The following is a 144179-nucleotide window of genomic DNA, read 5'->3' as shown; positions in this document are numbered from 1 at the left end:
TTCAACTTTATAACTTTTGGCATTTGTAGTACATGTTTACTAAAAAATCTTTTTTGTTTTCACTAATGTTATACTTTTAGGGAAATATTAAAATAAACTGTTAACGAAAATATCAATAGCATAAACCAATAACGTTCATAATACAGGTTTCCATAAACTTTTTTTCATTAATAATTTTTCTGTTACGTAATAAAAAGTCATTGTAAAAACTTGTGCTAATAATATTTGCGTATACTAAAGAACAAACTCGATATTAAAAATTTCTTGTTATCATATTAAAGTATTAATATAAACAATAGTTCTTTTTTACTTTCCTTTCAAAAGTTTTTTTCTATGTATTTCAAACATGATTATTTTATTCTTTTTTCTTTACAAATGTTATTTCATTTTTTATATAATTTACTTAATGTATTAAAATGATATTAAAATAATTATGTAATTCAATTTTATGCACAAATATAAAATAAAAACATGTATGTAAAATAAATTCCAATGCATGCAAAATTACAATTAAATCCGTTTGCACATAACAATGCAAACTATTTGTGCGTACAAAAATTACAAATTAGGTATTTAAAAAACAAATAAAAATAACAAAAATACTTTTATAGAAATAATATTTTTATTTTTCACATAATTTAAAACTGATTACATATAAATAAAAATTGTTGCAAGGTATATAATATAAATAAATATGTAATGTTATATTCTATTTTAATTTTAAATTCATGTACATGTAAACAATTTCATCATACTAAAATTATAATAAGTATTGTTTTCAAATTTACTATATTTACAATGTATAACTTTTACTTCGTTTACTTATTTCACTAACACATCAAACAAATTAAAAATTATAAAAATTGTAAGCAAAATCTTTTTTTAACAAAAGCTCTGTAATTAAATCAACATAATTTTTGTTTAATAAAATATTATATAACATATAAATAAAGGTCCAATCATCTATTTCAATATCATGATATGATGAAAAAATTTCATACAGTTCATCAAAAGTACGCCCTCGTACCATAACACGCCATGCATTAAAGCACATCATTTCATACTCCCCAATAATACAATCATGGTGTTCTATAATATGAGAGTTTTCGAAACACCCTTCACATACAAGTTCATATTCTGGTTTCCATCTTGAAATACAATCCAACACACACTGTTCATTCACAAAAAAAGAAGTGCAATTATACAGACACGGTCTGATTCCTGTAGACATTTTTGTCACTTTTTAAAAACACTTCCACTAACTCAAAAATATAAGTATCACAAAATGTAAGTGATTCATATGATAAATTAAATCTATTTAAAAGCGTTTTGTTTTGTTTGTAATTATCGTCTAAACAATGTTTCTTCAAATACAGTTTAAACACTATGTCACGAGTTGTCTTCTTAATTACAAATTCCCACACAGCACGATTCAATCGATTATTATATGCTAATAAACATAAATGAAGGCGCTCATCTGGTATTCTTAATGAACATGCAGAACAAAGTAGTGGTTCATTCAGTTTATAATTTTCAAAAAGTTCTTTTATGCACAACTTACTTACTTTAAACCGATTGCACTTACAGTTTACAATATCTAATTCACGAATTTCAATATCTGTATTTGGATACACTTTTTCAAATTGTATTTCATCGTCATTTCGATAAAATCTTCTAAACGAATTACAATGTTCTTCATTAGGATATAATAATTTCACTTCACAAATAACTTTCTTCCTATTAACAAGTTTAAGTTCTTTCTCTCGTGGCGAAATATACTGGGAATGGAATACTTTTCTACTACACATCTTCACAAATACTATTCTATTTAAGTATTGTTACTGTGTATACATAAATAAATTTGCGCATGCGTATAAACTTTTAACAAATGCGCATGCGTATTACAAACTTAGTATTTACTTTCCATTGGTTAGCACAGCTTTCAACTGCATTATGTGTTTTCCTTTTATAAATAAATTTGCGCATGCGTATAAACTTTTAACTAATGCGCATGCGTGTTATAAGTTGGTATTTTACTCTCCATTGGTGAACATAGTTTCCATTGGCTAACAGAACTTCCAACTGCAACATATGTTTTTTACTTTTCATTATTCAGGTATGTATGTATGTTTACATGTATTTTTAAAGTATACTAACATCAAACAAAATAAAATTGTATTGTATATCCAAAACACAATAAATATTAATATATGTTTTGCACATTTTATTATTTTCAAATCAATTTTATTAGTTCACACAACATGATTGTGCAATTTAATGCGCAAAGTTAAATAAATAAATACTTTTCGTAAAACAATTCTGTTGATAATACGTAACTTTAAAAATAAACAGTTCAGTTAATAAAAGAAATTCTCCAAATATTTTCTACATAATACAAAAAAAAGTTTATCCAAAACAAACGATAAAATACAAATGTAAAGTTTTCTTTGCAATTTTTAACACGGCAATACAAAGTGTTAAAGTAATTTAGTATTTTCAAAAATCATTTCTTTTAATATAAATTATTTAAGTATTAAACTTTTATATACGTATATATTTTATTATTATTTGTATTTATCTTTAAATATTTTCTTAAAATATAAAATAATATTACGAAAAATTAAAAAAATGCAAACATGTGAAACAATACTAATTGTAAAATAATATAAGTAAATGCAAAAGAAAATAAATATCAAACAAATGTTACTTGCAATCATTTTCAAATTTTTCTAATTATTTATTTCATTAACCATTTTAAAAAGAAAAACAACAAAAAATATTATAATGCATAAGTTTATTTCTTTATATTTTCATCACAATACAATACAATAAAATTACATTAACAAAAAAAACTTGATGTTATTTTCATTCAATACATAAAATAATAATAATTATTATTTCTTCTTTGTATACAATACAATTAATGTTATAAAAATGTTTAGATATTACAAAAATATTTTTAATCCATGTGATTTTTCTACACCTTTACAATAAAAGGTTGCATCTTGTTTTCTAACAAAAAACGTAACAGCAAATTAGATGTTCACGCGTTTCGCGTGTAAAGTTTATACTTAAAATTTCACTATCATGTTCTTCAAATAAATCATTCAAAGTTATATCATTGGATAAATATTCCACAGCAAAAGTTCCAATATCATAATGAAATAAACATTGTTCACAAGAAATATTATTAAAACGTAAGTATGCACTTATATGTTGTTCACTATACGATACACAAAAAATTATTTTCAAAATACGTAATATGTATACATATATAGTTAAAAGTTTAAAATTTAATTCTTTCTTTCACTTTTTTGTGTCTTTACACAAACACAAACACAAGGTTCACTTTTCATATGTAGATCAGTTCACACATGTTTTCTGTCTTTCATTCTAAAAATTTCAATTACATCACTTAAAAATGTCTTATCCCTTTCTTCAACCAAATCATAGTATAATTCATAAAACAATTCTTGTGTACATATGCCTATTATATGCGATTTGGCATATGTATAAAACAGTTCTTCAACTTCTATTAAAGTTGATATGGCACGTTCCACCAATTCTTCTTCAGTCATGAATAAACACTCATCGCCCATTTGATTGTTAACACTTTCATAACATCCGCTACAAATTAACATTTTATCTGTTTCCCACTCTTTAATCGATTTCACAATGCACTTCGTGTCCACTTTATAATTATTACAGCGACAATTCAAACTCCAAAAGCGTGATGTCCTCGATAATAACGATGGTGATCCTCCCACAAATTCTTCATCTTCTTCAATATCAATATCATCATCATCCGAAGATGATGATAAATAAATAGTTTTTACACTGTCTGGAGAGTCTGCTCTGCTGTTTACCGATAAATTGCTATTCTCGGTCTTCGGGTTATTCTCCACACACGGCGGAAAAAACATCGTCTCTTCATCCGCGTACACAAAATCTTCTTTCTGTATAGCAGCCATAGCTAAAATACATACAACATTTTCCAAAACTCTCGTATTTAAACAGTTCAAACAAACAAGATGGCGTCCTCCAGTACCATCAAGTTCATACAAGTCACCTATTCCTTTTCAAAACAATATTTAAACATGTCAATAACACAATACAAAAACATAAAAACTGTTCTTTACATTAACAAAAAAAATCCCAAAATTCTTTTCATATATACATTCAAGGTAAATCATCCTCTCTTTTATTTCATTTTCAAGTTTATTACCATCCGCGCCCAACCGTTCACGCCCGCGCCTTTTCGCGCCGCGTCCGCGTTTCCGCCGCCGGTGCAAGGTTTCTCTTTACATACACCTGCAAAGTATTCTATAGCTTTATTCTTTCTTTATAACAAGCTAGCATTGTTCAACAAGTTTTCCAAGGTTTCTCTTTTATTATTCTTTACATGCAACTACAAGGTTTCTCTTTTATTATTCTTTATAACAAGCTAGCATTGTTCAATTAATTTTCCTAATGTTTCTCTTTTATTATTCTTTACATACACCTGCAAAGTATTCTATAGTTCTATTATTTCTTTGTACCCTTGTTCAACAAGTTTTCCAAGGTTTCTCTTTTATTATTCTTTACATGCAACTACAAGGTTTCTCTTTTATTATTCTTTATAACAAGCTAGCATTGTTCAATTAATTTTCCTAATGTTTCTCTTTTATTATTCTTTACATACACCTGCAAAGTATTCTATAGTTCTATTATTTCTTTATACCCTTGTTCAACAAGTTTTCCAAGGTTTTTTTTAAAAAATCATTTATCTTTACAACTTTGACATCTTTTATTATTCTCTTTTGTGTCACTACTATACATACAATAGTACAACAACCATTACCTGTCATCATATGTCATTTAAACAATAGTGTATTTCTATACAACTATACTCTCTACCCATTGTCTGCGGTGCATCCCCTGATGCTTCACTATTATGAATACAATAGGTTTCTATTGTGTTAACCTCCCCAGTTTTGGATAGATTCAGCACCAAGTACTACTGTACAAGTTTGTTGTCTCGTACTTTCCAATCCCATTCTGTAGGATGTAGTTCAACATGTTTCCACTGTTGCACTTGTAAATAAACACGCAAGGAATGCTGATGTGCTGCACCTGAGATCGGAGGAAGCACTGCAAGGTTGAAGTCCGCATCGATTTTCTTCTTGGCAACAGTCTTCTAATAAATATCTTGCTGTACCAAGGTTCGTTTCTTTCTTTGCCTCATACATAGCTAGGAAGAATTTTTCACCCACAACACTAATCGCATCTGGGGAAGATGAAAAAGAATTGAAGACATCCATGTGATCACGAAGCTCCTTATCTGTTGAAAGTAGATTGTAAGCTATCTTTATCCCTTTTCTGAAATTAGCAAAAGTAGAATCACACCCGGTGAATGCATGAAAAACAAAAGGACGCCCCAATGTTCCAGAAAATTGACAGAACCAACAGCGACGGAGGCAAAGAGTAAATCGACCTGATTCAGGAAATGATTCGTGTGTGCTACGAAGTGTGCTTTAGGATTCACCTCTTTGATGCGTTGTTGGATTCCAGTATGTACACATAACTTCCTCGTGGCTAAACGGTTAGCGTACACGCCTTTGGCGTGGGAGACCCAGGTTTGATTTCTGGCAGAAGCCCGTGTGGTTCGGATTCCACGTTAAGCTGTAAGTCCACGTCTCATATAGCCTCGCTGCTGAAAGAAACACTAAATTGAAAATCAATGAAGTCAGTTCAATATGTCACAGACCTCCCTCGTCGCTATGTAGTTAGCGTGCACGTCCTCGGCACGAGAGACCCAGGTTTGATTTTCGGCCGGAGCTAATGTGGTTCGGATCTCAAGTTAAGGTGTAGATCCACGTGTCACATAGCCTCGCTACTGAGTGAGATACTAAATTGAAACTCCACCAACGACTCTAAAATGTACACACGCCAGCAGCACAGTATGCTTGTCCCTTATGTTCTGTGTCCTGATTGTTCAACCATTCTTGATCTTGTCCAGAATCAATGTCGTAAGATCTTCTGCATGTTTTCCCCCTCCATTTCAACAAAATCAATGAAAGATATCACAACTTCCACTTCTGTGTCATCCATTTTCACATACCGTAAAACTAGGGATGTTTGGTATTTAAATGCCGACTTTTGGTATTTTTTGAATATTGATAAATATCGATATATCGAAAAACAGAAATATCGAACGATACAGAACGAAACTGAAAACCGAAATACCGAATATACAGTGCGAAACTAAAATACTGAACGAAGTTTAGGATACCTAGCAAACGCTAAGAGGTAATAATCACGAAATATATATACAGGGTGTTAATAAACTATACCAACAAACAGTAAGAGGTGATTCCTCACATCAAAATAAGAAAAAAAGTTCATCTGGACCTATGTCGAAAAGTGTATAGTTTTAGAGCTAGGGCTGTCCAAAATCGCGAAAAAGCTAAATTTCAACAGGCCTTATTTCGAAGTCCAGAAACAGTGGATGGTGGTCCTTATCAGCGTAAAGGAAGCCACGCATACACAATCCAAAAGTGCATATTTCATCAATTTTCAATAGGTGTACAGGGTGTTCGTTGCAGGGTGTAGTTCTCAGATATGCTTGCAGATATGCAGATAGAGTTTTCAGATATACCCTGATTTCAAGGAGGATCCAAAGTAGGCATGAGTTAAGCCTTGACAACAATGAATATCCAATGCTTTGGAGGGAAGTCGGAAGTGTTAGGAACCAGCAGCTTCATATTTTTTAGTGTTCAGAATAACGTGTGATGCGATATTAGTCATGGTATATTTCACGTTTTCTTCACTTATAAGCGTGAAAGAAAACATCGCAGCATGCGTTTTCCCAAGTACGAGAGACTGTCCTGCTGACGATCCTGAATACTTGCGACATCTCGCCAAAGGATTCCGTGTTCACAGCTATCAAGTCTTATCGTTTGCCTACTTTGGCCCAATCATAAAGGCAGAACATATTTCAAAATTCGGTTGATGGCATGTCTGGGAATTTCACCCTGCAGGGAATAATCCGTACACCCATTGAACATTAATGCAATATGCACTTTTGGATTGCGTATGCGTGACTTCCTTTACGCTGATAATGACCACCATCCACAGTCTCTCGAATTCGAAATAGGGCCTCTTGAAATTTGGCTGTTTCGCGATTTTAGACAGCCCTAGCTCTGAAACTATGCACATTTCCTCACAAGTCCATATGAACTTTTTCTCTTATTTTGATGTAAGGAATCACCTCTTACAGTGTGTCGGTTTAGTTCATTAACACCCTGTATATATATATATATATATATATATATATATATATATATATATATATATATATATATATATATATATATATAAGTGTGTGTGTGTGACTGCTCCTTTCCTGAATGTCTATAACTAGAGCCGGCTCTGTCGTGTGTACAACACGCACATTGAGACGGGGTGGCAAAACACTGGCATAAAATACACAAAATTGAAATATACCGGTACCTAGATATGAAAATTAAATTACTTAAACATGTCCTGTCGGAACGTCACTTCACCAGGCAACTAAATCTTACTAATCTGATCCGTGTATTTGCATATTATTTTATAAACATCATACAATTGTTTATGGTAGAGTAGATAGTGCTAATGTCATAAAACACAACGCACCAAAGAGGTCAGTTCTAGGCGCAAGTGGTCGGCATATATATAAGGTAATATGATTTAGTGGCTGTGGTGTGTGTACTCCCACATTCGATTCCCGAGAGCACAAAAGATAATTTTACATTTGTTAATCATCCGTCCCCTTCAGGCTGAAGGGGATAAACATAAGACATTAAACTAAAAAAAATAATCATATCATATTAGTGACATTTCTTGCTGTTTTTATTATAATTGGTAAATTTTGATGTTTTACTAGTACATACCTGCATTTCTGCGTATAACATGAACTCGCTAAAAATCATTATTTGATTCAGAAAGAGGAAAACAACGTAGCCAATGCTAAAAGAGAAAGAAAATCACACTAGCTAGGCTCCATTAATTATGACGTTCATAGAATTTTGATACCCCAAAATTATACTTTTACCCAAGTAATTGTACTTGAACTTATTCTACTATTGCTCGTGTTGTTTATAGTCCTCATTATTTTGCCGTCTTAACAGTTTGAATGCTGGGCTCTAAGTCACAGGCCTTACCAAGAATCCTGATCTATTTCTTACATTAAAAAGAATCAGATCTCGAAACCTAGAAACGAAAAATTATGTATCATGCATCACTGTAAACTTTGACATTTTCTCTTTATTTTGGTGCATCATATTTTACATTTCAAGAATAAGGCAATATTGGAAAGTGCATTACGTATTGCATACAATTCAAATAAAATAAAAGATTGATGTGGCATATAGTACACGTAAACGAAGCATCTGCACTATATTTTACGTACTATATTTATTTGTAATATCTTTTAAACATTGGATTGCATTTTCACGTCAGTACAGTGTATCAATTTATGATGTGAAATGTTTTCTTGAATTTAAAAAAATCGAAGCAAGGTTCTTTACAAAGTGCGGCTTTCGTGGTGGAATTTTGTGTAAAAAGTGTTTTCCTGAGGTCAGCTCAGTAACTGCAGAGTTTGGAAGTTTTTCACATGAATCTTCTCCTTTGTATACAACCAGTGGCTCAGAAATATTTTTCAAGAATTCGAAAGGCATTTCTGGTAGTTTTGTTGAAAAATATACATTAGAAACTAGTGAAATACCTCTGCATTAAAAAATGGCCGGCATTTTAATAAATTTCTCTTCCTAATTGAGGCGTGTGAAATCGTCATACAGACGTTTTCTCGCCATTTTTGCCGTAAAACAACATGGATATCGCTATAAGAAAAAGACAGCAGGAGAACAGTAAGCAAGTACTCTGGGTTTTGAAAATTATTCGGGGTGCTCTTACAGTTCACGACTGGGGATCTCAGGGTATGGAATAATACTCAGGTTTAGTGGAGATTCTACCCGGAAAATTTTGAAAATTGACTATTCTCAAAATGCAGTTTAATATAATTTAAAATTAAAATAGATTTTTGTTTTCGTGTTTGTTTTCCTTTTCTCAAGTGGAAAACATGTATTCTTGAGTGAAAGTATGGAGGCGTAACCATCGAGATTCCAAGATTTTAACCTTTGATCTAAGTTCTTGTCTCCGTTCTGAATGCCGACCATTTGTGACCATGTGTGACTATTTGTGTACACACGGAGAAACTCTCGTTCAAGTTGCCATCTAAAAATCCTCAGCGTCACAATTCCGCATCCATCACAAGTCTGTCCAAACTTTACTTCCTCCTCTATCCTCCGCTCTATGGAAACATCAGCCCCTACTATCAATTTAAAAATGGTAAAATATTTAAATTTTCCTCTGTTTCATTTTTTATTTTTCTCCTTTTTTTCGTGGGTGATGAGCACATCCACAAAAATTTCAGAGGATGCTCGAGCACTGGAGCAGCCCTGGAATTGGTTCCCCTGACAGCTAGGAGCATTTGCGCATCATCTAGTGACAAAATAGAATCTATGAAATCCAGGAAATAATTCAAAATTGCTAACTTCGTACAAGTATAAAGGAAAACCGTTTGAGTGAAATAAATGAAATGAAATCTTTGAGTTTAACGTCCAACTATTATGCCCTTTAGGTTAGAGATGATAAAGCAAGTGAATGATCATGGAAGAACTGTTGGAATGAGAAAGTAGACGCAAACGGAAGTACCCCGAGAAAACCCACAGACACGATGTTGTCCACCAAAAACTTACTTGGCCGGCGTTCGAACCAGGGACCCAAGCACCAGAGGTAAGCAATAGACAATAGTCACTGGTCTGTCTAACAGAACTATGTCATGTGCACGCTTAACGTTGCCATCATTTGTGGCCATAGATGGTCATCTGGCTCCTTTCTCTTGCGTAACACTTGTGCGACCATTTTTGAATTTTAAAATCCATTCCTTGACACTCCGTTGCGGCAAGACACTGTTCCCATATTCTGCCGAAAGTTTTTGATGGTTTGCGACCCCTGATAGAAGCTTTGACCAAAAAATTGCATCACTGTTCCAAGTTTCTCTTGTGCAAACTTCTAATAGAACGGCCATAATCTATCTGGGATAAAAGGAAGATCCGTAAATGTACAGTTGAGTGGGAAAATTATCCGACGCATGTTCGAAATTGCTGAGAAGAACCCCACGCTTATCGGACCCTGATGTTTGTGATTAGCGATGAGATACGCATCCTGCTGTATTAACTCAAAGTAGTAGGACCAGTGTCTCGTATGTTCGTGACGTTGTCAATTCTGACTACTGAATTTATTTGGATGCTTCATAGGATTCATTTTCCAGTAAGATAACACGCATCCTCATACTGTTAGAGCAATCCAATGTGTTCTACACTGCCCATCTATTAGGTTCAGAAACTTGGTCCTATGGAAAACTTGTGAAGTATGGTGGGAGTGGCTTGACCGCCGGCCGGGCTTTCACTTTACATCAACCATGAATTAATCGAGCTGAGCAAATGGCTGATAATTATGGTCCTCACTAACAGTCATTGATTCTCATCAGCAGTAGTTGAGGACCGTTTCTTGTTGGAGAGCGTTAACTTTCGACTTTCATTATGAAATTGCTTTTGCTATCACTCTGTCATATATAGTGATTGGTTATCGAAGTAATGGAAACACAACACGTAAGATGCAAGAAGAGGTAATACTGAAGATGTAGATTTAGTCGAAATAAATGCCACTTTTTGTCAACCCCTCACTAGTTAACAAAGGTTTTGTTACATAAAAGGAAATACCTGTTCTTAAAGGAACTTTTTGCGCTGAATTCGAATATACACTCGGTTTTTCTCCATCACGTACGATTTTCCCGTAACAGAGGGATTTTCGGGAAAATCCCTCAAAAATTTCCCTTTTCGTTTATTTTACACCCCAAGATCTTGTCCCCTTGCATATACTAACATAGAAATTATACCTAAGTATACTTTGATTCATATTTAACAAACCCTCCAAGTTTCGTAATAATCGCTTTATTCTTTCTAGAGAAATAAATATGTTTGTATGTATACTGTGTGTACTGTTTATTGCACCTTATAGTAATGCTTTCAGATCTCTTAAGTTGAGGTAAAACGTTTTGCTTTATTACCACAAACACATCCCAGATAACAAAACTGACTTGAAACAAATTTGCAGCAGATTTTCAATTCAAGTCTGGCAAACTTGCAGCAGACTTGTGATGCAAGTCTGCAAGTTTGATGCAAGTTTAATGCAAACTTCCTAGTTGACGCTCTTCGAACTTGCAGCACGTCTGCAGTGCAAGTGTATGGTAAGTTTGCACAGCAAGCCTACTGCAAGTTTCCACTTGTACGGCAAGTGCACAACTAGTTGGTAGCAAATTTTTGTAGGTTGAAAACAAGTCGCTGCAAGGATACCACGTGCACCGCAAGTCCCCAGCAAATTTGTAGTAAGTATTCTGCAAGTATATACTTGCATTGCAAGTCTACTGCAAGTGTGTTGAAGTTAGCATAGCAACCCTGCAGCAAGCACTTTACTGTATACGAACATACACTCAGTATATTTTTCTCAACAACTTTGTCAAACAATACACGTTTAAAATATAAATTATCTCTACATACTGGATACTTACGTAATTATCCTAATTACCCACTTGTTTTAATGCTTCATACACTTCGCACCTACTAAAAATGGCGGCCTGGCAGAGAGATTTCTAAGATTAGACTTTTGTGCCACCTGTTGGTAGAAACTACAACTGACACACTTGCTACAAAGTTGCAGCAAGCCTCCGAGTCAAGTAAAATCTAGTAAGGGAAAATCAAATTACGACATTTGCGGGTAACTCTTTCAAAAAGCCTGCAGCAGGTGTACAGTGCACGGAAAGTCTAGCAAGTTAAAATTAAATATAGTGAAAGACTTGCTGCAAACCAACGTGCTATTAGGGATATATAAAATATAATACAATATAATTTACAAGTGTGACAATTTACACTAAACAATAATACAAATGTACCAAAAGGTCATGAAAAGACAATCAAAATTATCACAATATATGAAACTTCCATTGGGTTACAAAAACGTACACTACTTCCTTCCTTCCTTCCTTCCTTCCTTCCTTCTAAGAAATGTTGCATTCTCTAACAAGACCCCAACAATAGTCCCCCATCATTGAAGGATCCCATCGTCCCTGGTACCTTTTCTCCATTGCCATTATATCTTGGTGGAATCTTTCCCCCTGTTCGTCGCTGAGAGCACCTAGGTTAGCAGGAAAGAAGCTGAGGTGGGAGTGCAAAAAGTGGATTTTTAAAGACATCCTACAACCCAACTCTTTGTATTTCTGTATCATGTCCTGTACGATTTCTGTGTAACTCTCAGCTTTGTTATTGCCCAGAAAGTTGCGCACAACACACTTAACCCTTTCAGACCTGGTGGTCACATTTGTGTACATTAAGCTTTAAGCTTAATATAATTACTCTGGAGGATTCTAAATGGCTGGGTTTTTATGTCAGAATTCTTTGAACTTTTCTAAATCACTTTCCACTATTTCTGTGGTGTTTTAATCTGTTGTCAGGAAGCAATGCACATTTCTTGTAGACTACTTGCAGGAGCTATCACAATGGACAAAGCTCACCCACGTAGGGTGTTTTATTCTTGGCGAAACAAGCTATTTGCAATAAATTCTCCTTTTGTTTTAGTGATGTATTTTGAGTTTCTAAACTATATAGATCACAATGATGTGTTCGATTAATCCCATTTTTATTTTACATACGTATTTCAACCCTAATGCACGCAAAATGGTTCGTCCATAATTCTCTAAATATGACATCCGCAAACGAATTGACGGTTGTATTTCATTTGTTAAGTCATAAAGAATAATAATTCAAAATAACAATAACACCGGAGAGTAAACAAAAAATCAGGTCTGAAAGGGTTAAATGCTGTCCAGGCAGCTAGCTCAGCACTGTTTAACTTGCTGTCAAAGCTATCATCAAGCATTAATTTCCTAATTTGGGGACCAATAAACACTCCCGCTGAAATCTTAGCATCACTCAGGTTAGGGAACTTATCTCGCAAATACTTGAAACCTTGACCAGATGTGTCCATGGCTTTGACAAAGTTTTTCATAAGTCCTAACTTGATATGAAGTGGCGGTAGTAATATCTTATTAGGATCTACCAAAGGAGCGTATTTGACGTTGCATTCTCCAGGTACGTAATTCACTCTAGGTTCCCATTCCTTCACTTCATAATGTTTGTCATCAGCTCGGCTATCCCATAAACATAAAAAACATTGGTACTTCGTGTAACCGCACTGCAGTCCTAATAAAATAACAACTACCTTGAGATCACAACATATTTGCCAACAATGGTCCTTGTAATTTAAAAGATTTAGCGAAGTTGACATGGTGTCATAGGATTCCTTAATCTTCACTGAGTGCGCAAGTGGTATAGAAGGTTTTTTATTTTCATTATGTAAAAGGACAGCTTTAAGGCTGACCTTTGACGCGTCGATAAATAACCTCCATTCTTCTGGAACGTAAGGAATTCCTAGCTCTGCCATCAACCCATTTATATCCGTACATACGCACACATTATCTTGCATTGAGAAATAGCTTGAAAATTGAACATGCCTTTTCCTGTACACTGATATGTTCGTTTCTGCATCCAATAAGTTCCACTGCTGGAGCCTTGATCCCAGAAGTTCCGCCTCTTGTTTTGTCAGGTGCAAATCACGGACTAGGTCATTAAGTTCACATTGCCGGATGAAATGTGGCTCGCGAACACAGTCAGGGATGAACGTTGGATGCTTGGATGTACATGTTGATGTCGATGGTTCATCAAGGTCATGATCATCATCAGAGTCTTTTGGCCATATCTCTTCCCAGTTGGTAGGGGGCTCGGGAAGTGGAAGTTCATCCCCGTGCGGAATAGGTCTAATTGCGGATTTAACATTGAGATAACTTATTGTGTATTTGTTTTTTTAGAATGTCCCTTAACTACTGTGAGACAAAAATAACAATCATCCAGATGGTTGGTGGGTTCTCTCCACACCATTGGTACAGCAAATTTCATGAACCTCCGTTTCCCTTTGGCCCATGCAAGTAAAGTGACGTAGCACGACGCACAAATTATGTTGGGTGCCCAAGTTTTGTCCTGATCTCCCACACGACATCCGAAATATATATTAAATATAATATGCTAGTTTCACCGATGGCGTAATGGATCTACACTGTCCTTTAACTACAAACTGGCCACACACATAACAAAAACTATTTGGTGAGTTAACACACGAACGCCGTCCTCTTGACGCCATTGTACTGATCACAAACTAAACTTCTGGTCTTAGTTGGGTATAACGCCGTTAAGATCAAACATGAAAGCACTCTTAGCAGCAAAGACAACTTTGAAAGTGAAGTAGTGTTAAACCACACGTCAATATAAAAATGTACAAAACTCCCTCACCAGGTGTCAAGAACACAAGAAAGAAAGAAATGCGCGGGGGGAGGGGGGAAACGATACCGTAGTGGAAAATTCAGACTGCATTAGTTCATTGTTGTCAACAATGAGTCTGTATTCCATTCTTTCTTTCTTTTGCATTCTGTTACATTTGATAACAAATATTGATAACCATTTCATGAACAAAATGAAAAAACTTGGAGAATTGTGTATATATGTGTATTAAGATATACATATACTGTACGTTTAAAAAAAATATACGTTGGAAGTACATTCTATTTTTATACACGTTTCTAATTTACAGAGAGCAATACAAGTGTGTTGTTGACTATTGTAAATATTCATTTTTATGTCTGTGTTTGTAGTAATAAAGCAAATCGTTTTTACCCCAACTCAGGAGATCTGAAAGCATTACTATCAGGTGCAATAAACAGTGCACACAGTATACATACAAATATATTTATTTCTCTAGAAAGAACAAAGCGATTTTTACGAAACTTTTAGGGTTGATTAAATATAAATCAAGGTATACTTAGGTATAATTTCTATGTTACTATATGTAAGGGGACAGGAGCTAGGGGAATAAAATATCTGAAAAAGGGAAATTTTTGAGGGAATTTCCCGAAAATCCCTCTGTTACGGGAAAACTGTACGTGATGGAGAGAAACCGAGTGCATATTCGAATTCAGCGCAAAAAGTTCCTTTAAGATCAGGTGATTTTTCTCATGTAACAAACAAAAAGTTTAAATTTGTTAACTAGTGTAATCATACGCGGTGAGGCAAAGGAGTAAAGTGAAGTATCGAAATGTTATTGTTCTGTTAGATTAAGGTAGTAGCTCAACGCACAGTGGTCGGAAACTGGGAAAAGCGGTCAAAAATCGATTTTGTAACCTTTGTCGCCTATGAAATCGGTATTGATATTTGATTATAAGTATCTCTCCTGCTTCCAAACCCGGAGTTTCAGAACATAAGAATATTTTCACTGTTCATAAAATGCATGTAAAGATGAACAAATAAAAGTGCCGAAAAATCAGTAAGAAATGAAACAAACAATATGATATGTTTTAACCACTTATATCATTTGTGTGGTCGATGAAAGAGATAGGATAATACATTGGACTCAAATATTGTGTTTAGTGAAGAGTTTTATTTTGTTATCCATTGTCATATCATTTATATAATAGCTTTGTTAGTGTTACCGAGAAGTTGCAAATACGCTGATATCAGCAGCTTTGCAGTCTAAGCTTATCCTTGCTTATCTGCAAAATAAGGTTTATTGAGTTGATCATTAGTAGTACAAAGGTTGAACATTGGAAGTAGCTGCAGCCAAGTGTAGCTGCAGGACTCAGCCCCATCTAACTGGAAATACGTGATGAGTATGTTGTTGTGATAGCAATCGAGATCCGCTATCTGAACCTTACAAAGGGAAAAGGTACATGTATTGTTTTGTACGTAATTGAGATTGCCCTTCGTCCCTGAATCAAAGTTGTAGTTATACAGGAAGTTATAAAATGCAAAACACATTAGTGTCAAATGGAACTGCCAACAAAAGTTACAGTAATATATCATACATGTTATAATGACAAAATATGAACAGTTCCCCACAGAATTGGCACATCATCTGGTACAGGTATATTTGACTGATGAGTGATGCTTTGTGGTTGGTTGGATGCATTGAGATAATATATAGACCTAGAGGTGCCCTAATGCGAGATCTTTGATGGTATCGAACTCGCAAAAATCGAATCGATCCGCCATATTGTGCAGGGAATAAAAGATAATGATAATGTATATTTGTGTTATGTGTTGATTATCTGTGTTTTGCAGAGAAATTTATGCCGAATGAATAAACTTTCTTTGGAATTTTATAATATTTCAAAGGTAAGTTATTTTCTTTCCTTTAAGGTTTAAATAAATAATAAAACGTGATTGTGTACTTATAATAATATTGGGTGAATAGGCATATGCATTGCATTTACACTTGACAAAAAGCTCGTAAAGACTACTACCTAGAGAATTGTCAAACTGTTATTAAGTTTGCTTATTTATTAAATTGTATGTTTATGAGTTGGTAATTTTGCCAAAATTATAGAACTTACAAGTGTTCTGTGACACCTTGGCAAGGAAACTAGATGGTTGTAGAGGGAGTAGGTCTACTTTGCCTATGTTAAAAATTGCTAATGATGTCAATTACTGGATAAAATAATCCTCACTCAGTGTTAAAAGCAGCAATAGACATATCTCTCATACAAGTCGCACGTTATTTATCGATATTCTGTACAAAAAAAAGTTATTTGTAAATGGGTTCACGTTCACTTTAGCAGACGGTTCTACCAAATTTTTACACATATCTTACATTTTCAGGATAGATTGGAGCTTTGTATTTCTTTTAGCGGAGCATGCACTGAATTAGGAGCTCCATTACTAATTGTAAATTGACTTCAGGAGGGCTTTGTATAAGTACAGTGTGGACGTATGGCATAAAAACTGGGCAAGGTTCTAGAATACGGGTCCCCCTCCCATTTAGCTGTAATAAAGACAGAAATCGACGTGCCCTGCGGGGCTCTAACCCGCCTCCACTCGCTCGGCAATACTCTGTGAATTAAAATTTAGACTTTGGTACAGAAAGGAACCAACCTTGCTACTAACCTATATGGAGGACCTGTGTTCTAGAACCCTCCCTTGCATAGCATTCGTGCCATTTAGTGGCCACCTAGCACAAGTTAGGGCTATTGTTTAAACTTGGGGGGAGCAGCTTTTTCACGTACGTTTTGCGATATTTTATTCCGATTCTGTTTCATTCCGGTCGTTGTATGGTTTCATACCTTAAATTAGGATCCATAGCATATGTAGTAGTAGTAGAAGTAGTAGTAGTAACAGGTGAGAAGGCTCGCAGGGGTTCGCTAGGTTCTGTTCTCGACATGAAATGGGCAATCACTACCACTTACCTTTATAGTTGGAACAGGTCCCATACTGCCTACATAAAATTCTGTACGATACTGTCTTGACTACTTGAACACCACTATCAACTCATGTCTCCTGTAAATTATATAGGTCTGTTGTATTTTACCACTCTTGGCCCCCCAATACTAAACATTTACCCAAGTTCGTGTTTTATGTATTGCAGTTTTTAGGGAATGTTCTAGAACACATCCCCCCCATAAAGATTAGTACCTAGGTTGGTTCCTTTCTGTACCAAAGTTTAAATTTTAATTCACAGAGTATTGCCGAGCGAGCGCTAGCGAGTGAAGGCGGGTTAGAGCCCCACCGGGCACGTTGTTTTCTATTACAGTTAAATCGGAGGGGGACCTATGTTTTAGATCCTTGCCGCTATGCAACCGAGTCTGAGGAGAAGCGCAGCAAGGGGGCCCGAGAGGCAGCGAGAGGGTGCTTCCGGAGGGAGCAGGCGCGTCAGCGACAGAGGGTATACGCATAAGCGAGAACAGTGGAAGAGGACACTTACACATACAATACTTCACTAAAAATTCATTTCAATATGCTGTACACTGCCAGTAATTACTTATATTCACACTTCCATTCCCTCACGAAAAATGTTTCACCTATCAATTTTCTACTTGGTAGATCCGTCTGCTTGAATAAACCCTTTATATTTCATGTACAGTATTATATATATGTTTGCATTGCTGGTATTTGTTAGTTAAAAATCACAGGCGTTTCGATTTACCTTCAAAAATAATAATTTCTGATTTAGTGTTGTAAAGCGTAGAACGGATAACGTAAAGGGTTGTTGCATTTGGTATTGTTCAAAATCTACGGTAATTTTTATTCACTTGTTCCAAGTTTGCCTTCCACAGATTTTCTTGACTTCCACTTTTCTTTCATCTGCACCATTTGAGGAATTAAACTGAGTTAAATACCTGAAGAGCAGAGCGCTGAAAATATGACAAGTAATACAATATATGGCAGAGGCGTAGATAACTAGCCCATCATATGTGTACCATTAGTAAGTGTAGTATTTTCTAAAACGTAAAGGACTAAAATGTTACTTATTGGCAAGTTTCGCAGGGTTGTTGTGAAGTTGACGCACTTCTCACATACAGCATTGCCTATGGTTTCGTATTACAAATTAGAGAGCTCCCAACTGGAGGGTCCGCGCCATTATTTATACGCATAAACAGTAGTGGGGGTTAAACACGTCTTACTCCGACTATTCTCACCCACTACACGCTTATAAGACATTTGAGGTCCTTCACACTTCGACAGAGTTGACAGTGTAAATCATAATAATATAGCAGTTTTTACTGTGTTGGAATATTTTTTCTTGAAGAAAATTGGCAACACTAGTCGATCTTAACGCCACTACTGGCTATAAAGCGAAACAGTAGGGCATCGTAGCTCAGTGGTAGAGTACTCTTAAAGGTAGGGTCCCTAGTTCAAACCATGTCCAATTCAAACTTCAGCTTTTAGTGAACAACAACGTGCTCTCAGGTTTCCTCGGGTTCTCCAGTTTCCTCCCACATTCTCATTTCACCAATTCTTTCGTCATTCTCATTCACATCCTCAGAAAAAACACCCGGTTTTTCCGGGTTGGACCCTTTAAAACCCCCCTGGATTTTTGATATTTTGGTTAGTATATTATTGATACGACTAAGGTGATCTCATGGAAAGTGATTTTTACTAGATTTTGGAAAAATACATGAGTAAATACAGCTGCATTTTCGAAAAAAAAAAAGTGCTCGTAAAATATCCGTAATTTAACGCACAAAGTATCGGAAGTGAACTTCCAACAATAAAACCATTTATTTTACAAAACATAAATTTAATTTGGAAATTTTTCAAAATCTTATGGCGCCTCTATAGACGTAATTATAATTTTTATGTATTGATTTACTTTTTAAAAAATATCAACACTCATTGATTTTTGTTACATTGTTTCAGGCAACAAAAAAGTGGAAATCTCCAAACGTCCGATGTGTAGATTTTGAAGATCAGAGCATTCAGCGTGAGATTATTCAATCAAGCAAGTCAATTCCCAGACAAGTCGACAATCGTAATATGGTGTTGGAGTCGTGTAACACAACTTTACCTACCTTAAAGCAGCCTTCTCATGGTGTTCCTAATGTTGATACGCAGTCACTTGACCCTTCTTGCAGTGGAACGGAATTAACACCACGAACAAGACTTTTAAAAAGGAAGTTGTTTGAAACAGAAACCAAATGTATGGAATCCAGAAAGAAGATGAAAGCATTGTACTTGAAGAATGAACGTCTTAGAGAAAAATGTGCAAGTATTCAGGATATTGTGCAAAATCTTAGAGAGAAGTGTATGATAACAGAAGGTACTTTAGAAGTGTTGTTAAAATCAGTACCCCTCAGTGTGGAAGGTAATGCAGTGGTGAAGTCGCTCTTGAGTCCGTCGGGTAACAAAAAATTTGATCCGGCTCTCCGAAGTTTTGCGTTTACACTTGACTTCTATTCCCCAGCTGCATATGCGTATGTTCGTAAAACATTTAACTGTGTGTTACCGCACCCACGGACTTTAAAAAAATGGTACTCTTCAGTGAGTGGAAAGTTATACAATGTATATTCCTTATTTTTTGCTGATATATAAATGCATTGTTTATTGAATGATCTGATTCAATTTCTTATGCTTTTTGAAATGATATTGCTTGTGTAAATTTTTCATTAACTGGTGACCTTGACATGTAGAATTCAAGAAAGGTTAATCAAGAATTTATTCTGGATTGTTAATATTACAAGGACTAACTATTTGTATACTTATTATTAACCTATTTCCAGTTAATTTTTTTCTTTAAATTGATAGATCTTATGAAATGTAGGTCAATCTTATGTAAAAAAAAATCAAATCTGATAGAAAGAAAGTGGGTAAAGATTTTTTAAAGCCTATTGACTGTCATGAAAACCGAAAGTGTTCATGGAAGCAAATATGTTGTATACATTCAAAGTTCAAGTATTACAGGGTAAACCTATGTAACTTCTTAGGGCTTGAATTTTGTAAAATCTGTTCATAGTACGCATCTGCATCACAAAATGAACCTACTGACCAAACGTAATTATTCTAGCTACGGTGGTTTTCTCTGCTTGTTGATCAGTGTGTAAATTCTGTCCACCCCTCCTTATTTACCTCCTTAGAGTTCGATTTTTCCAAAATACGTTTTCAGTACACCTCTACATTACAAAATCAATATACTGTTCACATTTCATGCTTCTAGCTTAAGTGCTTTTTGCTGGGGGTTGATCATTGAGTGAATGTGTCTGCATCTGTATTCCGCTTTTATATGTTTAGATGTATATGGTTTATTGAACGTTTGATACAAAAATTGATGTACAGCGTTAGAAAACGTCTATATTGACAAAAGAGAAAAAATGCTTTATTTGTGGGGTTCTTTCTGTGACTTTCTACATCATACACAGATGCAATATTTAAAGCTTTAACTTCACATTTATGACATTTGCTTGCTTTCATGAACGTTTATTAATAATGACTTTAATAGGCGAAAAAGGCCGATCTTTACGCATCCCTCTTTAAATTGGTTGAGAATATGTGACAAGTATAAGACATTATATTCTGTTCTAAGAGCGACGACATTTCTGTATTTCTTGTATTTCTGAAGCATTGTATATACAAATGTACTCAAACCTAAATGAACAACTTAATAATGAATATAACTATTATGAAAAGTAAATTATGTATTCTTTTATTGACGTATATAAATTACTTCTATGAGCCAAGTTCATGGAAATACATTTGCCAATTTGGCTTCATTCTAGTCGTTTTAATAGAAAAAATGTAATTAAAGTGAATGAATTGCTATGACAGTATTTAGTCAGTAGTGAGTGTAGTAACTGAAATGAACGAAAAATTTGCGCCGCTTTGCCACTAATATAGTTCTGCTCACGAAAATGCTACGGAATGCATAACGTACTGTAATAGTGTACAGATATTGCAGAATCATGTATGGTACTCAATTCAGATTACTGCATTGTGTGTGAAAATAAGCATTGATTGCTAGCGGGTAAATCTTGGGTTCGTTATTCAAATATGTGAAAGTAACATTCAGTTTTCTAAGAGTAATCCTCATGGTTACTAGGGACCTAATTCCTGTCTTCACTCGCAATTACTACGTCATTATGTTGGGATTGGGCTTCGTTGTGTTTGTAAAGTTAAATAGGCTGAAGTTATCTCCGTGAATTCCTTTTCTAAGACAATCTAATACAAGGTAGGAAATTTCAATAAAGGAAGGAGGGTATTACCTCATAGCGAGAGTATGATTTTTGCCTACGAAATTCTTAAAATAGCAACGAATTCAGATAAAGGCTACCTGCGACGGATGTAAAAGTGCGATTATTTCTCATTTCTTAGTTTTTATATATATCCCGGATCGGAAAATATGCACCTTTGCTCGCTTTGCATACAAACTCAGGATACTCTATTTCTTTTTTTTTTTTTTCACACTGAATCCGAGTGTCTATGATTTTCTCTGTTTGAAGTGAGATGGCCTTACCATATTACGCGCTTTCTCGGTACAGTAATTCTTCCAGTAAGTAGTTCATGGATTCAGTCCTCAAAACTTTCAATATTTAGCACGGGGGCGCATATTACTGCATGTTTATGCATTTAATGTTCAAAACTTACTACGTATTAGGGCAGATTTTATAGCGTTTAATGTTGTGTACAATAGCCCTCTACGTGAAATGTTTTATTAATTCAGCATTTGAATCGTTTATTTATGGAACAACGTTAACTCCAGAGACCACATTTAGGTGTTTTTTCAATTAAATGGAATGAACCGTCTTCAAGAGAATATTCAGGCACGTTCATATAGAAACCTATCTTTTATTTATGAAAGAACGTAACTACATTTTTGTCAGAAAGTTAGTTATGAGTTTCAGATCATTATCCTGGTAAAAAATTGATTCTTTTTAAAATTATTTTTCTCTCCTGAAAAAGCTTTGTCTCTGGAGTTTTTGTTTCATAAATTAAGGATTCGAACACAAAATCAGAGGACTGAATTAAAAACACATTAAGGAACTGTTGTACACAATATTAAACGCTGTAAGTTTGCTTTGAAAAAAAAAGGAAAATTTTGAACATCAAATGCAAAAACATGCAATAATATACCCCCTCTGCGAGATGTTCAGGTTTTTTTCTTTTTGTATGAACTACTTAGGAGAGGTATTACTGCACCGAGACGCTCCTACCTTATTTAGTTTCTTAGTTTAAAGGAAGGTCCACACTGCAAGTGAGTCACCTACCCTTCTGCTCACAAGAGTTTGGACATCGCTTGATTTCCTGTGGAACGGATTTTTCATATCCTTCCCACTCCCCTCACCTCATGACTCGAGATGCCTACATACGGGCATTCTGAAGGAGGCAATTTTCCTAACAGATAACTTCCTACCACTATACCGGAGTTAAGAGAAAAGATTCGGTCATTTGCTTTGTCATTCTAGCAAACCGTGTTCACTAGCATGTTCATCGATCTACAGGATCGCTATGAAGAATATGTGCGACATAATGTTCAACATTTTGAACACAAGATATACAGGAACGAAATTAAATGGAATGAACCATAAATTTACAATATGTGTTGAGTAACATTTAGTTGACATGCATTTGCCAACCTTCTTATGTTTCATTATGTTGTACAATAAATAAATAAATTTAAGCGATGCGATTTCAGTACTGTTTGTTTTGCCGCATACAGTAGAACAAGATGTTAAAGTTTGTGACGTTTGGTTACGATGAAGCCTACTTTGCATTTTTTTTTTAAGAATAGATTTTACAATTGATTGCAGTGAAAACAATATTGAAAAGGTATTGAACATATATATTACCGTCCTATGAAAACGTCTGACAATCATTTAAAAAAAAAACGATATGGACGCCGAGTAGCCAAGCATGGACATTGTGAGTAGCAATGATTTGTACGACAATGTTTGCTCTGCATGAAGTTATAAAACATAAAATTTCGAACAACAAATAGTTACAAATGTGCTGAAAGAAGTTTATTTACTGTGGTAAATGTCTTAAGAATATACAAATCAATAACCGATATTAAAACTTCATATTGTTTGTTAGAATATTTGGCGATGCAATATCACAGATATTTGCGCTTTGCTTACTTTCAAAATAGTTATCATAGTATGAATGAACAGAGATAAAGATGGAATATGGACTACAGTCAAATTAGCAATACAAACTGATCAGTCATTAGAAGAATCATTGTTACGAGGTGGATCCGGTGACAGAGCGTTCCTTGTTTTCACATAATGCGCACGCACAAGCATCAATATGTTGAAGCCTTTGTGTGACGCATACACGTGGACACTCCTCTGTTCTAAACGTTTTGGTCTGTGCGAGAACAGCTAACCATTTCCAATATTTCTTAAGTAATATTTTCTGTTGTCCATTTTATTTGAGCCACTCACCACTTGTACATTAAGGATGCATTTCCTGATTCTAAATGTTTCACTGCTTTTCCTGCGAGGATTTCTTTTTGGAATATAGCTACAGTCAATATATCCTACAACTCTAGGAATACTAGCCATTTGATGAAATTGAACTTGAACTGTCCTCAAACAATCAGGAATGGGGAATCAATTACATACATCAGGCGACGAGCAAAGACTGATGATACTTTCCTCACAAGCTGGCAAATTGTTGGGTGGCTCACGAAATTGGTTACCTTGAATGTGTATCTGTAAAACAAGCACAGAAATACGTTACATAAAATAATTCAGGAATATTCTTTTTGGAATCTTTTTTGCTAATTTAGCAACTTCAAAATTTATTCAGGTGATAAGACTGAAAATTATTCAGATGCACCTATCCCGTGAGAAACAACGCTACCTATAATTATGGCAAGTCACACTTGTGTTTACTTTTGATTATAGGAATGAGTAGATGAAAAATGGCAAAAGATTAGCTAATTTTTAATAAAATACCTTTTGGAGCAGCCTCATTGCCGTTAAGTTTAACAACTCTAATTTACAGTTTATTTGTTTATATCTGTAAAATAAATTATATTAATCAGAAAATGAAAATTATAACTAAGTTTCTTAGATTATGTTATTTTGCATCAAATACTGTAGCTAAGACACCTATATAATTTTATCAATTATCAATTATGAAGATGCAATGGGCGAGTAGGAAGAAATGTGAAATGTCTACGTGTATATTCTTCTCTTTAACAACTTGTATAGTTCTTTATCTTGTTGAAAATTATTGAACCATGAATAAATCGATTTAATCTGTTATTTTTGTTCTGAGCTATTTTCTAAAAGTATGATATAAATTAATTACGAAAGTGACTTTCATATTAACAAACAGTATTGCGAATTATGCAGTTGATTCATCAGATATAAACTTTGATATCTAGCACTGAATCATGGTTTCTAGCTGCAAAACTTTCAAGAAAGGAAAAGAGCAATTATGTAAAAGATTAAAATATTGATTATTAGGAAAGATAAGACAAAGATAACAGCATAAACCCTTTTTGTATAATTCGCCATTAAAATATAATCACATAATCGCTGGTACCTACTGTTTATGTGACAAAATTTTGCTGTGAAATGTTCCACACCATTAAATAATCGAAATTGCATTGTGTGTTTGGTGATGTAACATTTTATTGGGGACTACAAAGGTGTATATTTTCTATTATACGATGTGTAACCCAGTATACAGCGTGTATCAAAAAGAATCATCCGGTTTTAAACAATAATAGTATCTATTCTGTCTTTGAGTGAGCAACGCACTGTTGGAAAGAGGAAAATCTCTAGTTGTACATGGTTTCCGCTAGGTAGCAGCAGTGTGCTTGAGTGAACGACCACTACGATTCTGGTTAAAATGGCGTCTGGACAACAGAAAGCGTTTTGTGTACTACGTTTTGCGGAGTGCAAGTCAGTGATAACTGTTTAGTGTGACTTTCGTACTAAATATGGTGTGGATCCTCCTACTGCACAGAGCATTAGACGATGGCATGAACAATTCCGAACAATAGGCTGTTTTTGTAAGGGAAAATCATCGGGACGTCCTAGAGTGCCCGACGCAGACGTGAAGCGCGTCCGTCAATGTTTTACACGCAGTCCGCAGAAATCCGTTCGTTGTGCAGCTCGACAGCTCAACATGCCCTCAATGTCCCTCTGGCGTGTGTTGCGTGTTGTTTACACATGAAACCATACAGAATTCAGCTACTACAAGCTCTTTGTGAAGGTGACAAAGAACGACGTATGGAGTTTTGTAATTTCATTCTTGGCAAGATTGCAGAGGACGACAGTCTTGTTCAACGCTTAGTGTTTAGTGACGAGGCAACATGCCATTTGAATGGAAATGTGAACCGCCATAATGTGCGAATATGGAGAACGGAACACCCACATGAAGTTGTAAAACATGAGAGGGACTCGCCAAAAGTTAATGTGTTTTGTGCAGTTTCCCGAAAAAAGATGTACGGTCCATTTTTCTTTGCCGAGAACACTGTGACGGTGATAACCTACCTTGATATGCTTGAGTACTATCTTTTGCCACAGTTGGAGACTAATTCGAATGATTTCATCTACCAACAGGATAGGGCACCACCACACTGGCATGGGAAACTGCAGGATTTTTAAATCGAACGATTCCACAACGATGGATCGGTCGCACTGGACCAAATGATGCAGCGTTACATTACTGGCCTCCGAGGTCACCTGACCTTACTGTATGTGATTATTTCTTGTGGAGGTTTATAAAAGATTCCGTTTATGTGCCTCCGTTACCAAGTACATTGAATGAATTGCGATATCGCATAACGGCAGCTGTGGAAGCTGTAACTGAAGACATGCTAGCTGCAGTTTGGGACGAATTTGAATACCGCATGGACATATGCCGTGCATCTCACGGGGAGCACATTTTACACCTATGAACAGGTGCAATAAAAACTTTTTGAGTTTCCTGTCATTCAAAACAAAAACTATTTATATATGTTTATTAGTTTCAGAAATACAGACTTGCCAAAGTGGATGAATCTTTTTGATACACCCTGTATAATAGTATGGTCTGAAAATAATGAAAGAGAAACATGATTTTACTACTGGTAATATTGAGCAATAACATATTAAACTAGTTTTTGAAGAAAACTGAAAATGGCAAACTACAGTTTCAAATTCATATGTTATGTGCTTCAAAGAAAATAGCGCCTACCTGATAGTTCCCACTCACATAGAATCTTAAAATCGTGAGTACTTTAAGAATTGCTGGTAGTGAACGTTCCCGCAAAATAATATTTTCTAAATCGTCTCCCAGTAATGGAAAAAGTTGTCTCAGAAATACTACTTTCGAAAACCTGAAACGAGAAAAGAATACAGTTTGAAACTAAAACCAAAATCGACACACTTTGTGTAATAAACCTATTATCAACAGAAATAAAACCTAACCTAAACATTTCCAGTTAGTACTTGAAAATCAAATTAGCGTGTTAGCTGAATTTAAAGGTGGAAGACAGGCCATGACCTGTTTGGAGAAGGAAAATAAGTGCGGTGTTAGTAGTTAGGTTAGGTTGCTGTCGTTTTATTTCATACTTCAAAATGAATTTCTATTTCTGCGTAGAAGTCATGCTACAGAAATGACCAGGGCGAATATATGAACAATGGAAGTGAGACCGGTTTTTGAGTACATGAACTTTTGTACAATACACATGTGCAGGAGACATGCTACGGAAATAACCAGGCGCGGAGATATGGACAACCGAATAGGCCTTTATGTCCGCCCCTCATAATTTCCGTAACATTACTCTTACACAGGTGTATTCTGTAAAGGTCCCTGTATCTCTACTGAAAATTTCATGAAAAACGAGGAATATCACAATGGTAAATGACACTCAAGACGAGCAGTGTATATGTGACGTACAAGAGAGTGGAGCAAAACAAAGCTTCAACACTACCAACCGTCACTGACGCACCTGCTCCCTTCGGACGTAGCCCCGTGGTACAGAGCGGGGCAATTAGTTTCGCCCTACCCTGCCTCGTTTAAATAGCATTCGTGCTCTTTAAAGGCTATCTAACACAAATTAACTTTTGATTTTTGAACTGTCGTTTTTACGACATGTCTGCACAAGGTATGTCATATAATGTTTAAGTCCCCCTAAAGTTAATCTATACATATGAATGCAATTCCCTCCATAAGAAACAATGGAGTATGTTTAGTAAAGGGGTCCAGAAGCACGTAAAAACACAAAATTTACAGGAGAAATGAATGATGCAATTACTTAGACGTAACATAACGTAACCAAATCTAACCTAACCTAACATAAACTAACCTAAGCTAACCTGAACTAACCTAAACTAACCTAATATTAATAGAAATAAGCGAAATTCTATTTTTGTAAGATTATACAGGACCTCTACACTAGTATAACACAAACTAAACTAACCTAACCTAAACTAATCTAACCTAACCTATCCTAAACTAACCGAATGTGAACAGAAATTACCAAAACTGTAGCATTTTTTAGAGAAAAGAGCTGGACCCCTTCTGCTAAACATAGGCCGAAACAATTTACAAGATCCATTTCCGGACCAAAAGAAGTCATAATTAATGAATTCAAACATGTATACTTAATCTAGAATAAACCAAATTGTGAAAATTTTACATTGTGTACAATTAAAGCCTGCCTAACCTAATCTTGTGTCTACTTGGGTAGCAAATCGTAAACATTTTACATTTTATGTAAGTTGTGTCTGCTTCCGAATTGCATTATACTTTTTGGCTAAAGACAACAAAACACTACCTTCTTAATCTAATGATACGAACGTGCCGATATATTGAGATACAAGTTGAGCACGTAAATAATTTCCTTCTGCCAATTTAATTTTGCACAAACACAAACCAGTATCAAGTATAAGATTTGTTTACACAAGTAATGAATTTTGGTAATAGACTATATATGAGGTCCTACTTTCCTTTCTCTTCATGTTCCTTGGTTCCTGAGTTGCACGATTTTCTGTCTTAACCTTATGCAGCACCCATGCGTATGGTTATTATGTTATTGTATCTTGCACTAGATGTATTACAAGGATCTCCTGTGAAAATTAAGTTATCCTAACCTAAACCACCCTAACCTATTTTGTTATTGCATAGTAGTAAAATAATATGTAGTTATTGTGTTAAGAAGTTTGCTGTAAACTTGAAACTATAAATTATACTTGGGATTTTTTTTACACATAGGCTAAATGAAACTTATGATTAGAGCAATTTAAACATAGTATACAACGCCATGAAATAGACGTTTCTTGGTTCAAAAAATGTGACGAAAAAGTTAAAACGAAAGGTCCAAAGGGAGAAGTACCCAACGAGAATAGGTTCTACGATCCGTAGCGAATACAACTGTAAAAATTGCCAGAAAAGTAAAGGAAAATGAGTGAAACTACTCATACTTAGTTTGTAGAATGAATATTTGTTATTTTTGTCACTATGTTACTGTTATTAAATTAGCATAAAAGTTAAAATCAAGACGCATAGTTGACTTACCTGTAGCTCTCAAAGAATTGATTATCGTTATACAGTTCCAGTGGATTTTCCATGTGCCTCGTATGTCTTGATGCATCATTAGTCATCGCAAAGTAATATTTTTTATATTTGTTCTTCCACATTCAACAAAATCCATACCAAAAAATGAATGACTATACTGTTAAAGAACTCAAGGAAGGCATAAGGTTGGTCGATACCTTGACCTATCTAATCCTTGTACATTGTATACAAATAGAGTTCGATATGTACGTTTTCTTTGTTTACATATATCAGCTGACTGTAAATTGCGGAATACGCCATCTTGGGAAGGGATATCTCGAATCGAACGCTACAATCGAGAGTTCGCTCGAATCAACACTGCGACATAGGGAAGGGCACCTCTAGGTCTATATATTATCTCAATGGTTGGATGACTTTGATGTGAATTACTTCTTTACTGTTCCTAGCTTCTTTTGTGTTCCGGCGCAACATTGCCTGTCGACATTCTCATGCGGTATGGCATGTGCTCAGGCTGTGAAATTCTAAACGATAATGCAAATGTTTTGTTAGTAGTCTATGGCCGCCAATTTCTCTTACCTCTGCAAATGTATTATATGTTGTACAACTAGACCACTTATAGTTAATTGTGTGCCGGAAGTATCCGTTTTTGGTGAGGCGAAAGTGCACCCTGTTGCAAATCTACAACGATTCTTGTCATTGATATAGGAAGGTGCAACAGAGACTCTATGAACTGGAGGAATTGGAACTTCTTCCATATTCGCTGTATAACCGCAATCTTTCTCTCTCCGACTACCAGAAGAATATTTCGATGATTTACTTTCTGCAAGATCGATACTTTCACAACTTTGAAGAGCTGCGAGCGGAATTTCGTGAGTTCCTTCGATCAGTACTGTGGAATGGTACCAGTACGGTTTCAAACAGTTGACCAGCAGGTGACGAAAGACATTCTAAATTGATAGCCTTTATTCGTTTCCATTCTATCAACATGGCATTTTCAACATTAATTTTGACTCATCCTGGTATGTGCAGGGCCTGGCGGTTAGTGAGGTATGACGTTGTAGTGCGTTAGGCAAGGTAAACGAAGCCATGAACTGAAGCAGGAAGACTGTACTTATGCAAAAAGGGGCCTTACTAAGTTTCAAAGAGACCAAATTGTGACACAACTACTTCTAAGATGATCAATATGTTGGATTGTCTCCAAAGAATGTTGACCTACAGAACTCATGGGAAGACTACATCGGCGAAGAGTAATCGTAGACGGAAGAGAAGCCACAGTACAGGATCACTGAATATTGAAGAGATTTGTCAACAAGTATCATGCAGCAGCAAGTGCGGCGATAGTAACTGCGGAATTCATTCAGCACCTAGAACAGCCTTTTTCGATAATCATAGTCCGACAACCTAATATTTACTATCGAGTTGCGATTTCCAAATCTCTAATCACGCCAATGAGCTTAGCGCGAGGAAAATGATTCCGAGAACATGCGAAGTGGATCGCCAATGATTGGAAACGAGCAATATGATTCAATGAGTTTTCTTTCACTTAAGCCATGTAGCAGACTTTCAAAGTCCGAAATGTCTCCTCCCTACCCTGAAACCCACCTTCCTTCCCATGGCGGTGCGTCTCTGATGTTGAGGGCCGCTGTTTCTTGATATTCCATGTGTTCTTATGCTGCCACACATTTTAAGTGACCACATGATCCTATGGTCCGGATGTTATTTTTGGCCAGTGACGAAATTTTCAAAAATGACAGCACGTCATTTAACATCGCTGAAGTACTGAGGCGTAGATGCTTCATGAACATCACGATGGACTACAACACCCTCCCTGGCCCTTCCCCATTCTTTAGACCTGAACGTTATTAGACTCATGTGATTAGTTGTGGAGCTCTGATTCTGGTGTTAATATTCTCCTCTAACCTCGGAACATATTTCTGCACTGCATGAGGAATAGCAATATTCTTCTGGAAACAGTTCGTGGCTTACGTATATTCCTCAATTCAACGAATCAGAACTATTTGGTAGGCTAGAAGTTTTCTGAACTATGTGAATTGTGTATGTTGCATTTTATTCAGAGTTTTCATTACTTTGAAAACTATCTTTATGTCACATGCATGAACTTCCCAACATTTCATCGTTCTGCGATTATTTCATAAACATTATTCCGAATTGCTCATCTTTCGTTAGCATTTACAGTGAAGCCGCATGACACGGATCTAACTGACCCTATAGCAATTTGATTATGAATATTATTTATATTATATGCAATATTGGTTCGGGTTTGTAAAATCGTTCATCTTTAGAATTTTTCTGCATGAGATGAGAAAAAAATGTTTGCTGAACGAAACCAATTTTGAAGTCTGCTCACAAAGATAAAAAGTTAAACTGTCTCGTGTTTTCCAAAAGATAAGATTTTCTCGCTGTCTGTTTTAATAAGTTCTTTTAGAAATAACACATGAACTCAGCAAACATATCACGTGTGACAGAAGATAAGTTTTCTCTCCATGTAAGAACACGTGCTTGGCAGTAATTCAACATCCACATGAAACATTTTATTAGCAGCTATTTCAAAACAACGAACTTTTGTTGAACCAATCGATCTGTGTAATATTGGACGAAAAAATACAATGTAGAATCAAGTGCGAACTAGTTTCCTCGTGTATTAGACAAGAGAAAGCGATTGTTATTTGGAAGAAACACTATGAATTATAAATTCATTTGATATGATAAGATTCGAACTGAATTAGATGAGTAAAACTGTTCATAAAATTGATAAAAGAAGTCTTCATTGATAAAACTAAATTGATATTGAATTCGTGAAACGAAGAAACCTTCAAGTCGATCTCAGTTCCATGGCGTCTTTACATCTCAGCTAACCCTATCTCGTCTAACGGCTTGTCAGCCCCTGATCTCTCCAAGAGAAGAATTTCTTATTTTGAGCGAGATGGTAATTCTCATCTTGCATCCCCTTCTAAGGTAGCCATACGTCATGCTTTAGGATAAGGCAATAAAACTGTCCAATAATAGTAATAAGAAAAAATAAACCGCTTGCTTCAAGTAGTAAAACATCAATAGTGGTAAAAATAAAATAAAATAAAATAAAATAAAATAAAATAAAATAAAATAAAACTTTCCCAAAGTACTCAAAAAAACGCGAGAGTTGGTCAGTTCCAAAAAGCAGAAAAACACTGTCTTCAGCGGTTTGTCCATCATCTATGTTATAACGCAAAAACTTGTTAGATCTGAAGTACCGCACATTTCCCATGTGTTCCTTCTGAACGAAAATAGGAGAGATGATAGAAGACAAAATCGAATTCAATATTTCAACCAATTTACATTTCATGGCCCTTGTATGCTGATTTTATATATATATATATATATATATATATATATATATATATATATATATATATATATATATATATATATATATATATATATATATATATATATATATATATTTGTATGTCTGTTCGTCAGTCAACTATTTTTCCGTTTGGGTACGTGGTAGAAATGAAATTTTTAAGACTTTCATGAGATTCTACAGAAAGGATTTCCGATTTTCAACACTTTCCTTAAGAAGGGGGCGCGGTGGCTCAGTGGCAGAGCGCTCACCTCTGGTGCTTAGGGCCCCTGGTTTGATCCCAGCAAACGCCGTGTGGACTTTATGGTGGACAAATACCGTGCTCGTGGCTTTTTTCGGCGTTCTCCCGTTTCCTCCCACTTTCTTCATTCCACCATTTCATTCATTTCTCATCTTCACCGTCTCCTTTAGCCTCACTGGCATAACCGCGGGACGTAAAACTCAAAAATTTCATTTCATTTTCACTTTCCTTAAGAACAAGGATAACACTCGTATACTGCTCAGCAAAAATGACAATTCGACTTACTCAAAGACATTTCTAATAATTTTATTTATACTATAGAAATTAATCTTTTATATTGATTTTATAGCTGAGTGAAATAGACAGTATTGAAGAATTAGAATTAAAAATTAGATTTCTAGGCTAGAAGGATTAGAAGGACAGTTTATATGGTACGCGAACCACAGAACACATCGTATCTTGACCAAATTTGGCATATAGATAAACCCTGATTTGGAGCTCCTTCGTGACTAAGCGGTTAGCGTACGCGCCTTTGGCGTAGGAAACCCGTGTTCTATTACCGGCGAGAGCTCATGTGGTTCGGATTCCACGTTAATCAGTAGGACCCGTCTCATAGCCTCGCTGCTGAAAGGGATAGTGCAGGAGCCATACTACTGACGACTGTTGCACGGAAGTGTATAGAGAATTTCTCTTCAAAACTTGTTTCCTCTCTGTCTAAGAATGGTTTTTAGCTTGGGTACGCATTTCTGGTATGGGGAGGTTTCTTCCAATATGGCAGAGCAGCCAAAGTGCAAAATTGGTGGAAAATAGCCTATATCTCCGAAACTATTGCTTTAGCACAATCTTTCAAAGGACCAAAATTGATCAGCAAATTATTTTAAATTAGATACGCCATTTTTTTTTACATGAATTACATAAAGTTTCATATTGAAAGGAATGTAATTTATTTTTTTGAAACCATTAATTAAACTTAGTAAGAAAATTAAGTATGTGGGATTTGTTTTATGTTTTAGGATTTCAGAAAGCTGCATCTGTAAAAAGACAAATAAAGAATATAAAAAAGTACAACATACTCCACCACCAAAGCGACAGTTGAAAATTAGTAGTTTTGAAATATGTGTTACATGTAAGACTCTATTTCATGTCTGTAGTGCACAGGCAATTCATGGAACATGCAAATCTAAACTAATAACATATTTGAGCCACGTTGATTTATGCAGTAGCTATGACACTGTTAAAGAATATATCATTCTTTTGTAGCAAGAATGTGGAACTAACGATGGATCTCTGTGTTCCATTGTCAACACACTTAGCCAGAGGTATTCCGTTTCGAGCAGCCATGAATAACTTTGACCATCAAGAGAATACAAAATCAGGCATTGGTAGTTCTCATGACACAGTTCTAGTACTATTTCAGAATGTACAACATCATACAGTAATTCAGAGCTTAGATTTGAATAATTTTACATTTGGTAAACACAACAAAAACTTCATGATATTTTAAGCTGTTAAAAGCTCGTGCTATTTAACAACCCTAAAGTAAGAGAGAACATTGATTATAATTTATGTGCAGTAACTGCTCGAGGGACGAAAACATCAGTTTCAACATCAAAACTAGATTTTACATCAGGGATGCAAATAACCATGGCCCACTCGCCCGGGGCGAGTGGTTCATCGGTGCGGGCGAGTATTTAACGTCATACTGAAGATAAGTAAATGATTTCTATTGTAGGATGTAGGCTAGTAGCTTTCTTCTTGGGCTAGTAAAATTTTGTTGCTTATTTGCATCCCTGTTTTACATGGTCAATGGCACGATCTTTTAAAATCTAATTATGACTTATCTACTAGTAGTTTCTGAGATAATTGCTCTACCCTCGTGGAGCTTTTTAGCTCACTTATTACTAAAAAGAAGTTTCTAAAAACTATTCAGCATCTGTTCCCATTCTACCTTATCCAGCCACTAATCAAGCATCTATATACACAACCATGGTAAATTTTCAGGACTTTTTGATACATGTAAATCAAGAGTGTGGAACTCTGTGGAGTGACGAAGGAGTATACCATTTAGCCAAGGAACTACAATTGTAGTTCCCTAATAAGTTTCAAAATATCTTTGTTGGTCTGGGTTAATTTCATACAACTAAAATCATAATAATCTATCTTGGGCTATATCTCAAATATAGTGAAATATTTGAAGCATTAGTGGAGACTGAAGTGTTTGGTTCTAAGTGGTCGAAGTGCAATACAAGGTAATCATTACTATAGAGGAGTTCGTGGCATGAACATAATAGTAGAAGCTGTACAGTGAATCCTGTTTCAACAGTTTTTCATGAAATCTGAGAAGAGGTCACCAGAGTAAAGAAAAGCCAAAAATTATTGATGTGAAAGTGGAAACATCTAATGCTGAGAGCAAAATTGATATTTCAAGATATCGTGGCTACTCAATTAATAAAGTTTTAACATTTGAGCTAACACCAGCGTCATTCTTTATGGCTAAAAATGGTAATCTGATAAAATCAAACAAATCAGAATTAGCAAAAGAGCTTGAAATAAAAATAAAAACCACACTCCAATGTCATCCAAATACATCCTGCATAGTATTTGATTTTATGGTTCATGCTCGCTGCATAGCTACTACTGCTGTAAATTCAATGAAAATCTTTGGCAATTTCTCTGAGAGTGCGCTAAAGAGGATAATTTACCCCTCAAATCATCCAAAAGGGATGATATTGTCTTTTATATTTACAAAGATGATACTATAAAAGCCGCAAAAAAGATTGAGACGAATTTAAAAGGACCCAATTAACATAACAATTTCAAGCAGTGTTACACTTTCACCTAAAGACATGGATGCATTTTGTGCTTCAATTTAAACCAAAACACAATTTCAACAGTTCTGTAGAATATTTTATTCAATAAAAGGACAGACCTTCAAGTAAAATAGCTTATTTCAGTGGTATGGATGGAGAACAAGGTCACAAATTAGAAGAAAACAATGCAATAGAAGACCATTTCAGAAGTCGATGAAAGAATATTTCTTCACATAAATCATATTGCAAGTACCGTTAAGATTGTGTTAATAGCATTATTAGACACAGATGTGTTCTTTTGTGCTGTTTTATTATTTTCATAAAGAGTTTCAACCGAATGCGTAAACTCATTTCGGACCTTTTCTGGGAAAGGACAATCTACAAGGTATACCCCAGTATACGATTTATGTCAAACTGTTTCAATACAAGTTCCTGAAGTACTTCTTGCGATTCATTCCAGACCGGTAGCCAGCCCAAAAATGTAGGAGGGGTCTTGGTAGAAGTAAGGGGAGCCCGACCCAACCATATTATAGTTCATCACTATATTGAAGTTCATTTGTAAACCTATCGTGAAAAGTTTAGGGGGGCAAGCAAAAATTTAGGAGGTCGGCCCCTCTAGACCCACGTGGATACAGGCCACATTCGTTCTCTGAGTGGATGTGATACTACCAGCAAATTTGATACAAAACAATCAGCTTTAAAGCTGGGAGAAGACTACTCGTACTTGATTAAAGACTTCGGAAAAGATTAACTATCAAGCTCAATAACTGAAAATGCTGAAGAGTTTTTAACAAGGATGTTATCTAAAGGCTTTAGGAAAATGGATGACTTAAGAGTCATAAAATACCATCGATTGTAAACGTTAGACTTCACAAAGTTTCCACCAACATCATCTAGTACGGCATTACATATCGAAAGGGCATATTTACAAGCTAACTGATGGCAAAGTCTGTTAACAGATCTACGCGGCATACGTAATCTTATTGAATATGGATATGTGGAATTTGAAACAGGATGTGTTTCTCAAATTACCGCACAACACCTTCCTCTTGATTTCCCTCACATTTCTACTTATCAGAAGAATGTAATAGCGTGTTCCAGATTCTGTACTTGTGAACTTTCAAATTGCCACAATGAGTGGAATTGGCCTCTGTTGTATTATATATAGAGATTAAACCTCATTAATAACCATTTACTGCTTCTTGCTTTTAATAGGTCTGATTATAATCATTCCTACATTTAAGATTGTGTAAGTTATCAAAATGTATATTTTATCTTAGTCATGTTGCAAAGAATGCAGTGTTTTCATTAATAAAGCTTTTTATAATTTTTAAAACTATTTTTTTTCTTTTAAAACTGTTTGCACATTATCCAAAAATATGTACTGATTAATTTTGATCCTTTGGGATTTTGAGCTAAAAGCAATAGTTTTGGAGATATAGGCTATTTTTCACCAACGTTAAACATTAGCTAACCGCCATATTAGCGGCTATTTAGGGGAAAACCTCCTCATACCAGAAACACGTAACCAAGCTAAAAACTGTCCTTAGGCATATAGGAAACAAGTTTTGAAGAGAAATTTTCTATACACCTCCGTGCAACAGTCGTCAGTAGTATGGCTCCTAGACTAGGACCTTAAACTCAAAATGAACTCAAACCTTGATTTGCTTCGTGGTTGTAGCTTGTTGCACATTGTGGTGACCCAGTTTTGTTTCCGTGATATTTGTCGGTACATTCCCTCACTATATAAATACGTACCTTTAGACTGTTCATACTGATCTGTGAGTTCGATTGCGGCGTCATTGGAATATTTTGCTGGGGGCTGTGTCTTTGCACTCTTAAGTCCGCATTTTTTATGCATACTGTTGGTCCTAGCCGACTCGACCTTGAATCTACCTGCGTCTTTTCGTCCAATTAACCCTGTTAATGCTCTTTGCTAATCTCACACCTACTTTTGTTTGAATTTTAGCGAAATGAAGGATACTAAAAATGTGGAAAATAAGCCAGGTAGTATTTGCAAAATGCTGTTAAATAAACTAATAACCATTTTCAAACCTTTTCTTGTAGATCACAAATTTGAGTGCGCAATTTATGAGTGCTAAGTACCCAAATTCATACATTATACGATGGTCTTGAAAAATATTGTTAGTTCATATAATAATGTTTTATAAATAATTACTATTTGCTTACTTTCTACATTTTTTATGTTCTTCATTGTCTTTACGTTAAACACTAAATCTCAAGAAAGGAGAGGTAGGCTTAGCGAAGATTTTTAACATTTGCTGTCTGTAGGAACTGAACTTCCACCACACTTTCAACTCATAATTTTACGATCTCGTAGAAACTACTTCAGTTTCTTAAGCCAGTTTTGGTGACATGATGCCATTTGTTCCACAGCATGGTCCACTATTAAAACCTACGTCATACTCATCGACCATTAGGGTTTTGAAAGGGAAAAAGATTTTGCGTTTTTTAGGGGAAAAAGGAAAATATTGATAGTCAGTATTTATATACAACCCTTGTATAGTTTGAAATTGGAACCTAAGATAATTTTAGTTTGAAACTGGGATAGTTTCATTAAAAATAATTGCAAATCATTCCCGGTGGGAGCTCATATTGTTCGGATTCCATTGCATTGTGTAGATCCTTGTCTCAGATGGCGTCGATGCTGAAAAGAACGCTAAACTCCAATTCAACCAAGTAGCTATATTACATAAATAATCATTATTTGTATTTTAATGAAAAATGTGCATCTGTTAACAGTCCCACATCCTCTTCCATGTACCGTAATACGGGGTTACTTTGCACATCAGGGCATATTTTGGACAAAATATGAAAAGAGTTTCACAGTCCTCTATCGGAAAAATCATGAACAGTAAAGAGAAAGTTTGAATTGCCACCGTAAGATAGAACATCTAACTGTATTTTGGCTATAATGTTGGCGGTTAACATCAGTTCTAATTACCGGGACGGTTCGTTGTTGTAGAGGTATGGAAAGCAGACACTGTAAAGGCCACCAAAATTTGAAAGATATCATGTACAAGAATTTCCTTCAAAGTTAAGTCGGTATCGTAGAATACTACTGTATATAATGGGATTTCGATGTAATAGTTGAAATTGAAATGTGAAACATTTTAAAGTCATAAAAAGTAAAACTGGGAGAGCGCGGTTTTAGCCTCTAGTCAGGGTTACTTTGCACCGGTCCAAAATACCAATTGTAATGTGCCATTATAATCAAGATAATGAAATTATTGTTTGGAGGGACCCAATATTTTTCGACCGTACTGTGTAGTGTAGATTTTTCAATATATCATTTCCGGTCTATGTAGTAACTTTATTTTTTCTCTACTCAAACCAAAATTAATGTGAGAGCCTCGGAATAATTATATTTCGGGAAACAATTTCTTTATTTATATGTTAATTCAATATAAATTCGGTATATGGGCATTTCAAATGGGTGATTATTGAAATTATACATCTTAATGCGATACAAAAAATATAGGGCAGCAATTGGACAGAAATTTCTGAAATTAGCCACCAGTCTGATGTTTGTCAGAATAATTTAGACACCCTTCGTCCCTCTGAGATGTCCATATCCTCCCAAAATCCGGTTTCATTGAGTTTTTGCTATTTTTTATTCGCTTTATATTTTCCGCCGCCAAAATTCTTTGCTCTGAATGGAACTTTTTCCGACGGTCTAGTATCAAGGCGCGTCTCTTGTCATTCTCTAAATGGGAAAGCATCAAGTACCACCACGTTAGTTTGCTCTAAAAATATTTTGGTTTTCTTCAGCAGTAAGCACCAAAAATCAGGTAACAATTTATAAATTAGTTAAATAGACTCGTTGGAAGCAGAAAGGCATCTTGAACAGTTAAAACTCTGCAGTAAAAGCAACCAGAAAATCTAAAATAAGGACTTCAACTCAATCGACACCATGTTGGTAAACGTTAATAGTGATGGACAGGATTCATCTTAGTGTGTGATTTTTTTCAAAACAATTTTGAAGATTAGTGTTTCCCTTGATAACTCCCGTTATCCTTAAAATGTCCTGTTAGGTTACGATAGGCCTGTCCTAACATAGCTTCTGTTTGTGTATGTAGCATATGTGATTTTTTTACATGGCGGTAGGTGTAAGTTTCTTTGTAGTTAAATTAATTTTCATGATGTCAGTGTAAGTTAGCACAGGGACTCGCACTTATCCCTGAGTTGATCACAGCTTCCAACGATAATGGGCTAAGTCAATAATTCATAGGGGTTCTTTTCCCTTCAGGAAAGGGACCTTCTTCATTAATAGTTTCAATATGTTCCTCCCGGGGCATTAATATAGCTGTAATTAACAAACCATTATTTAGTTGATAGAAGGGCTACCTGACTGACCCTCCCCCCCTTTCTTAGTTCCCCAGCCGGTTTAGAATGGTGAAATCAGTGATTTGTTCAGTGTGCATATAGTGAATTCGTGTGATAATATGGATTAATATGTTTAGTGATATGTGTTAGCATGAGTAACTTTCTTAGTTGATATTCGATATGTGTAATTTAGTATGTGTTTAGTAATCGTGATGAGTGTGTGCATGTAAACTTAATCTATTTAAGGGCAGTGTATTATTACTTACTGATTATTCATATCTTTTGGTTCGTCGTAATAAGTACATGGATTCATAATAAAAATTTATAGTTTATACCGTACCGTAACTACATATTATATTGCTTATATTTAACGATGATAGAATACAAAGTTTATTTAATAGTGCAAGGTTTGTTTTCGTACTATCAACGCCATCTTGTGTCGGGTTGAGAACTATTCGCCGCTAGTTTTTTGTTACTCCAAAATTAATGATTCAGTGGATCCGAAAATTACCCTTCTTTTGTGATTATTGATGAGTAAATATTAATTCTATTCCATATGAATAGTATTTAGACAAATTACTTATAATTCAGTATCTCTAAAAAAGCACAATTATTTATATAGTCCAGTAATCAAATTATTATTAATAATAAACTTTGCTTTTTTTTCCTTAACCTGAAGTTTGTCTATGTGGCATTTTCTGTTGCCAGGCTGCAGTTTCAAAATTCTCTCTTCTTTACGTTCGGTGAACGATAACATTGTTGACACTCTCAGAAAATATGATTGCATGTAGTTAAGAGGATAGTTAGTTAATGACATTGAACTTTCATTGCATATAAAATAATTCGAAGCCCTGGAGTGAAATATACTGTAATTTGCTTTTGCAGAATTTAATATCAGTTTATACGAAATCATGCGTATTAATTAATGTACTATAATAATTTGTTGACTTTAATATATAATAAGACTGCTTTGAACAGTCTTGGGCGTAATAGTAGAGTATAGGGTGTCTGAAAATAAATCGACGTTATAGAGAGTGAATATATATATAAGTGAATAATGATAATATTAATGATGTATATATGTATATGGTAGGGAGTATGAATAAATAATAGGACACCATAAAGGGTCTTGGTATCTCCCCGGAAAGGTTCTTGGTTGCCATAGTTCCGAAATACCCGATAAATGTAAAATGTGAATGTTAGGAATTACTGCCGCATGTTAGATATTCTCTTCAATCTTTGTAATATTATTAAGTAACATATGTAACAGCTAATATCGTCTGTATTACACTAATTGCATGCAGCATGGGATTAAGGCAGACCATCGTAATCCTACTGTATTATTAAATCTACCTTAAAGTTAGTAAACTGAAATCCTCCTGTAAAATTACATTTCAGTCCATCCCTCCCATACGAATCCTCAAACTTGACCATTGTTTCCACCTCAGTAGTTGTTTTCTCGGTACAAACAAAAATCCTTCTGAACTTGGAAAATTCTCGTTTCTTTTTACATTGTGTGAATCTAACTATAAATGTGTGCACCTGGTAATACAAGGTGATATTGACTGAAAGATAGTCAGTGAAAGGGATAGTAAGTGGAATGACCGAATAAGTAACATAGTCACTGTGATACTAGTGACGATACTTTGTTCACTTAATCTAGAAATGGGAGAAATGTATCAATAAATACGTCTACGGACAGAATATGTGTCGGTTATAATTAATAAATATAACCTCATGTGTGGATCTTTGCATGGACACTAGAAAGGGTGATTTAAGAATATGTGTGATATTATAGCTCGTTTAAGGGTACGAGAGAGGACTTGTAGAATTAATAAAAATTCTTTATATATTAGGTAAAGACTTATTATAATCCTCATCTCAAGTTTTTTTTCTTTTCTTAGAATATTGTAGAATGGAATGATATTCACTGACTTACATCATACTTTACCAGAAGTTAAGTAACCTCCTGCATTCTAAATTTAGGTAAATTTCATATTAGGTAGATGCTGGAATGAATTTCTTGTTGGAAAATAAATTAAGACCAGTGACGGATCCAGAAAAGTGATTTGAAAGGGGCTTCACTCACAAAGGCTTCATTTCTTTTAGAAATCACTAGACTTTTGGGGAAACTTGCAGCTTATACGCATAGGAATGACTAACATTAGATTTTTTTTAAAAAAGAAAAGAAATAATGCAATTTGGGTGGGCTTCAGCCTGAAAGTCCCAAACTCCGTAAATCGTCCACTGATTACGGTTGGGATGATATTCTTGGACATGAGGAATAACCTAGGCAAATTAGTTCACGGGGATTTTTTTCTGTCCCTGAGTTGGCATTTTTATGGGGCATACGCTATTAGAATGTGGTTCCTGTGCCGGTACCAGAAAATTTATAATTTTCTTTACAAATATCGATAATTCAAGCTAAGTACTGATACCAGTACCATCATTCTAATATCAATATTTGTAGACTGCATACAGTTTTGTGAAGAAAGTAAGATGTATAAATAAAGAAGGGAAAACATTGCACAGAAACTCGTATGTTGAACATACTTTTTTGTGTGTTGTGTTGCACCAAAGTTTATATTTCAATAACTATGGCCATACGTTTACTAATGAACTTGCACTAATGTTTTCCTTATATATGTAGCTATTATACGTTTAATATACAGTGTTTTAAATCGTATATACAGTGCTGTATATACAGTTTAATATACAGTGTTTGTAAGTTACATGCGATTTTCTTTAAGATTGTTTAAATCTTGTGCAAAGTACGGTCTTACGGTACATTCAAAAATACCTTACAGTACATACCGAAATTCTCAATTACTTGGAGTTCCACTTTTATTATTATAGTTCACAGTAGATTCTGTTCTTAGCACCAGTATGTTACCATAAATTGAAATGGTTGCGTAGGTTTTGCCCAAAATGATTTTCTCCTCGTGGTTATTCCCCGGAAGTCACGAGCCCGAGTCTAATATTGAACTCCATGGATCTATCTGAATAGAAAACATAATGAGTTACTGAAAATAGTTACTTTTTTGTCAAATCGGTCCTCTGTCAAGTTGTTCTTTGATTAATTCCATAATCCTTAATTACAAATATCTCAATGTGCTAGTAACAAAGAAAAAGAGTATTATATTTTAAATCTGTGTAACTATTGGCAATTAATTATTGGAAAACTGTTAAGAAAACAAAGAAAAATGTCTCATAGAAGGGAATAAGGTATTGAAGTTCTCTTTAAATTACATGGACAGGCGTTCGACCAAGTAGAGATAAAGATTTGTTTACATTTTCCAGTTTTGGCGAATAAAAACACAAGCATTTATTTACATCTTTCAGGTGTGTCTACCTAAATACAAGATCTAAAGTAAAGCGGATACGATTTTGTAACTAATTTTCCGGAATAGAATTAAAACAGCGACGAATATCGCTAGGTGCCCAACAAAATAAAGCAGTATGTGATAATATTGTTCTCTTGGGAGAGCTTATCACATTACCGAGAGGCGGTAAATTTTGGAAGGCGTACGATCCTCATCACTTACGGAAAACTTACAGTGCTGAAACACAGCACTCTAATGTGAGGACATTGTTGCCACTACTTCTTATTCAATCTATGAAATTTTATAATACCAAGATTATCTTAAAATTCCTGTGATCAACACTGAAAAACATATTAATCTTCTGATCCTTCTCAGTTAAATTGCAATAGTTCCAATTCCATTGATTGATTCCTAAGTCAGAATTTGCACTCTAAATGCTTTTGAATATAGAGTTTCATTGAACATATGCGACACAGTATTTGGTGAACTCCGAACTGTTCACTATCTTACATGTGTCTAATAACACCCAAATAAAATGAAATCCTCCCAGTTGACTGCTAGTTCAGTAAAAATACTAAGTAGTTCAATTTATGTAATTATTCCACTATCTTCCAATACAGAGACTGGTCGAAAGTAACCATATAGATAGTGTTGCCACGAGACGAGACATTTCTCGTGTCTCGTCTCGTCTCGTCTCGTAAACGAGACGAGACACGAGACGGGACAGAACCCTTTTAGACGAGACACGCGACGAGACAGACTACTTGTCCCGTCTCGAAAACGAGACGAGACACGAGACGAGACGGGACGTCTCGTGAAATGTCTCGTCTCGTCTCGTGTTTCGAAAATCAAAACGCTGGCGGGAATGGCCAAGATTGAAATTGCCAGTGGTCATATAGATTGCAAAAGGAAAATTCCCTTTGTGAGAAAACATGTTGAAAAGCCTTCATAGAAAAGTGTCCTGTCTATTGAATGAAACAATCGTGATACATGAGCTTCCAGGAGTATCATCCTTAATAACTTGTCCCCAATTCCCCTTGCTGTAAACTGAGGAATTCTCTTTTTTTATTTCTGGCTGGAATGATGACAAACAAAATCAAAGACAGGCAAGATTTTTACAAGGTCAAGAAACCGAACTACCACCACCATCTATTCAATTTGAAAACTGGGTAAGGTCTACACTCATTATAGGCTGTAGTTGAAAGTTCTGGCTGAGATGGTGTAAGATAACAGACCACACTTGTCTTTATTCTCTGGTGGCGGTATTCTTTTTGCTATATGAACCGAAAACGGCAATTGAAGTATGCCATCTTGCAACTAAAATTTTGTCTTCTCTCTCTCTCTCTCTCTCTCACACACACACACACACACTCATACACATAAAACATACTTTTACCATTTTACCAATCGCTCGCTTATTATACAGCAGTCATGTTGTAAAATTCACCTCTTCGTTTGGAGGCGAAGGACAAAGAAAGCAAAGATATTATCGACAAACCCTTCAAATTGTTTGCTTTCAGCAAATTTATGATACTAACAATAACACTTTAGGTGAAGATGTTTTACAGGGGGACCTTCGTTTTGTTACGCGGAAATGTTTGATCTGACCAGAGTGCAAAATTGTCCTCTGCTTCCATGTTGAGAGGAGGGGAATACTTCCCTTTCCTAGTGAATAATAATCATTAGGACCTGAATTATCTTCAGAAATTGTTTCTTACAGGCATATAAAATCTTCCGAACTTGATAAGTTTAAAGAACATTTGGTATAATATTCATGGAACTCCGTTGAAAGCAGAAAATATCATGAGAATGATCAAAATTCGAACATTGGAGAACATAATTAACAGAAAAGAAATAGGATACCCAAACCATATTTTTAAACCTGCTATAAAATGTATATCCTATATTTTTACTAATTCCTTACTCCCATGAAAGTATCCTGGGGAGGATATTCTCTCCAATTTTTTCAGACTGAAATCCTTTTATCCCGTACGATTTCGCCCCCTGACACAATACGAAAAAACAAATGCTGTTAAAATCCGTACACATGACCCTTCCAGGACTCAACCCGGGGCCTTCAAGCCATGGTCTATCGCCGCAGACCGCTCGGCTTGGTATGAAGAGGTACGTTTATGATTGCGAATAGATCACGACAATATAAGAAACTTTAATCCAAAATGGCGAACCAAAAATCAACTCTTTTTTAGCCACTAGCTAATCTGGGTGTACTGTCATGAGTTTGTTACAGAAACGGGGCAACCACCACATAGTAGCACACACCCCGCGGTTATGGAACAGATTTGAACCATTAAGGTGAAGACTAGCCCCAAGCATTCTTTCGTCCGATGTGTCGTTCAGCTCCCATTACTATGGCACTTTAAGTAGAGCTTACTGTGCAGTAACATATAAAATTTCAATCAAATACTTTCCATTACTCAATAAAATTATTTGGTTCCGAGCTATTTTTTTTAAATGCAGCAAATCTAAACATGCTAAAATGGAAAGTAGTTTTTGGATTGTTATGGGTTAACACTGTGAAACCTAAAGGCTGGAATATATGAAATCAAAGTGTACACACATATCTATCTCTCTATTAATCTATATATCTTTCCATCTCTCTCTCTCTCTCTCTCTCTCTCTCTCTCTCTCTATATATATATATATATATATATATATATATATATATATATATATATATAGACACTATAAAGCAAGTGGGCTGATAGTATACGATAGTGTTGGGGATAGTGTCAGCTTTACATCGAACTTTCCTTGTCGTGTAAACATTATTTGACATTAGTGTCTTCATCTTCGACGTACCTATGAGCAATTTACTGTATATTCGTGTATTGAAACTGGTGAAACAAATTTCAATGTTTCAGAATGGTACAAAAAAAAAAAAAAAAGCCAGGGTCGGGAAGCCTCAGACAACTAACAGTAGAGATATATTATCTCGTAAACTATATGTCCTTGCCTTGTGAGCTTATTTGAATTTATTTTTAAGACCTTTAGGCAACTTTGGCCGAATGGATGATGATGGGGAAATTAGTGGAATGAAGAAAGTGGTAGGATACTAGGCAACTTCGAGAAAACACACACATTCGAAAAATGAAATGAAATGAAATGAAATCTTTGAGTTTTACGTCCCACGGTTATGCCGATTAGGCTAAAGGAGACAATGATGATGAGTAATGAATGAAATGGTGGAATGAAGACAGTGGGAGGAAACGGGAGAACCCCGAGAAAACCCACGCACACGGTGTTTGTCCACCACAAAGTTCACTTGGCGGGGCTGGGATCGAACCCGAGACCCCAAGCACCAGAGGTGAACGCTCTACCACTGAGCCACCGCGGTCCCCACACACATTCAATGTTTGTCCATCACAAAGCTGACATGGCACTAACCGAGATCGAACCGACTACCACATACACTAGAGGTAAAGGCTTCACGGTGTAGCTACCGTGACATTTCCTGTCTTGTGTGGTCTGGGTAATACTTGTAACTTAGTTGTATCTTGATTAGCATAGTGCAGTCTGCTACATTTTACTTTCGTTCCCATGGTATGCTGCTATATTTTTTACGAGACAAGACGAGACAAAACGAGACAAACGAGACGAGACGAGACGGGACGGGACAGAGCCTTTCGAGACGAGACACGAGACGGGACGAGCACATTTTTTCGAGACGAGACACGAGACGGGACATGCTTTGCACGAGACGAGACGAGACAGCCTGAAGTCTCGTCTCGTCTCGTCTCGTGGCAACACTACATATAGAAAGCCATGTTTTCTTCTTACTTCCTTCACAAGAAACCCAAATAGCATGTAAGTTTGTGGCAAGTGCACAATTCCTTGCTGTAGACTTGCAGCGGCACTTCCTATGTTTTGGAAGTGCTCTGCAAGTTGGCAGCAAGTGCTCAACTGCAAGACATTCGAAAGCTACGCGTTTACTTGCATTGAGAGGGTGTAGTTAAATTTACATTGAAGTTGCGCCATCCGATCGTGACGTAATGTCACATGGTAACTAATCCACTTTGCACACACAATTTATTGATAAAAGAAAGTGATTTACGTACGTTACGAAACATAGCTGAGAGAGCGTTAGCGAGCGAAGGGTGTTAAAAGCTCCGCAGGGCTCGTTTTACTCCACTTTTGCCTCCATGATAATACCATGTGACATTATGTCACGCTCGGGTGGTGCATCTTCCATGTATATCTAACCTAATCCACATTGAATACTTTGAATTTCTTTTGCAAACACCAATTGGCGCCACATTGGTTTCGTCTTGCTGCTCTTTACTTCGTGCTATATAGAACAATCTTTATGTTTTGAAATACACTGCGAAATACTTCAACATCAAGTGTGATAATATTGTCCTCTCGGGAGAGCTTATTACGTTATCGAGAGGCGATAAGTTTTTGAAGGCATACGATACTTCTGTATCTAATGAACGGATAATTGTTTTCGAAGTTGATAACTTGAAGTTTGTTCTTAAGAACTACAATGAATTCTTTGTGGACGAGACATTTTACCCATGTTCGAGACAGTTCCAGCAAATAGTAATTGTTCATGTTAATATTGGTAGTTCTGGAGCTGATACAAATGTGTATCCTGTGATGTTCGTTTTGCTGCCTAACAAGAGTGAGAGGATCTATAAAAGACTATTTTCTTTGCTAAAAGCATCTGCCCAATATGAAATCCAAAGTTCTTCAAGATCTACTTCGAGAAGATAATTATAAATGCATTGAAGGCAGTATTTCCTGAGTCGCGGTTGTCCGGTGGTAACTTTCATTTCTGCCAGGCCCTATGGATGAAGATGTAAGAAATTGGTTAAAGCAAAGATTATAAACAAATCTGCAACTATTAGCTCGCATGCAGGATGTGTTCAAGCTTATTCCTCTCGCCGTTAGAAAAGGTTTGGGATGGTTGGTTGAAACTCGTATCTATATCTTCTGCACGTGAAAAATTAACTGATTTTTTGGACTATTTTGTAGAACATTGGTTTAAAAATCCGAACATGCCAGTCGACTTGTGGCCTACGTCACAGAACTAACAATATTGTGAAGGGTTGGAACCAAAAATTAAAAGCTTTAATTGGATGTAAGCCCCCCAATGTCTTCCTGTTACTTCACCATCTAAAAAATGAAGTCGTTAACAGCAATTTTGAAATTCAATCAAGTGAAATCGGAATATTTTCAAAGCAAAGGAAGATGTCATTGCGTGTAGATGGCAACATAAAGAAGATTCTGCAAAAAAATGCGAAGAAACAAGACTTGAATAAGACTTGTATTGTACACTGGCATACATACAGAAGCTTGAACGATGACGAACAGTGTTTCCGGTAATCAATCAGTTGACAAAAATATTTGTGTATAGAGTGGCAAAGGAGTTGGAAATCGAATTAGACTGATTATGAACTAATACATCAGACAACAAGCTTCATTCTCGGCTTTTTAAACATGCCTATCTGTATAAAAGCGAAATCACTCCCAAGCCTAGGTAAAATATGAGGGACACTTGAGTTTAGTATTATCATTTTAATATTACATTATTTGCAGTAATTTACTGAATAGTTTGTGGATTTACATTAGTAGTTATATAGTTAGAGAGTGGTCTATATTCACAATTTATTTATTTATATGTTACTGCTGTAGTTTAGCTTCAATCCTGACTCCTGCTAATAGTAAATGCAGTGATAATTAATATTGTGCATGAGAAAGTTTATTAATTTCGTTCTCCTGTGATTGATTCTTTTCGTTTCTTTCGAACCGGATGTTTTCGGGGGAAAAGCACATTCTTCTTTCGAGGAAACCTTACGAAATTAACGTTCGATCAACCACCACTACAGGAAAACACCATCCATAGAAATACTACTTGCTGTATATGGGTAACAAGTTTGAATGTAGTATTACAGGTCTTCCCTTACAAGCTGTTATGGTGTGTGCAGTCTCCCTGCACAATAATGTATATTTGTTATGTCATAGGATAGACTTTGCCTTCGAAAACCATTAGGAATGATGCAGAAATCTTTCTCGTTAGTAGGGTCGTCTTTATCGTTTATTATTAACTTGCCAATGTCTTTTTGTCTCATTCTTGAACACCTCGGAGAAAACTTTGAATTTTATCCCGAACTAAATCACAAAATGCTATACAGTAATATCTTCGCACGTTTTACTATCCTAAGTTATACTCTAATTTTGTAAACATGTTCTATTTTACCCATATTATCCGTCCCAATTTATCTTTAGTCTTTACATATAATTGTTTGTCCCCAAACCTATAAACGCATCAATTTCCATTCTTTCGGTACTTCGTCTATTAGCTCTCCCAGATAGGAATCGTCGTAAGCCTGGATTCTCTATTGTGTCGCTAAACATACATGATACTATCAATATCACAATATAATACTCAGTGTTCGAAGTAGAAAGAAAGCAGAGGCGGTATATTTTATTACGATTTTGAGTTAACATACCGGCTATCTAAATGTTGAAATACAGTGAGGGTATGTTGTCTAGAAGATTGCATTTCTATTTACATAATGACTCAAAACCATGAGAGAACTTTCATAGTTACGGGTGGAGCATGGAGAGGTTTGCCCGCGCCCCCAACTTTCTGAGAATAATTTTTAAAATCCCCGTATGTTGTATTGTATAGAATTATACACAAAAATGCTTTAAAATAATTTTTTATATTGAACAATTTTAAACAATTTCCTCCGGGTAAACTCCCTGACTCCTCACTTGACTGAGGTATTCCAGATCCCAGCAAGGATGTTATTAAATTATTAGAAAGACACAAAAATACGTTTTAATTGAAGTATATAAGCTCCATCAATTTCATAGTCTTGACACACCACACTATAACCAAACACTTAAGCAAAACAGATTTTCTTGATTGCATAAACTATATTATTTTTTCTCGTAAATACCGCTCATGTATTTCATTGTAGGCACAAAAGAAGTCCCCACGAATTCACAACAATACTTTCCGATTTCAATTTAAGTGAGTAGCCTCAATACACTGCCTTTTGTTTGGATTAGGCCCATGACTGATTTCTTTCTGTCATGTGATCATTGTCTACAACCAACAAGAGTTCTTGTGTAGGAGCAAGGGTGAATGGTTTGTGGACACCTCATTTTAAAAACAAAAGATAGGAAAACTGGCGCAAATCCCGGGCGGATAATGAGGACATGTCCCCTCCAATCTTGGAAATGGGGAGACTGTCCCCCCTAATAATCCAATTTGAAATGTGTTTACTTGAGGAAAAAACGTGATGATTTGTGTCCGATTGCCACAAAGGAAAGTGAGATGAAATTGATGTTCCCTCAGAATAAGCCTCAAATCTGCCCGTCTTCCAGTGTTGAAGACAACTCTGCTCCCTGATCCTCCACAGGATTGTTTTTCAACTTCACAATTATTTGAGAATCGTTTAACAAAAAAAAAAAAAAAAAAAAAAAAAAAAAAACTTTTTCTTGCTTCCCCCCTTCCACAATGTTGAGACATATTTGTGCTGCTGGAAAAACATAACAAAAATGTTGATGTCTCCAAATTCGAAATTATTTCTACATAAAAAATAAAATCTTTGACGCGCAAAGCAATTCGTCAATTACTGTGTACAAAAATGGATTTATTAAAGGTATATTAGTATCCACTTTTCAGTGACGGTATGTCTTGATCACTGAAAAACCAGAGGCGATATGTCTTCATCAATGGGAAACCAGAGACTGTATGGCATACCATCGCATACCGTCTCACTTCGACCACTGATAATACTACTTCTGACTCTACAGTCGTAAGCAAATCATGAAAGCGAAGCCTCGCTCAAAATATTTAGCATTTGTTTCCTGACTTCAACGTTCGTAATGTTAAACATTACTCGTTACTAAAATGTTCCCGATCCACTAAATAAATTCGAGAACTTCCACTGTTTGTTTTCGTGGACCTATAGTGTGAAGATTGGAAGATAAATGTGATAAGGATTATTATGTCGTCCAAGTTATTAATAATTTATATTGAATGTTTAACAAAGGAAACCTTAATGGAAATTAGAGGTTTCAAGATTGGAGGGCATATCATTAACAAGATCAGGTATGCAGATGATACGGTTATTATAGCTAGAACCAAAGAAGGATTACAGGAGATGATTGACATAATAGTTGAGACTGGGAAAACTATAAGGAATGGAAATCAACGTCGAAAAATCGAGTCATGAGAATACCCCGTGGAAATGCGCCCTTACAGGTCATTGTAGAACAAATAGAACTTGAAGAGGTAGATAATTTTAAATATCTGGGAAGTATTTCGACTTGAGACGGTTACTGCACCAGAGAGATCTGAGCAAGAATTGTCATAGCCAAAGAAGCTTTCGACAAGAAAAGATCACTCTTAACTAGCAGGATTAATATTGGGCTAAGGAAGAAGTTGGTAATGTAGATCAAGTAATATAAGAATATTATTTTCGATATTTTAAAAAAATAGCAGCCCCTCAAAAATGTCTCCTCATCCGTCTGGCTCCCCGAAGAAATTAAACCTGGTTTGACATCCAAGTGACCTATATAGTGTATTTATTTATTTATTTGTCTGTTTTGCATACAAATGGGAGTATTCTCAAGTATGCGTACAGTTGTCAAAAATTGCAAAATAATTACATATATTACAAATAGAGTAATACATACATAACTATGGCTTTTACAAGCTTACACATTCATAACATAATTAACAAAAAAACATTCATACATTGTCTTCAAAAAACTCATTTACCGAGTAGTAACATTTATCTACTAAGAACTTGTGAAGATCAGATTTAAACATAGAATATGATTTGTTTTGCTTTAGAAAATCAGGTACCGTAACTTATTGAAAATTTTTATACATTTCATATATACGCTTTTTTTAAAAAACGAAAAATTTTGGGGGATAACATGCAAATTATTAACGAATCGAGTATTGTATTTATAGACGTTAGTGTTTTCAATAAATAAGCGCTTGTTACTTACAGTAAACAAGATAATTTTATATAGATACAAGGTAATGGTAATATTTTTTGTCCTCAAAAGATGGTCTTGCAAGAAGACTTTGGTGAAATCCAAACACAACCCCTAGTGCTTTCTTTTCTATATACATTCAGTAGAATAACCCAAAAAAATAATACCGTAAGTTATTAAAGAATGAAATTTTGCATAATACACTGAAACTAAAGCCTGTGTTGTGACATTACCTCTTAAGTCTACGGAGGCCGAAACAAATACTACTTAATTTTTTGTTGAGTTGAGAAATATGCTCATTCTAAGTTAGTTTCGAACTAATGGTGACACCAAGAAATTTAGTTGAAATAGAGAAGTCGACTTTTTTGTTATTTACCATTATGTAAGGAATAAATTTATTTTGAGGAGGATAATAAAAAATTTAGCAAGGAAGTTTTATCATTGTATCCTAGAACCTCCCTGTGTCCCGTGTGTACGTTAATACAGTAAAATAGGAATTTAAACCTAATTTAATTCAATTATTGGTTATGTCTGTGGTATGTTGAAACTTATTGCTATAACAATTTATCTCTTTTTAAAATGATGAAAACACGTTTTCATGACAAAAGAAAGAAAGAAAAACGTTTTATTGACCATATGGGCTTCTCAATTGAAGCATGTTTCCTTCACATGTATCGCACCATATTTCATAATTTTGTATCATTTCTTTATGTTCTTTTTTTTATCTTAGCTTATTTTTTCTCCAATATAGTTTGATCGATGTAAACAACATGACAAGATAGCAACAAAACTAAGGCTTCGGCTTCTACATAAAAATATATCAGCTGTATTGACAAGTTTGATAAGCACTCACAATAGTGTTAATGATCCAACAATAAGAAATTCTTTTTTCGTTATATTTTATTTACGAGTGCTATCACAAGTACTTGCTTTCATACCTATATACTGGAAAATTTTGAAATGATTTTTTCAAAGATAATATATTTTGCAACTTTTATATCAAATTTTATATTCAAAATTAAATTCGTTGTTGTGGTAGAATGGGTAATCTTTTTACGAGGCTTAAGGGTTTACATGTTGATTTTTAAGGAGCGAATTAAAAAATGAATGCCTTCTATTGTTCGTCATCCATGTCTGTCTGTGATACCAAATTTGGAGTGGCGGAAATTGTGTAGACTCACCGCTTACTATATCCTATTAGTATGTGCATGGTATTGTAAGGTTATATGCATAGGAGTATCTGCCGATTTGCATTAGAAAAATAAGGCCAAGATAACAACGAGCAAATTCTAAGCTAAAGTAAAGGACAAAAATAAACGATCAAAATATTCATTAGTTTTTATGGCATTTTTGGTCGTTTATTTTTGGTCCATGTTTTACATTCTTTCCCCAACCTCCACTGTGTCTCTCTTTTCTTACCTAAAAAAAGAAAAACTGTATCATTCAAATCATTTCATGGTTGTAAAATAAATCGCTGTTTGCAGCGCCGAATATCCTCAGAGTATCGCCATCTTGAATCCAAAACCTGATACATCTGGTCCTTTCGTCCATCGGATCTGCTTACAAGAGACATCTACTTTTCCTCCATTCTGTTACAGAGCAACATGCATATTCTCAAGAATTTAATTTGATTTTGAGTTTAGCTTGCCTTTCAGCAATGAGACTATATGATAAGTTGTTAGGCTACAGCTTAACGTGGGATCTGAACCACATGACCTTTCACCGAGAATCGAACCCGGAAATTTGATAGGAAGGAAGGAATGCGAATCTCTCGACTTTGCGCGCAGGGGCGTCATTTCAGACTTCACTTGGGGGGGAGGGCAGGAGCACCACCGACAAGACTTTCATGTTTTGTACTAGTATATTAGTATACAATTGATTAAAGTATATATGTTCCTCAAACTCTTAGTTATATCGCGTGTACGTGATGCATGATGTAGAGGTTTAGAAGTGGCGGAAGAATATCTTTTGACAAGTTATGCGTTCACTCTGACTGATGGTGGGAAAATGAAGAGAGGCAATGTAATGCCAGAGTGGAAAAATAGGAAGAAATCACAAAATGTAAGATATGTGTATCTGTGTAACATGGAAGGGCAGTGGAAAGAAATGTCATTATGACGGCCCGAGAAATATACATGTTAAATGAAATTTAATCAAAGTGTTATTCTCTTATTGCATGATTAGTTATAAGTTGCATGTATGTTGATTTTGTGATGTTTGTGCTTTAATGTAAATACCTGAACGAAAATATTACCGGTGTTTCGTATAGTTATTCACATGGTAATTCTTAGCATGTTCGCGCTATTGAAGGATCTGGTCACTAAGTGATTCATGATCTTGGTTCGAATCCCAGTGTGCTAATATAGAATAAAATTCCGAACAGTTTATGAGGCGAAATTGGAATTGGATACTTTTTAATAGGATTTACGTTCACTAGGAACGGGAATCGGATTATTGATTCCGAACCAGCAGTTCTAAGCATATTTAAAAGATTTATTATTGTTATAAAAATATTGCCCGAGCTAGAGACAGAACCTAATCCAGTTACAGAAATAGCGCACCGAACAGGAACTGAACCCTAACTTACAAACAATTAGTAAAACATTTGTTAAAGATCCAATCTATAGGCATGCTCATGTAAATTCTGAGCTATTTTATTAAATAAATTTTCACGATAATGTTTAAAGTCACTTCACTAACTTGTGTATTTTATTCTAAATTTAAAACCACACACCCTTTTTGTTAGTGAATAATTAAGATTTTAGGATTAACTTTAAGAAGGATAAGGAACTTTTCTTATTTACCTGTGTTATTCTATCATTTCATTTCTTTTTTTAATCATTGCTATTTGTTTAATCTTTCTTCTTCCCCCCTCCTATTCCTGTCAAATTATATCCTTTTTTTCATTGAATTTGTAACTAGAAACGAATAACACTTGAAATTTGGAAACAGTCTTTTGATTTGTAATCTTTATTTTTCCATGTTTTCGTTTCCAGCAAGCTAACTGAAGAAAATATAAGCTCCACTGTTGCACTTGAATCAAGGATACTTAAAATGCACCAACCGACTTTATATAAGGGAGAAAGTACTAGTTCAGAATCCACGTAATTTATGTTTCTAATGCTATTTCGAAAGTCTTGTGTACTGCTACGAAATGGAATGTTATTGTTTCATAGCAATCACCAGTCAGATTAATTAATCTGTTAAGATTCTTCACATATCATTATATTTTCAAATGATGTTACGAGGGTAATAATGGATTTAAGTGTCTGTATTTTTGTGGGATTTAATATTTCAACTTCTCTCGAGATACTATCTTCAAAAGTAAATCTTTTAAGAATTTTCCTGACATACTACTCAATGTAAAAGTTCAAATATTTTGTTTTGAAAATCTTTACATCTTGTGTCGTGAGGTATTGACATTAGAGAAGCTTCTACACTTGCACCAACACAAATTTATTCTAAGGGCAAGAAGAGAGTCCACCCTTTGGACCCTGCACTCTGTAAGTGCACATACTTTATGTAGCACTCAAGAATAGTTCTCAAAGTAGCAGTAATATTTGTGTGTAACATTAAACTCTGGGAATTTTCATCCTGTATCTGACTGTTTAAATTAGAAAATGTAGTCAAAACACAATCAGGAAATTGTAGGTCTGCGAGAATCAAGTGGATTCAAGATCCACGAGACTTCTTTTGTAGTTGCTGGTACTTATATCTAAATAAATCTTAAGAATGAAAATTACAGAAAAGTTACTTGTTTTGACTCTTTTTTATTTTTACTCATGTAAAGAAAAACTGCCTCTTTTAACAACTTCGGCGTATATTAACAGTATATCCGGACCAGGGAACGAGTGCTGGTAGGCGATTTTGTAACTAAAATATAAACAGCAGTGTTACCAGCCGGTTTACTTGTACGGTAATTAATTCATCAGAGTTCTTTTTGTCCTGTACGTAATAAACCATTTTACGCATATGTTCAATTTTTTTTTTTTTTTTTTTTTGAGACACCAAGTCTCTTGCTATCACATGTACCACATTTTAATGCTTAAACGTGAAAAAAAGATCACAATTATTTAAAGAGGATTGCCTTTGTCTATGAATTCCGTATGTGGAAAAATACAGGGCTTTTCAGAGAGAGGCTAAACGGCAACGGGGTGAGAGGAAGTTTTATTAAACAAGACTGTACATCTGATACGTCTGAACTATAGGCATCTTGTGGTTCCAGGCTAAACTTAGTCCTCTCAAGTCAATTGATAAATGTCATTAAAAGGATATTTAATAGAATAATGTGTTAGCGTTATCTCTCATTGAACAAAGATAACACTATACTCCTAAGTTTCAAAATTATACTGTGTGTGACAACAGTTAGTAGAATTACGTAATTCTTTGTCTTCTGAGTGCTAGAATTAGAAATTAAAACTCATTAATTTATTATATGCTGAAGCAATGATACTTACGCTTACACCATCCATACGCTCGTGTTTTATCAAATTCCTTCATCCCAACTCTACCAAAGGGCTTGATTTCGATAATGATTCCAAAAGAAAGATAACTGTAATCAAATTTTACAAGTCAATTCCTAAAAGGAAGTTATCCAATTCCATAATTATTTTAAAAGAGAAGGGAAAACTTCTTAGTCTCATTTTCCCCAAAAAGGGTGCACATCCCTCGAAAAAGTTAAATGATTTTTTAAGTGTAACGTGCCACGATTATGCCCTTTAGGCTAAAGGAGACAGATGATTAATGGAAGTGAAGGATTAAAAGTAAATTTTTGTGCTCCCACTGGGAAACGAACTCGGGACCACGTTTTATCCAGTCCGCTTGGTTTGGAGGAGAATCTGAAGTTCTAGGAGGGAGCCCATTGAAAATATGTAATCATGTACCTTATGCATCTCATACCTTTATATACTGTGTGCAAAGAAACCTTCTATATACTTTCAGACAATTGTATCTTTGTTTTTCAGTGCTATACATTAATTTTTAACTATTGAAATATAAAACTTCTCCATATACAAGAATTATTACTAATAATATTTTGATCAGATAAAGATTCATATTTATTCAATTATTAAAATATTAAGACTAGTCTAGAAGGTTCTTACCTTTTCATAAACTAAATACTTAAATACATATTTTTAATAAACCAACATACTTTACATTTAAAGTTTTAAAAGAAGGCAGTGCAATTTTTCTTGGGGATGCATTATACGAGATTTTTATATTTCTTATATGGAAAAATTCCAGTTCACGGGGACCTTCCATGGATATCAACACAAGTTAACTTAAGTGATGTGGTGTAAGTTGTTGTCTTAATTTAGTACAAATTTGTGCCATACTTGAGAATGATTTTTCAACTTTGCAGGTGCTTATAGAACACACACTTAATATGGCAGCTAGTTGTCATAGTGTAGTAAAGCCGTCCCCAAATATTATCCACTTGAAGTTTACATAAGATATCACTCAACTTCAATGGCGTAACTTCTGTGTAGACAGGGTGGACAAAGGCCACGGGCCCCGAATCCCGTCCAGATGAGGGGCCCCCAGGTAGGCAGGAACTCCTATTAAAATAAACGACTGAATAGCTTCCAATCTACACCTACCTATTAAGTTTCACAGTGAAGCCAAATTTGTGCAGATCATTTTCAGTAGGCTGTCATTCAACCATGGTTCTTTATAAGTAAAAATGGCCAAGTAGTCACAGCGGAACTTTTCTGGTATCTCCTGCATTATATATGTTATTCTTGGATATTCTATATTGTGTTCATATTCACGACTGTTTGAACTGAGCTTATCCTATACTGTGAATTAGACTACGGCTAGCGAGAGTGTATTCATAGAAGACGGCAAAGTTGTAATTTTTTATATTCTTTCAATATGATTTTCATACTAAAGACTGATGACATACTGAAGTAAGAAACATAATTAAGGGGAATTAGTATTAAATTGTTAAGGATATTCACTACAGCGATATTAAACTACAGCTAATTTGAGGGTTTTTCTGTAATATCTTCAAAACAAGTAAAAATATTCGAAAATTAGAAACGTAGTGAACTAGACAATACGATTTTGCATGTGATACCTTTACCACAATTCACTTATCTGCTTTTGGTATGTCGCTATTTACAGAATCCGCAAAAAAATGCTAAATCTATCTACAGTTGCAAATCGAAAGCAGATATCATATGCAAAATCGTATTGTCTAGTTCACTACGTTTCTGCTTTTCCAATATTTTTTTATTTGTTTTGAAGATATTACAGAAAAACTCTAAAATTAGCGGCAGTTTAATTTCGCTGTAGTGAAGACCCTTAAAATAAGTGTACTATAGCGGGGTATTTGCTTCACATATATTTGTCAAGGAAATCCATTCACGAGTTAGGGAACTGACTCTCCAGAATTGAGTCTTCTTATTGATATGGTGAAGAAATTGACCGAAATACGAAAACTGAGAAAAACAACGAAATTGATGACGTTTTTCTCTCCACTTGCACAAGCTACAGGTAGCTCTGAAGCTAAACATGATCGAGGCCAAAAGGGCGTAGTCAGCAATGATGAACAACATGCTAATATTCCAGGACTTCAAGATTTTGCTAATCAAATTGAAGTTGGAATGGGTGAGTGTATACAACATAAGCCAGTAGCAAATGTGATGAAGATGTTGGAGACACTAGTGAATTCCAATTGATTTTGTTTGATATTCATCGAAAATATCTAAGCGCACTATCGGCTATGATTACAAGGAACGAACTAAAACACCTCATAATTGAACATGGTCCGTGCCAACCCACTGGTCCATTTAAAGTACAGAAATAGAATAGGCCTGTTTTTCAACAAAACATTATTCCAGTGTAACAGCAGGTGGACTACCAATTCACAGCGAGGTATGTTAGCTTTTTGGTGATCAGTCATCACCTAACATGCGTTGGGAGTGGATTAACGGAGTAAAAGGCGAAAGCAAACATCTAACTTTAATTATTCGTCGGCATAAGACGTCTGTCTTTCATCGACAAATCGACAATCATTGGAAATGTTTGTCTCATGGAACAAAGGAAACATCATCGACAAGCAGCAGGAACTGCAATTCCGTAAAGAGACCAACTTCTGGAAGAAAGTATTACAGAGTAACGTTGCGATCATTCTCACTCTTGCTGTGCTTGGGTTACCATTTCGTGGCCATGAAGGAAGTTTTAGTTTAGGATTTTGTTATGGTGGAAAGTTTCCTAGCATTGTGTATTTTCTGATATTGTAAAGGAAAGAGAAGAAATAATTTCTTCAGGAGAAGTTCGCTCCGTTGAGCAGAAATAGCTTTCAGTTCAGGAATAGAAAATAAAGGGTTGGATTTTTAGTAATGTCAACAACGGTATATCTTGAGAAGTAGAGTACTTACAAGGTTCAAAGTTTCACAGGCCCATGATGTAATCACCAGCATGATGAATCACTCGTTCCCAACGATGTGGAAGCCGCTGGATGCCGTTGGCAGAGCCTAATCTCTGGAAAGTGCGGATGGAGCGATCGGTTGCCAGGAGATCAACTGTTCGGAAGCGTGTCCCACGAAGTGGTTTCTTCATCTTCGGGAAGAGGTCATAGTCACAGAACTTAAATCTGGAGAATACGGCGGGTGATACAGTACTTCCCAGCAACGATGCAACAAATCAGTGATCTCATCTACTAAATGTGCCCTTGCATTATCATGCAGAATGATGGGTGGTTCGTCAGGAAGTGGCGTCGTTTTCGTCTTACAGCTGCTCGCAGATGTTTTGCAAAAAATTGCAGCAGTACTCTGAACTAACGATGTGTCCTAGGGGAACGGTATGGTTTATGATTACACCATTCCAGTCGCATGCAATGATCAGCATGGCTTTCACATTGGTTAGGGTATTCCGAACTGTTGTTTTTCTCGGTGAAGCAGGATGCGCCACTCGTTTGATTGCCGTTTCAGCTATGGTCCATACGCTCTGGCTCAGGTCTCACCAATAGCAATGATCTGCCGTAAGAAGACCTCAACTTCACGTTGATACCGCTCCAAGTGTGTTCGAGCGGCATCATATCGGAGTCACTTGTTTTGTTCAGTCAGATCATGTGGAACCCAGCTTGAATCGATTTGACGCAATCCCAGGTTCTTCTTCAGAATTTTCAGCACAGTCGAATGCACTAATCCTGTATCGTTAGCCAATTGACGAATCGCGGCGTTCCAATGCGCTAGCACTAACGCGTTTACGTTCTGCACATCTTCCTCACTTACAGGAGTATGGCCGGACATTTCTGTCTGTGACATTTTGTCGTCCGTCATTGAAGGCTTTGACCCACCTTGCTATTGTACGGTATGGTAATGCACTTGCACCGCAAACATCTTGCAATACTTCGTAGCACTGTTTTGCATTCCTACCTCTGGCGCATTCAATTTTCAACTAGCTCCTCTGATCTTGTTTCATAAACATGACTGTACTCTGTGAGCACTCACACAGCATGACTGTAGTACACGAGCACTCATTCAGAACTGCTGGTTATGTACACGCATGGAGGGGAGAGCAGGCGAGTTCATGTGCTCTGAGGGAGGGTCGGCATCTAACCTACCGCTGGTATGAATTATAATGGACTGCTTCGTTCCCGAGTATATGTATAGCAGTGTTGACATTACTAAAAATCCAACCCTTGTAGTTTTCAAAAACTTACATTTAAGAGATTTTGCCCAACCCGATGGGCTTTATATATTGAGGCTCTTAGGGCTTTGGAAAGTCGTTATAAAGATGTTTTACAAGTTTTGAGCAAAAACAATGCTTACTTTTAAGAAATCTAAGGAGTGAAATGTCAAATCTCTGCGCTTGAAATTAGAAAGTTTTGAATTCGTAGTTCTGTTTGTGGTTTGGGAAGAAATTCTTTCTCATTAAATGAGGTTTCCAAAGAACTACAGTCTATTTCACTAGATTTAAGTGTAGGAGTGTATTTGTTAAATAAATAAATAAAAAAAGCCTTGTGCGACTTCGAAACAGCTGGAACGATAGTGTATTACCTACAGCAAAAGCTCTTGCTGATAGCTGGAGAGTGTCTCACACATTTTAAGACAAAAGAAATCTAAACATCAAGTCTTTTTTTGAGGAATTGTCTTGAGATGAACCTATAAGAAATGCAGAAGATAAATTTTCGGTGACTGTTTTTAAAAGAATAGTGGATACTGCAATAGGACAATTGGAACACAGATTTAAAGGATTTAAATTTCTGGCAAGGTACTTCAAATTTTAGTTTCCTAAAAATATGTTAAAAATGTCAGAATTAGAGTTAAAAGATTCTGCCAAAAATGTGTGTACAATTTACATAAGACATAGGTAACGATTTGATGAATGATGTAATCTCTTTCAGAAATGAGTTTAAAGAAAGTCTGGAAAATTTGACTACAGCAAGTAGTGGCGTATTTAGGGTTTTGTTTCGGGTGGCTTTGTTAACTTTGGGGGGGGGGCTTTACCTGAAAATGTGAAAGTTCTGCAAGATATTTCATATACTTTACTATAGTAAATAAGATTTCGGGGGGCTTAAGCCCGGAAGCTCCCCCCCTAAATACGTCAATGACAGCAAGTAAAGTATTTGATTTACTTGTAACATCTACAATGGCAAGCTCTTTACCAGAGGTTAGTGCTGCGTACATTTTGTTCCTGACGTTATCTGTGACAGTTGCCTCTGCTGAAAGGTCATTTTAAAAGTTAAAAATAATCAAGTCCTTTTTACGATCTATTATGTCTCAAGAAAAACTTGATAACTTTGCCATTATTTCAATAAAAAATGAAACTACTAAACAGTTGGATAAAGGAAGGTTAGTTGAAAACGTTGCGGCAATGAAAATCCGTAAGTGTTCATTTTAACTCCCACTGTGTAAAAATACACTGCAGAACGCAGGAGAGAGCAGGAGTGAACTTGAAGAATAAAGAGAACATACAAGACATGCGGTTCGTCAGTAACGTCTTATGATGTTTTTCCTTAATGTTCTTCAAACATACTCCTGCCTGCTGGATCAAGTGATAGAAAATTAACGTTATCGTCAACTATTGTGTGTCTTTCTCAAAAGTGTAAATTTTATTAACGATGTCAATTTCTTAAGATTCGAGTATCTCTAGTTTCTTCTGCTATTCTCTAACGAAGAGATAAATAAAAGTATGTATACTGACAAGGAACGGACACGAACCTGCCATCCGGACATCCAAATCAAACCTAGTACATTCGATAAACATAACAAAGATATGTTCACGCACAAAAAATTACGTGCCATGGACAACGAAACAAGTCCCAGGGACCCATTAATCCTGTTAGTATAAAGAAAATCGTAGACTCGCAGATAAACAGCTATTGCATCAACACTGTTCATTGAAAAGTCATCTATCTATTAAAATGCTACAATAGCAGTTAAAAGCGCCTGAGCTCCAACCTATAACTTTGGCTTTCAAATCTTTCATTTACGGTTATATGTGATTTCACGTTTAACAGAGACAAACATTTTGAGTATTTGTACTTTAAATAGTCTAAATTAGTTAACTATATCTTTTTCATAAAGTTTATGATATAAAATTATTGTTCAAAGCCTTTGTATTTTAATAAGCCTTCTCTAAAATCAATGCATGTACATTGTGCTTCCATCTTCCGAGTTCTTTTAAACTATGTTTATATGTTTGTGGTCAATCCTTTCGACAATGAGATCTCGGAAACTACAGGCTCTAGAAAGATGACGTTTTCACTGATCGATTGGAAATTTTGCGAAGATTGTCCAGTTCTAATTGAATATTAAAAAAAACATGGCCATTATTTCTTTATTACATTTTTTAAGGGTACACTGGAAGCGTTGAAATTAAAAAAAAAAAGAAACTAAAGCATCATATCCCATGCGTTATACATTCCAACATCACAGAGTTGTATATTGGGGTTGTATATGCCTCAGGCGTTTGTTTCATGGCCAAAGAATAGTGAAAAAGGAAGGATAACCATTTCTCGAGTCTAAGATAAATCTTTATTTTTTGAGTGTTTTGCCCAATGAACACCATATATAACTGACATTATAATTAATTGTATATGTAATGTATTTGCTTATTACATACTGCATGCAAGAAGAAAGAAAACACTAGTCGTACATGAATTAGAAACTCCAACCGGAAGTAGGCTCAAATCTTGCAAAACGGTGCGAGATATTGAGAAAAAATAATCGAAAAATCTCCCCTTTATGATACCCCTTGCCGATTTTTTAAAAATCAAGACGTCTTTCACTTGTGTCTGTAAATGAACATGTACATATGTTGTGAGGAATGAGAAGGAGATTTATGCTCATATGCGAGTGATGCGCTGTGTAGAGAGCGCAGGTTTAGCTAGTGGTTTATAGTTAATTATCTTCAACATGAAACAAACTTTCCAGAGGTGCTAGTAATTGGGACCCATAACATATTTGAACAGGTAAAATTGGGAGAAGTCGGAAAAATTTCCTTCAGAAATTCCTTCCATTAACTTTGGACTCCTCTGGAGTGGACCCGGATAAAATTACACAATCCAAATGTATCTTGAAAAATATTATAGGGGGTAAGAAATGTGTGTATTAAGTTTTGTATTGATAAACGTAATAGATATAAGGAAAAGCTTGTATACCAATACACGCTTTCCCCTCATACCTATTCTGTATTTTTTTTTTAAAATTTCAGGCCATTTGCTCGAACTGAAGATCCAAAGTGTGGTTACTTTCGTTACTCTCCCATTGATTAGCACACAAATGTGCAACTTTTTAGCCCTCTTAGAATTTGATACTAGAAAATCTGATTTTTTTTCGCATAAAGGTAAATTTTGATGTTTTTGACACTTTCTTTTTCAGACTTTAGGCCGTTTGCGCGAACTGAAGATCCAAAGTGCGATTTTTTCGTTATGTTTGCATTGATTAGCATGCAAATACGCAACTTTTGAACCCTATTAGAACTCGATACTCGAAAATTTGAATTTTTCGCTCCACCCTAATGGTGAAGCATTCTTACATTCAATAACATTTATACTGTGTAATTCATGAGGTTCTCTAAGCACAAATAGATTAGGCTTCTTATAACAACATTGAAAAACCGCTGGATACACTGCAGTAGCGATATTCTCCACTGCCCTGTCCCACCGCGCTCACTCAGTAACTGAAGTAAACGTAAACATTAGCGCCCGCAGCCAAAATCAGCGCTGCTATCCTGGCCAGGTAATAGTGGATTGTAATAAATACAAGACTTTAAAGGAACAAACAATATTTTTAGCATCACGTAGTGAGAATTACAAGATTATGTTGTAGTATGTTCGTCTGTCCATTTGTTATTCCGCATGATGACCCTGAAACGGATGTTTTTTTTTTTTTAATTCTGTTCTTCCAATAGCGAGAACAATCACCTCTGCCGAGTTCATTAATAGAGACAACTCATTAACGGATTAGAGGATAACTGGTACTTGAACGGTGGATGTCTATAGCCAATATCCTATACATGTAAGCGAATTTCTGAATTCTAGTTTTTGCAAGTGAGTGATCATTTCGGCCACGTTTATTAATAGAGCCAATCCGTGAACGGATTAACGAATAATGGCGACTATAACGGTGCTATCTATAGCCTATATATCATACATGACAGCGAATTGTTTCATCTCTTTTCTGCAACAGATAGTTTTAGTTTTATTTGTTATTGCTGACTACTACAGGAGTTTATCCCAATCAAGGTATATAAAATAACAGGTAGCCCCAGTTCGGGTTTAGCATTCTGATTGGCTCCTTGTCCGTGACGTCTTGTGGAGGAACTTTTTCCCATTCCAACTAGCGTAATTGCGTATGCAGTATTTCACTTGTTCTCTTGAACGATGTCTCGGGTCTCGTGATACCCAAGGATGTTATAAAATACAGAATCTGCCTATATGTACGAGTATCTTTATCCTATTAGGTAACTGAATGACCGCCATATACGTATGTTGGCTCAAACCATTGCGATTTTCATATGTAGACATGTAGTGTGTCTGTCGTCTAATTTTATTTAAGTCGCTGCTTCAGACTTATACAATGGTTACATGCTGCACGTATGAGTGTACAAGTAGGATTGAGAAGAAATTATCGGAAATAAGCTTTCACAGGTAAGAAAATCACCAATCATGGGATACGTATAGGTGTGATGTATGTCTTCACGATTTTGTGATATGGGCAGATCCTCTATTCTATAAAAACTTGGCGATACCTCCACGTGACGTCACTGACCGCAAAGTATCCTGGGAAAATAGAGAGCAGAAAGGCTGAATCGAGAGTCCTCCTCCCAATTACAACAGGCTTACAAAATTAATATTTTATCTAAAACTGAACAATAGAAGAAAAAATGAAAAATATATCAACAAGAATGCATCAGGATATTTAATGGCAACATGCTAAATGCGTAAAAAGAGAGTAAGATATGAATGTGATACCCGAAAGAGAAGATAAACAAACTGCTAATCATAGAAAATACATTAGAAGTCTATTATAATGTTTTTTATGAACACAGGAACAGTGAGATACTTCTAAAGTAGTTTTATGAAACCATCTTTTAATAAAGGGTCATAACAGAGTTCATAAACTAACTCATCAAAAACAATTATTAATAGATACGACATTGTTACTAAGCAAAATTCAAAATAGAAACATTAGAAGAGTTGTTCAAATATAAATAACTTACATTGTTATCATATTAGAATTAAATTGCCTTATATAATAAATAAGGCATAATATTGCAAATGTCATAATCAAATACTTATCAACTGAAATATCTATACTATAGATCATCTGAATGTGGTAAAATTGTTATAACTGATCTTATGTATGCAGTGAGTGGTATAGCAAAATCAATTTCAATGTTATTTTGTATTAACTTATTAAATAATCTACACATACTTATCAAAGGTGTATTCAAATGTCCAATTGTTTTAGATTTTTACCAAATAAATGGCAATCTTGTCCTCAAGCACTTATATGTAATATTAAAATTTAATAAATGTAAACAGGATTATCAACAATTCCATTTACTAACTTGAAAAGAAATATAAGTTGCAAATACTTCCGTCTAGCAGATAGTGTTCCAACATCAAATAATCAATCCAACATCCAATATAACCTTAGAAGAGTTGTATACGATATTTTATTTTCATAAGAATTTATTCTGTAAGTTTTGTAATATAAGTGTCTCAGACTCTTATTCAGAATCCGTTCATTTTTTTTTTTTTTTTTTGCAATGTATTGCTTATAATACGCTGTGCAAACTATACTTGCATAATCAAGTTTGCTTCGTACTAGAAAATTGAATAACAATAATTACATATGGAATATTAAAATCTCTAGTACTTCTTATCACAAACCCTAGTGCATTAAAACACAATTTGATATTTACAATGATGCCCAAATCATTTACTTCCTGAACTCTATTAAGAATAGTGTTTATTAAAGTATAATTATAATGAACAAGGTTTCTATTTTTAGAAAACGGTATTACATTATATTTATTTATATTAAAATGTAACTTATTTTAAACACTCCATAAATGGCAGTTACTCAGATCTTACTGAAGTTTTAAAATATCATCAACTTCTCTTATTTCCCTATATAACTTCATACCATCTGCATATAATAAACAGTGCGAGTGTTCAAGTACAGATGGTAAATTATTAACAAACAGCAAGAAAAAAGAGGTCCAAGATTAGAGCCTTGCGGTATACCCGAATTAACATGAAGCAATGGAAAATTATGATCATTAGGCCTATACACTACATATTGTTTTCGACCACTTAAGTAAGAAGAAATTAATAATAATAGTTGCTTTGAAAAGCCGTACTTAGGTAATTTTCTGAGTAATACAGCATAATCTAGCTTATCAAAGGCCTTCGAAAAATTTGTATAAATTACATCCACAGAAGAACCATTATTAAGGGAATCTGCAAAGACTGTATAAATATAAGTTAATTAGTAACAGTCGATTTCAGTGGATAAAATCCATATTGAAAATTAGAGATGTAAGGTTTGACATGATGTAATATTCTATTATAGAGAATATGCTCAATATTTTAGCTACCGTGGAAATTAGATATTGGTCTATAATTTTCAATAATCACAGCATTTCCTCTCTTAAGTATTGGACGAACTTCACTAATCTTCCAGATTTTTGGAAATATTGAAGTTTTTCATATCAGTTTATAAATGTAATTTAATGATTTTATTAACCTATCCACATCATTTTAATAAATAATTTGGCAATAGATCAGGGCCACTAGATTTGGAAGATTGTAATTTTTAATAGCTTCTTTAAGTTCACATTCAAAAATAAAATTCACTGTCAAACAATACGGTATGATTTACTTGGTATGAGAGAGAGTACGTAAACATCCTAACAGCACAAGATGTGCTAGGCATGTGCCATTTAGGTGTCCCAGCTACTTTTTAGGTACCCCACACTTGGCACATATGATATTCATGTGCTAAGTATGCACTTCAGCTACCTACAGTTTTAGGTACTTGTTACAACTAATTGATATTTGCAACTATGTGCCACAAATATAGTATTTATATACTTGGTTCAGTTTCGCACTCTAACAGTCATTTGCTTATGTCGTCACTTGGGACATGTGTCTATCATGTTCTAGGTACGTCTTTCAGGTAAATATTGTTTTAGATACCCTAGCAAAACAATATGTGCTAGGTATTCGCTATTTAGGTATTCTAAACTCATCTTCCACATTTGATGCATTGGTTGCTTTTTTTCTAAGCGATTGTGTACTAGAAGCAATAAACGCATCAACTTTATTAAATGGCAACTGTCGCCGATCATTTGAAACTAACTATGGAAGACCCATGAAATAAAGTAAATAGACACTCGTCAATTTGTTATAAAATCACATGGCGAGAAATTTTATCTAATCCCAGACAATTCTAGTCGAATATATGCGGATAAAGGAGTACTCTGATGAGCCGAATGCAAAAGACCTCAAGAATTTATCCCTCTACAAGCGATGTTCCCTTCATTGCGTCTGTGGCCAAGTCGAAGAACACGAGGCTAGTGATCCAATGGTTGGTGGTTAGCGCCCACCCTAGGGTAGCCATACATTTTTTTTTTTACTTGTTTAAAGTGTTGTTTAGACTCACCTTATGTAAACACAATACGCATATAGGCAATTTAACATATTTTGGGGGAGTAATTTTGTGGTTCATTGACGTCTACGGCATAGGACTCATACCTACAACATACTAGGCACATTTTCCAGGTACATGTCAGGCATGTGCCTAGGGGCGGACATAGACTGTGACTATCACTTGCCATCCATGGGATTTCTTTCTCAGAAGTATAAAAGGCACATACTGGACACATTCTCATGTACCTGAAGGAACATGATAGGCGTATGCCTGCTATGTAATGGTGCTGTTAGGACATAAGGCTGAGGGGAATAAACACCTTTGAAATATTGGGCAAAGTTGTTAGCTATGTCCACATCTGTTGTATCTGGTTTACCTTTGTAAGTTATATGATTTATTTCTAAATTTTGATTCGTCTTATTTTTAATATAATTCCAAAAATTTTTTGGATTATCCTTCAATGCGATTAGATAGCTAGACGGATTATCTCCGCTGAATTCGTTAATGTAGTAAATCTTAACGAATAACGTCAACTTTAACGCTGGGTATTTATAGTTGGTATCTCACAGCCCTACATGTAAGCAAATTCTTGAATTCTGTTTCCTGCAACAGATAGCTAGAGGGATCGCTATCAAGTTCGTTAATTGAGTCAAATTGTTAACGTATTTACGAATAACAGTGATTTTAATGGTTGCTATTTATAGCCTATATTCTATATATCTAAGAGCATTCATAAATTCTTATTTTTGCATTAGATAGCTAGATTGATTATTTCATTTGAGTTTGTTAATGATGTTATCCATATCTCATAGATGAAAATAGTTCACCTGGTTCTCTTTAGAGTTTTAACCACAGTTTATTTTATGTATATTATCTTTATCAGAAAAATGTAATCTTCTGCGTGGGCCTCCAAATATGGCAATATATCCTTGTATGCTTTCCTCCTTCAGTTTCTAATCATTTCCATCTCTCTTCCCATTGGAAAAACACTTGGTAAAACTTCTTAACTGATAAAAGTAGTCTCTCTGCTTTCGATAAAAAGGACTTCCATTGGAGAACCAAACGGGAACCAAAAATTATCCAACTTATCGGAATCAAAGAACTCGATTCAGAGAGAAACAAATTCATATTCAAAGGAATCAAATTGAAAAACAAAGAACTCGGAATCATTCAACATTGCTAATCCAAAGGATTCGATCCAAATGAACGCCCTAGTAGCAAGATTGGCCCACCGTTGGGGATTAAGTGAGATTTAGTCAAAATGATTGGTGATGGTCGGTGCGAGTCTATAGCGGAAAAACTTACGTTGGACCAACGTTGGTTGGCTAACAATTATTCTCCCGATGTTCACGCAACGATACTAGAATTGACTGTTTTCCCAACCAAGAAATACGTTACTTTAGTATAGGACTCCTAAGAGTTAGTGTCTGATGAAGACAACGTTACGTTGTTGAAACTGTTACACTGGAATTTAGTTTTTAATAAACAAGTGTATATACTCTGGTCAGAAGTGTTTATTATTTCTTTTGTGAGTTCCAGAGTCGTGATGGATAGAGTTGCATGGATAAATTAGGTCAAAAACTTCCGAAATTTGACTTTTTGGCAATTTTTTACCCATAAAAGGGAACGACATAGACCCCTAATAGTACTAGAGGTACATACTATTGTCCTAGGCTACCATACCAAATTTTTAGATTTGGCAATTTCCAAAATTTAAGGGGGGTGGTCCTAGGTACCCCTGCCAAAATTTAAGGGGTGGGCCAAGATGCCCCTACCAAAATCTAGAGGGGGTGGTCCTAAGTACCTCTAGGTCATTGACCGCGGGCCAAGGTCATTGAGCATTGACTTATGACGTCACAAATGTCGGGGTCAAAGTCCAAAACGCGATAGGGTGACCCCATTACTACTATGAGGGTCTCTGGCATGTTAAAATTGGGGGGGGGGGCGGGGGCGACTAGAATGCTAGTAGACTCCAACTAAAGTTACGTAAGAATTATGAGTAAACTGGAATCTACTTTACTAATGGCCTTCGCTGTTTCTACCTTTAGCAACGCAATTCATCATAATTTTTTTCCACCACTGGTAGACTACTTGCCGAAAAGAAATTAAGTTTATATATAATATGGTACTTAGGTGATTTCTTCATCTTGATATTCCTACCGGTGAATTTGTCTGCTCAGTGTTCTTAAACGCATTTGCAACAGTGTACCTTTATAGTAATCATATATTTTGATTTTTGAATTAACAAAATCTTAACTCTGTGCAAGAAGTCTTACGATGACACTTGATTTGATTTTCATTCTTCTTCTGTATTCTTAATAAACTCAAAAGCTTTATTATCTACCTTTTTGTTCTTCATTTCGCTGTATGTTTTTGAATTTGTCCAATGAACCACCCTCGATTACTTCGTTTTCCGTTTTAATGTCTAAAATGTACAGTTTATTCTTGCTATCATCCGGCTCCTCAATGTATTCTTTCCATCTTCCTCAAACTCAATTCGCTCAGTAAACACTCATTTCTATCTTTAGTTTCTATATTGTCATAGTAGCTGTCCCTTGCTGCCCTTCTACAGTATTCACATGAAATTTGCTCTCATTCTCTTCTCTTGTATATGTCCTTGTCTTTATACATTTCCCTTGTTAATTCGCAGATAAACTTTCTATACATCCTTTCCTTCCCTTCTCCAATCTCCTTCGTCATGGAAACCAATTGTTGTGGTTAAGTAATTAAAAAAAAAAATGTGTGCCTGCAGCCGGGACTACTTTGACTAACCAAGAAGCGTAACTTTATATATATAAAGAAAAGAATCCTTCTTTGAAACTGACACATGTTAGGAGGACATTCTAATCACATTAACCTAATGTTTAAGAATAGTTCTGCTCTATGTTTTTACTTCTTCTACACAGATCGAAATCGATGGTTGAGCTCCAAAAGGGCGTAACTGTCGAATTTTCATATTTTGTGTTAATGCCAGTGGCGTAGGGAAGGGGGGGCGGAGCCGCCCCCCCAAAGTGGTCCGACAATGTACTTTGGTACATTGATGTTTGTAACTTTTTATATATTTTTATGTTTATATATTTTCTTGTTTGTAATTTTTCTATATGTACCTATAACAGCACTTGCCCCCCCCCCAAACACACATCCTGGCTACGCTACTGGTTAATGCTATGAGGACATGTATAATGGATTGAATTTTCTTGTGCCAAGACGCCTTAATGAAAATCTCTAACCTTGAAACGTTATTCGAAAAAGATATAAAGGTATAACTGAGTTACTAGCATTTGGTTCTGTACCAGAGACGCACATATCACTTAAGCCTCTAAACTAATAAAATTGCAGTTACGCCTTTTTGGCGCTCAACCATCGAAATAATTTCAGCATTGATCCATTTATCTCGTACTCAAAATTTTGGGGGAACGCGTCCCCCCTGACCCCCCGCCAGAGACGTCCGTGTTCCCAACATATCATTGATGGTGCCATCTGTCGACAACAAGTACTTCCTTATTTTTCCTGTGTGTTGAGTTGATTGGTTAATCAAAAACCGCGTAATTGAGTCTGGCCCACCGTAGAACGGGATTACCATTGCCGTAGCTATACCAACTCCGTAAGGTAGTGCCATCATATAATTATTACTCAACATTGTATAGTGATTATAAATATAGATAAATAATTACAATTACTTTCCTTTGGAATGTAAATTTCAGAAGATTTAATAATTTTTTTGTTTTGTTTTTTAATCCGTCAGTAGATCTGTAGGTAACTTGAAATTGGGTGGCATTAGCAACATACTACATAACATAGCACTGAAAACGCATTGAATATTTTTCTTAAATCTCCGAAGCAATGTTGCTAAGTTATAAGCGAATAAAATTAGGAAACGGGCATTTTTGTTTTCGGAAGTTTCAAAACCTCTCTTTCTTTTTCTTTTAAAAAGAGTATTCAAATTAAACCTATACGAAAGGAACGACCACTTAAATGAAGAATAAACAGGCTTTCTACTGAAATTACGAATCAAGTTACGCGTGTCTTAGTAAAACTACGGTAGGATTTTGCTGATCTTATAAAAGACAAAGTTGTAAATACATTTTTCAGCCAAACCAATGGCGTAGAGCAGGGGCAGACAGAGGGGCAATTGAGTTTGAGTACTACGTATATTTTAATCAACTGTATAATACATGTATACTAACTTTAAAGAAAAATGTGATTTTTCTTTTTAATATTAGTGGAGATGGAGACCTTGCTCCCCAACCAAAATCTGAAATGGCGCTGCTGCGGTCGTTTCGAAAATTTCGAAAATTTATTTTGGTGTGCTGAACACAAAGAAGAAAAATCAAGCGTTCCTTTTCTGATTCAACAGCACATTTCTTGTAAGATAACATTCTCCTGTGTTGGACTAAAAAAAATACTGTATCTCATTTTTCGTACTCTTCCAAAGTCAGCAACTATATCTACGGCCCTATTCAATCGAGAAAAATCGTACGGTGAAATGTTTTACGCTTTACGCAAGTAATATTCTTATCACTAGTCTATCATGTCATTATTACTATTAGTGTTGACGTAATGAAACTTGTTCTGTCCCCCTCTCGCTATTTTAATGCTAAGGAGGAGAAGAAAAAAATAATGCGCAAAGAACGACGCGCAGATAAGAAACAATTATTAGAATGACTGTAACCAGTAGTTGGTCGCACTGTTTGTTGTCCGTGTGTGACTCAGCCTCAGCCATCTGATTGAACAGTTGACTGACACGAAGTGTCTTGTTTATGGGGTCCTGACAGTGTCAATTTTAAATCACCAAAATGACTTGTGTAGTGCAAAAAAGATGATGAACTGTGTAAAATATTTTAAAGGATTCTCCTATATATAGAAATAAGCAGACGACCTTGGAGCCTTCCGTATTTTGATATTTATTAGTAATTACAATAGTATATATCCAAAGAACAAAACATTCAAAATGACGTTGTTCGATGTTCCAGTAGGAATACAGCTAATACGAAAAATTCACGATAAATGCTGCCCTTCTCTACAAGTCAACAGAGTATTGTGGTAAGTATACATATATAAACAGAATGTATCTCATCCCAAAAGAATATAAGGGTTAGACAATGGGGAAAGTATATTATAGCCAATTTACAATAAAGGAAAATATTTAAAGATTACAGCTGGCTAGTTTCTAGTTGCGTTAGTATGAGATATGGTGCAGATTTATTGTACTGATCCATACATAAATTAATTGTATAAATAAACTTATTTTTTTAGTAAATTTTCGGTCAGTTCCTTGAGAACAATCAGTTTTGGGGTGTGGAATTGCATTTCTCGGTGCAGGGTGTATATCAGTCACGAAATCAGAAAACGGTCATGAAAGTCACGAAATTTAGCTTTGGGTCACGATTTTTTTTAACTGTGCAAATGTAAGTACAGATTGAAAAATTTTGTTATATAAAACGTTAAAATTCACCACCAAGAATGTCTATGATCGGCTTTAGACGCTACCAAATTGCAAGCAAAATACGTTTGTGTCTCATGGATGAAAATTCGGCCTAATTCGCACCCAAATTCGCTTTTGAAAATGTTAGAAAATTTTATGTTTTGGTAAAGAAACGGTCAGGAAATTTCATTTTGGAGTTTGTTTAGTAGACACCCTCCGGTGCAGCTTCTTTTTAGAATGGTTAGGTCCCTGGTTCGATCAGCTCGCGCCGTGTGGACTTCGTGGTGGACAAACACTGTGCTCGGGGTTTTCCCGTTTCCTCCCAGTTTTCTCATTTCACTCATTTGTCATAATCACTGTTTCCTTTAGCCTAACCGGCATAATTGTGGAACGTAAAACTCAAAGATTTTATTTCATTTTTCTCTAGAATGGCTTCAGAGTACCCATGCTATGAAACCGGGAAGGTTCTAGAACACAGGTTCCCTCCATATAGGTTAGTAGCTAGGTTGGTTCCTTTCTGTACCAAAGTTTAATATTTAACTCATACAGTATTGTCCAGCGAGTGAAGGCGGGTCAGAGCCCCGCAGGGCACGTTGTTTCCTGTCTTTATTACAGCTAAATGGGAAGGGAGACCTGCGTTCTAGAACCTTGCCCATGAAATCTATTGGGCGAAAATCACTAATCAACTTGTGCCAGTTGGCCAGTAAAAAGCACGAGTACCATCTAACCTAGTCAGGGAAGGAGCGCAGGAGGGAGGCCCGCATAGGTATGCATCTGTAGCGAACAAAGCATCAACGACGGTGGACATACACAAACGTGGGTAGCGCAAACCACAGTATGTTCTGTAAAGACTTAAACTTAAAGACTTATGTCTTAGATTATGAATTTCCGTTATTATGGACGTTAGAGTTAATTTCCTGATATATTTTCATTGCTTTCACGTTGTATTCTAAAATAACGTAATAAATTGATTATGTTAATTTCACAACTGTGAGAATACCTTTGCTCTCGGACACTTCTATGGTTGTACATCATATTTTAGCACACCGCTTTCAAATACTTTGCACCTCACTTCACTTCATAATGTGGTTAATGGCTATCTTAAGCAATCCGTGCTTAACAGATTGAACTTCCATCAATGTATTTCTACGTAGATACGTGTCTCACAGATAAAAACTTAACATGATTCAATGGCTTAAGTTTAGAGTTGCCCCTCCAGTTTCAAACCTACAAAAAAGCAGGAAAAACATTGCAGTGCAGTTTTCACTACGGATCCGTAGTATAAGTAGTAGTAGGAGTAATAGTAGTAATAGGAATAGGTTAGAAGCCCCGCAGGGGTTCATTGGGTTCTGCTCTCGACATTAAACGGGCATGCTGCTGAATCATCAAAACCTCCCGCGTCCTGCAAATAGTACCCATTTTTACATATCTTTTCTCGTATTAAACATAAATTTACTGCCAAACTTACACACTTTAACATCATATAAGAACTGCAAATCATCATTTTGTACCTCTTCTCCTGCGAATTTTCCTAATTTTTGTAAAAAACGGAGGGGCAACTCTGAACTTAACCCGTTTCGATTATTCGTACACTGTTCTATTAAAATATGATTACAAATTTGTCCAGTAAATTTTACAAATCCGTGGATTCATGCAATAAATCTGCACCCAAGGTATTTGTAGATTAAGGCTTTTGTGCCATATCGCCGGACCACTTTGAAAACTGAAAAAAAGCACCAAAGTGTATTGCATTCGGTTATATTTTGTTGGATTACATTAAGTTACGTTAGATTGCGTTACATTAGGCGTGCAGTATTACTTCAATACGGAACCATAGTATAAGTATTAGTATTAGTAGAAGCAGGAGTTAGTAGTAATAGTAGTAGTAGGAACGGGTTGGAAACCCGGCAGGGGTTGGTTAAGTTCTTTTCTCGACATGAAATGGACAAATTAAAGACTTGCCAATTTTTTTTCTGAACATTTTACAATTTCTGGATCCGTATAGTAAAAAAAAGTGTACCTCTTCGCGAAATACTCCATCCGTCTCCACATACAGTGCCGCTAACAACATCAAAAACAATCAACAAATACAACCACTTTCTTAACTTTTACTATTCCCCTTACCTCCCTTGTACTCATTCTTTCTCACAAACTTAAATAAATTTTCCAATTGACTCGGTAAATTTCCCAAAATTGGTCCGGCGATACGGCTCTTAACCCGTACATTAAAATGAAGTGTTGTTTTCGTAACATTGGCCATAGTGTATTCTTGTTATTTACGGAAGCGTATCATTGCGTTAAGTGAATAATTGTTGTGAAGCTACAATTACATATAACGGAAGTGAATCTTTTCCGTACACTGTCGAAAGGATCCTTTTCCGTGTAAGGATTGAATGTAAAAATATATCTATATTTGTTACTTTGAACACTTGAAAGAATAGTGATGCGGACACACTGACTATGCAGATTATAAATAGGGCAAATTTGTACTACAGTGAAACTCACATTTCTTGGTGGAAATAGTGTCCTCATGCCATTTACACTAATGTTGGTCCTTGTCGATATCCCACTTGGAAAGGTAAAGTTTTGGGCGCCACGAGAAATAATTATTCGAAAATTATAATTCTTTGCCGAAGGGCGTATCTTAAGGAAATTCAGATTTATTCTAAAAATACAGTATCTCATGAGCCCTTCAAGTTAGAAAGATGAAACTCATTAAAAATAAGGGGCCACATGTCCCAGCATTTTGGAAAAATCTAAGGTTCCACTGATGGCTATCTGGGATCGAAGGAACATAAAATTTTCCTAATTACTTATCGTTATGTTAATGCACCTTACTCACAGTTACTCCTGTTTCATTTCCGTACCTGAGTTGTATTTCGCAATATATTTGTTAATTTCCTGCTCTCATTAGCTCTTCAGGTTGCGAACTCTTGTCATATGTGGAATTAACGAAATCAACGTTTCAGTGAATTTATACACTTGTTTCCTTACCTTGTATCTGTGAGGGAGGATATAGATCAACAACAAAACTACAGCGGATAAAAACAAATTTATGCTAGGTATCCACTAAAGCACAAATAGTATCTAACCGAATCAAGAAAGAGCACAGCAGAACTGTCTGCGCGGGGCTGCGTCCGTAGGATGTAGGTATGTCAGTGAAGGTGGTTATACACACAAACGAGGATTGTGGAGAAACATTTATGCCATAAAAACACATGCTTTACGTGTGACTTAGCTTTGAAACACTTCCATGATCACTTTCTAGCCTACCTTCACATAGCATTTCACCCCATCATGTCGCGTATGAAGTATTGCGTGATGAGGGGCACATTTTCTATTTCGTGTTTCTGCCTTATACATATGAGAGGTAAGATCCCGGTATATTTTGAGTACTTGACAGTTCATGTATTTCCCGTAGATTTTACAAATTTATGCTTCATCAAATACGATAGCACCGAGCCCCGAAGGGGTGATACTTATGGGATACTATCGAGCGTTGCTGAGATCAATTGGCACATTTCGCCTTTCTCTTCCCTATTGCATCATATACTTCCTAGGCTAGTTACTAAGACAGTGGGTTTGAAACACTAATACATTTTATATGCTCTATTGTCAGTTCACGTTAATATGGCCTCACTACGCACCTTCATATAGTACAAGATTGAACTCCACTTTTTGCCGTAATTAATCACTGTACAGTGATGACCTTTGTTACCTTTTTGGTTTATTTGATTCTTAGATTTCGTATAATTCTATATTTTTTTCTCTTTTCTTTTATTATTACTATTTTCGGAGAGGAGGCATTTACGGAACTTCACCCTTGAAAATTTCAGTATACTTGGGTGTCATTTTCTATATAAATAAAAGTGAATGTAACGATGTTTGGGGGCCAATTTCTCGTCGACTATTGCACTGAATTTGATATTTTCAGTACATGAGTGGACAATCTCTAACTTACCTTAACACTAGAGCCCGAATTTCCATGCACAAACCAACCCCGAGATATGCATGCAAATATGCACGAGAAATATCAAAAAATATGCTCTAGAGTATGCATTAAAAATGTTAAAATATGCACTGAAACATAAAATAAGAAAATAAAACTCAGTTTCTTATAAATATATCTCATCTTTTGTTTGAACTATTAACGTTTTTTTTTTTTCTGTAAACCCTCTGCGTTTATCAGTGAGAAATGTTTTGTGGATCGAAAAGTTCCTTTCTACATCAGCAGGTGTCACTGGTTCATGTGAAAAACACGAAATGTGTTACGTCCTCTTCCAGTTCCATGTTTTCACCATTAAGTATATTTGCAATGTCAGATCGTTTTGTACCCGGCATTTTTGCCTAATACTTCGCAAAGTTTATCTGACGGTATTTTCGCAACACCGTGAGTTTCACTGGACAAAGTCTGCGGTAATTCGCCCAACAAGACGAGTGAATGCAGCAAAGCATTGTTACGGCATTACAACTGTCTGATAATTTCAGGGATTTTCGAGAAGTGGTTGTGTATGTACTTCATTTTGTTCTCAATACCACTTATGGAGAAATATTTTTTTTTATGACATACATAGCAGCTACATAATCGGGATTTAGTGAATCTACAACTGTCTTGAGTTAAGTTTTCTGCATAATACAACATCCTCTACCCACGAGCCCCATCAGGTTTAAACCGCGCGATTGACCTTTCACAAATACTTCCTTTACATTTAATGCAAGTGTGTCTACTTCCGGATATTGGCATTTGATTATTACTGCTACGTGAAGACGACCGTGTACAAGACAAGTCAGGTAGGCTAATTTAGGATACAGCACTTTATTGTTTTATTCTCCATCTGCGTTTACAAAGTGATTCAGTTCACTTTAAATATAAGCTACTTTCTTGTGATATACTCCAAAATATGCTAGCATGCAGCAATAAAATTCGGAAATATGCGGTATTTTGCAGTTTACGAAATATGCATGCACATCGAAATTCACTCAAAATATGCACGTATATGCGCTGTCATATGCGTTTCAAACGAATCCTTACAAGTCCCTCGGAAAGAGAAAAATTTTTTCCATACGTTTCTGTATCTTACTATAAACATGCATTTTGCATATAAATCCGGGCTGTACTTACCACACATCGGTATAATGGAGGGGTGACTTGAAAAAATAATTGAAAACGACTAATATTAATGTGTATTCCATAGTTGTTGGGGTCACTGAGATGAATAGTGACACACTCGATGCTGTTTCCGTACACACGTGTCCTCCATCTGCATCAGACGTGAGGGGGGAATATAATGAGAAAAGCAATCGATATTACATGTGCAATCCATAGTTTGTGAGGGCACTGAAAAGAAGAATGACACTCGCAATTCCGTTTAAATCCACATTCATCCCCTATCGGCATGAAGCCCCGGTGTAAGGATTCAAGTTAAAATAATTGAGATTAGTTTGCGGGGTCATTGGAATGAGTAGTGACATTTCCGATGCTGTTGAAGTGCAAGTTCATCCCCGCCGGTATGTTGGACGAATGACGTTACCGATTTGTATTATAACAGTTTTATTGAAATGCGTATCCTAAGGGCGCAGAGGATTTAAATCTTTTCTCCACATGCGAAGAACGGGCAATTCAGCTAGTTCCATATCTAAAAACGAAATATAATCGCATTAAATAGGAGATAGGGAAACTCGTAGTTTTTTCTTGCGTATGTAGTAGAGTATATGTCATACAGTAGGATTACTGCATGTTATGAAGGTCCTTTAATCGTAAAATCTATTGTAAGAAAGTAAATTAGCAACTGGAAATGAGATTTGAAAAAAAAAAAGTTTTCCAACATTTCTGTTCGTCCGTTATAGCGTTTATCTCGATCGAGTTCGTTAATGGAGTAAGTCCGTTAACGAATAACGATGACTTTAACAGTGGCTATTTAAAGCCCATAACCCGTACATGTAAGTGTATTGATGGGTTTTGTGGTTCGGAAATAGCCAGAGCGGTAATCTCGACCGAGTTTGTTAATGAAGCCATTATTAACTGTGGTTATCTATAGCTCTATCCCATGCATGCAGAAGACCCTTTTTTTTTTTTTTAGCAGATAGCTGGGCCAATTACCTCGATCAAGTTCGTTAATGAAGTAATTCCGTGAATGTATAGCTCATATCATCAACATGTAAGCGAATTCATGACTTCTATTTTTGACAACAGATAGCTAGAGCGATTATCTCGACGGAGTTCGTTTAGCGTCCCATGATTATGCACTTTAGATTAAAGGAGGCTAATGATTAAGGCAAGTGAATGATGATGGAAGAATTGGTGGAATGAGATTGTGGGAGGAAACGGATATCCCGAGAAAACCCACGGGCACAATGTTGTCCACTACAAACTTACTTGGCCAGGGATGGAATTAGGGTCCCCCACCGTTAACGTATTAACGGTGGCTCTGTATATCGTATTCCATTCATATAAGGCTTTTTTCTTTCTTTCTTTTGCAACAGATAGCTAGGGCAATTAATGACGTCAGTCCTTAACGTATTAAGACATAATAACGACTTTAATGGTGGTTATGCATATTCCGTGTATGCATGTGAAATTTTGAATTGTTTTTTCAATAGACAACTAGGAACTTTGACTGTGTTTACCTATAACCCATATCCCATACATGTGAACGAATTTTTGAATTCTGTTCTTTACAACAGCTAGCTAGAGCAGTTACGTCGACCGAGATCGTTATGGAGTTAATCCGTTAAAATCTCAACGAGTAACGGTGACTAACGCTATCTATTCAATCTAATACATAGAAGTAGCTCGCGTGATCGTCTTCACTCCCTTTTTAATAATTTTCAATTTTAATTAAGAAATAAATATTATGTATTCCAATTCCAATAAGAGATTTGAATAACTAGAACTTTGAGCAATTTGAACCATCATATACGTTCAAAGTTCAATGCTATCCTAGCGGGAATCCAACTCGAGACCACGTGCCGAAAAGACGCGCGTGCTAACCACTAGATCAGCGAAGGTCAAAGAAAAGATTTGTCAGGAAACTTATTAGCTAATGTAATTTTTTGCGATCCTGTAGCTCTGTGGGTTAACTGGTACATCAAATTGGCGATACTCACTGCCTAATCTCGCGGCCACACCAAAAAAGTGTTTGTATATTTTGTTTCGCGATATGCAGTGCTGCCTATCCAAGGTAATGTAATATTTATACCATATGACTTCCGATGTAGTTTACTTGAAAAAATTAAACTCATTCTTTCCTGTTCAGAATGACCTTCATTTTTCTTTCTGTTTCTCTGCCAACTGCTGCAAATGAAAAGAAACACCTGCAAAGTTCTTTCTGCCATATACGAATGTGAAGACAATCACGAAATCTTGCATATTTACAGTGTGTCAAACAGTTTCATAGTTGTTTTTCAGTCACTCACATCTACGAATGCAATAAATATATAATCAGCAGTATGAATAAATCTATTTTAAAATTGTAGGAATCTTCAATTAAGACAAAATGTGTGATTATTTCATTAACAGCTTTCGTACAAAATGTCATGTCACTCCTTATGAAAAATCCACAAGGGGAAATATAGTCTTGAAGTGAGTTTTCTTCGAAATTTGCCGAGAGTTTCTATTACAATTTTGCTCATATTCCATAAATAAATGTTTCAGTAATAACAGAAGTGTGAGTTGATTTAAGAAAAACAACAGAGTTTAGTGTGGTGGTCCATACCATTTATTACTTTCGAGTGACAGTAGGATAGAAGAAAGAATGGACCGTGAAAAGTTTAAAAAAAAAAAAAAAAGTTTCATTGTCCCGATGTCGCCTGGAGACGACGCTGTTCAAAGTACTCCGCACCAAATTTTAAACTTAATAACATTTTATATATATATATAAAATTCTGTAGAGGGCAGGAAAGGGGAGCAGGTTCGAATTTTCTTCCTACCCTCGAAAATAAGCATTAAGCATAGTTTACTGAAGGGTGAATATGAAGAAATTGCGATTTTCTCGAATACAGCTGGAACAATTTTGTTCATATTTCATACATCAGTATTCCATTAACAACCCAATACTTGTTGTAAGTCATTTATCTTGGAAAAATCCAAAGGGATAGTTACTTTTGTGGGCAATATATGTATTTTGAACATTTTTTTTTTCAAAAACGACTCAGGCAATTTTGGTCAAATTTCAGAAATAAATAATTCATTACTAACTGACAATCTTGCATAACTCATTTGTCCTGAAAAAATGCACAAGGGCTAGTGTATTCTTTGGGGTAAGTTCTTTCGGGAGAGTTTGTTCATGCTTAATAAAAAAATATTTGATTAATAACCTGAGTGATGGTATAACTCATTTGTCCTGAATAAATCCAAGGGGTAATTTACTCTTGGGGGTGAGATTTTGTGGTGATCCGTAAATTTTATTTTTAAGTAATTTGCTTTTGCAATAAGATCAATACATCATAGCCAACCTTTCGATTTGTTAAACATTCAAATAATAAGTATTAAAAAAAAAAAGGAAAAATCTTATCACTATTAAAGCAATAAAGGAAATGAAGAAGATAAATGTCGTCGTTTCAAGCAAGAAAAAGTTTTGATTATTGTTGAATTCCTAGAGTTGTATCAAACAATATTTAAGGTAATTAAAAAGAAAGAAAAACTCAATCGGAATGGCCGACACCGAATTCAAAACCATGACCTCCGATATGAGAACTAAGAATGTTAGCCTACGACTTCTCGATTATTTATATATCTAAAGGCGTTATCCTCGTTGGAATAAAACTCACCCCAACCACTAAACCGCACTTTCTTAGTTTTTCCAACATAAATGTTTTATGTCTTATTGTAGTGTTTTAAGTGAAATAAGATCAATATCATAAGAGCGATTTTCGATTTTCCACTTCCCAGAATAGAAAAGTAGTACAAGATTTGAGGAAAAAATACAAACGCAAGGCCCGGAAACTTACATATTCGTTATACGTTAAATGATATTGCATTTCGGCCTCTCCGTTTAAGGGATGAACGGGCATCCAAAGTACCTTTTATGGCATTTGTGGGTCATGAAAGTGTAAATCCGTTGAAATCTCGATTTCTTTTTTTCACGATTGCTCCTATCACTGTGCCTCGATTGACGCTTGAAAGTGTAAATAACGTGTAAATTTAATGTGTTTAAACTCTTCATTACATATGTAGTGGAATGAATATAAAAATGTGATTCTTTGGTCCCTGCTAACAAACGCTAAATTTACTTGCAGAGAATGCACAAATGATTCCAAGAGATAAAACAGTTTTTTTTTTATGTATAAAAAAAAAAAAACTAAAATTGATTATTAGTATGAAAAATATTGCAGTGTATCGGAAACATTCCATGACCTAAATTTTCACTATAAATTTTCTTTCGATAGTATTTGAGTTACTGTTCGTAACTGATAGATTGTTGCTTTACAGTTCCCCAGTGAATTGTGAGTTGAAATATTAAATAATGCGATATTGAAGAACAACTATAATTAACATATTCAGTAACCCCGTTAAAAGGAGATAATTGAAAAGAATAGCACACTACGAGGCCACTGATAAATTTCATGAAATGATATCCGGATAGAACATTCATTAATATATACTAAGTAAATCCTTGAAAGGATATCAGAAGGTGTAGGTTGTCATACAAAATTAAAATATGGTTTATTTCTACATCACATGGAGAATATTTGATATACATTTACGAATGTTTCTGTTTTTACTTATTTAAATACATAATTTGCTAAGTTTTCCTTAATACAGTGCGTTCAATTTAAAAGCGGTACATAAGGTATATTTGAGTCTTGTTTTTGTTGTTGTTCCGTTGTGCCCATTGTTACAAGAAAAGTTTATTGGAGCGGAAGGAAGGGACGGGGAGGGGTCGAGAAGGAAGGGAGTGGATTCAGTGTCACTTGCTGGTGTTCCGCTGTACTGCTCTTCGTGTAGTTGAGTGAGAAATTTCCCTCTGCGATGCTATTTAGTGTTCAGGAACGTGCCTTTATTGTTGAACATTATTTCAGAACAAATTCATTTAGAAAAGTCCGTAGTAAATTCACGGAAATGTTCTGTAAGAGTGCTCCGATTGTAAGTTCAGTACAAAAAGTGATTAATAAATTCCGTGAGACAGGGTCTGTATGTAACGTGAAACACCGACGTAGGAGGACTGTTCTAAGAAGCAGTGATTAATGTTAATGAGGTAATGACAAGATCTTTCCGCAAGCCTTTACGACGCCGAAGCCAGGAGACGCAAATGTCCGTAGGATCAGCCCATACAGCAGTGAGGAAAATGTTGAAATTATATCCATATCGAATTCAAATTTTTTTCATGAATTGAAACAAATTAACTACTATAATCTTGTGGACTACTGTCAGTGGTTCATTGGGAATGACATCACATGTTTGACTAGACTACGTGTTCTTTGATGAAGCATAGTTTCACCTAAATCAGGCGCGTATTTAGGTAAGTGCTATTTTGTGCTTGAGCACAGAGCGGCAGAATTTAGGGGGCGCAAAATTTTGGATTTTTTTTTTTTTTAAGATTCACAATAAAGTAATATTTAAAACTAGTAACCCGCAGAGTCCAGCGCAAGCGCCAGAAAATATGTTCATATATTTAACTCGCTCTAATTACAGTAGTTACTAATTAGCTAGCTTATCTGATTATTTTTTTTAAAAAATCGTCCCCTCTCACCCCCATCCCAAGGGGTGAGGATAAACTTGAATATCATGAAAATTTATACCGTTAAACTCAACAACCTCGAAAACTATGAATTCAACATTATTATCTATCGTTTTCGATTACTTATAAAATCTCGGGCCCTCCCTGGGGAGTGGAGTATGACCAGTGTCACTATTCATCTCAGTGACCCCAAAAACTGTGAATTCAATTGTGATATTGGTCGTTTTCGGGAGGGCGGCAAATTATTTAGAGCACAGGGGCGCAGAATATATAAATACGGGCCTGACCTAACTGGTACGTGTCTTCGCAAAATTATTGAACATGAAGCTCTGAAAATCCCCATCTTTTCGTGGAGTCTCCCCTCCATCCTCAAAGTTAATGTCTGGTGTGCCATATCCAGGAGGCGAGTGGTAGGACTTTTAAAGAAACACTCACACGCATTAGATATAGTGAAACTTAGCAGTTTCTTGCACTCTTGGAACCAGAGACGTACACGCCTTTGGCGTAGGAGACCCGAATTCGGTTTCCAGGGGGACCTCATGGTTCTGATTCTACGTTAATCAGTAGGTCCATGTCTCATATAACCTCACTGTTGCAAGGGACGTTAACCTCAAAATCAAATTGATTAGATCTTGGAACTAAAGGAACGTCGGTGCTGGTTTCAGCAGGATAACGCAACTCCGCACACTTCTAATGAGACAATGGCTATGGCTATATTAATAAATTTATTTGGCCACGGGATTATTTCAGTGAGATTGTGGCCTTTCAGATACCCAGATCTTTCAAGTCCGAACTACTTCTTGTGTGTTGGGGGTTGGGATTGAAGCAAAAAATACACAGGCAAAATCCACGCACCGTAGAAGAGCTGAGACACAATACCACTGTGAAAATTAAGATTATAACTGTAGAAGTCCTCCATAATGTTGCACGGAATCATGGAAAAACGTGTTAACATGTGTATTCAAGAACAAGGTCGTCATTTTCAACATTTGCTTTCATAATCTTACTTGTATGTTTTTGTATATATTTGTACTGCATACAGATTTTAAATTGAACGCGCTGTACTTATGCAGTTATGATACTTAAAAAATAATAATAAAAAAAACTTGAATATCAACTTTTAAAAAAATCTATTATTACTCGTAAGTTGTGTCTCTTGGAATTAAACTTGAGAGGATTTAAACGAAAGGTATGCATCTTATGGTTATTATAGGTCTACCTAGCAATACCAATAGAGAACTTAGAAGTAATTGAGTATTTGATACTATATAAAAATCTGAGCTATGCTTATCAGTTCTAAGAACTAAGAAGCAACAATCCTAATTTCATTTGATGTCGACAGTTATTACATCTGTTATATGAATGTAAAAAGTATATTTCTATAAAGTAAATAAATTGAAAATACATTTTTCTTTTTTGATCTTAAAACTTAGTTGCACTTTGTAATATTTTAAAAGTAGCTTCATTTAAATGAACCCGTCTCAAAGGTGCATAGGACTTCGCATTATTTGGTTCTCTTTTTTAAATAGATATACCGCGACATGGAGGTCTTGAGGTCGGCAGAATAATTTCTTAAAGTTTTCATGCACATTTTCTCTTGTGGCTTATTCTTGAATGTCAAAGATATTGGATTTTTTTTAAAAAGTAAAATAACTCATTTCGTATGCATTTCATACTTAACCAACTTGATTCATAAGAAATTCTGATGTTCCTCGCAGCAGAAACAAAAACTCATCTTTTATCCCATCCTGTAGCAGTCCAATCAGAATTATTATTATTATTATTATTATTATTATTATTATTATTATTATTATTATTATTATTTTATTATTATTATTATCATTATTATTATTATTATTATTATTATTAATAATAATAATTTATAACAAAAAATACCGAAGCATCCAAGTAGCAATCCTAAAACGCATACGTTTCAGGGATGATTTTTTTAATAGTTTCTTTATTTTTTAAAAATTTACATTGCTTTAACTACATTATTGATAACTGTCCTTCACTATAGAAATAATGATTATAGCTATTCAGGCAATGCTCTTAATATTCCTTGTTCGTAACCAGTGCTATTTAAATTACTTGTGAGTAAATTTCTTCCGTACAGAGATAACAATTTAGAGTTAATAAGACATTGTTCTTAAGTTTCCCTTGTTCTATATTTGTGTCTTCTCATTATCTTCATTCTGAATACAGAGGTGAAGAAATGTGATGTTTCTGTACACACAATGCTAACTTTTCCCACAACACTTAATTCTGAACAGGAATTATTTGAGTGTAACCCAGTGCTGGAGAAATATTGACGTGAACGAGAACTTAATTTTAATGCTGATAACTATACTGTTAAGAGTTAGTGATCACAAATCATCACTTCATACGAAACAAATTATTCCTGAATTGTGTTTCCGATGTGAAAATATATATTTTCTAAAGGAATTTAGGATTTAGATTTCTGGCTTTCGGCATCTATGGCCATTTAGCTTGTCACATATGAGGAATGACGTCCCTAAGGTGAGCACACTATCCGGGGAAAGGGAAGGAAGGAAGCGGCCTGGGACTTATAAGTTAGGTACCACCCCGGCATTTGCCTGGTGTGAAAACCCAGGAAAATCTCATTCGGGATGGCTGGCCTGAAAAAGAGTTTTACACTTTTTCGACAGAGTGCCCCCACCTGGAATCCAATCCGGGACCGATCGCACCGAAGGTGAGAACGTTAGCGACTACGCTACATACACTTCCTAAAATCCTGGCACCGTTATCCCCCTATTTTATTTTTACGTTACCCAAGGTCTCTTCGCGAAGCTTTCCAAATAGAACTCAGTCCTTTTCCATCTATTTCCTTCTTGACTTCTTATATACTGTGCGTTACAAAACTTTATTTCTTTGTTCAGTTGTTCGTCTCTTTTTGCTTACAATCTTTTCTTCAAAGTTTTATTTACTTTTAATGCTTGAATGAAGTGTGAAATATTCAAATCATTTCCTTTTTCAGGTACCGGTCAAGTGTATTGATATTGACATTTATCTCATATACCTGCTATCATCTGTCCAGAAAATCCATTAGTGTAGTGAAAAATGTTTTACGACAAAATTGCAGTGCGATGCTGCCACCGAAGGATGTAACGCCACACAATAAGGACACATGGTGTGATTGGGCTCCATTTGGTAAGTTGTTCCTATGTAGATATAACTTGTTGTAAGTTTAAATTTGGTAATATAGAAAATATGTATGGTAAGTGGGTTTAATAAAACTGAGAAGTGCCATGATAAACAATAAATTTGTACATCAATTACTTCGTAATTCAATAAAGGTTAAGGTTTTAGTAAGTACTGCTTTTATGTTATATATTTTAGTTGGAGAAAAATGGTTATAGTTCATTAAAAACAAATACCCTGAATTGATTATTAAAATTCACTACACTAGATAGTGTTATAGTCACATCTTTCAGTGCATAAAATAAGGTATAACTAGGCGACAAAAGTGTCGCCTAGTGGCAAGCTAGTGTCGTATAGTGAACAGACATAGTGCGGGCAAATCGATGTCATCTTTGAAAAAAAATGAAAAAATTGGCAAGGAAAGAAACGTTTCAATTGTGCGTTTTCCTGCGTATTTCGAGGTGCGTTTTGTAAAACACTTGATAAAACTAAGTCAAGCTACTTGGAACAACTTACTATGTATGCAAAAGCACTGGACATCAATCACTGAAAGTGCAGAAACAACAAAAGTAGGAAAAGCTACTGCAAGAGGATTCCTGCGTGTTTTGGAAAGATGATCAACAACAACATCCCACTTGTCCCATGATGGACTTATTGAAACACCTTGAAACGCTCCGGAAAGTATGTCAAACATTAATGATAATCATGATAGAGCTTGTGAAAAAAAACTGTCATACAGCGTCTTGCTTTAATGGAACAAGGATCTTACCCTGGTGGACTAGAAGGATTGCTCAATAACTATAATTCTACAAGTGATGAAGAAGATGACCTATTTCATTCTGGCTTGGAAGCTCTTTCCCAAAGACGTGCTGTCAACTCCCTTGTCCCCACTAAGAGGTGCTGGTCCGCAATAAGGACAGAAGTGGTATTGAGTTGCAAAGAATTTATTTCCGAAAGACTTCATAATGAGCAACAAGACATCCTAAATTCAATAAATGCACTCATCGAGGCTAGAAGCGTAAATGAAGTAGTTCAAGCAGCACGCATCCAAGTTGAATATGTATTTGAAAAAAAGTGCAGTTTCTTTTTTGACAGACGATATTGTAACTTTATTTGCTGCTGAAAAACTTCCTGTTCCTTTAATTTGAGTAACTCCACGTCAAAATTATATCACTATTTAAAGGTGTCTAGACCGCACTCTGTATTTTCAAAATTGGTGCAGTCTTTGATCTCACATAGCGCTGGGGCCGAGAGAGCAGGATCAGTTCATACAATATTGTAAACAAGTAAGCAGTCGAGTTATTCAAAGGAAGCTCTAAATTCAAGAATGTATATTGCTCTTAATAGTGTTGGAACAACGTTTTATGATTCTAGGCCTGCTGTGGCAAAATTTTTACAAACTAAAGACAGAAGACAAAACCTTCCAGAACCGGAGTTATATAAGGACCAAGAATATGTCAAGATTTTTTTTTTCTTTTTCAAAAGATAGCCTCATCTAGTGCGAAAGTTACCATTGTCTCTTGTGTGATATGCTACTTTAACTGAGTCATATTTTAGTTCTAAGCTAGTTACTAAGATTTTAATTGTGATTTTTTAAAGTCAAAGAATTAAAAAAAAAAAAATGCTTTCAATGATTTGTAAAAGCACTATCGTGAATTCTGATGCTCCATTTATATTTGTTGTCTGTTACGTAAATGTTACACTGATATGTTGCTATGATTTTGTATGTGATATTATTGCTTTAAGGTATTTTGTTATATGTTTTGCTCGTCAAGTGCATGATCACTAACTCACTTTTAGTGCGGAAAGTATTAATAACATGGTGTAGAATAACAGAAAGCATCATCAACTTGCATACAGAAAATTAAATATATCGTCAATATCTAATTTTAGTCAACATAATTTCATTTTGCAATTACTAAGTGAAGTTGCTCTGATATCTGCAAAGAAGTCCTCAACGTTACACTTATTTGTTCACTATTTACTATAAGATATTAGATATATTCATAAGTTTATAAAAGTTCAGTACCTATGTTAAATTCATAAAATAATAATGTATATTTTACTTAAGTTTCTGGATCTATTTCTTTATTTTCTTACGTTAATTCTGCGTCATACTTGTCACATATGTGGTATATGCAAAAGACGTTGTATATTCTCTTACGGAAAATGAAAGCTATGTGTATCTGACATATCAGAGTGAATTGAAAATTTTCTTATGCCATCAAAGTATGAAAGAACAATAGATAGATTATGTAGAAAAAAATTCAGTATTCAAAATTCAAATTTTTTTTGGCGACATGATTTTAATAAGTCTTCTCAGACTATCAGCCAGGCGAAAATGTTGACATCTGACGTTTCGAATGCGATGTCTGCATTCGAAACGTCGGATGTCAATATTTTCACCTGGCTGACAGCTCGAGAAAACTTATTAAAATTTAATTACTTAATTGATTCTTTTTAAGTTACTGTAATTTCTGTTTTTACTATGCTAGTGTTTCATTATGTCATTTTAAATATTCTGAATTTCATTCTCGTTGGATTTCATACAATAATTAGTAAACTTCTTAGATAAAAATATGGAACTTAGAAGTACTAAGGTTTTAATACAACAGTAACCATTAAATGGTTAAGCCATTAACCATTAAAGATTAAACGATATATTAAGGACAGTGTCACTTATACTTTATAAAATATATTACAGAAAGTATGGTACTAAGTGTGACATTTACTGTTCACATGTTCCTTCTAGGCGATGCGACTTGAATGTGTGACACAAAATGTTAGCATTTAACGGGGCCTTACGAAGACCTTTAATTTGATACCTTATATCATGATGCAAGCTGTTCTTAAGTTCTAATGTCGCCTAGTGAAAATGTCTTAAAATATGCACTGACAGCTTTGTATGTATCCTTGTATCGAGTTGTTAATTCTATAGCAAGTATCAGCAGAAAAAGATTGACTATTCATATTAAGACTATAGTTCAATAGAAAGGGGTGGGATTAAGATCTATGCGTGTTTGATGATACGATGTTAATTTATTATTACAATGCTATTTATTAGGTTTCTTTTCTGTGTTCATTTGAGTCAAATTTTTTAGCCTAAATTTCACGCACTTCCGTATTCACTAATGCTCTGAAATTTTGTACACATATATAAACCTGATAACAATAAAATATTTTTACTCTAGCTTGTCGTTTTACTGTAAAATTAATCTGTTTTTCTGTATGTTTGTTCGTTAGATTCAAATCTTGTAACGTAAATTTTACGCATTTCCATGAAGGCTAGAGCTCTGAAATTTTGTACAGATACTTAAACCCGATAACAAATCAATATTTTCACATAATTTTCGTTGTGGTTTTAGTTTTACTGTAGTGTTAATTCAGTTATTACTTGTTTTCTACACTGTATATTCTATTCCGTTACGCAACCAAAAGTACTCTGTATTTTGCATGTACAGTTTAACATCAAGTTATCTTTGTGATTTAGCTTTGTTTCACATTTTGAACCTGTGATTTCAAGATGCATTGAATGTGAAAACAACTTAATTAAAAGTTAATAATATTAATAATAATAAACGTGAAGACATTTTTAGAAATTGTTCTTGTAAATTGCACTGAAAAGAAAGAAAATAATTGTTCTGGAGGAATAAAATGAAGAAATTGCAGCAGGGTTAAAATCATTGGTTACGATTTAATGTTTTAAATGATGTACCTAGTATACAAAAAAATATTTAGCCCTTAACCTTAGTAAAAGCACCCAATACTGACTGTCAGTTTATTTTACCCCATCAAAACAATTATTTGCTTTCTTTTCAGTGCATTGTATAAAAGTATTATTATTATTATTATTATTATTATTATTATTATTATTATTATTATTATTATTATTATTATTATTATTATTATTATTGTGTAATTACAAATTAGTCTTACGGTCGTGGTACCATATGGTAGAACGGATACTGAAATCCTGGATTCTGTTCTCACTGTTCGAGAATTTTTGGTATTGACCCAACATTGTGAGGCAATGGGATAATTACTGGAATTAAAAGATTTCTTAATAGTTAAAAATAGCGGTATCGGAAGCCACTGACTGCACTGATCACACGTCACTCAGTTGAACGTTCGCTGTATGGCTGGCCATAGCCTTTCGTGGACTGTAGCAAAATATAGTTTAGTTTAATAGTGTAACACTCCGTCTGAGAGTGTCCTTCAATGAGGTAAACCTCCATTTTCCCATAAGATTTGTATGAGTTGTTGACTCAATAAGTTGGCCACCTGTCTGTCTTTGGGGTTTACTGCATTGAAGGAACAGTGTTTCTGTGGTGTTAATTCACCTCTGAATGTATGACATCTACGTGATCTCCATTTTTTAGTAGAAACTCTTTCAGAACAACTTTTAATGTATGTTTCAACACGTCAGTAAATCGAAAGTGGAAAGGAGGAAAAATATATCCGTTGAAAGTAACAGCCCCCAAAATACAGCAGATGATACTCTTTATTACTCTATTGTCGGCGAGTGTATCAATGATGGACGCCAATAAGGCTTCCCATTCGTATGGCAAGACCACTTCATAATTCAGTGAAGATGGATTTGGATCAGGGTTGGCAAAAAACATGGTTTTTATTTTTAAAAAAACAACAAAAAACCCGGTTTCTTTGGTTTAAACCAGTTTTTTTTTTTGTTTTTTTGGTTTGTTTGTTTAAATAATTTGCTCTATGTACTTATATCACATGTAAACAGAAATAAGTTTCTTTCGCCTTGGTGTTATTATGTAACAATCGGGTTATGCTGGAAGGGTTCTCGTAAGCTTAAAGCGGAATCCAAATAGCTTCTCAGTTTACATCCGAGAAAAATTGTCCTCTATTTGAACTCAAAACAGGGACTAATTGTCCACAAATGCTATACGTCTGCCGACTCACTCACGAACGACTCCTGATAAAAATACGTTGTACTGATCTTTACATACTTGTCAATATAATTGTCGAGTCATTTCAGAAGGAGGGGGAAAAAATGTACAAGTGAAACCATTATACAGAATTACATATGGACAATTTCAAAATACTGCAAAGTACAGAAGAACTAATTGAGTCCAAGTTAGTTCACTACGACTTTTATTAATCCAAGTTTAAGAAATGCGACGACTTAATTTGCATATCAGTAAAACAAACTGAATAAAAATACGAATTTGAGTGCACTTTGGCTCTGACTCATTTATATATAAATAGATACCAAAGATACTTCTGATTTCAATAAATGCTTCTCGTGGGGTTTGTATTACTCCTCCCCCCCACCAAAAAAAAGTATGGCGTTTCGATGTATTTTATCAGTAGTAAATATTAAAACGAAACAATATTTAGAATTTTTCTTTGTTTGCAATTGCATAACAATAATAACGAACTATAAAAAAATCACAAAAGAGACATTCATAAACTTATAATAAAAAAAAAAAGTTACTTTTGTAGTATAATCTCTTCGAGTAATGAATGGGGAATTTAGGTCTGAATATAATACGAATAATATACGGGAGTGAAACGTGATAACCCACAAATGTGTGTTTGCCAAGATTTTACGAACACTTACACTTACGAACATTTTTCGGTTTTTGGTTTAAACAAGCCAACCCTGATTTGAATACTCTTTGTTTTTCGAATGGGTTTCCTTCTTGGGAGGTGCAGAAAATTTAGAACAAATAATAATCGAATTCGTGTTGGAAAGTACTAAAGCACGTTTTGTAATAGCATGTTGATATTACATTTAAAACATAGTGTGTGAATGACAAACTAAAATATATATTTACGTACGATATTTTTAAATTGAAAAAATCATTTTAAACGATTTCGAGAAGAGGAGGAGGTTCTTAATGTGATCAGTTTATATATATATAGATAGATAGATAGATAGATTGTAGTCATGTTCACGCATAATAGCTTCGACTTAGGTTTTTTATTTTTTTTTTTAATTTTTTATAGTTTCCTGTTTCATGGTCCCATATAAATTTCAGCAGGATGTAACGATTGTCTTCGGAGCAAACCATAAACACGTCAACGGGCGCAGTATAAAAACCGTAATTAACCGATTTCAATATGTGTATGTTCGCCCATAACTTCGATATAGATGTGCCAATTTCACTAATTCTGCTTTCGTTTTAAAAAAAAAAAATGCTTCCTCGGTGATTCCGCGTAAATTTCATGAGGATCGGATCTAATGATTGTCTTTGGAGTTAGACCATGAAACTCCTCAGCTGCTGACAGTGTTGATACTTGAATTAACTGGCTTTATTGTATGCGTGTTCACGCATAACTTCAACATGATACGTGGACCGATTTTGATATTCCTTTTGGTTTCAGAGAGCATACTTTTCTTGCTGGTTTTCTCTATCTCTCTCTCTCTCTCTCTCTCTCTCTCTCTCTCTATATATATATATATATATATATATATATATATATATATATATATATATATATATATATATATAAAATATTTTTCAGCCTTTGATGACAATCTTTGGAGCTAGACATGAAACTTCTCAACAGTTGATATGCTAGTACCATTATATATTTACGTATAATTCCGTAACGCGCAGACCGATTCTTTGAATATATATATTTGTTGACGCATGTTCCGACCCATTTCATAGGAAATTAGTGTCCTACTTGGGTAACGGAAAAGTGAAATAATTAAAGGCAGTTAAAAGAAATATAACGGAATTCAAATACGCACTAAAGGGCAGAAAATCTTTTTTAACAAAATGGCAATATTAACCGACTTAGAAAGAACCTAAAAAGCAGAAAATAATAAAAACCATTTAAAAACAGAACCATCGAAACTAATTTTATATTATAAGCATTAATTTATTTTGCTTGGCACAGACTTCAAATAATTTTATAGATAATAATATGAAATATTTTCGGACTTTAAACGCTTTATTATAATTATTTTGTGCTTTCCAGCACATTTTATTATTTTGTGCTTTTTAGCGCTATTTTGAAGTTTGTTAATATTTTTATTTCATTATTACTTTGTTATTTATAAAATAGAAACTAATGCGTAGATAATAATTAGTACCTGTATTAGAAAAAATGAAATTTTTGAGTTTCACGTCCCACGGTTATGCCGGTTAGGCTAAGGGAGACGGTGATGATGAAATAATGAAAAAAATGGTGGAATGAAGAAAGTGGGAGAAAAGGAAGAATCCCGAGAAAACCCACGCTCACGATGTTTGTCCACCACAAAGTTCACTTGGCGCGAACTAGGATCGAACCAGGAACCCCAAGCACCAGAGGTGAACGCTCCACCACTGCGCCATCACGGCCCCTACCTGTATTAGAAATGTTTATTGCGAGCTGTAAGTTTTTGCTTAAAAATACATATAATTTATGAAAGTTTTCCACCTGTCTAAATTGACCACTTTCCAATAAAATAGAGGGTAGCCAAGATAGATAGGTTTCCTTGTATATAACATTAGAAATACAAGAATAATTTCCCGGACATGGCAAAATTCAGATGCATAGATGACCAATTACAGAATAACAAGTAATGTATGTCTTAGTAGAAATTGCAGAATTAACAAAAATGAGCAAGTGAGCAGATGGCCAAGTTAGTAGGTTTTATTGTGTAAGAAATAACTAAAGAAAAAGTGTAATTTACTTGAATAGAAGTAAAACAGGTCATATGCTATGTTCTAATATCACCTTCTTTAGAATTAGAAAAGATATTACATTTCCGTTGTAATGGTGTTAATTTTTGGTTGTTATTTTTCTTTACTAGATGGCGATAATGGGGTGACATTGCTGGGAGTTTTAGATTCAGGATTTTTATTTTCGTATGCAATTGCCATGTTCATTAGGTAAGTTGTAATTAAATTACTTAAAAATTTTGTACTAACTATGCTGTATCAATGTTCTAATATTTATCATCTCCATTCTGTACATTTAAACTTAATAATTGTCTGGCAACATATCTTATCTTCACATATTTGGACCGAGAGATACGGCAGACAATTTAACTTCTTTACGTAAGTATTGACTGTGAATATTTTGTCTGATAAGAAATTTATCAAGAAAGCAAAACACTTGAGGAATTTTATCATATTGCGATATAATTGTATAGTAGAAATGATAAATATGGTGACTAAGAACTTCTACATAAAGGAAGAAAGAGGAAGATAAGTATCACTGAATAAAGGAAGTTGCAATTGACCCCTTTGATATTTTACATTTAAGGTTAAAATAGTAATCAGATACTTGACTGTTGAAGTAAAGCTGCTACTTAAATTTTAGAAGAATTAAAAAAGTTTTTGTTTGATAACCAATAAAATTATTTCGATTTTTTAATTAAGATTCTCATGATCGAAGTAGAATTTCCTAAAATAATGTGAAAAAAAAAAGAATTTTATAAAACAATCAAACCGACATTTTCTTGTGATTAGGGGCTAGAAGCTGCTTGGTTTTGGCCAAAAGTAGCCAATTTGTCTAGTAGGCCAGGTAATAAGTACCATGTGATACAACGTAATACTTGTTCCAATAAGATGTTATGCACGTATTTCATCCTAAAAGGGTAGGGGCCCACTGTCGCTTAGTTGTAGAGCGCTTACCTTTGCGTGGGGTCCCTTGTTCGATCCCAGCTCCCACTAAATAGGTTGGTTTTGTAGTGAATATACACTACGTGGGTTTTGTCGGGGACCACCCGTTCCCTCCGACTTTTGTCATTCCACCATTATCCATCTCATTATCTCTACCACCTTCAGTGTGAGCGGTCGCGGGTTCGATTCCCGGTGGAGGCACTCGGTCGAAAAATTGTAAAAAGCTTTTTCAGGCCAGTCACTCTAAATGAGGATTTCCTGGGTTTTTCTCATTCACACCAGGCAAATGCCTGGGTGGTACCTAACTTACAGGTCCCAGGCCGCTTCCTTCCTTCCCCAATCCTTTTTTCCTTCCCTTTCCCCTGATAGTGTACTCGTCGAGGGACGTCATCCCTCAAACGTGACGGGCTAACATGGCCATAAATACCGAAAATCCAGAAGTTTAAATCCTAAATCATCATCTCCATCTTATCCTCGGTGCATAATCATGGGTTTTTTAAACTAAAATTTTAAAAAGTTATAGAATGCATCTAAATTTTTAGCACAAGATGGTAGAATGTAAGGCATCAATTATTATAAGATTAGGTGCATATAAATTGCAGTACAGCATGTATTTCGTAAGGCTATTTTGTCGAAATCACGCACTTTCTAGAAAAAGATATAAAAAAGAAGACATTAGCTTACCAGGTTTAAACAAGTTTTCCGCATCCCAAAACTTATGTCTTGAATTGCATGTTATTTCTGGAGACGAACAATTGTAAGTTCAGGAAGAATGTGTGAAAAGATATAATAATGGAGAATTAAATGGTATTTCTTCAACAGTAGATAGATGTAGACATTATTTATGCAATACTGTGCACAGAATTTCAAGAGGAATCCTTCAACCGAACTGAATAGAAATAGTGAAATGTTATCCTGTTGAAATACTTACGTTAGTTGAGACACAAATCTTCTTTATATTAAGATGTAAACAGATCAGTCAAGTATGATGAATGGTCACTATTGAACTTTATATACTGAATTTTTTGTGTGTTGTATTTCTGCCTTACTAATTCTCAGACTGTTAGAAAATAACTTTTTTAATTTCTTCTTTTAAATTAAGATCTTTATATGTTCAGCTTAGAATAATAACTTTTCTTTCTTTTACAGTCATCATCAAAATTTGATATTAAGGTAGATTATTTCTATTGCTTTTTGTGTGTATATAATCATACATTTATATTTATGATACCAGAGGTTTAACATATTGAATTCAATGAGTAATTGGACATCAACTTTTGCGGAGAATGTGCTACGTTATACAGCTAGCAAAAAGACTGGTATTAACAGTTTTAAAGAATGTTTCAAAGAATAGTTTACGTTTTCATGCCCTTTTGTTTTTAATATTTCTTCGCTTTTTAATTCCAGTGGCATGGTAGCTGAACGAGTTAATTTACGTTATTTTCTCACATTGGGAATGTTATTTTCTGGAATCTTCAACTATTTATTTGGTATTGCTTACACCTATGGTGTACATAATTTGTGGTACTTCGTTGGAGTTCAGGCAAGTATTAAGCTACCGTTTATTGCATTTGTTCTTTTTTTTTTTTTTTTTTTTTTAATACGATTGACATTTATTGACTACCATAACTCATGTATACATGCTAGTCTAGTATACAGTCTCTTCGTTTACTAGTGTTAGCTCTACAATTTGTAATTGCGAAATCGAGTGTTTGCTGTAAGAAATTGGTAAAGTTGGTGTGTTTTTGAAAAGAACTTGTTCTCCATAAGCTATGTTATAGACGTAAGTCAAACTTTATAGTAGCTAATCTCAACTAATGATTTTGATGATGAGATTTTTTTTTATTTGATTTTGAGTTTAGCGTGGGATACGAACCACATGAGTTCCCGCCGGGAATCGAACCCGGGTCTTCCATGCAAAAGGCACATACACTAACCGCGATTTTGATTATAAGAAAATATAGTGAGTTTGGTTCTTTTTCACTACCATTGTGATGTTAGATTTCTGAAATCTTTTCAGTATATTAAATAGAAGTTAATTTCCCAATCCTTTTTCCAATATATTCGGGTTGACAGAAACCATTCCTCTGGGAGAGGTTACTTGGTTGAAGGCTTAATGGAATCTATTTCTTATATCATACTCAAACATGGATATTATTAAATGTACCTCCAAGTTCAGATAAATTAAATGTATTTAAAGATACAGCGGAATTTTCGCAAAGCTAATGGATAACAGTTTTGTTTCTGGTATGCTTAGTACTGGCTTTGATTTCCGGTGGTAGTTCAATATATTTTGACATTGACTTGGTACTGTACGGAGTTGTTCACGGGCTGTAAGCCAGAAATTATGGAAATAATTGTTCTGAATATTAATGGCTACACAGCGTGCAGGATACATGCTACCCTTAGTGAACGTGTGGTGTGTGTGCAGGTAGATTACTTCGTATTAATAATTATCATCATTTCGATGATTCTTTTTATTGGTCTGACAACGAAATTATAGAGTTTCTCATTTATTGTTCAATTTTTCCAAGGATGAAATATATCGCGTTGGTGCAAACTAAATTGATTCTACTTTTAAAATGTGTGGTTGTGAATGGACGAACTATACGTATAAATTTACACACTCACCCACACACGTTATGTATAAGTGATTAGTTAGGCGTATTACACTGTGAAAGAAATAAAAATAATATTTATATATCTAATAATGAAATTTCACGTATTGTTTTGCTTATCAGTTACGGAATCAGATGTACATTAGTGGACTGCCTGATTACCAGTAAAATAGAAAACGGTCTTAAAAAAGAAGTTGCGAAACAAATTCACAAGAAATTAAAAAAGGAACAAGGCATAAACTAATAAATAAAAACTCCTATTTCGCAATATATTGAATATAATTGTGGATAAACACACAGTAGTAAATGACCTGAAATCGTTATCAGAATTGCTTTTAAGACAAATTGTGGTATTAATCTGATTCAGAGAAGAGAAAGAATACTATCAGAAACACCATCAAAGTAAATCATGTCAAAGTATCATTAAGTACTCACGTAAACTGCCATGTGGTACGAGAAGACCATATTTAGAGCACGTGTCCGGTGTGATATGGCACGTTTCTATCTCAGTAAGGTAGTTGATGGGTACTAATGAACGTTAGGTTAAAAGATAATAGTTTTTGCGGCACAAAAGTAACAATTGAACAGATATAAGTAAAATATCTTCTATCTGTCAGATTCAGTAGCATAAGATGAGTATGTTCTTTGTTTAAAAAATAATTACACTTTTATTTCGATCCACATTTCCTTGTACCTAGCCAGAAATGTAGCTAATATGCTAGTGTATAGAGAGAAAAATTCAACTCCGTTTTGATGAATGGAATGAGGGACGTACGCAGGAATTTATTTCGGGAGGGGTCCAAAGCTTTTCGGGTGGGGTCCAAACACAATTTCAGCTTAAATTATATTAAAAATTGTAAAATTGCCCCTAAAATTAGACTAAATTTACAAAAAAGTCCTCATTTGGGGAGGGGTACGGAGCCCCTGGACCCACCCCCTGCGTACGTCCCTGAATGGAATAATATTCGATGATAAAATTAGTAGAATAATAAGTATCAGAAATAAATGGAACCTAAGTTTAAAAAAAAATGGCTGGGAATGTATCGAATACCCTTACTCAGGACGTGAAATTTTCGATCGCCAAATATTGTAGCTTGGCGATACACATTTGGGTTTTTCTTCATTTGTCAATTGTCAAATGGCGACCAAACTCTCTGATCTAGTAGTGGATTCAAACCTGAAATTTCATGTCTTGTCTTATTACACTGTCAGTATGTTACAGTTTACTCACAACAATAGATCTTCTTAATAATTCCGAGGAGTATTTGTGTTGGTTCTCCGTATCGTGAATCCTATGCAAAATTTCAGATCTGTTTTGCAGTTTCTTCTAAAATATCTGGAATGTCATCTTTGAAGCTCACAATTACTGCCGAAATTGGTTTCACTAGTTCTTGTGTCAGTTCTGAACTTTATAGTGATCACAACAAATTCGTACAAGAAAATACTCGCAAATATTCATACAAATCCAATATTACCAAACAAATGCGATCTCAAAATCAGTAATTTTCGTACCCCACAAAGAAATTTAAAGTCGTAGAACTATCACCGGAGTCGAAGAGTCTGATAATCCTGTTGTAAATCAGAAATTATACTAACAGGTTTAAAATATTATGTCAAAGTCCCAACTAGATCACTTAAGAAAACATCGGAAAAGCGTTTTCGAAAAGGAGCAATTATAACGTCAGAGAATTCAATATTTTCAATTGGTTTACAAATCGTTGGTCATCATCGAGTCGTGTTCTTACTATTCAGTTAGCGTAAGATAATATTTAGTGAGAAAATACTCATCAATAACATTAAACTACAAATTCTCGAATAGAAGTTAATAATTGCGAGAAGCATCAATATTTTGGATTAAATTTAAAACATCTATGAATTAAATTTATGTAACTGGAATAACTACTTGATCAGTTAGTAGGATGTCATATTTACTATATGTAATATGTTAAATGTTTCAAGGCTGTCATTCATCGTTCTTCATCCAAGCTGATATTTCGTTAGAATTATCTTAAATTTTGAGGATACTCTCTCTCTCCTTACAGTCATTTCTCTGCTTAATAGATACGAACTTTAAATTAGTCTATAGGAGAGTGTTGCTACTAACTTAATCTCTGCTTTGACCGTAATGTTCTATAATATTGAGTTTCAAATATGTTATCACAGGGTTTAACATCGATAGAGATTCTGTATTATCAGCTTAGTCTGCTTGAGCGCAGTCGAGTTTCTTGTATGTAAATATATCAACAATGAACTTGTTACGTTTTGAAAAGAATATGGCAATTAGTATATCTAAAAACTTCCGAATTTTTTGAAGAAAAACTGCAGTAATTGAATTAAAGACTAGAAAATTGCAATTGTTGTTGTGTAATTGTATTATGTGCTTCAGGAAAACGTACCTACGTAAGTAGAGATTAATTCTTCCTAGTATCTGATGCGTTGCCGCGACTTCACCATCTCGGTTAGCCGATAAATCGATTGTTTCTGTTTTAAATGGAAACAAGGCCTATCGTGTTATAAAGAAACACTGAGTGGGGGAGGTTTGTAAATACATGTATTAGAGAGACTTTGTAAATTCATATAGAGACTTCGTTAATACATATAGTCGGGAGATTACTTATTGGCTTTAAATACGATCGAAATCGAATGCATACTTGAATTTTAGTGGTTCATGAAAGTATTATCATGTCCCTATTTTACAAGTTTATATATATATATATATATATATATATATATATATATATATATATATATATGAATATGAATGAGAAATAAAGCTAGTTACCTTTTCACCACAACTTACGAATACGTAGTTTTTGTATCAGTGTCAAATTACATTCTTAGTAAGTATGCATAGTAATGGGTATGTAACAGAATGACAAACATTTTTCAGAATCAATTAAGAAATTGAAATTGAAGAAATAGGCTGAGCTGTGTGGCAACATACCTGTAAGTTGACTTCCACGTCTTGAATAGCTTGAATTCCTTGTGCTGAGCAAAGTATTTAAAATTAAATTCAATAATTTTGTTATGTCAGACTGGATATATGATTATGCATTGCGTTGTTATTTTTCCTGTAATATGTAGGACTGACTTCAGATCCTAAAAAATGCCTTCCAAGTGAGAAAGCCGCCCAGCTTTGAGCCCTCTAGTGATGGTTCGCTTTGAATTCCAACATGAGGCCGAAATATGACAGGAAAAATAATAATGAATTTGGAATTACATATTCGTGTGTCCAGTGTGTGTCTTTAACACAGATTTTTGAACTTCTCAACACAAAGAATTCAAGCTATTCAAGAAATAGACTCAACACAAAGAATTCAAGCTATTCAAGAAATAGAAAACAGTTACGAGGAGAGGAGAGGAGGAATGCCGGTTTCGCTGCCACTGTTGATATGACTTCCCTCGTATCTCTGGGGCCACTACTGATCAAATGTCTACTTTTGTCCATATATGATCTTACAGATATAAGATTATTTTTGTCAGTCTCGTGAACCTGTACTCTATCAGAAACTTTCATCTTATCATAATGCAAGAGGAAAATCAGGATTTCCGTTAATAAACACTATGCATTTTTCCATTTCGTTTCCGAATGTCTTGAAAGTTGTTTTAAAAAATACTCACTTTAAGCTAATATTGCAAAGAATATGCATTGTAACTTAATATCATTGGTGGGCTTACTTTTATAGGATGGATGAGAAAGTAGTTGAATTGTTATAAACTTGAGATTATAGGATAACTATCTTTTTCTCTTTATTTATTTCTTAAATATAAATGAAATCTTCCTTGATATGAACACTTACTTCATTCATGTTAAATCTGCTTATTTGGCACTTATTCTGCTGATGTTAAAGTTGCTAAGTCTGAAACTAAACTGATCTGGGTTTTGTTCATAAGAAACTAAACGTAATAAAAAAATTTCTGTTGGCAGTTTTTGTAAAAAAAAAAGTCATGGTAGTTTTCGTAAAAAGTTTTTCCTAATATGACGTTTTGTTTAAGTTCTTAGTGTCCAAATCCAATGTAATCAAATGTACGTTTTTCTGATTACAGTGAAACACTAGTCATAAGGATGTCTTTAAATGGATTCGTAAATTTGTGTGAAAAGGATAAAACATTTTAAAAATATGGTTGTCTTTTGACACCGGTCGTACAGGGTTTCATCAGTTTTTATTATTATTATTATTTAATGAATGAATACTTAAGATACTTGGACAGTTTTGACACTCCAATTTGAGATTAAGCGTCCAGAAGAGTAGACTTCTTGTTTTAATCAATGTATGAGACATCATTGTACAAAACTCGTTTTTGCGTCAAGCGAGTGCAAGCAGAAATGGTTATGGAAGCGTGTGTATATTTCAAACACGAATCTGTAGAAAACTAAATATTTTGTTGTGGCTAGGTCTTATTTTGAAATACATTTAGATAGTATTAACAACAATTGAATTTTCATATTCTTCAATTTAATTTTGAATATCTTTCGTTAAGAGATTTTAAGTAAGTTGATCTTTAATCCTTTACTGTGATATAAGGGCGCCTTAAGCTTACGGTACTCATGCCTGTCTGAAATTACGAGTTGTTCTTATCATCTGCAGTTGAACAGACTACATTAATAACATTTTACTTATTTTCTATTATAAATCATTTTTTGTAGGTTTGTGCAGGAGTTGCCCAGACTACTGGTTGGCCAGGCGTAGTAACTGTTATGGGTAACTGGTTCGGAAAAGGCAAGAGAGGTAGGTACTTGACATATATTTAGGTACTAACATTGTGTGGCAGGATTTAGAACGCTGGATTCAGATCCGTGTAGCAGGACTGGGAATCGAACCCGTGACTACGTGAACGGAAAATACACGTTCTAATACATGGGCTAACGTATTATAATATTTGACATATTGTGTAATTTGTTATAAGAGATTATATGACTTGACATGGACATTAATTTTATATATATATAACGAATGTAATTCATATCAGTGTATAATATTGCATAGGTGACATTGGCCAAGATTTCTGTGCCAGTTAAAACAATAAATAGAAATGTGTATTGTAGTATGCGTTTATTGCGTGCCTTTATTTTCGATTTGACCTATTTCTTTAGACATTGTTTGCTTATTTGTTTATGTATTATTATATTTATTATAACCCCAGGAACTCTTATATGGGTTGTCATGGTGAAGTCGTGTCCTGACTTGATTATACGGTGTAAGATTTGGTGGTTTTGAGGGTGGGATTTTGGGCGGCAATGTTGTAGCCGCGAGATTTTGTCTATATATCGTTACGTGATTTAAATAGAGGTTACTATATGCTTTTCACAAAATGTATGAGGTACAGTATAAATATTTAATTGTTAAGAGATGTAATAATAAATACACTAAAAATTACCAGGTATACTTGATAATACAGTAAGTATTTTTGTTCTTGATTTCTGTACTTCAATCCTTGATGTAAATGTCTACATTTTTCTTCATTTCAGGTCTAATATTTGGAATGTGGAATTCACATACATCCATCGGCAACATATTGGGTTCCCTTGTGGCTGGTGACTATGTTGAAAGTAACTGGGGTTTGTCATTCATTGTTCCCGGTGCCATTATAGCTGGATTTGGATTTATAATGTTTCTTTTCCTAGTCGTTAACCCAGTGGATGTTGGGTGTCCGCCACCAGATCATACTGGAAGTAAAGTAAGCATAATCTGCCATTAATACCTCTTGTATGAATATGTGAATTTATGTCTAGATAATGGTGATATGATGATAAAGAAATATACCGAAATGCATAATACTTTTGTACGTATATAGTTGTATATATGCATGCAATCAGAAGAAAATAGTCAGAAAATAAATATCAATCCTAATCGTTCTGTATTTCCGGACGTAAGCATATTTTCTATTCGTTACAAGGTTACATTAATTAAATTTGAAGCAGCTATAGTGTTTCCAGAACTTCCTATATATTAGTGCGTATTTTAGAAGTTTGAATATAAGCGTGGTTCAGCTATAACGTTACTTTGTTTATGATATGGACTCATTGTGTAGAACTCTGTTTTTGATTTAATATATTAAAATTTGTATCGTAGAAATAGGAATACAAAGTAGAAACTGGATCCCGTTGAATAAGGACAGAAATCAATGGAGAGCTTTTGCAAATGCAGCATTGAACCAGCGGGTTCCATACGCCATAAAGTAGTTAGTTAGTTGTTAAATAATACATATAATAACACATAGTGAACCTACTTAACTATAGACTCAAGTTTATGATTGCTTCATAGAAATGGACTGCCTGCAGTAATTGCACCACTATACACAGTCTCGCTCAAGTTATTAGAGACGTCAATCTTTTGTCTCTTTGTCTTACTGTGTCAGATAATTGAAAGTTCCCTTAACCATCGTACCATATATAGGAAAGGTAGGTAAAAATATAAATATTACTAACCATCGCTTTAAAGTATAAAACACTATCTTGGGTTGTTAATTGTAATGGAACCGATACACATAAATGGATTCTAAGCGGGTTTTCCCGAAATATATATGGCGCGGAACCTAGAGATTTCTTTGTGAAAACTGTTTCGGACTTGGTGCCGGAACGAATTTTCCGAAATCAATCGGTTTCAGCCCCAGAATCGAAAGTGATTTTCTGAGAAAATCAGTTCTTGTTCTAGAATCGAAACCGGTAATCAAATAGAAGCGGAATTACAGAGAAAAGAAGAATAGGTTTTGTAACAAAACTATTGTAGGTCGTTCCCTTGAGTTACTATTTCACAGTAGGTAAGTCTCGTTTACAACTTGTAACGAACTTTGACTAACGATGTTCGGAAAGGAAGATTTTAAAATGTATTTTTTTTTTCCTGTAATAAACACATCGAATTACAGATTTTAGCTCTGCGAAAGAATCGATATGTCGAAATGTATTTCGGTTGTCTTCCCGAAGCACATCAAGTTAAAACACTTATTTATATTCTGGGACCTGAAGCCAAAGGATTTTCGGTTCCGTTACCATTAACAATCCTAAAGTGTACTTTACGTTTGAAGCATAGAAGCTCTTTCAAAATATGAAAATAGTGACTTGCCCCTACAAAATAAACTTTAGGAACTTATATGGTTAGTTGTGATCTTATGCATGAATAAGTAACCTTTACAAAATACGCCTATTGATGATAACGTAGTGAAAAGGATACGCCCACAAATGGGAAACTGGGTTTAGGCACCTTTTGATCTGGGAATCCGTTTTCCAGTGGAAGAGTATCCACCCAACAAACGGGATATTGAGTTTCTTTGCTGATCCAGAGACAAGTTTTCCTGTTCCTATTTAAATGTAGGGATACTTCTAGGAGATAAAATGTGGAAATTAGTAATATCTTATTAAGAATAGCAGGTGAAATCTAAAGTTAAACTTCGTGTGTTAAAATCTGACTGAAACTGGATTTTTTAAAATACTTGTGAATCAAATAAACCAGTGAAATGTAAATAAATTTCTCCGTCTCTGTTCCGTTATTTGATATGAGAAAAAAAGTTTAATAAGGCGTACTTATTAGTGAAGTTAGTTATTTTAACGTTAATTAATGAAGCTGACAATGGTAAGTAGAAGCTCAAACCCTCCGGATTTTGTGTAGTTGCTTTTTCTTTCTTTTGTCTGATATGTTGTGTGTGAATACTTTTTTTTCTTCGTCTTTGTGCGAGTGGTTTGTATGAAAATCAATTATATGTTGTCTTATGTGTTTATAAAATTGGGCTTGTCTCGGTCATTTAGAAAATATATTTGTAATATTATGTTTTAGTGATAGTGTTTCTGTCAGTACATATATGTGTATATGTAAAGTTAGTTAAAATGAGCATGTGAAAGGGTTTCATCATACTGTTGTTATTCCGATTTATATAGTTGTAGTAGTTGACTTGTTTATATTCATGTAAGTATATTTTATGTTTAATATCAGTTTTTCCATATTGAAGAGAAAGGTAGAACAAAACCTCATGTTTTGTGAAATAAATCGTACTAAGATACTGAAAAAAATAAAAATAAACATCCGTTAGAATTTGTGTGATAGCATGTTTTTTTTCCATTCGCGTTATTTTATTTATTTATTTATTTATTTAAATGGGTAATGGTTACTTCTTGTCTTTTCGTTCGATTTTTCTAGTTCGTGTATGTATGTGTGTGTTCTGTACAGTTCTTGTCTTGAAAGTCACAAATAACGGTGACGGGAGCCTATTTGCTGATCATACATCACCTAGCTAAAACCCTGTGGCTGGCCGTAGCTCTTTGTGGGCTGTAATCCCAGGAAGTTACGTGTACATTTTATTAAGTGGCCTCCTGTGTAATAATGTCTACAAAAATTGAAGACTATCTTCTAATCCTTCTATTCAGTTCTAGTTAAAAATTGAAGAAAAGATTTTTTGTTGTTACACGTCTTAATTTCCAAGCCTTCATATCAAAATATGTGAATAGAGTGTATTGGTTGATCAAACAAAGATTTGTGTAATGATATATATAAACCTCGGTACATTTTTGTTAATTAAATGATACGACTAACCTTACAGTGACAAGGTATTTATTCTGACGATGGTGCTGCAGCTTTCATCCTAAGTCGTTTAAAATCGGAAAACGATTAATACACTAAAATAATATATTTATGGGTCATAAGAACCCCCTCTATAATTCGTGGCCATGTGATTAGCGTGCACACCCTCAGCCCGGGAGACCTAGTTTCGATTCCTAGTGGGAACTCATGGGATTCGGATCCTACGTTAAGCTATAGGTCCAAGTCTCATATAACCTCTGTGCTGAACAGGATGCTAAATTCCAAATCAATCAATTAATTATGGGTCTAAATTGCGGTATGTTGGCCAACATGCAAACCTACCATTAGTTGTACTGTAAAATTATTACAAAAACAAAATTACTGATACACAAGTTTATCGAATATTAAACCATACGTTGTGCTTTGGTTACTTAGTCTTTATGATATTTTTACAGTAGTTTGAGTGGTAGAATTTTATGTCCGCCAACATATCAATTTACGTTTTATTAATATTACTTATGGACCGATAAACACATTAGTCAGGTCTATTCTTCGTATTTCATACTTGGAGCGGCTGAGAATGAAAGCAACAGCGGCTTTAGAAAATATTTTTGCTTAAGTAAATACATTAACTGTAAGGTTAGTCTTATCATTTATTAAAAATAACTTAATTTTACCATTAGACTTTGCCTGTTTATGAGCTTTATTATAGTAATCATTCCTGCTTGGGTGGTTTAGATTAATAAATATCCTGACTGTTTCGTCTGATGTATTGCTTTGGTGCAATTGTCCTGTTCAGTTTTTTTCGCGTGGACTTTTTGGGTCTTTAAATAAGTAATATTTAGTATTTTAATTTTGTGATAAGATTGTTAGTGTAAAAATATGGTTTGGGAGGATCTTGTTTTTTGTCGTGATAACTGGTATATAACTTTTTCTTTTGTCTGCCAATAGTTCAGAATATTATATGATAAATAGATGAAATAACCGATTTTTTCTCGCATCAGCGTCTCTATAGTTGCTAATATCAGTAGCTCTGAATATCAAAGGTGAGAAATTTAGAAATTTATTTCACCAGTTCTTTCAAAAGATGAAAAGAAATTTTATTAATTCCTAGAAAGACGTAAAATATCTATTAGCTTGCTGAGACGTTTGTTTTTAAGTGTAAATGCGGATTTGAAAACGTTCGGAGTAATAAGTATCAATGGATAAACACCTTAAATCGTAGTTTGGGTGCAGATGTTTTATTTTTGTTCCGTAAAACAAACATTCAGTTCGTGTTTCTGAAGTTTTATGGAGGACTTCTTGCCTGAAGAATTTACACGAGAGTTGCACCAAAACATTTTAGAATTCATCGTGAGTGCATTAGTAGGCATGTAGCTGATGTGTCTTTTCCTGTCCGGATAAGTATCGTAGTTATAAACATTTGTTGCAGGCATTAAACAACTTTGTGTCTTGGAAGGTGACAGGTTTCGAGAATTCCGCAACCATAAGTAAATGCTGTCTGATGAACTCAGAAGTGGTTAGCTTACAACAGCAGTAACTTCTGAAAATATTACAACTGTGGAAAGCTAATGACAGAATCTGGTTCGTTTCGAGTTGTAAACTGAATTGAACACAGATTGAACACAGAAAAGACTGGCTGGTGGGTCCTACGTCTCAGGATGTAAATTCATGCTGGACAACTTCGATGACAGATTATTAAAACTGTTGTCTGAAGTACTCATATCCGATGAAACTTGGATCTCCTCATCTATCTTGAAAGCAAATGCCAATCAAAATCCTAGTCTATGTAGGAATACCTAAACTACGGAAGTCCGACGTCTACGGAATGTGAGGAAGAATACGGTTTTTTTTTTTTTTTTCTTCAGTATCAGGCTTGCTGAAAGTGGTTGGTGTTGAGATTCCAAGAACAGTAACTGCAATTTGGAGCACAGTAGTTCTAACTGAAGGCGGAAATAGAATGAGGGATAATTCTGATTATTATCTCAAAAGTAATTTTCGTTATTTCATTATTCTGAGCTTTTATACACAGAATCCATGGAAACCTGCTCACCACGTCAACTCCAAGGCACATACTAGTATTCGGACAACATATTTCTTGGCTGAAAACGAGGCGATGCAACTATTGTCACACCGAATTTGACAACATGCGGCTACTTTCTGTCTCCAAGACTTAACGAAGAACTCAAGAAGATCTAGTTTGAGCTGACGAAGCGGCATTACAAGATTTCGTTGCAGAAATCGTAGAATTGTGTCCAAGGGCGCCGATTTCTCTGTAAATTTTAGGGGGCCCAATCAGATGCAGAAGGCATATATGAGGATTTTAAGACAAATTGCTTTCAAATTATGCCAAATATTGTATATTCTTAAATACAATAAGGGGGGGCCGGCCCCCTTCCCCAGGATCGGCGCCCATGAATGTGTGTAGGAATTTGGAAGGACTACTTGAGGAGCTGTTATTTAAGGATAAATTGCTGTGGATAGAGAGACTGTTAAAAAGTTGAGTGAAATTCGGACAGTTCTGTGTGTTTCTTGACCTTTTGGCGTGAAGAGTTACTTTAGGAAGAACTAATATCGAAAACTGTGTGCACCATTATTCCTTCAGGTCCTGAAGGAGATGTTCTATTGGAATCAGCATTCGAAGTAATCACTTCAACAGAAATCTAGATTAATATTTTAATATCAAAAAGGAAAGAAAAGACGAAAAAGAAGACACTGTAATCCGTAAAGAGCTGTGACACTGTAATCCGTAAAGAGCTGTGGCTGGCGAGATCGCGAACACTCAGTCATTTGGTCAGCATATTGTTTATAATGCTGATATTCTGGCTTTCTTTCCCCGAAGCCTGGTGGGTGTTCTTTCCTCAAGGAGGACTCATCACTTACTCACATGATACTAATTACCGCTGGAAGTTTGTAAGCTTCTACATGCACCGTATGATATGCCTGTCAAAAGCGAGGGTGCTATACATTAAGCTAAGTGGAAACAGTCAGTGGATATTAATCCAGAATTAAAACTAGATGAGTTTTGAAGAAAGAAAAGGAAAACGTGCTTAAAATAACTTGCCATGTGTGAATTGAAACAGATTATTTGGCGAACACTGGGAAAATACGTCGGTATTTCACTGAATATTATATTAGTGTCGAAGAGTTTTGAAGTAAGGAATGAATAACTCCATTCCATTGAAATAAGTAAATAAACCATTATTCTACTTTTTCTAAATTAAATATTTTAAAATTCTGTTCTTGCGAAAGGAAAGTAGTTTTTACGGAGTTCACACGTTCTTCGCAATTTGTGTCACAAGTTGTTGGTTGCTCTGTTCTTTGTTTCTTTATTTAAAGGTAAAAGATGCATAAGAATGTAAAATTTTAAAAAGAGTTTTACCAGGATAAAGTTTAAACGTTGTACCAAATTTTAAGATGTACACATGTCCTTTATTTTCTAAAATATAAATATTTTCTAACAAAATAGCCGTATATGCGTTATTTTAATGTATAGAGAGTAGATTTTACATACTCAAACTTCAATCAAAAGCGAAAGTAAAGATCAATTATAACGTAGTGTGAGGTTTTGGTCTACATCTTTCTAATATTTGTTCTTTTAATTCTCCACTTTTCTTGTGATTGCAAGTTGATGGTAAATGTAGAATAATGTAGCTAAGATCTTTGATCTTTTGGTCTATCATTGTTGTTAGCCTTTGTGCAAACGTTGACCGATTTCTTTTTGTCATTCAGATTATTCAGAATAACGGCTATCAAAGACTGAACAGCCGGCTTCCAGATACTAGCTCAGAGGAGGTCAGTGTCAGCTCTGATTCTGACACTGAGCTTGTTTATGGCCGTGAGGTAAGATTGTTCAACGAAAAAAAAAAAAAGAAAATATGGTGTATTTTTATACCATCTCATTATTGTAGTTAATTGTTTCCTAATGGTTTGAAGTTTTTACTAAGAACACGTTTTGCTTTTGCATTCAGATGGCTTTACAATTTAGCACCTAGCACATTTCAGATAGACTACAGCACGAAGATAGTGCATGATTAAGCATGAACTACTTTGCTTGAAATAAATCCAGAAGATAGCAATCGGGGACTGAAGGATTTCTATTGGCAGAATGGCTTTTACTTTAGCGTTTATCTCGTAATTTGATATGTATGATATGTAACGCAGAGTACACTAGAAACAAGCACAGCTTTTTATTTTTTTTAAAATACTCTAAAACTATTTAATTATTACAACCTCAAAAATAAGAATAGTTGCTAGCCTCAAAGAAAACAAGTTATCATGAAAAATAATTTTCGTATTATTGTGAATATACCTAAATTTCTAGTCGAGGTTGAATTTATTTACATCTCATTGATCGATTTCAGCGTTGAAAAATAAATGATTGAGAAACTTCAAAGACATCATCATTAATCATAGGTATTCTGCCATTATTGGCAGCTTACTTGCCGCAACTGAGTTTTCATGCTCCACGGTTTTCCGCTAACCTCTTCATCTTCACGTACGAAAAAAATAGCAAACTTTATATATATATGATTTATGTACTACAGGTCCTCGAGATGATCGCATTTTGTTACTGTACTCTAGTGGTTTAGATTGAGACTCAATACCTTTTAATGAAAGGAAATCTTGAGTTTAAAGTCTCGCGATTATGCTATGTAGGCTGAAGGAGGCAAATAACAAATAAAAGGGATGAAGATAAGAGTATTGGCGGCGTGAAGATAATGGAAGCGAAAGAGCCCCGAAACAAGGTTGTTGTTGATGTTGGCCATTGTAAGAACTTGATTTTCAGGAGAATCAGAAGCGCTTAAAAGTTAGTTACATATTTGCATATAGCTTCTTGAAGCTATATGGTAAGTAAGCCCGTCTCCGATTCCCCGGGGCGAGCTTATGTGGTTCGGTTTCCTCGTTAAGTTGTACGTCAACGTTTCATATAGTCTAGGTGGTGAAAGGAACACTAAACTCCAAATCAACAACCAATACTTAAATAGGAATAGTTGCATACCATACATTAAATAAGCTTGTTAATTACGGAGGGATCGAATAAAAATATTGTGAGATAGGGAACGTAAGGACGGAAACGACTATTTTAAGCGCCACACTATTTGAACAAATAAGAAACTACAGTAATTATTTTTATCGTGTCGATGCAACCTGCTTTATTTTTATAACATTATCGAAATTATTTATTACAGATACAAAACATGTGATTGCTCATTTGTTCGTCAGTATCAGGGCAAAAACAGTAAGAGATAATGAGAAGGGCCTTTTTTGCAATCGATTCAGCGTCCCAAGAATAGATTCCATCTCTTTCGTTAACCCTCTGTTCAAACCGGAAGTTGTTAAAATAAACCATTTTCAGTTTCAATATTTATCGCCATAGAAGAAAATGGTATTAGTGACAAGTAGTTTTCTGCAGCGATTCAGGGTGTCAAGAGAACATATAATCACAACCTGGAACACTCTACCAAAACAGGAAGTGGTTGAAATTTACTACTACTTCCAGTTTCAATAGTGAGTTCCGTACAGCAAAAAGGTAAGAAATACCGAGATGCAGTTTTTTGCAATCGATTCAGTTTTTCAAGAGTAGGTTTTATCTCCTTACTTAAACCATCTATTCAGATCGGAAGTGATTCAAATTAACATTTTCCGGTTTCAACCTTTATCGCCATAGAATAAAAACAATTATATATGGCGAGTAGTGGCTTTCTGATATGAATTCAGTGCCCGAGATACAGGTTCAATTCCTTGATCTTATTAATCTATTGCAACCAATAGTTACAGATATACTACTTGAAATTTGAGTATTGAATTCTCATAGTTTGGAAGTCTACCGTAGTTTCACACTGTGAAATGAAACTCACTAATTTCATAACGCACATTTGGCTGCATAATTTTTCAATGAAAGACAACAATTTCTTACTCTGCGTGTGGTGTGGTGCTAGCAGGCGAAACAATACATAATCGAATTGTGTTTACACACTGACAGTTGAGTGTATTAAGGCTCTTCACTAAACTTAACCCCGCAGCTTTTTTAAATTTTAGTGAATAACTTAAATAATGAAAAATAAAAATGTCAGCTAGTATGGACAAAGCGCCATTAATTAAAGTAATAACTGTTTCCAAATCTTTTCTTATAGACCAGAAATATGAGTGGACACTGTAACATTATAATTGTTGGGTACCCAAACTTTATACACCTCACGAAAGATCTTGGAAACCATTATTAGTACATATAATAACATTTTGTAGAAATTAATTGACTTACTTTCTACACTTTTTGTATTCATTAAGTTATTCAGTGATTTTTAAAAGAAAAGTATAAGTGAGCCTTTAGTGTGTTTCTGATGATCGAAGATAAAGAATTGCATTTCACACGAGATTGCAAAAATGCATTTAATGTACGCTACAGTAGGCTATAGTGCTCGAAAAGACCAACAAGAGGTGATCGTGGTGCTAAGATGAACTGTTCGCATACCTGAATTTGAGGAGTTGACGTTGGATCATGTGGAAGAATCTCCATCAGTAAGCATTCATCAAATTGTCCGTCACGTACACACTTCGAAGAATAGTATGTGACGCGTACTAAGAAACCAGAAATTATAATCCTGTGACATACAATGAGTGTAAGAAATAGAAACACGATTTTGCACCTAGAGTGAAATGTTGCTGCTGGTTTATCCAGCAATGTGATTACCAAACTTTCTACACTGTGTTTTATTCACGGATGAGGCTCTTTCTACCCGTGATAGCTTATGTGGAGTAATGGCAATTTACATGCAATTCACCTGTCTTGTCACCAGCAACGATTCGGTATCAAGTTGTAGGCTGGAGGACGTTATGTTTTGCCTCCTGTGTTTGAATAGACAACTTGTATGCTGTTTCTTCGAGATATACTACCCAAATTGTTGAAGGTTGTACCTCCGGATATCCGCAAGAATATGAGTGTAACATGACGCCACACCTGCCCATATGGCTACAAGCTGTTTGCCATTATTTGGATACCAAATTCCATAATCTTTGCATTCCATAATCTTATGCCCAGCACACTCGCCGAATTATAATATAATTATTATTATTGGACACAGCAGATCATTAGTGTGTGTGTGAAGAGTCAGTAGAATCCGAGAAGAACCTACTTGCTAGGTTCTTAGTTGCATGCTTGATTGTACAACAGACACCGAGGATATTTGAGTGTGTTCGGCGTTGTGCTATATAAACAATCAAATGTAGTATTATATAAAATAAAGCAGCTTACATCATCACGAAAACAGAATAATTGCTGCAACTTCTTACTTATTCCATATGGCATGGCGCTTGAAATAGACATTTCTGATCTTAGATATCTTAAAATATTTATGGTGAACTTCTCTATCACCTGTTTAAATTTGACCCAAGAGATTAGACATATCCTAATATATACGAGACTTTTTTAAACCTATTGTCAGCTAGATGATAACATGGCAGGTACGTAATACATCTGCGCAGAGCACTAATGTGTGGATTTAAAATGAAGTGAAAAAAGAAGTAATTCTTTAGCGAGGTAGCTGGTAATCCCCGGATTTTGTTTCTTGATAGGAAATCGGAGAAAATTAGTTAGTATCTTGTGATACTGCTCAACTAATTAGGATATTGTGTCAAATGATTTTGTAATGTAACTTACCTTAATGTCAAGCTGTTAGAGAGTTGTTAGACAAGAACTTTGAAGCGATAATTTATGATCTCTCAGTATTGTTATATAAGTAATGAAATTGTCTTCATAAGTACTAGAAAGAGTGATAAGCTTTATGTGTTTGATGTCATGTAAATCTCTGTGGTCGTTGCGTTGATTTCGTAAAACTAGATGAAACTACGAGGGTAAGTCAACTGAAAACCATAAAAGTAGAAATAAAAATCCGCATATGGCGCCAGTGAGCTGTAAGTTGGCATGCCTGTTTACGATAGTATGCCGGATGTCTCCTAGGTGGCAGCAGCCGGCAGATGCACAAACACTGGCGCAACAACAGTTCCAAAATGGCAGCCCCACTAGCCACATGCACCAGCGAGGGGCAGCGTTCTGTGATTCGGCCGTGTGACAATAGACGAAATTGCAGCATGTGTACACATGAGTCATGGATCGGCACATCATATTGTGAATGATGTTCTCCAGTTTCATAAGGTGTCTGCAAGATGGGTGCCCCGACAACTGACGCCTGAACTGAAACAGCGACGTGTTGATGCGTGCGAAGACCTTTTGTGGCGTGCTGAACGTGACGGTAATGCTTTCCTGTCACGATTCGTCACTGGTGACGAAACATGGGTGCATTCCCATCAGCCTGAAACAAAGAAGAAATGGGCGGCAGGAAGTTCCACTCCGATGAAGAGGCAACGCGGTGCACGAGTGGTTGCGCCGTCGCCCAAGAGACTTTTTTTGTGCAGGTATTCAGGCTCTTCCGAAGCGCTGGCGGACTTGCATTGAACGAGGAGGGGACTATGTTGAAAAGTGATTTACTTCTGTACCCTGTGTGACCAATAAATAATATTTAAAAAAAATAATTATGGTTTTCATTTGACTCCCCCTCGTACTTTTTGGGTCATTTGTTTTGAAGGATTATTTTGATTTATATTATGGTTATATGTGGTATCCTGGTAGCTTCATTCTGTGTTTATCTTACGTTTACGTCATTACTTTGTTTACGCATAGTGAGTGGGAAGGAAAATAGTCGTGGGCTTAAGCCGTGATATTGTTTTTGAAATGTTCCGTATGTGACAGGGACAATCTCTGTCTGAGAGTTTAAGTTGCTACTTTGTCACTTCACTCGGTACAATTTAATTATTATAAAAAGTAAAAATACAATATCATTTTCTTATATCAAAAGAGAGAGAGTAGGATATTGTTGTATAATTACCAGTGAAAGTACATACCTCTGCTCATATTGGTTTGTCGTAACTCGAGAATCAAAGTACGATTTAAAGAAAAGGACATGAAAGATAAAATCTTTTCATGTTGACTATACATATAATTTTAATACTATCAAACATACATAAACAATAGTTTCTTCCTTCAATAATGCTTCTTTTTCTTAATTTCACAATTCACATGAATTCTAACATTTAAGAGTTGTTTAGTTGAAATAGACAACGGAGTCTTTCATGTTTTGATGTTGTCAAATTGACAAGCAAAAGATATTATTGATTCTAAAGTTAATATTAGACGAATTGGCCCTGCGACTTGAATATCTGTGTGTCAACCAGTCTCGACTGTTATGTCGTAGTGTTCATCGGTTTTTTTTTTTTTTTTTTTTTTTGTTTTTTTTTTAATAGAAGGAGGCCATTACTTAATAATTGCAGAAAAGTGTACAATATTGTTGTTTTTAATTGATAATTCGAAACCCGACGAAAAAAAAATATGAATAAAACTGTTTGAATATCATTTTGTTCTTTATATTATATTTTGTTTTCTGTTTTCTGTTCTAAATCAATATGATGTCCTATTGGTGGGGATTTTTTAGTGTAAGATAATGGAGGCAATCACGCGTGTAATCATATTTCAAGAAAGAGAGATGTTTTAGAAGTTCTCTTTCTTTATCCGAGAAAAGGACGGTGTTCACAAACGAAATACATATTTAAATTCAAATTTCAAAGTAAGCGGAAATTAATGAATTTTGGAAGAGTATTACTAGAAAGAATATTACTAGAATTAGAAATCAATGTAATTTTAAAAACTATGATTTTAAAGAAAGAAAAGTACTGTGATAATTTTATCTTGAAAGTGCTGGCAGCTTGAAGCTTTTACTTCATCATCTCATATGCATGTTATCAGAACTTTTTAAACTTAAACCTTGATCTTTCTGAAGGCGATTTGTTAGTAGCGTTTTGAATAAAGACGAGCTAGGGTTCGTTTATGGCATAAGCTAGTTACAGTTTCTGATCTTACAATTGTTACGTTAAAAGTTTTGTTGGCACCACCAAATCTCGAAAATACTTTAAAAGATAGTAACTAAAATATTAAGGTTTAAAAGATAGTAACTAAAGTATTAAGGTTTAAGATGTAACTATCGCCAATAGATAACAACCGATTTTCCCATCTTTTCAATATGTTTTGTAGGAAGCTACAATATTCAAATTATTCAATCGAATTCGAGAGGTGGATATGCAACCGTTATCGAGAAACAAGTTTAATAGATAATCAAAGAATAATCTGCGCACTTTTTAATTATTCCAAAGAAAAGTAATAGGTGTAAAGGTAACTGCGTATAAAATGCATCGGCGCAGATCTGTCTTCAGCATTGAGGGAGGGGGGACGGGTAAGACTATTCCCATATTTTTTTAAAGCGATGTTCAAAATATTTGTGAAGTTGAAAAACAATGCTGTGGAGAATCAGGGGAGCAGAGTTGTCTTCAACATTGGGAGGTGGGCAGATTTGAGGCTTATTCTGGGGGGAAGGGGTCTGATTTTTAAGATGAACCTGTTGTATATTATACAGCAAGGGACATCAATTTCATCCCACTTTCCTTTGTGGCAATCGGACACAAATCATCACATTTCTCCCCAAAATACATTTCAAATCGGATTATTGGGGCGACAGTCCCCCCAGTTTCAAAATTGGGAGAGGAGACAAGTACCCTTCATCTTCAACGGGATTAGCGCCAGTGATAGAATGTAATGTAGAATCCGGACCTCGTGGACATTGACCGATATTGCAGACGAAACACTCGGATATTCCGGAGTACTATATCTTGAACAAAATTGTTTGATATTGATATTATATTTATATATAAACAGTATCAACGGGTTTGAATGACCTGATGTCTGTGCAAGAGAGAATAGTATTCAAACAAATATAGTTGAATATATTTGCTCTTGCACTGTTTTTGTGTGCATTATATGTTTTGTAGGGTCTTATGTTTTAGTGCCACATTTAACTACATTAACAAATAGGTTTGAATGCGAAACATTATTTGATATTTGGATTATTTATTTAATTTTCATATTTTTTTGTTCTTTTTCATATTTAACTGTCGAAATATATTTGTTATGGTTAAATATAGAAGGAAACTTTTGATCTTAAAGTTAAACAAAGGTCTAAAGCGCATGTAAGTACTTCATATGTTAGGTGCTATTGTGTTTTGCGTATGTACAGCTTTATTAATGCTTCATTTTTTGGTAGTTCGTTTGCTTATTGCATGCTTTAAATTTCCTTTCTCTAAATAATAGTAATAATAATAATAGTAATGCATGAATTCAGTTGTACTAGAGTTTGTGTTATGCTTAGTAAGAATTTTTGTATATAGTTTATAAATATATTCGTGTGAGAGGGTTGTCCAGGAAATTATCTCCATTTAGATGTATATTTCTTTCAAGTGTTCCAGAAATATTGAAGGTTTAATAAATACAAATCATTTAGGTGGCAGCAAGTCGTGCTCTTTTTAAAATTTAAAATTTGAAATTTCGTAGTAAAATAATTTATCTTTTAGTAATACTATAAGCGATTTTTCCATGTAGTCATCATGGATATCAGGTGCGTTCATATTTATGACTAGCTTATGTATTTCCATGTAATACATTTCCACGTCCAGTTCATTCAGATATGTACTGTCTGTTGCATAATTATTATTGTTAAGTATTCTGCCTATTGGGAGGCCCTAGGACTAATGAGTTTCTTAATTTTCAGTTTGGGCCTGAAAATGTTTCTTCCATGTTTCTCGACTTTCAGCTTCCCCTTTTAACTCACAGTATTTTCTTCTAATTTTCAAGTCCTCGATCAGCTGTGTTCTTTTCCTTACTCCTCGTTTTCCTTCAATCTTTCCTTCTATGGCGGTATGAAGAAGACAATTTCTTCACAAGATGTATCCAATCCAATTGGCCTTTCTACGAAGGATGGTGTCTAGAAGCGTGCTTTTCTCTCCTATTCGTTTTAAGACCTTCGTTTGTTACTCTTTCTGTCCATTTTATCTTCTCCATCTTCCTCCAACACCACATTTTGAAGCTCTCTAAATATTTCTTCTCTGACTTCCGTAATGTCCAAGTCTCTGAACCAATGCTCCATATATAGCACTTGATCAATGTCTTCCTTAGTCTAATATTAAGGCTGCTAGTTAAGAGTGGCCTTTTCTTGTTGAATGCTTCTTCTCGGCAATTCTCGACCTGATCTCTCTGGTGCAGTACGCGTCTTTCGTCAAAATACTTCCCAGATATTTGAAATGGTCGACTTCAAGTATTCTTTGTTCTACTCTGACCCATAAGGGCGAATTTCCACGTGATATTCTCAAGACTTTATGAATTGTTACATAATTACAATTATCTAAATTCTCAAGGAAGGACAAGAAATTAAAATCAATAATAAGCGTGTGATCTGCGCATCGTTCATTGTCCAAGAAGCCGAGTTCGTTACAGTTTTCAACTACTTGAGTAAGTGAATTGCAATTATGTGTAACTTCGTTCCAATTTTACTCTAGGAAGGACAACTAATTAATATCATTGATTCCATTAAGAACTATGTATCTTACTTTTCCTATTTCATTAATAACTATGTATCTTACTTTTCCTAAGAAGCCTAGTACGTTACAGTTTTGAAAAGTGAGGTTATTTTACTTTTCTTTCAGAAAGGTTTCACAGGAAGGAAGCAATTTTCACAAAAGCTTTCCGTTTAGGAATTTTATAGTAGTCATCGATAAAATGTTTGAAATTGTTTGACTAAAATGCAGTTACTTCATGATATAAGATAATACTGTGTATCTGAGTTATTCATCATGTATTCTATAACATTTATCACAAATTATCACCAAAATAACTTCAAAGCTTTAGCAGGAAAACTATGAACCCTATAGTCCTTTAATATCACGTTTTTTGAATTGAAGAAAGCCTTTGAGTGAACTTAAAACTCTTAGATATAGAAACTTCTAATGTGATACGATACGTTCCTAAATATGCAGGATGACTACATGGAAAAATATATATACTAAACAACGGTACGTTTTTACTATTACCTTTAGTAAGTGTTGAAATATTAAAACAAAAGCGAGAGGAAATCAAAGGAAATTATAAACATGTTGAGAAGGATGCTTCCAGTTCAGTGTATGGTTCATTGGAAAAAGTTAATCTCAGATTATCAGTCTTTTTATTTTATTTATTTTTAATAAACAAGACCCGTAATCCACGAAATTGTGCTTATAGTTACAGAACTGAAAATATTTTTACAAAAACTGGTGTCACCTTTTCGTCCGTGAAACTGCTTTCTAAATTGCTTGTGTAATTAACAATATAGACAAGCGAAATTAGAAGGGGAATTGCTCTTAGGAAGACAGAAAAAAATATTGGTATAAATGCTCTTTTTTTTTTTTTTTTTTTTTTTTTTTTTTTTTGCATGGAGACATTAAATCAGTATTTAGTTTCTTTGATTTTTAAGTGCCTTTCGTACTTTCGTATTTGTTAGAAATATTGCACAAGTAGTTGTGTCATTGTATTGCATAAATAGTTCGCAGTTTGCCGTAGAAAACATGCTAGAATATGTAGTTTCGTTATATCTTTGACTGTTCACTAGTTTCGTCCCTAATTTTTCATATGTATCAAAATATTGCGAATATCAAATTTTGTAATGTTACTGCGTAACTTTCTATACGTAAAAAGTAGCTCCTTTGTGTAAAATAATGTTTCCGAGGCGATACTTATGGTTAATGAAGTCGTCTCCAAAGCTCATGACGTCATAATCGATTTGAAGAACTGCATATATTATTTTGCAGTAAATAATATCTCGATAACGTGATTTTCCACTAAGTAGTACTTTGTAAGTACTATAAAATTACATACAATAATTTAGTATTATTTTTACACATATTATATTTAACATTACATTGTAGCATTATTATCTGATCTGGAATATTTGAAAACTGTGAACATGTGTGGCCTAGACTAGTGAATGATAAGTAGTACAGTAGTTTGTGAAGACTTGGCGTATTTGAAATTAGGAAATAAAATAGAAATAGAATATAGCTTATATAAATTTTCATATTCGTTTATATCAGTAGGTTTGGCGTATAATAAACTTAATAATATTTTTTTTCTAATTTTGAAAGGAAATCCGGTTGCAGCAAATGTCTAATCCTGTAAGTTTATAGTTTGAATTTAAAACACGTTTAAGATAACCTATAATTTATTTTCGAAATTTTTATACGAATTTATTATTTATTGATTTGAATATGTATGTGTGGTTAACTTAATATGGGTGCTTTTTATATTGAATATCTCTTCTTTTTCACCTCAACCATAGGTTGGTGGGCAATATGGAAATTTTAAAACTTTTCTCTGCCTTGGGAGAGCTGTTTTATGCTTTGGTGAGGTCTCTTCTTCGTAACTGCATCTAGATATTTTATCCTTGGTCTTCTTCTTTCTGGTTTTCTATTGCCTTTCCCTCTGTTAATACGATGGTCCGATCAGAGTGCCGAGTAAGATGCAAGCAAGCTGATTCTTCTTTTTCCTATTGTCTTCATGATCTGTTGTCCTTCATTAGCTTTCTTTAGTACGTCTTCATTCCTTTTCCTTTCGGTCCATGATACGCGCAGCATTCTGCGCCAACACTATATTTCAAATGCTTCCAGCTTCGATATTTCAGCTTTCTTCGATGTCCACGTCTCTGATCCGTAAAGCGTCACGGTCCGTACCAGGGTCTTAATAAATCGTTTTCGAACGTCCAACGACACATTTCTTGATATTGAATATAAAATGTCCAATTTAAAGTCTCCGTTGCAATGTATAGCATGATTTTCATAATGAAAAAAAGCTTTTCTTCCCTCAAACTAATAGACATTCAAAACTTCGTTCAAGATTCTTGACACCAGATTTAATCCGTGAAATAACCTTGCATCAAAACTGAAACGCCGCTTTTAGATAAAAGGATTCTACGTAATTTCGACTAACGGTGGACATCGTAAGATAGTTTCACATCGTCTTATGCTAGTAAAGCACTCTTTTGGACCAATTTTGTCTTATTCTTGCCTACTTTAATATGCACTCTTCTAAATATTGGACTCATAATCTTTTGTTTGAAATTTTGTAATTTGTTTTCCCATATCCATTCATCCTCAGTTTTTGCCTTTCTTTCATCTCCCTATTCTTTTGACACCTTTTACGATTTTTTTTCTTATCGTATTTCTCTTCTCCCTTGGATGATCTTCTCTACATCTTAGTAAAATTTCATATAGACTTTTCTTGAATCTTTTAATATTATTGGTATTGAAAATAGAAAAGAATTATCTCGCATCCAATTTAACTACCAACCCAGCTAAGTAAAATTATGTACTATTCTTCTGTCTGAAATTTGGTTTGGTCCATATTAATAGCAATCCATTAGTCTCATCATTACGAAATTTCCTTTACCTCATCATGACAACAACATAATCACAGAACATCAAATTGTCTTTTCTTCTTTTCCCTCGAGGCTAGTGCTCTTTCTAAACCATTTTCTTACATCAGCACTCGCCCTCCCCCTCTTTTTTTCATTTCCTATTTCTTTCTTTCATCTTTGCTTCATATTCAGAGTCATCAGAACATCTGTTTCTTGCCACACGTCCTGACTCCTCCTCCGCATCTGTTCACGTGTCAACTTCTTATTTGTTCCAATCATTTGTATACCTTTCTTTGCCTTGAACCACTAGTCTTATCTTCCTCGTGGTTCCTTCAGCTTATCCTAAATTCCTCTTTCCGAATTCACTTTGCTCGTTCTTCTCCAGTTTCTGCGAATCAATCTGTGAATACCTGCTGCTTTTGTGTTGCTTCGGTTTCCCCAACTTATTTTTGAATTCGTTCTCATGTCTTACTGTAATTTCTCTTAGCTTGTTTCTGGATTCCTCTTTCTCAAATCATTTTCGGCGTCCTATTCTCAATTTTATTTGCGTTTTTTTTTTCAGTTTCCTTCGGTTCTCTCATTTTTCGTTTCTTCATCCACTTTCTCCTTTTTATCAACTCCTTATACCAGCACGGAAATTAGTATTATATTTTATTGATATTTACACAATATCCATTGGTTCGTGAGTCATTTTTAATTTATTTTTAATATTAGGTACAGAATGCAGTTCAATGAAAATTCAATTTCTCCTATTTTGAACCCATATAATGCTCTGTTCTGCAGGTGTATACCTGGTGTAACTTGTGTTGTATGGAGTTTTTAGTATGCAACTTCATGTGAGACCTCTCATCTCGATTTAGTTATCTTGAACCATATGCCAATAGTACAGCATTATAAGTTGCATTTTGTCTTCTTAAATAATTGTAAATGTTAATAATGTTAGTATCTGACTTCGAAGTAGACTGGACGGTAGAGAAAAATACAGTAATCCCAGTATTTATACAGATACTCCAAGAGATTTCTTTTATAGGCAATATTTTCATATCAGATCTACAATCAGCAAATTCCCTGTTGGACAAACATTGTAGAGTATTCCTTTCTATATTAAGAGGCTGTTAAGTTAATTAGTCACTTTTGTTAAGTTTTCAAAATAATGGCAGTTTCACAATTTGCCTTCAGTAGCGGTTTGATGCGTTCTAAGTTCTGTAAAACAAGGTAAGCAGGATTAAGATTAAGAGGTGCTTAATTATTTAAATTTCAATGTGCTCTGCAATATCAACTCTAGTAGCTTTTAAGTATGGATTATATAGTTGATTTTCCGTTTTTCCGATGTTTTGAAAGTTGCCTAGACGCCATCGGCAATTGAATTAGTAGGTGTAGACCGAATTCGGAATTAGTTTATATTTTTAAGATTAGGGGCACAGTTGTCTCAAATAGGTTAAGAGAGAAATGTGTCGGTGGTACTGAGAAAATTAATGTTGTGCCTATTGTAAATATTTTTGCATCGTTAATTGTGTCATTTTAATTTATTACAGGAAAATTTAGTAAGAGCTAAAGAAGATACTCCTTTGACCTTAAAGCCACAAGATGAAAAAGCTATTGGGTTTATGGGTGCACTAAAAATTCCAGTAAGTTTTATTTCGGTATTCTATTTTGATATTATAAAGCAGTGTTTCTCAAAACTGTAGTCTGCGGAACACAAGTGGTTCTCGAAATCAGTCCTCTTAGTTTGAACATTATCCCAAAAACAACCGAAAAAATAAAATTCAAATGAATTTCACATAATTTCATAGTACTTGAGAATCTCAAACAGAATTTGAAAATGACATAATTAGTCGACTTTCACTTTCTCCCCTCTGATTGACATTTTATTAAATTTATTATCCTATATATTCTATGAAATATTCTTGATAGCTTTCAATTATTGAAAGAAACTGTGCGTTTTCTTTTATAATTATCAACATAAAATTAAGGAATTCATACTACTTTAAAAATACAGGTAGGCTGGTATTAATATATGTCCAAAAGATTTTTTTTTCTTTTAATGATAAATTCTCTTTCGAAGATGACAAGATTGTTGTGGTTCGTGGAATATTTTGATTAATAAAAGTGATCCTTACTTGAAAAGTTTGAGAAACGGTGTTATAAAGAGAGTAGCTAAATGATAAGGACTGAAAATCTATAAAGCAGTAAGTACTAAATAGTTCGGCTGCTGCCAATCAATCTGATCAATCAGCACTTTGTCCACTCCATCGCCATTGTCATATATATCAGTACGAATGTGTACACCATACGCGAAAGAGACTGGCAGTAGTTAGATATGAATACCAACAAATATTGATCACTAATTAAAATCGATTTCTATATAATCGAATTACAAAATTAATCTCACCTATTAGAAAGATATTGTTGAGTCTAGTATTTTGATCATCTTTTGCATAATTTTCTGTTGTTATAAAGTAGAAATTATATGTATTAACTGCCAACAAAAACTTGTTTGCTGCTAAATTTAACGATTAAGCTTCAATAGCAATGATGGATAAAACATTAATAGTAATCCGCTTTATATATTTGTTTTTAAAAGCAAAATTACGTTGTTTCTGGAAACATATTAATATATTTATTTAAACTTGTTCATGTTGGTGAGTTCCAACAATGTTATTTGAATTGACTTCAAAGTTACTAGCCTACATGTTCAGTGACAACCGAATGCTTATCTGTTCTAATATTTCTATAATATCAACCAAGGTATTCATCATCAGTAGAAGTCATTAGATTATATATTATTTTGTTTTAATAAGTGATCACGTTTTATGACACTGAAAAATAAACCAATGTGGATGCGATATCCATAAGTATTACAACTACATCTATACGTATGTATAAAACAAGTGAGTTTTACAGTTTGAAACTACGGTAGACTTTCAAACTATGCGAATTCAATACTCAAACTTGAAGTAGTACATCTATAGGTACTGGTTGCAATAGATTAATAAGATCAAAGATAGAACCAGCTCCTTGGGCGTTGTATCCATACCAGAAAGCCATTACTGGCTATGCATTATTGTTTGTTCTATGACGATAAGGGTTGGTAGTTACGGGGAGATAGAATCTACTCTTGAGAAACTGAATCGATTGCAAAAAACTGCATCTCGATATCTCTTATCTTTTTGCTCCACGGAAATCAGTATTGAAACCGGAAGTAGTCAATTTCAACCACTTCCTGTTTTGGTAAATTGTTGCGGGTTGTGATGGTATGTTCTCTCAACACCCTCAATACATCGCAGAAAACCGCTTGTCGCTGTTATTATTTTTGTTCTGTAGGGACAAATGTTGAAACTCACATTGGTTAGTTTCAACTTCCAGCTTGAATAGCGGGTTAACGGAGGAGATCGAATACTTTTCTTAAAATGCTGAATCGATTGCAAAAAACAGCATCTCTCACAGTTTTTGCTATATGGAAATCAGTATTGAAACCGGAAATAGTAAATTGGAACCGGTTTCGGTAAAGTGTTGCGAGTTGTGATGTTTTCTCGAAACCCTGAATTGATTGCAGAAAACCGCTTGTGTTGCTGTCTGTTACCATTTTCGTTCTATGGGGATAAATGTTGAAACCGGAAATTGTTCTTCGTTTGAATTGAATGGCGAGAGTTTGAATAGCGGAGGAGATGGGAACTTTTTTTCTTCTGTTTCAACCTATGTTCTGTATTAAAGTAGACAACGACGGATGCTTACTTTTATCTAATTTCATAATTAAGACTTGACAACTAATTATTAACATTAGTCTAGAGAAATTTCACATGAAGTTGAAGCAGTAAAATAGTGTGAATTATATCTTCCACATAACTGAATAAACCCTGTTCTACTAATGGTGGATATCCAGGTTCATATCCGAAATATTTAGTAACAGTTATTCATTCGGCTGTGATTGGAGATATGCAGATTAGTAACTTTAAAGTCAGTTTAAGAGAATGTTTCGTACATTCTTTAAGTAATGGTGTTTGAATTTGAGTGACAGATTGTTTTTTCTCTTTTTGTTTATGTATATACATATATATATATAAAATATAGGGTGTCTCGAAAATCCCCTGACAGAATAACTCTGTTATTATCAGAGTTACAACAAAATGTAACAGGGGAAACCGCCTCCAAATATGACGTTTTCAATCTAAAGTGAAGATTTTTTTTTTAATCGGACGAGCCGTTTGGGCTGTACACTCTTTATGCGCCCAATGTTAAATAAAAATGAAAATGAGACATCGCCATTTACCTGGATTCACAACATAAGTGAATGAAGTTACTGTCTGTTGTGCAAACGTGTCGATGGTCAGCTCCCAATTCAAAATGCCCCATTCACCATACTCTTACAAAATTTGTCCACCCCCTGTCCTGTTCTTGCCTCCTTTACCCCAGGTAGATGGCAACGTTGCATTTTTATTTTAGATTGAAAACATTAAATTTGGAGACGGTTTCCCCTCTTACATTTTATTGTAACTCTGATAATAACAGTTACCTATGTTAGGAGACTTTTGAGACACTCTGTATATAAAGTTTTTTAGATTGTGAACAGTTTTTAAGTTCCGTATAAATATTATAAAAAGTATTACAGGAAGTAGTGAAAACATAATTACACTGATATCTTTTATTTCTTCTCAGTTTAAAAAATAATTTTTCCCTTCATTTAATAGTTTTTGCTGCGTTAGTATTGTTTTTGACCAATCCATTTCGTTAGTTTAGTCTTTCTCTAGCTGAATTCATCTCTACTTTAGCTTGACATCGCTATAATATGACTGCATTCTACGAGATAGCTCTGAAGAATATGGGGAAGCTTTAGTACAAACAAAAAAAAATATTATGTTATAACAAAATCTAATCTTTTGGGTGTTTTTCTACATGTTCGTTACCGATATTAGCACATCTGTTATACGGTGAAATAAACTTCATAAAACCCTCCTGGTAAATATCGGTACCAAGAAACACTCTTAGTAAAAATCGGTGTCCAGCGATTTGAGGAAGTTCTTCACAGCCTGTTGCACCTCTTCGTTACTTCAAAAGTGATGTCCCGAAAGTGCTGACTTCAACGCAGGAAAAGGCGGAAGTCTGGTGGGGCAAGATCGGGGCTGTAACGGGTGATTGAGTCTCTGCCATCCCAAATGACGAATGTGTTCTTCAGTGTCCCTTGCTGTGTGGACTCTCGCATTGTTGCCGAAGTACAAAACCCCTTGACTCTAGAGGCCCGGTCTCTGCCGTCGAATGACCGACTGTGATTTGTTTAGAGCATTGACAGTTCCTGTAGTGAGAAAATCAAGCAATATGACATCTTTCGCGACCCAGAACCTATCAGGCATAACCTTCCCTGCGTACTGCGACATTGAATTTTTTCGCGGCGGGTAAGCTGTTTCCATGTCATTGAGGCGACCCTGGTCTCTGGAGTAAAATTATACTTCCAGGTCTCATTGATGATCTTGAATAGGAAATCATTGCCCTCGCACTCGTGCTGCTTCAGGTATTCGAGGCATAACGCCATTCGTGCAGTCTTATGATCAGAAGTGAGGTATCTCGGGACCCATCTTCTCGACGCCTTCCAATATCTCAAGTCATGAGACATACGATGGGCTTGTGCACATCCAACACCCAGTATGGGTGCGACATCAGACACAGTTGTGCGCATGTTGGCTAACACCACTTCCTGAATTCTGTCGACGTTTGTTGCAATTATGTACGTAGAGAGGCGCCTAGACCGGTCTTTATCTTCCACAGTCTGTCTTCCGTCATTGAACATTGCACATCAGTGCCCAGCCATTTGACGGGACATGACGTCGTTTCCATAGATGCTCTGTAGACATCGATGAATATCTGAAACACAAATACCACGCGTCCATTTATAGAGCAAAACAACACGCATTTCCATTTGTGACCACGTTTCGAGCACATACTAGTTGATTCGATTGAGCGTGGGCACACTGGTCTGCTGCTTATCTGTATTCTTCGGCACTCTAGACATGCGCCATTGTTCTCTTCCTCTCGCTTCCCCCATCGTGAATTCAGAAAAATTATGGTAATGTGATTTTTCAGTTTGTAATACCGCTTCCCTGTGGGGAAAAAAAAGACGAAACTTATTTTTGAATGTACATCGTAACATGGCATCCACCTAGATATTTCAATGTTACTTTTATGTTCTTTTATTTTCATTTATTTATTTTTTGCTTTCCTTCCCGGCTCTATCTAAAGAAACGTTTCAGCAAAATGGCTCGTAGTGTACCTTTTCAGTGTGATTATGTTTTCCCCGTTTTCTGGTAAGTAATTTATTATATTTGTATAATATTCAATAACGAATATTTATTTACTAAGATATTTATTTTTCATAGGGTGTCATAGAGTTTTCCCTTTCGCTATTTTTCTCCAAACTCGTCAGTTATACATTTTTGTATTGGCTGCCGCTGTACATAAATTCTTCCAGTAAGTATTGTGTTACCATCTACGTTTATCAATAAAATATTTTTAAAGCGTATCCATATATCATCAGATACCTAGATTAAAAAAGAAATGAAATTCTGTTTGAATCTTCATTTTAAGTTATGGTTGGTAGTACCAACACAATAAATAGGCTTTACTGCAGTTTTTTGTTTGTTTGTTTGTTTTTGTTTTGGATTATATCAAATAGGACTAAATGTTTAAAGAAAACATGCTAATTGTGCAATTGGCAACACCATAGTATACCAAGAAAGAATAGTGTAGGGCTGATTTATGGAACTTAAACGATATTAGGAGAAAGGGACAGCATAAATTTACTAATTAAAATAGTTTTCTTGAGATGACAAAAGTTACCCGAGGTATGCCTTAATTATTAATTTTTTCATTATTTCAAATGCTACTGGTTTCATCATCAGTCAGTCTTCGAAAGGTAAAAGTGTATTAAAGAACAAGTATAGCTGGACAGCAAGTTCAAATTGTCTCAAAATTCTGTTTTTGTTAGAAGAGAGCTAGTATACTGAAATATGAAATCATTGATACCTGCTTTTATTTTTCGAAGATTGACCAGGGAAGAGAGCATTGTCTCTTGAAATATTTTAACAAAATAACAACTGAGGCACACCACAGTTGAGTAACTTGTTTCATTTTACTTGACAATGTGCCAGAGACATTATTTATTATAGTTTTTGTTCTTTAACGTAGAATTGAGTTGCTTGAATTATTTAACAAGTTTGTATTGTGTCTTGCAGATATCAATAATATGTAATTTTGAAGGTTTTACGTCACATATGTTAATTAGTTTGATAAAGAAATGAAGTTTAGAACTTTGAAGGAAACAAGAACACAACACGTTTGACATTTCATTTTACACAGTAACCTAACCTGACAGGTGAAATTGCGCTTTGTGTTAGAAATCTGGACAGGTAACTATTAATGATGTCAACCAAAAGCCACCTAAAATATACAGCTCAATTAGCAGTGTTTTGTTCTTTTAATTGATTCTCATGGTCCTTTAATATGCGTTGAAGTGGAACTTTTTTAGAGCCGGTGGTATGCTAAGCCGGGCAGACCAGCTTATTGAAATCTTATTGAAACTAGAATATTTTATTGTAAATAGTTTTAGTCTCCTTAATTGAGCACATCTTTCTGTAATCCTACAGTAGTAATTAGTGAAATTGCTTCAGGTGAAAACTGCACTCTTCCTCAATAAACAACGATTTCGAACATACATTACAAAACCACAATCAAAACTCAAAGCGGAAACCTTTGCTAATATGCGTCACAGTGGCGTTCAAAATGCGCCCAGCATATTGTGATTATTTTCTGTCGATGGTGTGCACATAATACTACCTTCAATTCATACCGATTTTATGTGGGACATCTCGTATAACATTCAGGATGTTACGTTAGTGACATGTTGAAATTATCACCACCTACGATTGCCGCCTTGAGTATCAGTCTTTTTTTATCCGTGAATTCGTGCTGGACGTTCTTAGATGCGTTTCCGTCACCATTTTTTTTTTTTTTTAAAGTCCCGTTTTCTTTTTCATCTAAAGAAAATTATTGTATCTACAATATTATTTTGTGTTCCTTTCAGTGCTTCGAAAGAGCTGAAATCGAGCATTCTGCTTTAGCATCCCTATGATGATCTTTGTAATGTATATTAAATTTCTTTTGGTCATTCCTTATCGAGCTTTCTCACAAGCATTATGTCCCTTGGACCATTGATTTTCATTTCTGCGAGCTTGAAGACTATTTCGTCGGAATCAGATACACTAAAAACGATCGAATATTTGTTGAGAAGTCTTAGCATAAGCGAGTATCTTGTATTTATGAGAATTCCTAGCTTGGACTTGTGGTCTACACCAATATTTGTAAAAATGGTATAATGAAATATAAAGAATTTGGAACAGTGCCGAATCTATAAACTGCAATACCCTGCGTTTCGAGGGGGGGGACCCCTAAGGGGCCCAGGAGTTTTTAAAGATCTCTTTTAACCTTGCCTGTAAATACTAATTTTTAAAGCACTTGAAAAAGAATGATATTCACAAACTAAACAAATTAACCTTGAGAAGGCTTTACACACTCTTGAGGAGAGTCTTCTATAATCATGTTCTGAGTGCGGAATTTCTGGATCCATTGTCACTTGTATTTGTTTGCTGACTGCTTTTCTGGACAGCTGTACCGCATGTCGGTTGGTGGTGACATTGTTCTCGCTACGTTTTACATTAAAATTGCGTGATCCCACATTGCAGCAAAAAGTCCATGTATCAAGCGGTCCGAAGCGATATGGGTTTCAACTATTCTGTTTTCCGCTTTAGAGTGTGTGACGTACATAATATTAGGATATATCTGTCTTTAATAGTTAATTAGAGCTACTTACAGAATCAATGAGAAAAGTCGATTATTTTTATCTGGAAATATCTTTTATACGTCCTAGATTTTTTTTTATTTACAAATTTTGCACTATATAAAATAAAAAATTAATATTAAAAATACACATGCTTGTAATTAAAATCACCTTTGTTCCTAAAGTTTATAATTGCATATGTTTACTTTTTTGCAGCTAGTTTGAGTGCAGGAAAAAGTGCCGATTTATCAACGCTATTCGATGTAGGAGGAATTGTTGGTGGCATAATCGCCGGTGTAATCAGCGATTATTCTGGAATGAGTGCCACTACTTGCGCAGGAATGCTTATTCTCGCAGTTCCTCTGGTAAGCATTAGGTACTTATAACTAACCATGGCTTAAGGTCCCAGAGATCAATCGTTGCTGAAACAAAAGTATGTTCTTATATTCTGTTCTATGCCACACTTGCCCAATGATAAATATTCAATCCTGTTATATTCAACTCGATTCTATCATCTTTTATCTTTTTCTCTACATAACCAAAGGTCTTTTCGTTATAGGGTTTCCAACTAATGCTGTACCCCGCTAATATTTTCGTGTGGGTTGTGTGCCTCATTTATTTTAAATGTTCTCATTTAATTATATAAGCTATATAACGTAGGTATTGCTACCAAAGATATTTTAGAATATTAAGTATATATTTCAAACAATGAATTCCACACACAAGATGTAAAGAACAATTTAATTCATTCGTTCATTGTAACGAAATAAACATTTAATTGCTTAACATAGCTATACAACTTTAAATTTTTCGTATCTGAGAATATTAATCATTTTTACATTATTTTATTCATATTTATGTAACTTCACGATCCACGATCACACCCTTAAGCTACAGAAGACCATCCTCAGTAATTGAGTAACACGCGTTTTCCATACACTTGTCGTAAGTTCTGCCATATAGGCCCACTCAAATTTATCGAAAAAGACAATTTCCTGTCTAGGATCAAGTGCGGCATCACACACATCAAGGGCTGGGGTATTACAGAAACCTGTTGGATGATCCGTGTACTTTCTTTACGATTGTTTACGATTAACAACCTTGCTTTCATCCTTTCCTGTAGTGTTTTTTGTTTTGTGTTGTTTATATAATGGATAGGATAATAATATAAACTAATTAAAATATTATAGGAAAGGTTTGTTTGTTTTTCTGAAAAAAAATATTTTCATTCATGAAATAGTAATAATTTTTGTCAAATTAATATATTGTCCATCTCAGATTTACAGTATCTATAAATAAAACTTAGGGGCAGCGGTGGCTCAGTGGTAGAGCGTTCATCTCTGGTGTGTAAGGTCCCTGGTTCGATCCCTGCTCAAGCCAAGTGAACTTTGTGGTGGACAAACGTGTGCGTGGGTTTTCTCGAGGTTCTCCCGTTTCCTCCCACTTTCTTCATTCCACCATTTTCATTCATTTCTCATAATCATCGTCTGTTTTAACCTCGCGGTATAACCGTCGGACGTAGAACTCAAAGATTTCATTTTCTATAAATAAAACTTAGAATATGTTATATTTCTTACTTCTGACTTTAAACGTACTTTGATTTTCAATCTGTGTAATGAGAAGCCATTTAGATTAAAACTTTTTAATAGCATCTTTGTATAGTTAGGGAGAACCGGTTTCGATTCCTTGTAGGAGCTCAAGTGACTTGGTCCCACTTTCAGTTGTTGGTTCACGACTCAAATAGCTTCGATGTTAAAACCGACCGTTATATTCCATAAAAAACAGTCAAACATAGACAGTTAGAATATAAATGCTGTATATCACATTTCTATATAAGGTTATTTATGTATTATTGTGTTATTACTAGGATATAAACGTTATGAATCACGTTACTTGCAAACCAATGAAAAGATTGGGACCAGGAGCACTCGGAGTTGTTCACAAATCAATCTTTACTGCCTTATTTTGTTTTGTTTTGTTTTGTAACAGAAATTTAGTAGAATAGTAAATAGTTTCTTCTTCTTTTTTTACATGTATTTATTTACTTCCTTTTAGCTCTTCGTCTATCAAGCATTTGGCGCTGAAAGCTTGGGAACAAACATCATTTTGCTGATGGTCGTGGGACTTCTGGTAAATGGGCCATATGCACTGATCACTACTGCAGTTTCAGCGGAGTTAGGCACACATCATTCACTTCAGGGGAACGCGAAGGCTCTTGCCACGGTGACTGCCATTATTGATGGCACAGGCTCCATTGGTAATAACCAGCTCAGCCTTTCTTGATCACAGCCAGTAATTGTTTCTCTTTTTAACCTTGCTCTCTTTAATACCTTTTATCACATCCTTGCTTTGAATGATTTAGAAAAAATCTCCTTAGAAACCCCCACCCACCCTGCTTAGGAGGAGGTAAGTGCACTGTAGCTTGAACTCCCTTGCACAAGTAGCACTATTCATTTGTAGATATGATGTTTGCTAGTAATAACTCTGCTTTGCTTATTTAATAACTTTTGTTTTATGCCTGTGTTTTATTTGTTACGGAGAAAATAAAGCCAAAATGGACAATATCTGGTAATATAAGTAATACGATATCTGTGAACACAAAGGTAAAGAAGAAATGCCAGATTTTGACATAAGATACTGTATATGTATATACATTTTCCTGGGACGATAAAGATATGCACATGATAAACAGGAAAATATAAATATGTTGCACCTGGTAGAAATAGCTTTGTTCGTATACCGCATAGAGAATGCTATAAAACAATCGATTAGCGAACAATCGACCATTGATGACGCTGACAAATGCATATTCCATTATGTATAATGAAAACAGCAAGGACAACTCGAACAAGCAAAACATACTTGTTTGGTGATCTTTCAATGAATTTATGTAGATAAAATATCATATACCACTTAGTGTAAAACGAATATTGTGCTCCGAATATTGTGTTTTCTCTACTCTATAGTTATTAGGACCAGAAGTTATCTTATAGTTGAGGCTTGAGGAATGTTGAAACAAGCTAAAACTGACAATACAGTTGAATTTGATTCACATACTAGAGTAGCAATAGCTTTTGTGTATGCTTTCCAACATTGTTAAGAAGAGGATGAACCTTACAACTGAAGTCTAGTAATATCAGCTTTGAAAAACTGGACAGATATTATAGAAGCAAATGTTCTACACAGTTATCACTGACAAGATTTTTATTATACATTAATTAGACTTACGCTACCTACGTAAGTTTACTATTTGCTTAATTTAATCACAAATTTGTGATACCGGAATAAGTATAAATACATGCTTTACGATTATGATGCAAATTTAATGCGTTTTGTGCGAGGCCAACATCATATCAAAATTTCTCTGTTATAACATTTCTTAAGGGATTTCGAAACTAATCGTACGTAGGTACGAGGGATGTGATACGGAAAATCAATATTTAAATATCCTTATTAAAATATCAATTTGATATGGAACGTTCTGGAAGAAACAAGAGAAAAACTTAATATTTCAAATTCTGTGATCGAGATTTGAAATGGCCAGTTCACCACTGAAAAGATTTATTGTCGAAAGTATCAAAATAAATTTTGAAAAATGAAAAATTTTCTTATTGTCACTACAAGAGGAAGATCCCTATGAAAGAAGAGTAGCAAACACTAATAAAAAAATAATATGCGATATTGTTTTTATGAAGTGTGTGGCTATAATTACTTTTATATTATAGTGGCATTCTATTATTTGACGTAAGAATTATTTTTATCATCATCACTATCTTTACTGTAAAGAATTGATAAAATATTTTTGTGAAACACTTTACTTTGTTAGCGATCACAATGTAGAATCTTTTTGACTTCCTGAAATGTAGTGCTTTCAATCAAAAATTTGGAAATAGGGAGGAAATGTTATTTCTATCATTGGTCTTTGTAGCATGTGTAATCTGTTCAAGGTTTTTGCACTTTCTTAATATATGGCGTATGACATTAAAAATGTGACGCATAAATATCTCAATACTTACATTGTTAGTTTCATAGGTAGTGTTGTCACGGACGCGAAAAATTTTTTGTAATTGTTGTTTACTAAACACATTACAAGTATTCTATTAAAATGTTTTTGTTATGTAGAAAATTTGTTGGTCTTTCTAAAATAATATGTGAAAGTTTCTGATTTTATATATGTGAGAAGTGGGGTGTTCGTGTAGCTTTTTTTAAACAAATATATATTATATATATATATATATATATATATATATATATATTGTACCACTCACCGTCAAGTATGTGATTTTTATTTATAAAATTCCACTTGTAAAGTTATCAATACGTAAATATTGTTGTCCCATAGTCGAGAATCTTCGGATTACATGATTACATTGTTACAGCTTGGCAACATATTAGATTTTCTTCAAAGGTTAAGCAGATTGTGGAATAGCATAATAATCTGCAAAAGCTTGTTTTATACTTCCTGTGTTTTTGTGTACGATTAGTTAGTGAAATTAACTAATTCATTTCAAAGTGAACTAATGTCTGAAAAAAATTAATAGCCATAAATGTTTTCAATAAAGATGGCAACGGCTTTATTCTGTTTTACTCCCGAAAGGCAGCCCCGCGTAACAGTCTCACTGACGTGGTATTCGTGCTTGACTTTTCATGCAGGCCGAATACGGTTAAAAAGATTCAAATAATAGATTTAAATTATATATAGGACGTTATATGGCTAACATTCCTTGTATGTAGTCCGTTAAGCATGATCGCTAGTAGTACACATGCACCATCAGCAAGAAAGTATGTACCATCGTTGGTACATGTGGCAGTCAATGCTAAAATACTGTCATCTAGATGATATTTTATGGACTTTTTCCGCTAGTAGTACATATGCACCATCAGCAAGAAAGTATGTACCATCGTTGGTACATGTGGCAGTCAATGCTAAAATACTGTCATCTAGATGATATTTTATGGACTTTTTCCTCTACATCGATTGTTGTTTGTGTTGGATGTAATTCGTCGTAGTGTAGGACTTCGAATAGGTTTTGCTTAACAACTTTCAAATTAATTCTGATACACATCTATTGGGCGATGTTATCTATTACTTCAGTCCATGTGTGACTGTTCGAGAAATCTCAAGTAAATTTAGCGTACTTTTCAAGACAGAAACGACGTTTTTTCGTATTTTTTTCTCAAGTTGCTAAAATGATAGGTGAAGCTAATCCTGATTTCTGTAATGAATTCTAAGTATCTTGAAAACAGCTATGAAATATATGTAAACTATTTCGAAATTATTGACATACTTGTTTTATATTTTAAAGGTGCTGCCGTAGGCCCACTTTTAGCCAGTTTGGTTTCGTCGTCGGGCTGGCAAAACGTATTTTATATGTTGATGATAGCTGATGTTTGTGCTCTTCTGGTAAGTACTGCTTGCAAAGTAAGCAAAAGATAGATAAATTATTACTATTATTATTAATGAAGTTTGTGCGCGTTCTCACGATGTAAATTCAAAGGCTTCAAATATATATATATATATAATATATATATATATATATAGATAGATAGATAATATAAATTACGCATAGAAGTACACGCAAGAGCAAGATTCTGATAATGTATGATCTAGACTTTATTAAGTTGATACACATAATTGATTCAGGTGCTGCCAATTCACGTAAAATGGGCTCTTCAGTTAAGTGCAAGGAATTATGATAGACTCTTGCTCAAAAATTGTCACTACACTTGAGACTTGCACTTGCATGCACGTTCTTTCGATTAATCAGATTTGATTCCTTTTTATAATACTCCATTTATAATAACGTCGTATGAGAACCAAAGGAACGTAACTCCAAGAATGGAATTTTTGTTTGTTTGCATTATGAACATAATTCTGAAAGCTCCACTTGGTGTTATTTCAGTGTTATTGAAGTTTACTTTGTGGCTTATCTCCTGTGCAATAATGTGTTGGCCATCTTATTAAACCAACATTTGTTTGAAACAAATAACTTTTCCCCGTCTCTCCTGTAAACCTACGAAAATGGAGTTACGTTCCTCTGGTTCTCATACGACGATAATATGTATTTATTTAAAATTAACTGTGTTAAAATTTATTTATTTAGACCATATTATATCCTTTGTTGAATTTCAAAATATTTCGTAATATAAGCCTCATAATATTTCTGAATTCCATGTAGATAACTTTTACAACTTCAGAATTAGCTGCAACAGAATAAGCAGTTCGTGAAAAGTCAGTTATAAAGTGGTTACATTAAAGTGTCTTTAAGCAGCGAAGCTAATGTGAGACGTGGACCTTATGGAATCTGAACCACATGAGCTCCCGCCGGAATTGAAGCTGGGTGTCCCGCGCCGAAGATCTCTACGAAGTCAGTTGTAAAGTTTTCCAAACAGTATATTGAAGCGTATGTAAGCTAAACTAAAGCATTTGGTCTTTTCGTCATTCACATATAGAAAAAGGAACAGCAATCTTCTTTAATTCTTTTTACTATATTGTAGCTGTTATACACCTACTTCCGCCGGGTAGTTTTGAAACAATGTTATTGGAAGCTTCTAAGCAATTAGAAAGAGTATGGAATAAGATAAAACAATATACATACAACAAATGTATTTTGTATTATCTTCTCATTTTAGTAGTTTCCGGTGCCGTGGAACCTTCTAGTCCACTTTCCACTTTTTTAGCTCATCTTCATCCTCTGTACATTGTATAATTGTTCAACGGTTTGATGGAATCAAGACAAAATTTGGGACAGGGCTGCATAGTTATACTCAAAGAAAGGCTAGAGATTTTGAGGCTCCCCACTGATTATAATAGGACTGTGCATGACTTCTAATGTTTTTATTGTAATTAGTATATTAGTACGACTCATCCACATACCTTCTAATAACAAACCGCACTAGAAGAGTCGAAGTATAGGACACATTTCTAACATGCACTGAACACAACCCAACAGAACTCATCTTACAAACAAACGGATATTTGTTTAAACCATTCTACATAGAAGAAGATATATTTGTCTTTTAATGTGTCATTTTGTCTTATCTGTTAGTCATCACATCATGTAACAACAGAGTGACTGTTCCCCCTGATTTTTAATGATGATCAAATAACGTATTAGCCAGAAGCTACCTGGATGCTTCACAATTATTATTATTTTTTTCTCCATATCTGGTTAAGCGTTAAAGTGCTTACAGTGTATCTCTTTTTAGTGTGTGATTATGTTTTCATTATTTTCTGGTTATGTGTATAATGGTGTTGAGGCCAGGGATTAAAAAAAATAAGGATAATCGCTTTACATGTATTATTTATAATAATAATATATTGCACACAATCAAACTTCGTATTATGCCTTTGTTATATAGATATGTTTGTTGTTTTGCAGCTTCTATTCCGACTTGTAGTATCGGAAGTTAAAAAATGGTGGAGTAGACGTCATGTGCAATGGACGAGAGAGAGCTGGACAGCATAGTACAATTTGGAGATATGTAATTTCATAATACGAGTTGCCATACCAAAGCTTACATTTTGGTGACAAAAGAGGGGGGGACCAATTTTATTATTTTTTTTTTTTTTTCTTACGATCTACGAGACGTTTTATCAGTGATTTTAAGAATGTTCTTTCTAACGTTTTATACAATGATCCTGTTATGCGTCAGCTATGTTGTTTCAGTTATTTAGTTATGTAAAAATTAATAATGACTATTTCTATAAGCTGTGTAAACTCTAAATGCAGACTAAAATGACGTTTTTGTTGTCTGTACGTGAAGAACTTACATGTGTTGATCGAAAACCGACAGATGATGAAGTTCGTCTCAATCCAGTATTATGTGTGTATGAGTTTGTTCAGACAGCTTATATTTTTAATTAATGTGTTCTATAATTGGCTGTTCCTATTCTAAGAATATTTTAATAAGTATTGACAAGGTTTGTAAGATAGTCAGATGTAACATAACGTAAAAAAGTACAGCGTATGTTGTAAATATGTTAATATATGCACATATATAAATAGGTAAGAAACAAATTAAAAGAAATACTTCAGGAAGTTGCGGAAGCATTGCTTTAATGTGACTACTTGTGTATTTGTAAACATGGATGTTTATATATATAAATATTTTAATGCGCTCAAGATAGAATTCGAAGTTAAAATTATAGATTTTATATCAACGTTTAGTTTTCATATCAGAGTGTCGATCCGTATATTTAAAAAAGAAGAGAGTATGAAATCACGTTCAAGTGAAAATATAGAAGTAACTGGTCGTGAAGTTAAATATTTTTCAATGTTTTATATAAATTATTCATTTGAAAAAAATGTTTTATATAAGTTGCTCATTTAAAATATATATAAATATTTCTTAGTAGTTGTGATATGCCACACAAATAAACTATTTCCATTTTTATTTTCTTTCATTTAAAAAGAAATGAATACGCAGTGATCTTACTGATTGTATTGCTACTTAAATCTTTCTACCTTCCCAATTAACTGATAAATTTGCATGCTTTGGTTTATTTTCTTATAGAAGTTGAAGAAAATACAGTCTGGCTCAAAAAACTAAACTCTTCCAAATATTGAGTTGATTGGTGCGCTAATCTTCAAGAGTCAACTCAATATGAGTCAGATAAATCTCAATAGTTAGATAAATTTTCAAAACTTGATGTTCACCAACATGTGAGTTCAATTCAGTTTATATTCAAGCTTCCGATTCACCTCACTAGCACAAACCTTAATGATCAATGAGTAATGGCAGAAATGCATATTATTATAATATACAAATCGTCAAAACTAACATCTGCGGGATTAAAAGTGTGAAAGTATGTGTGTGTTTAATATGCAGTTATTACTATGTTTTGCCGTACTGTAAAGTAAAGAAGTTTACAACGGCTAGAAATCACCGAATATGGTGCGAATAGTAAAGCAGAAATCTCATAAGCGGGATATATCGCCCACATGAAAAATATGCAGGGTGCATTGAATCATATGTGGAAAATATGTTGGAATAGAGACTCAGGTACGCCATGAAAGTAGGAGAATATGATGTAAGATGCGGATAACAACAGTGAAAATTATTTCTCCAATGTTTCTGCCGGAACTGGTGACTGATCCTGTAATCCATCTCCCTTGGAGGCGAGATAGCGAGAAATTACTCTCATAAAACTCTGTGCCCTGCGATGCAAGGAATTGTCACACAGCCTGCTCCACATCAGCATTATTTTGCAAGTGACGTCCCAAGTGCGGATTTCAATGCAGGGAACAGGTGAAAGTCCGATGGGGGCAAGATCGAGGCTGTAGGCAGGGTGATCCAGTCTCTTCCTCCAAAGCGACGAATCTGATCGTGTGTGGTTTTGCTTTGTCGTTCAAGAGCACAACTCACTAGAGGGCCTTGGTCTCTTTCGTCGAATGGTGGACCTGAGTTTGGTGTGTCGTAGTACCTGTGCCGCATTGGTCCCTTCATGGAGAAAATCAAGGAGGATCACACCTATCGCATCCCAGAATGCTGTGGCCATAAGTTTTTCTGCAAAGAGATGACACTTTGAATTTTTTCCTCACTAGTGAATTGGGATGCTTCTACGTCATTGAGGCGGCCTTGGTTTCTGGGGTACAGGGTGTACCCATGTCTCATCCGTCGTTGAACCACCAACGGGTGTAGTTTCTATGGCGATTGTTTGTTTCACCTGGTGTATCATCTTTTCGTTCAAAACAAATTACGAAACTTACTTTCGGAACGTCCCTCGTATTTATTATTTTTTTAAGATAGAATCAAACCATCAGTGTAAATGAATATTCTAAAAACGTATTAACACAGAACATTCTAAACAAATAAACATGATCAGCAGTCATCTAGTAAATTCAAGAAAATAGTTATTTTACTTTATCAGTTAGGATGTACACAGTCTGGTCAAAAATTCTATCAGAAGGTTAGCAGACTATAAAAATGAAACGAAGTATAGAGAGAAAGAAGTGTGTATTGCAATATATAAAAGGTAAGTGACAAATCAATGGGTACAGCAGTTATTCAAAATGTCGTTCCTGTGCCTGAACACAGGCTTGTAAATGTGGCCAATCATCGATGGCAGCACGCACCAAAGTCATGTGAGATTGAGCACACAACTCCTCAAAATAGTACCAGATCGTGTAGTCAAGAGGATTTAAGTCCGGACTGGACGAGGGCCATTATTCGGTGGTGATAAACGCAATTTTGTAACGAAACCACTCCTGCGTCGTCTTCGCCTTGTGAGCTAGTGCTGGGTCGTGTTTGAACATCTAAGGTTTATTTTTGAACATAGTGGTGCCAAGGGGTTTACTCCTTGCCGAGAATGTCCTCTTGGTACACTTTGGCCCTCATTTTCACACCCTTTTGGGTAAAATGGACGTCAGTGGAACCCAGGTACGACACATACAACCAAACCATCACTGATGCAGGGTGATGGCCTCGCTAGGGAAGTTGTTCACATATTGCAGCACTGGGTGTAGCATACATCATGTCATTCTGCCCGTTGAGGTGTTTATCAACTGTGAACATTTTCTTATTTGTGAACAAAATTGGTGCTTCTTATCCGCGTACTGCTGCAAAAGCAACTTCGATCTGTCACGTCGCGATTCCGTGTCAGAAGGGCGAGGACAGAAACGCCAGAGTAAAAACGGCCCCATGTTGTTTAAAAAAAAAAAAAAAAAAAAAAAGAAAAGAAAAAAACGGAAATCAAGGATGCACGAGGGGATGGGGGCAACATACACCTAATAACAAAACAGCTTCCTTTTTTTTTTTTTTTTATGAGAACCCATTTGAAAATGGCCTTTTCTCGGATTTAAAACATTCTGTCTACCGGACATGTTTCTTTTATATTTCAGACAGTGTACTGTTTCTCTGCAACCTGCAAATACATGCTGTCACTACATACCATGTACAGTTCATGTTTATACAATCCTTTTCTGCTAAAACAAACCACCTGGATATCCTATTTTCCGTATTAAAAACATACCATGTACCAGACATGTAAACGACAAACTCCTGCTAGATGAACAATTCTCTGGAACCTGCATGAACATTCGGCAATACAGGGAAAAAACAGCTCATGTTCACAGCAGATTTCTTTTGAAATTCAGCATAGCTGAAAATCACGTTAAAGAACGGAACACATTATATGTAATGTGCAGAAAATTTTGGTTCAACATTTAAAATACCGGCTAGCCTGGAACGCAAATGTACATGTTTACAATATCGGTGGGGTACAGTGTATGTGTTGGTACCGCTACATACGCAGACACGTTTTCACTAAATACCACGTGCTACACATGAACTTACATTCGCTGATCTGCACATGTCTGCAGCCCGCAACATTTTCTTCTGAACATTGCATGTACATGCGCGTCGAACAGGTACTGATCAGTCAATGTACAGTGCACACATGTGATTTTATGTCAGGACAAGAATTATTACATTCAAAAACAGGTGTTATTTCCCGGATAAGTGCCTGTTTCTGTTCCAAACCATTTACTTTACACGTAACACCTGTAGCACATGAGCAAAACATGCGAAAACAGGCACTGTACATTGCCTGTTTTCTCAAAAGTTTTCATGAGGGTCAAGAAATAAGATTTCCAGTTCCTTACCAGAGGGTAGCGTTCCCAAAACTGATGCAACGTTCCCTTTTTGTACTGTCATACTGATGCGTTGCATTAGAAAAGAGGTTGCTCTAGCGTCTTCTGACGATAAATAAATACGGTGTCCGACTTCTTTTATAAAGTTAAGACCTTCGGGACCCCAGGAACCACCTGATTCGATAGCAATAGTGACAAAATGATATTTGTCAAGTAAATTGCTGTACTCCTTGCGTTTTTCTGTTTCACTGCGAGCAGCTACGTTGTCAGCTTGTGCTGAAGAAGAATGTAGATTTGATGGGGCGAAGGTATCGGAACAAGTAAAATCCCATAGAAGTGCTTAGTGCCCTCATGATAATGTCGTTGACGCTGGAGTGGCGTGAATGTCTACCCGCACTATTGGCACAAAAGAGTCCGTGAAGGCCCTTCTTGTTTCGACACTTCTACAGGTAGGACATCTGTGTTGCTCGCAAACATCTGCTACCAAACGCAGTGCACTGGCAATTCGAAAACTGTCATTAGGAAGATGCAATCCTAAAGGTGATGGAATAGCATGGAGCCAAGCGCCTGCTTCAGGAGATGATGTAGCTAGGAGTCTGGCCTTGTCTTCTGGGTTATCGGATAACTGAAGTAGAGAAGAAAAGTGATGATTTATAAGGGGATTGTCCCAAGAGTAGGGATGCGCTCGAGTCGAGACGCACTTTGTAAAATTCGAGACGAGTCGAGACAAACGTATTTTTCGAGTCGAGACACGAGTCGAGTCGAAATGCTCGTGAAAATCTCGAATGTCTCGAAAATCTTTCTATAATTTTTAATATTATTTTGAAGAAAGTATTCACTCAGAAACAGCCTTGAAATCAATTGCAGCATTTATTACTTTAGAAAATTATAGAATGCATAAACTTAATACTTAATCTTTCGAGATCAAGATGTAATTTTCAGCTCAATTCAGTTAATTAAAACTAATGTCGTGATATTGATTGTACTTCAAATATAATAATCATAATTGATTATCTACTTTGTATAAAACTATTATCCGTAGCCTAGATGTAGTTGTATAAAACTATTGCGATAAAGTGAACTTCATAAATTCTCTGAATGAACAATTGGCAGTCTAGTAATTTAGCATAGCCTAGTTATTGTGTTTTCGTTCCCATGAACGCAATAGAGTACATAACTTCTTGATTATTCGCTTTCCTAACAATTTTGAGGCTTTACTGTGTTGCAGCATATCACGAGTTACGAATATTATTATTATTATTATTAGGTATTCTACCTTTCGGCAGGTCCTGGGACTAATG

At 34.9% G+C, this 144179-nt stretch overlaps 3 protein-coding genes across 7 annotated transcripts; 2 read left to right on the top strand and 1 right to left on the bottom strand.

The window, feature by feature from the left end:
• The first annotated feature begins 16202 nt into the window (after positions 1-16202).
• LOC145662023 (uncharacterized) lies at positions 16203-21167 on the top strand. Its single transcript, XM_081727359.1, has 2 exons — positions 16203-16358; positions 19377-21167. Exons 1-2 carry the CDS (start codon positions 16320-16322, stop codon positions 20046-20048), a joined length of 711 nt encoding a protein of 236 aa, XP_081583485.1. The 5' UTR covers positions 16203-16319; the 3' UTR covers positions 20049-21167.
• Positions 21168-23353: 2186 nt separating this feature from the next.
• LOC145662022 (uncharacterized) lies at positions 23354-29334 on the bottom strand. Its single transcript, XM_081727358.1, has 3 exons — positions 28968-29334; positions 26643-26784; positions 23354-24160 (listed from the first exon to the last, which is right to left on the bottom strand). Exons 1-3 carry the CDS (start codon positions 29087-29089, stop codon positions 24059-24061), a joined length of 366 nt encoding a protein of 121 aa, XP_081583484.1. The 5' UTR covers positions 29090-29334; the 3' UTR covers positions 23354-24058.
• Positions 29335-72776: 43442 nt separating this feature from the next.
• Positions 72777-139679, top strand: MFS16 (major facilitator superfamily transporter 16). Of its 5 annotated transcripts, none has more exons than XR_014127064.1 (14): positions 72777-73198; positions 87258-87430; positions 95196-95274; positions 97417-97552; positions 103276-103357; positions 104098-104306; positions 110873-110983; positions 118169-118213; positions 123996-124088; positions 128829-128919; positions 131501-131649; positions 133340-133690; positions 136591-136688; positions 138667-138685. XR_014127064.1 is itself a non-coding variant. In XM_081728210.1 (14 exons), exons 1-14 carry the CDS (start codon positions 73107-73109, stop codon positions 138751-138753), a joined length of 1647 nt encoding a protein of 548 aa, XP_081584336.1. In that variant the 5' UTR covers positions 72786-73106; the 3' UTR covers positions 138754-139679. The 5 variants fall into 5 exon arrangements, 4 of the variants coding, with proteins under 4 accessions (XP_081584340.1, XP_081584336.1, XP_081584339.1 ...); XM_081728210.1 differs by having other exon boundaries at positions 72786-73198; positions 133340-133541; positions 138667-139679; XM_081728214.1 differs by lacking the exon at positions 138667-138685 and having other exon boundaries at positions 72778-73198; positions 133340-133576.
• The last annotated feature ends 4500 nt before the right edge of the window (positions 139680-144179 follow it).

This window comes from Thermobia domestica, chromosome 10 (genome assembly GCF_964235325.1).
Source record: "Thermobia domestica chromosome 10, izTheDome1.hap1.1, whole genome shotgun sequence".
In the NCBI taxonomy this organism is placed as follows: domain Eukaryota; kingdom Metazoa; phylum Arthropoda; class Insecta; order Zygentoma; family Lepismatidae; genus Thermobia; species Thermobia domestica.
This window is presented reverse-complemented; position numbering and strand designations above follow the sequence as displayed.

Excerpts from the sequence above, each read along its gene's own strand:
- LOC145662023 (XM_081727359.1), top strand. The coding sequence starts at position 16,320 with ATGAATAAACTTTCTTTGGAATTTTATAATATTTCAAAG. Across the intron at positions 16,359-19,376 it reads AATTTTATAATATTTCAAAG|GCAACAAAAAAGTGGAAATC; the intron begins GTAAGTTATTTT and ends ACATTGTTTCAG.
- MFS16 (XM_081728210.1), top strand. The coding sequence starts at position 73,107 with ATGACGTTGTTCGATGTTCCAGTAGGAATACAGCTAATACGAAAAATT. Across the intron at positions 87,431-95,195 it reads GTGTGATTGGGCTCCATTTG|ATGGCGATAATGGGGTGACA; the intron begins GTAAGTTGTTCC and ends TTTCTTTACTAG. Across the intron at positions 118,214-123,995 it reads AACAAAGGTCTAAAGCGCAT|GAAAATTTAGTAAGAGCTAA; the intron begins GTAAGTACTTCA and ends AATTTATTACAG.
- LOC145662022 (XM_081727358.1), bottom strand. The coding sequence starts at position 29,089 with ATGTGGAAGAACAAATATAAAAAATATTACTTTGCGATGACTAATGAT. Across the intron at positions 26,785-28,967 it reads CAATTCTTTGAGAGCTACAG|GTTTTCGAAAGTAGTATTTC; the intron begins GTAAGTCAACTA and ends TTCTCGTTTCAG. Across the intron at positions 24,161-26,642 it reads ATGTGAGTGGGAACTATCAG|ATACACATTCAAGGTAACCA; the intron begins GTAGGCGCTATT and ends CTTGTTTTACAG.